Below are 144,179 nucleotides of genomic sequence, written 5' to 3' on the forward strand. Positions count from 1 at the left end.
ATAATAATTTAAAGTTAATGCAATTTTGACACATTATAATTTTAAGGATTCCTTAGACATAGGTTAACCACTACTCATAAAACCTTTTTATGATAGATTTACAGTCTGTCTTTCTGTCAACGTCCTGTATCTCATAGACTGCAATAGCTGGACAATTAAATTAAATTGATTGACAGAATGTGTTTGAGTAGGTAATTCTAACAATAAAAAAACATAAAAACTAAAATTTCAATATTGATGCAATTTGAAAATCTTTTATCTCCTATAAATTATAAGTGTTAAAAAATTATACAGTGTTGTATTTTGTATAATAGTACGAAATCGGGTTGAAATTGACCGGGTGAAGAGTTGGTGTAGGTACAGGCTAACTTTGGAGCCATTGATAGTCCATCCATCATATGAGAGGTGAGATAAGTTTGCGGACGCGCTCTCTCTAGCACTACGTGCTTAACGCACCGCATGCCTTGACAGCGCTGGGGGCGCGGGGTACGCCAGTGACGATACTCACTTCACTCACTCTGTTGATGGACCTCTGATAGAACTTGTCAGTACTTCCACCAATTGAATGTGAGTTAAAACCTTTCAAATATAGAGTTGACTAGCGGACCCGACAAACGTTGTCCTGTACACATGTGTCAAATTTGAAAAATTGGTCCAGGCGTTAGGATATCAACAACATAGGAGAATTTTATGTCGACTGTACTGAGAATCTAAACCAATCCTAAATTCACTCGACACACTAAAAAAATCATCAAAATCGATTCAGCCATTTAGGGGGCAGTTCAACTGTGAATCTAAACATCCTCGAATCAACTTGAACACACACAGAAAATTTCATTCAAATCGGTTCAGCCAGGTAGTTCACTGTCAACACACGTACAGAAGAATTATATACATAAAAATAATGTCTTACGAAAGATTTAATAACTTGAAACATTTCTTTAAGTTGGACGTATCAGTTGCATTGCGACATTATTAGGCACGTATTGTATACAGATCTACGTATTAGGTTGATATTTTATTGAAGAGGAGGACAAGCGAATCACCTCATGTTAAGTGATCACCGCCACCCATATACTCTTGCAACACCAGAGGAATAACAGGAGCCTAGATAATACAACAGTGCTTGCACATAGGGATTTGACGACCCATTTAGCCCAGTGGTTAGTAATCCTACTGATAAGGTCCCGGGTTCGAATTCTGCTAAGTGAAAACATTAATATTATGTTGCACATGGATGTTTGTGTCCCAGTCATGGATGTTTATTTGTATTTGGGTATGTTTAAGTAAGTATATTGTATTAAATCTATCGTTGTCTTGCACCCATAGTACAGGCTATGCCTAGTTTGGGGCAAGAGGATTTGTATGAATATTGTTACAACTTCATGACAAAAAAAGCGTCGCTATTGTACCCATTTCACCGACATCTTCTACAAAGAAAAAAGAAAAATGAATCTATTCATAACATTAGTTATTCATCCTAAAATATATTCATTATACAAGTTACGAAGTAATTTGAACTGCCTCTCGAAGCGTGTGTGCGTGACCATCTGAACTTACCCTAATACTACCCGATAGCCATGTCGCTTGTTGTAATCGCCGATTTAATTATACTTTGTAAGGTTTAATTAATGTTTGAACATTAGCGCGGTACTTAGCAACTAGCTCAACTAAATTTAATTTTACGACATTCAATGCCCTATATATATATATTTTTTTTTTACGAAAATAAGAGACCAGACGAGCAGGACGTTCAGTTGATGGTTATTGATAGGCAGTGCCCATTACAATGCAGTGCCGCTCATGATTCTTGACAAACCCAAAAATTCTGAGCGATACTACAATTGCGCTCGTCACCTTGAGATATAAGATGTTGAGTCTGATTCGCCCAGTAATTTCACTAGCTACGGCACCCTTCACACCGAAACACAATAATGTTTACACATAGTTATGCTTCACGGCACAAATAGGCGCTGTTGTGGTACCCATAATCTAGCCGGCATCTTGTGCAAAGGAGCCTCCCACTGATAATATATATATGCCTATAAAATTTAGGGTATTTAATCTCGAAAATTGATCATTGTTATGTTTATCACTTTCCTGAAATATTTCATATTTAAAACGCTTTTTAATATTGAATATGATTTAATAATTGGATACAACATACAAACTAATTTGCTATGTACAGCCATTGCAAAATACTCTACTTGATTTCAGAGTGGCCGTTGAGTTTCTTGTATGTTCTTCTCACGAGCGCTATCTACTTTTTCCGGACATACGTTAAATAATTTAACCTGTATATGACTGGATATAAATTGAATATTTATAATGACGATTCACAATCGCTTAGTTTAAGTATATTAGGTTCATCTGAGAATGATTTTCAAACAAAATTATGTATGAAATATTAGGCACCAATAGCACATTTAAATATGGGTTTAAATAATGCGTCTATTTTTGGCGCTTTTATAAGTTAATGCCGTCAATAATATAGTTGTAGATTGCAATAAACGACGAGATTTGTTTTTCTTAATGCATGTGTATTAAGAAAAACAAATCTCGTCGTAAATATTATATTACATATATTTTCCAACGATGATCTTTGGCACCGCTGTCATGAAGTCCCAATCGAACAACAGATAAAACGCCGCAAATGGAGCTGAATAGGCCAAAAATTAAATATTACGGGTGCTATTCGGGGAGGACACTATGAGAACGTATATTATTTAAGTTTATTGTATTTGATTTGATGATTGATCGAGCTTGTAATAAGTATAACGTAAATTTAATAATATTGATTTATATACTTGTTTAATCACATAGTTTAAAAATATATTAGAGAATACTTGTATTTGTAATTTCATTTAAGAAAGCAAAAATCCTTTTTTCTTCTTCTATATGTTTGTAAAGATTGGTATTTTCTTTTTGTTCATCCTCATTTTTCGCTCGCGAATATTTTCAATGAAAAAAAATACATATTTTTATAATAATATAATAAAATGTGAATATTTGAATTATATTGATATTTAAGTAATGATATTGAAAAACTGTTATGCTTTATTACCTCTACTTTGATTATTTTGCACGTCATAAATATAGCAATCATATTTATATATATATAAAAGAGAATGTATGTTTGTATGTTCCCTAATAACTCCTAAACTATTAGACCGATCTCAATGAATCTTTTGTAATAGATTCGTTGAAGCTCAAGGAAGGTTTACATATGTAATTTATATGGCAAAACAACGTTTGCCAGGTCAGCTAGTACTTTGTAAAAAAATAAAACAAAAATAAGGGAAGAGACGAGCAGAACGTTTAGCTGATGGTGATTACTACGCCCTGCCCATAAAAATGCAGAGTCCCTCAGGATTATTGAAAAACCCAAAAATTCTGAGCGGTACTACAATTGCGTTCGTCACCTTGAGACATAAGATGTCAAGTCTCATTTGCCTAGTTATTTACCTAGCTACGGCGCCCTTCAGACCTAAAAGCAGTAATGCTTACACATCTCCTTCACGGCGGAAATAGGCGCCGTTGTGGTACCCATAATCTAGCCGGCATCCTGTGCAAAGGAGCCTCCCACTGGTAAAATTATTTGAGTAACATCAATAATTTAACATGTTAATGCAAATAAAAACTTTGACTTTACAAATATCATCCATATTCCCGCCGATAGAAATGATGCAAATTTCCCGCTTTTTGCATGATAAGTTAGCATGATCTATTTATATGACGTGTGTCCCGCTCAAAAGTTAATGATAACTTTTACAGATACTACGAATCACTTTAAATAAATCAAATACAAGAAATCATGATAAGTATAGAAATATTGATTTAGTGAATGAATAAGTAATCAATTGCTTATTACGTTCTTTCAATGTCAAAAGGTTTAAGAAATGTTACATAAGATACCTTACTGAAATACAATATCAATATCTTCGTACTCTCACTAAAAACCAATATTCTTAAACTTTTGCCTTAATTTAAATGTTTTCGAAGTTATAATTTAAACATGATTTATAACTAGGTCATACGTTTGTGTTATATTCCTCTGTGATGTCTGTTTGTCCAAGTCACAAAAGCCTGATTAAACACTACACTACGTTATATTAAAAATCAAGAAAAGCTTTGAAATTACGTTTTAAAAAAATTCGAAATGATTCGCGTGTTTCATAACGCGCCACGTCTGTCCGCAGTGACCGACGGTACCCGACTGACGGAGGAAACCTGGAAAAGCTACCACCCCTCATAGCTCCGTACCCCTTTTAGCCCTCGACCGTCGCTGTTCTGTGACCTCCAATATAACACAAGTGCCTGGAATTACACAGCATTCAAACCCTTAATACCTTGCAAATAAAATTCAAAACTGTATAAACATTATACTGATTTTCTAACGCTAATGTAGTGTGCCGGAAAAGCTAGCACGCCGACATTCGCAAGTCGCTGTTACTTACGTACGTATCTAATAAAAATCTCAAATTTTAACTCTATTTTTAGATGCATAAAGACGACTTTTAATTAGATTCATCTGGATAGGTGAGTAAAATTGTAACTGTGTGCATCGAATACAATTGTCCGAATTCGATTATGCTATAATTGTTATGAAGCAACATAATTATGATCTCTACCAATTCCATCACAAGGGTCATTTTCACGTGACTGAAAATTTCCGTAGTACAATGTTTGTTTTCCACAGTTCATATTAGCCTGAATGGAGTTGAAGTGAATTAAGCTTTATTGTAGTGTCGTAAAGAACATTTTAAATTTTATGTTTATAATAAGAAAAATCGAAATTTAACACCACAGGACATTTATGAATGTTAGAGTAGATTTTGTTTAATGCGCTCAGTAACTTGCATTTTGTTTGACAAAGTGGGTAGCACTATATTTTACTAGCTCGGGAACTTTTACGACATCTTAATCTCACACTTAAGATTTTAAACTTTACGAGCTTCAAAGTACAAAGTTTTTACTAGGTTGAGCTGAATTTTTCATTTTTACGCTTACGCCTGATAACCTTAATTCTATACACTAATAAATGGAGAGTTTACCAGTGCGAGGCTCCTTTGCACAAGATGCCGGCTAGATTATGAGTATCACAACGGCGCCTATTTCTGCCGTTAAGCAGTATAAGCATTATTGTGCGCCGTAGCGCCCTTCAGACCGCTACAGACTAGCTACAGCTAGTGAAATTACTGGGCAAATGAGACTTAACACCTTATGTCTCAAGGTGACGAGCACAATTGGAATCCCGCTCATAATTTTATGGAGTTTTTCAATAATCCTGAGCGGCACTGCATTGTAATGGGCAGGACGTATCAATAACCATCAGCTGCATGTCCTGATCTTCTTGTCCCTTATTGTCATTTAAACAAAAAAGTTATGCTGATAAAACTACTGAACTGATCAGAATAATACTTAAACCATATGATGCAGCGTGTTTCGGAGAAGGTTTCAGTATAATATATTTATTGGTGATTTCTCAAAAGGAACCTATATTTCTTACCGACTAAAAAAAAGAGGAGGTTCTCAATTCGTCGGTATGTTTTTTTTTGTGACTTAGAAATACGTATATATTCGCAATGCAAATAATTCAGTCAATGACATTTCATTCCGTAATAATAACAGATATAAAAAAAAACTTTAAACTGATATAGAAAGTACGTTACCTAATCAGTAAAATGATATCAATAACTTTGTGTGTGTGTGTGGGTGCGAGGGATACCAGTATCACAATTTTTTGTCCCTTAATAATTAGTCATATATGGCCACAATTAATTTTGATGTTCCGTAGTATTGTTTTTACACGTTTTCACAACGCACGACGGCATTTTTAAAATATTTTATTGAGACGCAAACTGATCTGTCACAGACGATGACAATTCTCATAATGGCCGCCTATCGGCCTGTAATAGTGTGTGTGCGTGAGGCTATGTATTTACACGTTAATCTTCTTGTTTTGGTGCTACACTGGTGACACGGAGTCCTTATTTTTTTACTAGTCCGTGGCCGCAATTTGCCTTTCATTCAATGTTACTTGTTGCAACTGAGGCATACATTTTAGGATGGTAGTTTTTTACATTCAGTCAGTGATTTAAAATTCTGTATTGCATTAAAATATATGAATTGGAATTTAAAGGCTTAAGGTTAATGTAGTTGGTCTAACATGGCCTATTAAGCGAAGCGATACGATGTACAGCCTCAGGCGTGAAAGCTACGAGCGACTCAGGTACTATTCAACTAATTAAATATTTTATCAACAAGTGGATTCAGATTTCTATTATAGCGAGACTTTCCGTGACTTTGTCCGTACAGATTTCGCTTAAAACGTGATTCCTTGACAACTCGTAAAAATTTCAAGATAAAAAGTGACTCAGACTTCGTCAGTGCTAAAATTCTTCAAAATAGTTGACGTGATCTAGCTAAGAAAAGGTAACAGACATTCACGTTGAATTTTCTCGAAAACCATAATTCAATAGTTTATTCCTACCAGCGTAAGGGAACCTGGACCTAATGTCTCGGTCTGTAAGGTTGAGTATGACATAACAAACTGTACAGTAAACAACTTGTTAACTTGTTTATTCTTTCTTGTTTATTATTTAGTACACGATTCTAAATCATTTAATAATAATCCTAACGGGTATACGTACAGGCTCATTTGATTCATTTATTCATGAAGCGTCTGAGCTAAAACTGCGAGGGTATTGTAACACGTAGATAGTAAGTTATTTGCGGAACCCTATTCCTGATACGTAACAGTATTTATAAAGTATTAGCATGGATTCAATAGATACTGGGCTATAAGTTGCTGACGGTGAGTAACCTAAAACAATTTGAAAAGTTTATTTTAGTTAATGAAACAATATTTTAGTATTTAATTTATTTGTAGGGTATTCAAAGTTTCCTGAATGTTTCACTCATGTGAAAATTTAAGTTTTAACCAATCAAATGTGATAAAGAAAATCCGTGTGAGGCTGTGTCCTTGACACGGCCCTGTATTTTACGTGAAAATTACACAAATCGATATTTAGTAGTAGATATTAAAAGACAATATATTGGTAGAGATTAATAATACCAACGGTCTCTTAAAACTTTACAAAACCGTATGACTATACAATCGTAGAAACTCAATAGATCTCTGTTTTTTGCATAAAGTTGTAAATGGAGGTATTGACAGCCCGAACTTATTAAACAGAATAAGGTTAGCGGTTCCAAGACAAAATGCAGGGTCACATATTAATAAATAGGATTACTTTAAGGCCAAGAATTACAAAGAGTAACCTAGGTAGGACCGCTCCTATTAACAGAATTGTAATGGCCTATAACAAAATTGCAGATTTGTACATATTTTGGAACTCTGCATCGATTTTCAAGCGCAATATTAAAAATCATTTATTTAATTAAATAATATCATTCATATTTGTTTTCAATAATAGTTCCTGTATTTTAAATTTAGTTTACGTAAAATTTAGTTTTTTGTTTATAGTTATGTTTTTATATTTTTGTGTAGGTACTTTATAAAGTAATTTATATGGTAAGTAAACAAGAAAAATTGTCTTATTTTCATAATGTTATGAAGTACTTGTTATTTAATTAATCGCATGTCGAGTTAGCCTGTAAATGGGGTATACGATGTTAGATAATATAAGTTATTAATGTGTAAATATACCATATGGCAACATATTGTATACAACGTGGGCTTCCTACAAAATATTTTTTTTTTAGTATAACTTAGCATCTATATTTTTGCCTTTTCAATGATCAGAGAGCCACAGGAAAGAAGACTTGAACTAGCGAGACATATGTTTAATGACCTTTGTGTATTTAAATGCCAATGAGGCAGTGATCCTACTGAGCTTGATGTCCCGGGTTCGAATTCCGGTAGGTGCAAACAATTATATGATAAATTGTTATTTTCCGACTCATGTATGTTTAAGTAAGCATATTGTATTAAATATTTAGTTGTCTTGTACCCATAGTACAGGCTATACCTAGTTTGGGGCAAGATAATTTGTGTAAAAGTGTGTCAATATTATTATGTCTCTTTGGAAAACCGCACAAATGTATGGCATATTCACGTTACGAGTATTTTGCAGTAATGTATCCTAATATTGGATTTACATAATCGTGGTCGCTACGTCAGTGACATTTTCAGCCTGGTTAGGTACATTTAAATTTGAATTTGTACGCAAGTATATTTCAGTTTCGAGAAAACTGCTTTTTTGACATGTCGAGAGTACAGCACCAAAGAGTATGTTAATCCTACGTAATTAGAGGTGGGACTGCTTAAGTAAAAATAGAAATTTAGTTTAGTATGAAACGTGCAGTGATTTGACATAAGTTTGAAATAGCAGTAATTACAGTATCGCGATTTTCAACGAAGTATAATCCGGCTAGGATTGAAAGTGAACAGTTGCTTAAAACGTAGTTAGTGGATTTTTTTTTGTATGATAATAAGGGACGAGACGAGCAGAACGTTTAGCTAATGGTAATTGACATGTCCTACCTATTACAATGCAGTGCCGCTCAGGATTCTTGAAAAACACAAAAATTCTGAGCAGCACTAAAATTGCGCTCGTCACCTTGAGACATAAGTTGTTAAGTCTCATTTGCCCAGTAACTTCACTAGCTACGGCGCCCTACAGACCGAAACACGGTAATGTTTACATATTACTGCTTCACGGCAGAAATAGGCGTCGTTTTGGTACCCATAATCTAGCCGGCATCCTGTGCAAAGAAGCCTCCCACTGGTGGATCTTGGCTACCTCCGTTTTTTACAAGATTATAGCCGTCATCTGTCAATCCATCAATGACTGCACGTTTCATACAATCGAGTGAATCGCTTTTTTCTAAGAGTTTCGTTAGGCTGTAGAGCACTACCTCAACGCTTCTCTTATCAGGCCTGCAATACAGCTCGTTATCAGACAGATCCGTTTTGTTACCCTCCGTGTATGATACTCTATATAATAATAATATATATTTTGATGCTTTATAATATAATACCTCTACCTAATATAATATATTTTTTCTTTATGGAAAAGGAGGACAAACGAGCGTACAGGTCACCTGGTGTTAAGTGATCACTGCCGCCCACATTCTTTTACAACACCAGAGGAATGACAGGAGCGTTGCCGACTTTATAGAAAGGTGCGCTATTTTTAAAGATACCCAAGGAAGCTCATTCCACAACTTGGTTGTTCGTGGGACAAAGTTCCTTTAAAATCGCACTGTGGACGAAAGCCACACATACAGATGGTGGGGATTATGTCCTAATTTGTGGCGTGTCGTGCGAAGGTGGAATTCATGTAACAGCTCTTCGTAACAGTCCCCGTGATATATGCGATAGAAGACACGTTCAATGAAGCGACGTTCCTACGCAACGCCAAGTGATCCAGCCGTTCACAAAGCACTGGATCCTCGATGATTCGAGCAATTACGTTTACGTAAGTTTTACAGTTTTTAAACTGTACATAAAATATTTATTTAAATGAATCTTTGCTATGTGTTCTACAAAAAATAACCAATCTAAAATAGTATTTTATAGAATTTTTGTTTATCTGATTTTCCGTTTGTCTCTATGAATATTAACAAGAGGTAACGACATCATAATGTAGGTTAAATATTATCATACTAGATGCAGGTATAGTATTTTTGCTGCTTTATAGCGTTCAGGCGGACAACGTCGCGGCCAACAGCTAGTGATATAATATAGGATACATTTATACATATGTTCAATATCTTACCACGGAACATTATGTCAAAACACGAATAGAAACCTTTTGCCTCGGACAGCCGCTATATGGAATCATCTGCCGTCTGCTGTATTCCAGAACCTATAACAATTAGGGACCTAAAAGTCTTGGACATATTCCCATTTCAAAGGTCGGCAACTATCTCTTGATATCTGCTATTGCGGATGATCGTGCGGCTAGTTTGTTTACTTTTCAAAAGATGAGCCACTTGTATAAACCATTAGTAAAATTCCATTTCACCATCATCATTATTTCATTCGGATGATGTACACTTCTGGTCAAAGGACTCCCCCAAAGATCGCCATGACGATCGGTCCTTCGCTTCCCTCATACAACCTATTCCGGTGATCTTGACCAGATCATCGGTCCATCATGTGAGGGGCTTACCTACACTACGTCTTCCAGTGCGTGGTCGCCATTCGTGGACTTTACTGCCCCAACGGCCATATGTTCGTCAAGCTATGTTGCCCTGCCCACTGCTACTTCAGTTTCACAACCATCTGGGCTATGTCATTGGGCATTGGTTTTCCTATGGATCTTCACATCTCTGATTCGAGCTCGCAGGAAAACTTCGAGCATAGCCTACTCCATTGCCCTCTATAGATAGACAGTGAGCTTCCTCATAATTTCTATTTAACTTTTTATTATACAATGGTCCGTCGATCCCGAATACATCATTTATTTTTCTATTGACAGAACAGTGTCTGTCAGAATGTTAACACGAGGAACAAACTACTAAGTTAAGTCGAGTTAGTAATTCTTTTATTGGGCGATGTATATGATAGATGAAGCGAACACCCTCAGGCTATTTAATTATAAATGTTTATTGTACTATATTACATTGTAATCAATATTTTTATAAAAAAAAAGTCCGCTGAGTTTCTTGCGCCCGTTCTTCTTAGGTCTGAGGCAGTCTATTTGCATTGGGTGGTAGTTTTTGACGTTGAATAAGTGATTTTAAATCCAATTTTGAATAAAATTATTTAAATTTGAATTTGTCGGATCAGCTAGTTAGCCTATGAAAACCAATACACAATGTTTAGAAATAATTTCCTTTCCTCAATTTCCCTTGCAGTTCGTAAAACGAGGTTTTATTAAAAAATAATGTGAAATCAGCGTCGTGCTTGTTATAAGTATTTCAAAGGCAGATATTGTAATTTCAAACGAGTAGAGCCTTTAAAGTGGCCTTCTAGCTCGATAGCAGGCTTTATGAAAGCTTCTGTTTAATACCTATTATTTGTTCAAGAAATAACTATTCAGTTAAGATGGAAAATTATTAAGCTTTTTGCTGGTTATTACGATGTTATGTTAATGGAGAGCGCTTTTCGTTTTTCATTTAAAGATCTTTGAATTTTATAAAAAAAAATGACATAATTTCTGAAGTTATACTTTTTTTTGGCGCGTTAGGGAAATATTATCACAGTGAATTTTTACGATGTGCGCGCACACCGCAACGCTAATTCAACACCCTGACGTTATTTGGTCAAAAAGATCATTTGTATCATAATATGTCCTGTTTGACAAATACTTAGTATATGTGTTCCTGCACAAAAAGTTTGCTCTTAAAAACTCAAGATTTAATGATGTAGTTATGTTTTCATGTTCCTCTAAAACTTACAAATTCGAATATAACAAATCTTGGCACAAACAGAGTAAGTTGAAAATCACCAAATTTCTTCTAAATTCTGCCAAACTACGTCTACAATTGCATTATGTTAGTAATATTTATTATTTTGTATAACTTTAAAGTTTTTGAATTTCGTTTACTGTTTGTTTGCTAAGTGTAATTAAAGTGTATTTTTTTTGTGTAAATTTAAATATTAGGTGTACTTAGTGAAACTGTTGAGTTAGACGTCTAAGTCAAAGTCAAGTAAATTTCATCAAAATAGGCTTAAGTTAAGCTTTTGGGTCGTCATTTTATATTTAATTTAAATTACTGAATCTACCATATATTCGGAGAAAGTAGAGCTCGTGAGAAGAACATACAAGAAACTCAAAGGCCACTCTTTTCAATCAATAGAGTATTTTATAATGGCTGTAATGCTGTTGTATCCAATATATGAATTGTGTTAGTTAAAAGAGTTAAAATACCAAATATATAATAAAAAGTAATAAATAATTAACTGTATAAAATATATAAATTATGCTATATTGGATGCATTAATTTTATATCACTATGTCTATTTTATGTTTAAAGATCTGTTTTCAAAAAAATAAACACAAACAGAAGTAGAATACTTATAGGAGTTCAAAATTTGTTCGTAAATATTAAATAATTAATATCTTAGACGGTAATGAGTTTGACCTGATAACAGAGTGTTGAATTAATAATGATTTCGATGAAAAGTTTTTATGATTAGCTTGTTATTTAATGTATTAAGAATTGGATTTCTTTAAATGAGTTTTAAACCCCGGTTCGAATACGGCTGCCATGTACCAATGTGCTTTAAATGGTTCCAAATGCATGTCAATTTTACTTAACGTTTAGGTATGGATAGGAACGCCATGATCTGACTCATAATGTGGAACAGGATGGGAATTTCCAATACCACGGACCTGGTTAAAAGGCGCTCTTATATAGCGCTTTCCCACATTTCTATATGGGGTGGAAACGTGGACGATACGAGCTCGAGAAAGACAACAGAAGGTCTGGGTCATTTAGACATTCACATAATAAGCCATCCGAAATTGGAAAGTATCACCGCGCCATTTTGGCGCGCGCGCAGCCTACTGTCAGTGCGTATTATTTTACATGTCAGAGTGAATTTATCAGAAAGCTATGGAAACAAGCTATAAGGCCATGAAAAATAAGCCATCTTATAAACAATTTAAAGGTCAGAACTTGATTAGGGCGTAGTGTGCAGTACGGCAATTTCGATTTTGGTATATCTGAAAAATGGAGAGGGCCCTGGGGCACTTGCCGATTTTGGAAGGCTAGTGAAAAACCAACCCTAAGAACCGACAAAGTTCTTCTCGGTTATTAGAGATGCAATGGAAAGGTCTATACTTGACGATGACTATGAACCTGTCATGAGGTTACTACCGCACCTCTGTGCGGTAGTACCGACTCGACGCTTTATAAGATCAGCATCTCTGTTGTGATACCTCTGGTAATATAAGAGAGTATGGTCTACGGTGAACACTTACAGATCACATCAGTTAACTCATATGTATGACCGCTATTCCTTATCTTCTATAAAAAAAATTACATACCTGCCTATGTAATTGCATTAATACATAGTTATACTTCAGAAGCTAGAAAGGAGTCTTCGTATGGACGTGACAAATGGCCCAGAAGTGCGTCCTTTCTTTTGTGCAACTATTCGGGCAAATAATTTGTATGAACTTTTTTATTTAAGATACAGTGTAGGGGATAGCACGCAACCTGATTGCGGGACTTCAGCGTTTCATTAGGAATTGAATGAAACTCTATTACTACGACTTCACTTTCTGAAGTTCTGACCATCTATCTATCAGAGGGGTGCATTACGCTGCTACAGTTATAACATTTTGAATTGTGTTTAATTTTATTTTAAAAAAAGACATGGTAATCTCGGACTTGCGTATTAGGTATTCCATACTATCTTACTACATATATACAAATACTCGTGCATTGATTACTTACATAAAACATACACTTAATCTCTTTGCCCAGTAATTTTACTAGCTACGACGCCCTTCATACCGAAACACAAAAATGCTTATATATTACTGCTCCACGGCAGAAATAGGCACCGTTGTGGTTTTATAATCTAGCCGGCATCATGTGCAAAGTAGCCCACTGGAAATCTGTAAAAACCTTTATGATTTTGAGGTGCCCCTATCGGGAGTATAAATTAACGCATCGCACTGTCGACGCCAACCAGATCGCAAGTTAGAGCTTCCACTAACGACCACGTCTTTTCAGTCTGACAAATAGTCATCAAACAGATGGGGATGTATCATAATGTTAGTACTTACAAAGAGAACATTCAAAATAACGAATTCATGTCAACAGATGTTGCTGTCTTCCTAAGTGATATCCTAAAATATATTTTTCAAACACCTGATAAAGAAAACGTGGCAAAAGTGAGTTTGAACTGATTAAAATTGAAAATTGCGTAAGATTATTTTAATAAAGATTATTATAAACTTTCACAGACCTTATGCCGTGAGGCTTAAGGAAACTGCACAACAGGTTGATGCAGAAATCCTTTGACGTCATTTATATTTTCATCAATTGAGACATAAAATTATCTTTAACTTGTCTAAGATTAAAATAGGTTAACTAGATGACTAGATATAAAATAAGAAAACATTATACAAGATATATTTGTATGAGTAGGTAACATAAGAAATTTCTTATTATGCTCGTCACCCTCTTTCAGTCACTAAAGCAACAAATATCAAATATACTTTATACGAAGAAAACACAATGTCCCAGAATACTTATGTATTATCCACTCCACTTTGGAAGCAAGCTGTCGCAGTTTACAAATCGTTAGTATGTGACACGGATCTAAAATACTAGATTTGTCATCATTAAATTTGAATTACTTTTTAGGCTTTCTTTATCTTTACAAATGGTAATAAATAAGAGATATCTTATTAGATATTAGATGATTAAAATAAAGCTTTTAGTAACCTAAATAGATGTCAATAATAAAGTCAGTGCTAAGGTAGTCGGCCGGTAAAAATCTGGCAACGAGTGCTAACTAACAGCATCAACATATTTATAGTGCTTGAAATGAGAACTTCCACGAATCCAGGGAATAACGTCTTAATACATCATGCCTCTTGTTGTTACACAATTTTATTCAAATAAAACAAATCTTATAAGTATATTATTTACAATACTATGATTACATTAAATTATAACTATCGTTACGGGGAAGCGTGCCATGGTAACTGGCAGCATTTCCACTTTGGATAGCCAGGCTGATCCGTTGAGCGAAATAGCTGGCAGCGCATGGGTTGCCAATAGAGGCGAGAAGATAGTACTTTGTACATTCTCTGCGCCTCTGGGGCCCACGGGCCAAGTGTCAAGGCCACCAAACGGCATAAAGATGTATGACTCACTGAGACCGAAATATTTGCGACGTTTGTTGTCTTCAGCTGTGGAAGCAGCGGCCCCAGCACGAACTGACAGAACTTGGACATGAGCAGGAGCCAGAGTGTCGACGCAAGTTGCATCCCACACCAGCCTCTTGTTGTTTTCATGTCATCATGAGAATATCCTGCGGTTATAGAATCACAAATTCGACAAGGGCATGTACAGGTTGAGTAAAAATTAACTTAATACCCTCCTTCGGGTGCAGTCTGGTAAAAAAAGCAAGTACTGATTTGGTATTGCTTATTTATCACATTTAAAACACCAAAGACGAGACCTGCTAAAAGAGGAGGCACGTTGACTACAATGAACGAAATAGTATTGCGAAGCAGCAAACTAACTTTCATATTATTGAGATTCTTCAGTACAATGAAATGAAATTGGTTTATGTCAACATGCTGTAAATATGGATTGGATGTTGTATTTCTTATCGATTTTAGATTTCTTCATATGAGGAGGAGGAGGAAAAAACAATTGATGATCGATGACCAGATGATAAACCAGGAAATAAGAGTAGAAGAGACCACCAGAGACCACCAGAGACCACCAGAAAAAATTATTACATATAGTATTTACTATCCAAAAGAAGTATCTTTTTTACTTCATATATAATAATTGTTATGAATGAAAAACTTAAAAATTATTTAATTAGAAAGAAATCGGACATCACTTATTTCTAGCGTTTTTGTATCTTTTACTTACTATTGTATTCTTTTATTTCTTTTGTCTTGTCCTTGACAAATATAGTTATTAACATTATTTAAAATTTAATTTCCGCTATTCTAAAATGAAATCCGTTTTATTTTATCATAAATCTTGGAGCTTCATTAAAGTATACGTAAATATAGTCTTATTTCTGTATAAGCCGGATGTAAAGTTCTAGATGTGCCATTAATTTTAATCTTCGTAAATTGAATTGTCTCAGATAGTAGAGATAAACTAAAAGAGATAAGAAAAACTGTTCAAGTGCGAGTCGAACTAAGAAGCCCTACCCTATACATATACAATATATTATCTTATAAATTTATGCATGCAGTCTTAGCAATAAGCATAATAGTCTAATTAATAGTTTTGTTTACCCTTTGAGTCCCTTGAAAATAGAAATGCGCGAGTATGAGTCACGTGTTACTTTTGATAATCTGCTGAACGTTTCATTACGTTTTTAAATAGATAGATTACAATGTACCTACACTTTTCGTTAATTTGGTATCTCAATAGCGAATGTTAGTAATTTCCAAAGAGGTAGTGGAACATTTCAAGTACTAAGAGGGAAGGTGCATAATGCGGATATATTGAGGAGGCTGTATTTTGTTGTTCCGGATAGGTACGTATGGCGCCGACGTCGGCCGCCGTTGCTGATGGTACCGCCCGCGCGCAACAATTTTAAGCCAGGCAGCGGTGACGCGTGCACTTCGTACAGTTAATGAAATAGCCTCACAGACTGTTTTGTTGCACTCAGGGTGAATTCACGAGAGTAGCGTTATTTATAATATGTTATAAAATTTAAGGATGTAAGAAATGTAAAGTGAAATATTGTATGTACCTCTATCGCATTGTAATAATAGTCTGTAATGATAGTGTGTATTTTGATAAAATAAAATAAATAAATAAACAAGTGGAATGGTATACAAATAATAAATGCAAAATCTGGTAGAGCATTAAATAAAAATAGTAAATTTACTTATTTTGGAAGGTTGACGATAGGACTAGAGGGACCGAAGAGGACATCAGTTCCTCGTCACTAAAGCACGAGCCACCGTTGCACAGATTTAAACAGTTACTGCAATTACGCTAATTGACACAGACAGTTCAACTAAAAATATTGCAGTGGAGATGGAGGACAAGAATATTAGATAGTTAGGGTCATTTCAGTGAATGTACCTGAAAGCTATCGAAACAAGCTATAGGACTAAGCAGAAATTATTAATATTGTGTATTATATTATTTACACTCGACACAAATTTGAAAAAACAATTATTATTTAGAATAAATGAGTATTTTCAATTTAAACATTTGGTTTTATTTATTAGTGTTTATGGTTTTATAATCAACTTTGAATGTTCTTTCTAAAGCAAAATTAAAATATACATGCTTTCAAAGTAATAATTTGAGCTATTCATTCTGATAAACTAAGAAACCTTGATTAACCTTGAAGTGCGAGATCGAGAAGTAGTAATAAAAAAAGAGACAGGAAACGACGCTTCAAAGTCCTTATTAAATTTGAATGGACTCTATTTCAAGTCGGAATTATATTTTTCTAATGTCTTGGAAATATAGTCTAGATGTACCTATTATAAAAAGAGCAAAATTCGAAAAAAAAATTCTGCTCACTTCATTATCAAGTCGGCGACCGATGATGACTGAAGTCTCCGCACCCTAAAGTTACATTGATGTCTACGCCAAATCCTCGGTGTTTATTGGTAAACAAATTTTCCAATTTCATCTTTTGGAACAACAACAATCAAACTTTTCTGAAACAAACCATTTTTTTTTTTATGGAATAGGAGGACAAACGAGCGTACGGGTCACCTGTTGTTAAGTGATCACCGCCGCCCACAATCTCTTGCAACACCAGAGGAATCACAGGAGCGTTGCCGGCCTTTAAGTAAGGTGTACGCGCTTTTTTTTGAAGGTACCCATGTCGTATGGTCCCGGAAACACCGCACAAGGAAGCTCATTCCACAGCTTTGTAGTACGTGGAAGAAAGCTCCTTGAAAACCGCACTGTGGAGGACCGCCACACATCCAGATGGTGAGGATGATATCCTAACTTGTGGCGTGTCGTGCGAAGTGCGGTGGAATTCGGCGGCAGGAATCAGGTTAAACAGCTCTTCGAAACACTCCCCGTGATAAATGCGGTAGAAGTCACACAATGAAGCGACGTCTCTACGCAACGCCAAGTCGCCATCCAGCCGTTCACAGAGCACTGTGTCCCCGACAATTCGAACTGCTCTGCGTTGCACGCGGTCAAATGGATCGAGCTGATACTGGGGTGCGCCAGACCAGAGATGACAGCAATACTCCATGTGTGGCCGGACCTGCGCTTTGTAGAGCGCTAGTATGTGGGCCGGCTTGAAGTATTTCCGTGCTCTATTAATGACGCCCAGTTTCTTTGAAGCCAATTTGGCTTTGCCTTCCAGATGACCATGAAATTGGCAAACGCTCGAGATTTCGAGACCCAGTATTCCGATACTAGGCGAGGCTTTGAGGGAAGTGTTGGCGAAGAGCGGTGATACGACAAATGGGGTTTTTTTAGTGGTAAACGCGCAAACTTGAGTCTTCTGGGGGTTAAATTGGACAAGGTTCAATTTTCCCCATTCCACGACCTTCTCAAGAGCGGACTCGATAGAATACACAAGTTTCTCCCGGCACTGGTCGACGATTTCCCGAGAGAGACCTGCATGGCCAGTGTATACGACATCACCAGTGCTGTCGTCTGCATAGCAATAATTTTGAATAATCAACCAAAATGTTAAATGCCGCAAATGGAATTGCAAAGGAATTCCAACAATATAACAATATTACTCCTGAACTAGATATCTTGAGAAAAATTTAAGCGTTCGTTCAAATCAAACCTGGTGGCGGACTATCATTTATGAAGCAGAAGCTACAGCTTGCTTCTTATAAAAATGATAGGGATCGAGATTAAGTAGATGATCAGGTTCGAAAGAGATGGTGATGCACTATAAACGCCCATTGACCCAGGTAATAGAGGATAAAATACTCTAACCTTGACGGTCTCTGGTCATATCGCTGCAGATGACTCCACGAATGTGATTGTGCTACGCTAGAAGTTTCTTGCGAATCTCACTTTTTTGTACACAGTACACAGTCACACATTTTTGGATGAAATTTCTTACTTTGACGTAATGCTTATTGATGTCTAAAAAAAAGTTAAGGCCTATGTTGCAGCACCTACCTCTGACTATGCGAAACATGACCGCGAAAGAATTACAGTTGGATAGTTAAATATTATAATATTAGTATGGAGATATTACCAATAAATTTAATGTTCTGGCCCCCAATATTAAAGTTTTATATAAGAATTCACTTGACCTTCTTGGAGTGCCATTATTTCCTGTTTCAATTCCAACGATCTTAAACGATCACATTAAAAAATTTAATAACGTTTCGGACAGATTATTGAAAATTAATTCTCATATGGCCTTAACTATTATTCGGTCTTGTTTATTTGTTCCAAAATTTACGTACCTCTTAAGGTCTAGCCCGTTATGGAAATTTCCAAAATTGCTTGATGTAATTGATATTTCACTTAAAAATATTTTAGAAACCGTTTTGAATTGCGCGTTTACAGATCGTGCATGGTCTCAAGCCTCTTTACCGATACGGTTTGGTGGTTTGGGTACTCGCAAAGTTTCGGGCGTTGCCTTACCAGCATTTCTATCTTTAGTTCATAGTGCGCAGCCTTTGGTTACTAGAATTGTAAATCATGTACCAGGTAACTCAGAGATTGTGTATTTGAACGAAGCTAACAATGCTTGGCAAAATATTGCAAACATTCAAAATTTTCCAGACGATTTAAAGTGTCAAAAAGCATGGGACGCACTTCTTTGTAAGTCAGCCTTTGATGATCTTTTGATCTCATCTACTGACATAACAGAGCGTGCTCGTCTTTTGGCCGTGACACAAAATGAGTCGGGCTTTTGGTTACAAGCCATGCCTTCTGCGCCGATTGGAACGCTACTTGACAATATGACATTGTCAATATGCGTATCACTCCGGCTAGGTATAAAACTGAATGAACCACATCAATGTAGATGTGGCGTTCAGGTAGATGCTCTTGGACGCCACGGGTTATCCTGCCTAAAATCGGCAGGCCGTATCAGTCGTCACGCCAGCATTAATGAAGTCATCCGCAGGGCATTTGCCGCTCTTAATATACCAGCTGTTTTAGAGCCAAATGGTATTACCCGCCGCGATGGCAAGCGTCCTGATGGAATGACGCTGGTGGCTTGGGCACGGGGAAGGGCGCTGGTGTGGGACGCTACTTGCGTCGACACTCTGGCTCCTTCTCATGTCCAAGTTACGTCAGTTGGTGCTGGGGCTGCTGCTTCGACTGCCGAAGACAGCAAGCGTCACAAATATGTTGGTCTCAGTGAGTCATACATCTTTGTGCCGTTTGGTGTCGAGACACTTGGCCCGTGGGGCCCAGAGGCGCGGACAATGTTCAAAATACTATCTTCGCGCCTCAATAAGGCTACTGGAAACCCAAGCGCTGGCAGCTATTTCGGTCAACGGATCAGCCTTGCTATCCAACGCGGTAATGCTGCCAGTATTCTTGGTACGCTTCCACGTAATGATAGTTTTAATTTTATGTAGTCGTAGTATTTTAAATATAGTTATAAGATTTGTTTTGATTAAATAAGCAACTAGTATGGAGATTAAATTTGTACCCGTGAGTTCTGTGTTGATTCCGGTAATATAATATATCCTTTAAGATTTCTGGATAAAAGACATTTACCTTAATCAACAAAACTTATAATTATCTAACCTATAAAACTCTCAAATAAACTTATTACTATGTCCTTTCTTAATTTTAGTAAATTGGAGTCGGTTATTTTAGCGATGGAACCGTATATATAGTTATTTATAAACAATGTTTTGTTTGAACATTGTTTATAGATAACTATACTATAAACAAAACGTTGTTTATACACTGGCCTGCAAATGTAAGTATCACACTTTTCAAATTAATTTTTTTTCTTAACTATAGAAGGTAGAGATTTAAGATTAAAAACGTTTTGTTGCAAATTTTATAGGCTTTAATTCTCAGAAACTAAAATTATACATTAGTAACATTTTTAACTTAAAAAAGATAAAAAAATTGAAATAGACATTTTTAGTTTAGTGTAAATAAATTCAACTAAAATGTATTACATGTTATTTAATTTTTAATAACTGTTATTGTCTCCTCGCGCTCTGATTACAGCTTCGAGATTTCTGACTAGCCTCCCAAGCTCATCCCAGGCGTGTTCAATCGGGTTGAGATCAGGACTTCTGGATGGCCAAGCCATCACGCTGATACCGACCTCCTGAATATACTCTTGTACGATATGAGCCGTGTGTGGCCGGGCATTATCATGCATCAGCATCGATCCATCACCCATATTTGCTAAATACGGCCCTGCATACTCATTGAGAATCTCTTGAGGATATCTTTGCCCAGTGAGGGTGCCATTTTCTATGGCTACTAGCTCTGTGCGACCTTCTGAAGATATGCCAGCCCATACATGTACACTGCCTCCACCGTATTGGACTCTTTCTGAGATGCAGGCTTGAAGGTATCGCTCACCAGGTCGCCTGTAAACACTTCTCTTTCCATCAGAAGTGTAAAGGGAGAATCGAGACTCATCTGCAAACAAAATTCTTGACCATTCTTCTTCATCCCACTGCATGTGTTGACGGGCGTATCGCAGTCTCGCTACTCGATGCTGTCTCTCGAGTTTTGGGCCACTCGCTGGTTTTCGGGGTTTCAAATTTGCTTCAGCAAGTCTACTTCTCACTGTACTGTCACTATTGTAGTCCCTCAGGGTCTGAAGTAGCTGTTGCTGGACTTCAACTGCATTTTGGTGGAGATTTCTTAACACAAAGGAAATAATATAAAGATCTTCTCGGGCACTGGTACACCTGGGTCTGCCATTACAAGGTCTCCTCAGATGGTGTCCAGTCTCTTCGTACCTCCGCTTTACCTTCTGGACCGTTCGTAACGTCACACCCACCATTCTTGCAGTGCGACGCATACTGATGCCTAGTTCCAGAAAAGCCATGATCCCAGCACATTCTTCAACTGAAAGAGGCATGATAAATAAATGTTATGTGCTTTTTAGCGTAAATTTTTAAAACAAGACCCATCGATCTTGATAAAAATTTGAAACAGAAAGAAAAATGTGAATGGTAAAATTATAATTCGGAAACGTCCACTTTGAAAAAGGAATGGTTTTGTTTTTGAAGTTTTTTTTCAGCCAATTCTTAAAAGAAGGTTACCGACTATAAAGTTTTTATGTACAAAATTAAATTCTCTTTGGAGTCCTTTTTATTTCGAAAGTATATCTTGTGAACTTAAAAAGTTATCCCAATTTTAAAAGTTTAATACTTACTTTTGAAGGCCACTACAAGGTTACTTACCACACTCGCACAGAATACCGGCGTGATGTAGCGGCCTAGTGCCGCTATGTTTCGCATAGGTTAGTGTCGAGGACCGGAGGCAATTCTTGCATGGATAGCCACATGCCGTCCTTATTAGATCTTCTGCTGACTACACATCCCGCTGGTTACCAGGTCTTTGTCGACGCCCCTCTCGGAACGTTCGACCATTGCCTGGTCAGGAGTGTAGTGCCCATCCGACGCCAACGTCGCAGACCACCAGCGACCCGCCGCGTTTGGCACTACAAGTCAGCAGATTGGGATAGGTTGCGTTCATTTTTTGCATCCTACCCTTGGGGCAAGGTTTGTTTCCCTTCGGATGATCCTAGTGCCTGCGCCGTTGCAGTAGCCGATGTGATACTGCAGGGCATGGATATTTTTATACCAAGCTCTGTAGTACCGATCGGTGGCAGATCACAGCCCTGGTTCGATGCGTCAGTTAAAGCAGCATCTGACTGCAAAAAACAGGTATCGAACTTGGGTTACGGCGCTGGGCACAAAGGATCCGATCTGCAAAGTTCTTAAGAGGAAATATAACCGTGCCTCCAGATTTTTTAAGCTTCAAATCACCCGTGCGAAGTTAAAAGTTTAATTTAAGCACGTCGTTAAAATCGGCGAGCAGGTTTCCAGTTACCCAGTTGTCGAAAACTTCAACCAGCCGTCCATGCCGCCGTTGCACATGAGGAATGACACCCTGGCCCATACGGCAAAAGAGAAAGCCGATCTCCTGTGCGCTCTTTTCGCCTGCAAGTCGACTCTTGACGACAACGGAAAAACACCGCAGACCATCCCGCGGTGTCAGAGCTCTATGCCTGAAGTACAGTTCAGACAAAAAACTGTTAGGCGAGCTCTGTTTTCGTTGGACGTCAGGAAGTCGAGCGGGCTGGATGGCATTTCTCCAATCGTGCTTAGAACGTGTGCCCCTGAGTTGACGCCGGCGCTGACGCGTTTATTCCGGCACTCATATCAAAAGGCGTAGTCCCTGACTCATGGAAGTCAGCCCTTGTCCATCCGATCCAAAAAAAAGGAGACAGTTCGGATCCGGCAAACTACAGGCCTATTGTTATAACCTACCTGCTCTCCAAAATCATGGAGAGCATAATTAGCCGCCATCTGTTGGTATACCTAGAGGGTCACCAGTTGATCAACGACCGACAATACGGCTTTCGCCATGGCCGGTCGGCAGGTGATCTTCTGGTATACCTAACACATAGATGGGCTGCGGCTATTGAAAGCAAGGGGGAAGGCCTGGCAGTTAGCCTGGATATAGCGAAGGCCTTTGATCGTGTATGGCACAAGGCGCTCCTCTCAAAACTTCCATCATTTGGGCTTCCCGAGAGCTTATGCAAGTGGATCTCCAGCTTCCTCACTGGGCGCAGCATACAAGTCGTTGTCGACGGTTTTTGCTCGAATCCCAAGCCCGTGAACGCTGGAGGGCCCCAAGGCTGTGTGCTATCTCCCACGCTGTTTCTTCTGCATATCAATGATATGTTGGACACCTCCAACATACATTGCTATGCAGACGACAGCACTGGTGATGTCGTATACACGGGCCATGCAGGTCTCTCTCGGGAAAACGTCGACCAGTGCCGGGAGAAACTTGTGTCTTCTATCGAGTCCTTGTCCAATTTAAACCCCAGAAGACTCAAGTTTGCGCGTTTACCACTAAAAAAACCCCATTTGTCGTATCACCGCTCTTCGATAACACTTCCCTTAAAGCCTCGCCTAGTATCGGAATACTGGGTCTCGAAATCTCGAGCGATTGCCAATTCCGTGGCTATCTGGAGGGCAAAGCCAAATTGGCTTCGAAGAAGCTGGGCGTCATCAATAGAGCACGGCAATACTTCAAGCCGGCCCATATTCTAGCGCTCTACAAAGCGCAGGTCCGGCCACACATGAAGTATCGCTGTCATCTCTGGTCTGGCGAACCCCAGTATCAGCTCGATCCATTTGACCGCGTGCAACGCAGAGCAGCTCGAATTGTCGGAGACCCAGTGCTCTGTGAACGGCTGGATCACTTGGCGTTGCGTAGAGACGTCGCTTCATTGTGTGTCTTCTGCCGCCTTTATCACGGGGAGTGTTCCGAAGAGCTGTTCAACCTGATTCCTGCCGCCGAATTCAACCTTCGCACGACACGCCACAAAGGATATCATCCCCACCATCTGGATGTGTGGCGGTCCTCCACAGTGCGGTTTTCAAGGAGCTTTCTTCCACGTACTACAAAGCTGTGGAATGAGCTTCCTTGAGCGGTGTTTCCGGGACGATACGACAAGGGTACCTTCAAAAAAAGCGCGTACACCTTCCTTAAAGGCCGGCAACGCTCTTGTGATTCCTCTGGTGTTGCAAGAGAATGTGGGCGGCGGTGATCACTTAACACCAGGTACGCTCGTTTGTCCTCCTATTCCATAAAAAAAAATATAAAGTGACAACTCTTTTCGGTGCTTAGACTTGCGCATATAATCTATAAGCTTCAAAAGTATATACTCTTGAGTAGGTATCTCACTCACTAAATAAATTAATGCCATATTTCTAAAAAAACTGTATTTGACTAGAATTATTTATTGCACAGGATTATAATTATAAAAAAAAATCATACTACAAATACAACCTACAAATTATTTTCAAAATTAGTTATACCAACTGCAACACTACCCTCAGTATCTAGCAAATGACACTCTTCAAATTCACTTCTTTTCTCATCATTCTTTTCATAATTATTCTTACAAAGAAAATCATTATCGCATTCAAACTCGTTCCTTCCATCTTCCATCATAGCTTCATCGAAGGATTCTCGGAATCTCTTTTCATTTTCATTGTGGTATTGAAACCTTTCAATTTCAAAATCCGGGGATATAGTTTGTCCTTCATTGACAGTTTCTTTTCCAAGAAGATCCACTGATTCTATCGTTTGATTTATATTTATTTCATTATAATTAGTTCTATTAACACTTTCATTTTTAACTTCGTACTTGACGTCTAAGTTTTCCCGGGTGTCTATAATTGGTTTAATATTCATAAGATTAAAGTTTGGCATCATTCTTAAATCCCATTGATTTGTTTGGACATCTGTTTCTAAATTTAATTGCACATCTTCACTGGCTTTTTTGAAGTTACCAAGGTTGTATTGGATGGGTATTGAAAATGAGGGTAGGTCTAGATGTGAGTTCTGCCGTGTTGGTAATGCTGCTATGTGAATGGCCGGTGCAGTTTGCTTTTTACCCCCATAACTGTTTGAATTCGAAGCTTCCGCCATATTGAGTAGTTGAGGTGAGCTTACTGTAACAAAATACAATATGATTTTTCCGCTTGAAATTATTTTGAAGGGGCAAATTTCAAATTTTCATAATAATTGAAGTGATATTAATGATTGAAGATCTATAGATCCTTAAAACACCTTACTCGGAAGCTCTCCACATGCGTTGGTCATTCGACCTGTAGGAGAACGCCCACGTCTCGTATGACAAGACGATATTAGCACCGCAGTAACATATACACATATCACAATAGATAGAACAATATTCGCACAAAATTGAGCACAAATATTTTTAATTTACTAATTTTGAGAAGATAACAAAGAGGTTAACATACCTGGTATTGTAATGTAGTCTCTCATCTCTAGTGCTAAGGAGGAAGGGGAGCGCTGTTCTGGAGATCTCGGTCGCGGGTATGGTTCACATCCTGACTTCTGTTGCTTTCTCCATTTTGCACGGCGATTTTGGAACCACACCTTTAAATATAAAATATATTATAAATACACTAAATTATGGACAAACAGATTAGAACCAACGGATAACACATTAGTTACTACATATCTGTAGTAATTAAATATACATTTTCAATTTTAGACTATTAAAACTAAAAAACTGATTGTGTCTTATGTCTACTAGGTCCCATAAGATACGAAATAGCGTCAAGGGTAGAAACATATATACTTGGACAATTAATTTTATGCTTTATAATCCTCATATTTTTAAGACCCGAAGCAACTGAAACCTGAATTCCAAATTCTTCTCGTTCTTCTTACATAATAATGTTATAACGGCCTCTGTTGTTGACCTGTTATAGGCCTTCGATCGTGTATGGCACAATGTGCTTATCGCGTAACTTTCATCATATATGCTTCCGGAGAGTTTTTGCAAGTGGATTGCATACTTCCTTTTGGGGCGCAGCATAAAGGACTTTTTTTAAAGTCACTTCTCATATCCGAGCCTATGAACGCTGGTATTTCCCAAGGCTGTTTGCTATCTCCTACGTAATGTTTTTTAAATGCATATCAAACATGCAATTTAATGCCGGTAATAGTACTAAAGATACCGCTTTGACGTTACTACGGCTTCGTACATTTCTCTTGAAATATCATAGGTGAACACCGAAGGAAACTATATCTTCTATTGAATACTCCCTTGATAAAGCCTCGGGATGGGATAAAATAAGTCTTGATGAATTCACTTTCTGAATACTCAAGAAGTTTTACACCTTAACCAATATAATCATCATCATTATCATCATCACCACCAGCCGGAAGACATCCACATCCAAAGGCCTCACTCAAAGATCTCCACGATGATCGGTCCTGCACTGCCGTCATCCAACGTATCCATCCATCCTCATCCTGCGTCTTCTAGTACGTGGTCGTGATTTGCATTCTAGGACTTTTCTTTCCTACCGGCCATCTGTCACTTCAGTTTCGCAAAACATTTCGGCTATGTCGGTGACTTTGGTTCTCCTACGGATCTCATCATTTCTGATTTGATCTCTCAGGGAAACTCCGAGAGTAATGTTATATGCGAACAATTTACCCGTGCCCAATGTAGAAATTCCGGTACTCTGTGAACGGCTCGATCGCTTGGTATTGCGTTGAGGCATCGAATTGATGTTAATTTTAAATTTAAAAAAATATATGTATATTTTTTAGTTCAGTTTTCTACAAAAAGTGTGTTTTTTAGTTTTTTTAACTACTATTTATTTTTTCTTTCTATGTTTTTATTTTAATTTTTGATAAACATGTTACCTGTACTCGAGCTTCCGTAAGGTCAATTCGCATAGCGAGTTCTTCTCTGAAGAAGACGTCAGGGTAGTGAGTTTTGTGAAAGGCAGCTTCTAATTGCTCCAGCTGAATATTTGAAAATGTTGTTCTGGAAGTATTAATTGTGAAAATTTGTATTTTGTTTATTTAATCTTCAGTTAAAATTAAAAATATAAATCCATTTGCAAAGAAATGGGCACTCAAAACATTTCTGAAATTTTAAAACGAGATGATTGATGACTGATCTGTCGTGCTCGGTTGTGTAACGCTCGAGTTGTAAGTAAGCTGCTCGAGTTGACTAAGGGAGCGCGATCAGACAGAACAAAATATACAAAAATTATTCAACATAATTATAATTAGATATTCTAAATGATATTACTTCATGAATATATAACTAAAACAGTAATATATAATTATGACAGTTGACGACAAGCAAGAGAAAGCGAACGAATGAGAAGAAAATTGAACGAAACATAGTGTGTGGTAAATTCCATAAAACTTCATTCATTTATCACTATCATATAATATAATAAAAAAAAAATAAGTACAAAAACAGTTGTATTTCATGTTATTGACCTCGCCATAATGAAGTTGTCACTTCTGTCATGTAGTCCTAAGTGTGGTCAATCTTTCATGCAAATGCTCATACGTGATTGTGGCAAAAACGCATCTTTCTTAAAAAATATTGTACTAATAGGTTTCTTATGCATTGTATTTAGGTTTATATTCAAGCAGAAAAATCGAATCTTAGTGAAAATCACTTTAAAAAAAATAACAATTTGTTTAGATTTGAAAGAGCGACATCCCAAGTCAATTTCCTAATATGCAATATTGAGGTTTTCAACTGTGAAGTAGATCCTGTAAATGAAGCCACAATTTGAGAGTTGAAGAAGACAAATTATCAAGTTTTATAAATATGAAGTCACTCAAACGGTTGGCTCAGTGGAAGAGTGCTCGCACAGAACGCAAGATTCGCTTCGGGTTCGAGTCCCGCATCGTTCATAAATTTTGTTTTCAAATTTAAGTTGTGTAGAAAATACAAATTTAAAGAAATAAATTCAGTACCTCATAATATCTGCTTTTTCAAAATGAACTTCTTAAATATGAATTTTGGTCATTCATAATGTACTCCTAAATTGTAAAAGTAAAGAAAACATTTCATTGATAGAATACTCGCGCATGTAATAGGGATTCAATATTGCAATAATACATAAGGATTTCTTTCACAATTTTGTAGGGATTCCTCAAAAACACATATTTCCTGGAAGAAGTTTTATGGAATTTACTACACACTTTCGTTCAATTATCGCTTTCTCTTGCTTGTCGTCAACAGGCGGTATGCTTTGGATGAAACAACATACTTTTTGATCACGTTTTTTTTACTTATTGCAACAATTATTACAAAAAAATCAGCTGTTCGTTAAATTTACGCTTACCTATATCGTCTCTGTTTTCGTTTAGGCATATCACTTCTCGAACCTGAAATAAATAATAGAAGATATAAGTACTTTTCATAGAAGAAGAAGAATACCATTTATTATTTAAATTCGAAAATGAAAATCACTGTAAAAAGTATTACTAGCTATATAGATGTAAAGTCAATTGGTTCAATTTAATCAAAACATAATGATTAAATAAATCAGGAGTTGGTAATTCATCATTTATCACTCTCAATTATATCTTTATAATTCAGTAGTCTGATGGTCTATACGCCAACTAAAGCACTAACCAGAGCTAGGTGAATATTCCTCGTCTTCTTCATACTGTTGCTTGTCCGGTTCTTCCGCAGGTTCAGGGTTTGTGTAGCTGTCACCTACTTCCGTTTCCTGACGCTCGCAGAGAACAGATCCTGGTCCCAGACTGAAAGATACAAATAGACCTGAGTGAGTGGCGCTGAGTGGCACTACAGACAGACATTTTCATTCATAAGTATAGACGAACCAGCCTTTTGTTAGTCTGAATTGGCTTTAATGAAATATTCCATTGAAAGTACAAAAAGCCAACTAAAGTAATGCCAACAGACGCTCGAGCATGATTTTTTCGACTATTTTACTTGAGGCCGGCTGTTTAGATCATCGACCAATGCGTCCCCCAAAAGATCTCTACGACGATTGGTCCTGCGCTGCCCTCGTCCATACGAGCGATCTTGATCAGATCATGGGTATATCTTGTGGCGGGCCTACCAACACTGCGTCTTTCAGTACGTGGTCGCAATTTGAGGACTTTACTGCCCCAACGGCCACCTGTCCGTCGAACTATGTGCCCTGCCAAATGCCACTTCAGTTTTGGCAACCATCTGACGTTGGCTCTCTTCATTGTCCTTTAAGTGACCATGAGCTTCCTCGTAAAGCCCATAATTTGGGACCACGTCAGCGCTTCGTATGTCATCACTGGCAACACACACTGGTTAAAATATTTTGGGCTGTTTAGATAATTATGGACCTATTAGCAGCATGATTCACTTGAAGTATTAGTGTATAATATAATTTTAAATAATTATATTTTTAACATATTACCCGTTAAATAAATTCGGTATGTTGTAACAGAAGCTAGTAGTTGGTGATACGTCATCATTCAAAATGGCCGCCGAGTCGAACGCTGGCGCGCTTGTTCCACCTTCACGACCGTCCAGCGATTCTTCCATCTTTTATTTTGTGAATAAAATATGTGTGTTATTATATTTTCCTGAATTCTAAAAGCAGTTTAATAAATTACTATGATAAAATCAGTGCTAATACATGATATGGAGCACCTAATGTAGTAAGTCAAATCAAATCAAAATCACTTTATTCATGTAGGTCAAGGAAATGACCCCTATGAATGACAAAATTTTTCTCTTCTTTTTTTATTTACCGCCACTCCGGAAAAGGTTGAGCTTTAATGAGAAAAAGTGGCAAGAAACTCATTACACAGGTAACGCACATTACTAAGCTAAGCCCACGTAGTAAAATGGAAAAAATTTGTAGTTCTCGAGAACGTGAAATTGCATATGGTGTACCCCAAGGTAGCGTGCTAGGCCCCTTATTGTTTTTGTTATATATAAACGACTTGCCCTCAAATATACCATATCCTACGATCTTATTTGCAGATGACAACACTATAGTAATTAGAGGTGACAGCCTGCAACAACTCCAACTAAATATAAATAATGCTCTAGCAAGGACTACACTGGCTTAACTGTAATAATTTGCAAGCAAACCTGCAGAAAACTAAAGTTATAATCTTTCGTTTGCGAGAGACAAAAATCACACCTCAAAAAATTAACGTCACATACAATGACTGTGTTGTAGAAAGTGTTGAATAAATAACAAAATTTTTAGGACTTAACATTGACAGTAAATTAAATTGGAAGGCACATGCAATAGAACTTAGTAAAAAGATAAGTAAATTCTCGTACGCACTTTATGAGATTTCAAAAGTCGCTAATAGACAAACTGTCCTGACAGCATATCATGGATTCGTTGTATGTAATTTTCTAGGGAAACTCATGCGAAAAAGAGATATTTTTTAAAGCCATAAAGAGCTGCATTAGTGTGTGCTGTTTATGTGTAGTCTTAAAATAATAATAAAATATATCAAAATCACTTTCTTCATCTAGGTCAAGGAATGACACTAAGGAATTTCAAAAGTTTTTTTTTATTTTTACATTTACCATCACTTCGGAAAAGGTGGAGCCTTAATGGAAGGAATATAGAGATTCATCGATTTATAAATTTTTATTTTTTAATTAAAATAAGGGGCGAGACGAGCAGGACGTTCAGCTGATGGAAATTGATACGTCCTGCCATTTACAATTGAGTGCCGCTCAGGATTCCTGAAAAACCCAAAAATTCTGAGAGGCACTACAATTGCGCTCGTTACCTTGAGACAAGATGTTGTCTTATTTGCCCAGCAATTTCAATAGCTACGGCGTTATTCAGACCGAAACACAGTAATGTTTACACATTACTGCTTCACTGTTGCTGCGCCGTTGTGGTACCCAATAGTTAGCCGGCACAGTAGTGCAAAAGGATACTTCCACTGGTAAAACTCAAAGTGTTCCGTACCATAAGATATAACACTTAAATACTGTTGTTGAAGAAATAAATTTTAATTTCATCTGCATTGTGGCCAGGTGGGAATTCACATCTTGTTTTTTAAAACTCGCTTTAGGTATTTGGAAGATAGCATTTTGACGTAATTTTTTTTACAATGTATTTGACAAGATTACTTAATGGAAATGTTAGACCAATTTGATGATTATACAGTAGAAAGAATTGAGTACAATATTTATTAATCATTTGATTATATTTTATTTTATTATTTTTAATAACTAATATGAAAATTTAAGATATTACTTGTACTTCTTAATAAAGTAATTAATAAATGGTCGCCCATTATATTAGCTATTAAACGAACGGCTAACGTTCCTGGTCGAATTATGTTTCTAATTTATAGTTTGTGACTGTTTCTTTAAGGGCCGTGGTTGTTAAAATAATATTGTAATTTTTTCGTGTGATAAAAAAATAAGTCACAAGCAATCAAATTAAATTTCTTTTTTTACCGTTGTATAAATTTATCGTACAAAAACCGTTCACCTTTTTTTATTTTGTTTAAATTTAATAAACTTATTATTGGTAACTAGGACGAAGACTCCCTAATTGTGTTGACAATCAAACAACAATTTTGATTTCCTCTTTGTTATCCATCCTTCGTAACATAATCCTGTAAACAAGGTGACTGACCGGTAAGTTACGACAAGCAGTCGGCAACTTAAATTGAATTAAATGCGTATAATTTAGTTAAGTTTATTAAATTATCACTAAATGAGTATAATTTGTTTAGCTTTACAATACAGTTATGTTTGTGCAACCGTTTGAGCGCCATGCTCAGTTTTCGCGGGAAATTATTTTGACAGCTGTCATATTATAACCAAAAGTTGTGACAAAGAATAAGAATTGTGTGGTCCTTTCATCTTACAAATTATATTTTTTTTTATAATGTGCTTAGAATATTAAGACTGGCTGTGAATAAATATTGTTCATTTATTATAGTGTATATATGTATTCAAAATAAAATCTAAAATATAATGTGTATATATAATAATAATAATTTTATAATTTAGTGTTAGGAATTTGAGCTTATTGTTTTGAAATACAAACACATTGTTATAGATTAACGATAATTAAGTAGATATAAGATCAAATTTAATAACATGATTGGAAAAAGTAAATTAAAATTAATAATAACTAAAGAATTTACATTAAATTATGTTAAAATAATATACCTAGAAGTGTTTTTTATTTATTCCTCAACCATTTTTCATTATCAAAACATATTTAAATTAATGAGAATTACAATTAATTATTTATAATAATTATTCAGAAATAGTTTTAGAGAAAAAAGTATTATGAGAAAAATAATGTATAAATCACAAATACTCACCCTCAAAATTGGCTGTGTTCCATGACACTTAAAAACGTTTTTATTTAAAAAAATATGTGGTCGGATGTATCTATTGTCACGTGGTCGTTTATACTGAAGTGAACGCCGATAGCCCGCTGGCGATGGCCGAACAGAGAAAACTGTGGAGTCGATTCTTTGAAAATTTTAAGAAATTAAATAAATCTGAAATTTAGTTTTTATTACTACATATTAAAAGAAGCAATGATGTTTTATAAGTTGTCGAAATATTAAAAAAAAAAAAACAAATAACGTTCTGTTATGCGAACTGTTTTATGCCTCGCCTATACCCCGCACTGCGCTACTCTCTCCCCGCCACTGGTAGAATTCCTACATTGATACACTTTCATTAACAAAACTGCATGTAGTATTTTTGTGTTGTTCGTGGGTATTATTTCCATAAATTTAGGCTGGATTTAAAAAAATATTGTTTTATTTTCAAGTACAAAAAAAGACTACACAATAACGATGTCTTAAGTATTCTATTTAATTAACGATAAACGGTGTATAAACTCAAATAATTGATTAATGTGAAATGTTGCAATCACAGATATATTTAATAAATCCGTGCCTTACCAAAATGTGATTCCTTTGATAGTTTGGCATAAAAATAAAAACAAATAAAATCTGCTTTGAAAACCGTATTTGTTTAAACTAAACAAAATAAAGTATTTGGATCACTTTTGTTCTCAAAATTATAAACAAAGATCAAATAATGTGTAAAATATTTTAGGAAAACTGATGGATTCGACTCCATTCTATTTAAAGCATCGCCTAGAAAACCAATGACGTTTGCTATTACGCTAACACTACAATATAAAAAATCGTTATATAGACGATCCACGTGTGTCTGTACGTTCGGTGTTAAGCCGAGCTCAAGGGGGTGGTGGGAGGTGATACCTTACAAGTGAACATATCGCTTGCAGCCGCAATAAATAGCGTTTTTGTTTTCTTTGATCGACTACTTTGATTTTGATGAAATAATTTGAAATGTCAAAGCAAACTTCATACTGAAACTAATAAAAGTTCTTTTTGTCTTATTCTCGAAGTAGATTAATAAAGAGATCAATTTTATTGTTCTTCATTTGACATTTCAATTTATATTTTGCGAGTGTATAATAAATCAACCACAGTTGAATACATAAATAAAATTTAATATGTCTGTAATGTTAAAATAATTACTTGTTACTAAACACCGGAAACCAGAACAGGGTCATATACCTACCAAAAAATCTGCCTAGACGTATGTTCCGAATAATCACGTAAATGGCTACACTGCTATTGACAATAATTTTACTGTCAGGTAGATAATATTAGAACACCCTCGTGTTCCGCTCTGTTTGTTGGCCGTGGAATGAAGTTCTTTGAAAGCTGCACTTTAGAAGATGAGACGTTCTGATTACTATCTGCTGTCCTGAGCATGATAGTTTAGTTGGTGTTGCGTGGTGCGATGATGTAATATCGTAACAGGGATTAGGTGTAGCTCTTAGGAGACGCTCGTGGGAGATAGCAAACAGGCTTGGAGAATTCGCACGTTCACCGGCATAGGGTCTCAAAACATCTGTCCACAACGATCTGTATACTGCACTAGTTTTTTTTATGACGGACGAGACGAGCAGGACGTTCAGCTGATGGTAATTGATACGCCCTGCCCATTACAATGCAGTGCCGCTCAGGATTCTTGAAAACCCAAGAACTTTGATAGGTACTTCAATTAAGCTCCTCACCTTGAGACTTTAGCTGCTAAGTCCCATTTGCCCAGGAATTTCACTAGCTACGGGGCCCTTCAGACCGAAACACAATAATGCTTACACATTATTGCTGCACGGCAGAAAAAGTCGCCATTGTGGTACCTAAAAGGAGCCTCCCACTGCTTCCAGTGGTTCACTTGCAACACCTCTTGGGAAGCCCATAGTGTGGAAGTTTTAAAAAAAGCGCCTAGTGCCATACTCGATTAAAAGCTCTTATATAGCCATAGCTTTATATATCCATACTAACTGTCAAGTCCCTTGCTTTAGACGGTCCACCTAAGTGTTAGGTACACGAGAAGAATGCAACAACTAACAAGCATATTTGTCGGCTGTCAATTCGCTGCGATCTTCTTAGTTTGGCAAGAGATGATGATTTATGATTCTCTCCTTGATTTATGAGAGAAAGAAGGTTTTAGCAATAGGCCTGTCGTTAGACGGATCCGATCTATTAGCTTTTTTGAAATCGCATGGATATGGGCTCACTCCAACTCATGTTTTGACCGCGGTAAAAGAAATGCCATTCAAACCTCTCGGAATTGACGTCCAAGGACTTGTGGGTCACCGTACTATCAGCATTGTCATTCCAATGTCTCAACGAGTGCGAAATACTGCTCAGAAGATTTGCCTTCCCTTTGCCGTATTGGCCAGCGTGTCATTAAAATATATTCGCAGTTTCATAAGAGCGAATCATTAACTTATTGTCCCTACTACTTGGTTAAGTCGAGTTAGTATGTAAGCCTTTTGTTGGGCGATATATGTATATGCTTTTAGAACATGATACCAGAAAATAACAAATAAATGTTTCACGAAATGCAAAGGAATTGTAAAAAACGGTGATGTGGTCCAGGTTAGTATAACTACAAACTAGGGATAAATACTTATGCATGTATCACATAAACGACCATCTCAATAACTAGTATCATCACAAACTGGAAATAGAGCGACCGTTCTTTGGCTATTTATTTTATATTTTGTTATACGAAATTGGGACGAGATTTTATTAAAAAAAATTATTGCGCCCGTTCTTCTCAGGTCTGAGGCATAAATTTTCGAAAGGGGTGGCAGGTAGTTTTTGATGTTCAATAAGTAATTTTAAATCTGTGATGAATTTGAATTCAAATATTTTTAAAATACCAGTGATTAAATTCAGGCGTCAATAAGTCATGATTTCAAGTAACATTTCGACAAATATGAATCTGGGTTCCGCATATAATCCAAATTTTCCATGTGTGTTTATCGAAAGCGATATTGACAATAAGTCGATTTTGATCCTGGTGAGAGGGATATCAAAAAAAAGGTCGGTCGCAAAATGTGGTTTTTTGCTAAGTTCCTCTTATAGACCCGGTAAGACAGACGAATTGTTTAATAAATCATACCACCTCCTTATTTTCCAACTTGTAAAATAAGGAGGTGGGTGTAAATTAGGAGTTGAAATAAAAATATCTCGCGATGGTTGGTCGTTTTCCACACAACACATCTTGGCACATATTCCAAAATCAGGCCGGAAATGTACTAAAAAAGGCTGTATGTCAAGAAAATGGTTAAATCCAGTTTAGATCTTATCTTACTTGAAATGGAAGGAATTTCGATTCATAGTTTGTTGGTAAGGTTCCGTGATAAACAGACAGAACTAAGTTCATTATGTTAATAAGATTCTATTTCTATCGAAAAATATAGGTGAACTTGTCCTTATCACTGGAGTAATAAACGCAATGCAATGTGTGCGGCCTTATCGCGGTACGCTACGCCTTAGATCTTAGGCTATGAATCAGGTCACGGTTTCACTATTTTCAGAAGATCAATGATGGCTTAAAAATAAGTTGCCCGTGTCACCGTATTTAACTTTTATGCAGACGCTATCGCCTTTCACCGCTGTCAAGAGGAAGAAAGACATCGAAATAAACACAATTTTTGATATTGAACCTTAGTGTAAGTGAATTAATTATATATGTTTACAAATTGACGAATCATATTTTTTTTCTGAAAGTAAAGGACGAGACGAGCAGGACTTAATGGTAATTGATACGCCCTGCCCATTACAAGGCAGTGCCGCTCGGGATTCTTGTAAAACCCAATAATTCTGAACGGCACTACAATTGTGCTCGTCACACGTAGCTACGGCGCCCTTCAGACCGAAACACAGTAATGCTTACACATTACCGCTTCACGGCAGAAATAGGCGCCGTTGTGGTACCCATAATTAGTTTTGGGCTATTTAAATTAAATACAAGGAATACCTCATTAATGTCCAAAAATCAATTTAAAATATTTAAAAAAATAAGATTGTGTTGTGTGGCAATGGCAAGTTTAATTTAACTTTAATTGTATTGTTCCTGAAAAAATTAATTAATTGCTTTAGTTTAAATTTTAGATCCTAGTTTCACTATTTTTCTCTCAGGGTTTCCACGGAAGACCAGCGTTGTGGATTCTTTCGAAACCATAACTATGCTGAGGGCCCATTGGCGTCATTAGATCATAATTAGAATAGTCAATAAACATTTTTTCTTTCTTTCTTTCATAATCTAGCCGGCTTCCCTTGCAAAGGAGCCTCCAATCGGTATTATGATATCTAGGTGATATTATGACAGAAGTCAACCAAGTAATAAATCTCAAATTCATCACTATCTGGACATACTCTTGATGTTTGTAATAGTATGCGACCTGTAATGACGGCCTGTCCTTTAAAAAGGGTGTATTTTATCTGGGATAGTATAGGAAAATCCTTATCCAAAAGGTATATAAAAAATCTGCCTGAAGAACTTTTCGGTATTTTTTGTGTAAGCAATGTTGGCGATTTTGGTTCAACTCAGGTCCGTGTGAGGCTAATTTCGTAGTAGAAATCTGAGCAGCAGAACTTAGTGAAATTAAATTTCAAACCCGCGATCTCTCGGGTTCCCTCCGAGCGCTCTTTCAAACTGAGCCAACCGTTCGAGTACGCATGGATCGTAAATTCTGGTATATCTTGTTCAACTCTCAGGCTGTTGATCTTTTCATAAATTTTGATTATAAATTTAATTTGTATAATCAAACACAGAAGTGAATCACTCACTTTAAAATAACAAATTGTTTAGACTGAGATGATATATTCAGGGGCGTAGGTACCGCCGTATCAATTATACAGGTCCCCCGACGTGCGTAAGCAAAATTAATTAACTTTCTTCAAATTTTTTTTATTTCAGAAATGACAATAGTTAAAAAATTAAAGTCATCATCAGCTATAAATGATTAAATAAATCAGTTCGCCGAAAAAAAGGCAAGGATAGTGTATTTGAATTGTTTGGAATAGATGAATAAATATTTCTTTTAATTTTATTCTAACATTTTTTTCATTCAGCCAAGGCACAGTACGCCACTAGTTATATCCCCATCGGGGTCAGACCAATATGTAGCTGCGGCACAGTTCAGTACTTTACAGCGTTGGGCACGCAGAGCAGGGAAGGCTCTCTTTAACACCACAATACTCACAGGAGCGTCGCCTGTTTTAGGTGGTTGTACGTGCTGTGCTTTTTTGAAGGTACCCATTTCTGTTTTCAGTTTATTTGGAAGAACCTCTCTTGTAAGCCGCGCTGTGGAGGAACGCCATACATCCAGAAGATGGTAATAACCAAGTTTGTAGCGTGTTATAAGAGGTCAGGGAACAGGGGCTAGGGATTTTTTTCTAATTTAAATTCACTCTTTTACGAAGTGATGATAAATGTAAAAAGAAAAGAAAACTTTTGACATTCAAAAGTTTCATTTCCTTGACCTATATAAATAAAGCATGAAGCGAAAACACGTTTCATTGCAGATAAAATTAAAAACAGTAATAATAAAGTAAAAGCGACTTGGAGTGTAATTAACAATGAAACTGGTAGATCGAATTGCCGTAACACCTCTATCTGTTTAAATATTAATAATCGCGTTATAAATTCGGAAATAGAAATTGCAAATGAATTTGATAAATACTTCTCCGAAATCCCGATTGTCACGACCAAATACCTTAACGCTTCGCCAAAAGCAGCATATGATATGCTTAAATTACACGTACCAGTATCTTCTACTGACTTGAAATTTAAGTATGTTACAGGTAGCGATATAATAAAAATCTTCAAATTAATTAACCTAAAAAATACAAAAGACCTATGGGCCATTCGACTAATATTGTTAAATACATACTTGACATTATAGCACCTGAATTAGCAATAATATTTAATGAATGCATAGATGAGGGTGTGTTCCCTGACCTCATGAAATACAGCAAAGTTATACCTTTGTTTAAATCGGGCAGTTCTTTTGACCCTGCTAATTTCAGACCTATTTCAGTGCTGCCTGTTTTTAGTAAAATTTTTGAAAAACTTTTGCTTCAACAGCTACAAATGCATTTTTGTAAATTAATGAACAAAAATAAGTTTGGTTTCACTAGGGGTTTATCAACAATTAATGCGGGTACTAGACTCATTGAGCACATCTTTGACGCCTGGGAAGAGTCACAGGATGCATTGGGCATTTTTTGTGATTTGTCAAAAGCATTTGAATGCGTCCACCATGAAACTTTACTCCTAAAACTAAAGCATTATGGAGTGAAAAATAGAGCCCTAAATCTGTTAAAATCATATTTAAGTGAAAGAGTTCAGATAGTCGATGTAAATGGCAAACGGTCTTCGGGTAAACCTGTGCGAATAGGTGTTCCACAGGGTTCTATTCTCGGTCCTTTCTTGTTTCTTATATATATTAACGATCTACCGTTTGTGGTAGATGATAGCCATGAGATTGTATTGTTTGCTGATGATACTTCACTTATTTTTAAAGTGAAGCGACGTGCGGATATTAATGACAAATAAAGATAGTGCGTTGGTTTGAGACGAATAATCTGCACTTAAACAGTAAAAAAACAAAGTGTTTACGGTTCATTACACCAAACACAGCGGAGGTACAAACCAACGTACTTATAAATGACCAGAGATTGGAACTTGTGGACACTACGGTCTTCCTGGGTATCACGTTAGATAAAAAGCTTCAGTGGGGTCCACATATTACCCATCTAGCAGATAGACTCAGCTCTGCGGCATATGCAGTTAGAAAGATTAGAGAGTACACGAATGTTGCGACCGCTAGATTAGTGTACTTTAGTTATTTTCACAGCATCATGACGTACGGTATATTACTATGGGGTCATGCTGCTGACATTGATATAGTGTTTGCTCTGCAAAAGAGAGCTGTTCGTGCTATATATCAGCTTGGTTATAGACAGTCTCTCAAAGAAAAATTTAAAGAAATAAATATTATGACTGTTTATTGTCAGTACATTTATGAAAATTTAATATATGTTCACAAAAATCGTCACCTTTTTGCTCTTAATAGTGATTTTCATTATTATAACACTAGAAATAAGGGATTGCTTGTAACTAATTCTAGTAGGCTTCATAAGATAGAAGGGTAAATGTATACACTTCTACAATAAAGTCCCAGCCACTGTTCAGGCATTGTCTATAAATAAATTTAAATGTTTTATAAAAAAATGGCTCTGTCGTAAATCCTATTACTCCACTGCTGAATATCTAAATGATCGGACAGCCTGGGACTAGATTGTGATTATTTTATAGCAACTGTACAATATTGTATATTTTTATTGAAAAGAGCGCAAAAAAAAAAGAATGCTGGGAGAGTTTCTTGCGCCGCTTCTTCTATCTCAGAGCGCCATTTGTTTCCGAAGCGGTAGTAGTATCTAGTAGTATAAGAAATGACATCAAAAAGAATTCTAAAGGAATCAATTTTGAGAAAATAAATGCCTTTTTAATGCCTTTTTTTTTTTTTAAAGTAATTTTGATTTGTTTTGGATTTTAAACCCCTTAATCAACTTAGGTCTTAAATATTGAATGAATTATAGGCACATTACGACCCATTTTATATGAAAATATAACATAAGCGGGATCTAAAATAAAACAGCAAATCTCTCATGAATGTTAATTCATATTTAATAAATAAATACATTTCCGTTTTTTTTAAATAAAACTAATGTAAGTGACTTAGTTTTAGCAACTCTCAACAATTTTAATCATATTATACAATATATTGTACGGAGACGCACAACACGTTAATTGCTTATCACTAATATTACAACAACTAAAAATAATATATTAAGAACCTCTTCAGTAATATACATACAAATAATAAATTAGTAAGATTTATGGTACAGAAAATCAAATGGCGCCGATGCGCTTGAACTTGTAATTACATCGTCTGTGGTACGAACTGACAGCTGCCAAATTGACAGAACACATAACGTTGGAATAAAGCGAACACAAAAATAGGTATATCTTTGGCTTCAAGCGAAATTTACAAAGCGTTCCGAACATCACGCGCTCTCCGTTCGTCACAAATATGATATTGTGTGGCCTGATAAATGTAAACAACTGTTATTCTATAGTGTGAATACCTATCAATTATTAAGCTGGTATATCTTAAAAAGATCTTGTTTTTAGCTCACTATTATATACTCCAACACAACCGAAGACACTTTGTAATCGATAATAATTTGCAAACAGGTCAGTGACCGATATGTATCTGATTCGCCACCTCACACCAATAACAGTCAAATTTGAGAAATATTGAATAATTCAAGCACATAATACAATATCCATATTTGTGACGTACATAACATCAAAACCAGACAAAAATATGCCTCGCTTGAAATACACAACTCCTTAATTAAGAACAATATTAAAAGTTACAAATTATCAACTCCAACGACAAAACACTTAATCAATTCCCTTTCCATTGTAATGCATTACAATTTTTATTTAAAAATAGCGTTTATTTTATAGTATAATTCGATCAGAAACTTTTGAAGTAAAAACGTAAAACAATTTTTATTTCCCACTACAAAAATTTATGATGAACATATTAGCGCCTGTTAAACCTTTAAAGTTTCAGTAATTTCACTACATTAACAGGAGCTTATATTTTCTATAAAATAATACGATTTTAAAAATGCAATGTCGATCACAAACTAATTAAATCAAAAAGATATTATATTTGATACAGAGAAAAATTCGAGATTTGTCTATATTATTTAAAATAAAAGGTAAGTCATTAAGAAACGTATTAAACTTAGTAAATGTAAGTGTAAGCAAGTAACTAAAATAGCGCCTTTGATCATTCATAGGTCTAAATAGACTGTGACAGCTGTCAAAACATCACGCAATACACGCACATTACCACAAAGTGACAAATCGCGAGTGTAAGACGTAGCTTGTCCACGCAAACTACAGTAATAAACCTGGTCTGTTTTCATCGGTTGTCTAGCAGCAAGAAGCTCTATCCAGACGTATAAATTATCTAAGCTTAGCACAGGTAACAAACCAATTGTAATTTAAAAAAAAGACATCATTTCTTGACATAACATAAATGATCGACATTGAGAAGAGAGATCCTACACTAAATGGAGATTCATGACAATTGGACAGTTACCCGAGAGTATATATACGTATACGCAGTATTTGTACGTTCGGCGAAAGTTCAGTCAGGTTTCATATAAAAGAACATGTTCCAAATGCTATAGATATACTTCTACAAAAACCTTAACATTTACTTACAATGACGTTCTATACATATAGACAAATCAAGTCCTGTAAAATCAAAGCCAAAACGCCACAAATTACACCATAAAAAGCTGCGACGGCAATATCTTCATATTTACTCCAGTTGTTAAAATATTCATGGTAAATAAGCAACATTGTAAAACATTTATTCAGTTCAGATTTGTATCGGACAGTGACAGCTGTTGACACACGAGTAAGGAGAGAATTGTGCTTACATTGTATTTAAGCACACTTTTCTAGTTCCGCTATCAGATTGCGAAAGATATATATTTAAATGTGTATAGAACATCATTGTTAATTTAAATCAATTTTATAAATTAAAAAATAACCCGCATTTCCAGCCAAAAGTACGGGCCCTTAAAATAGAGCAGTAGGTATAAATGCTAGAGTTATATCGATAACATTCAAAACAATACGAGACGCATTAAGAGAGAGTAAAAACTTTCAAAAAGTTCCACAATTCAACAAGTCAATTCATTTTTCTATCTACCCTCGTATAAAATAGTAGAAACAACGAGCCTAAGCAACCAGTACAAATGAAAACTACATTAAACGATGTTAAGCTAAACACAGTTTAGGTATTGAGTTAGGAACTAATAATAAATTGTTTAAATGACCAAACAAACTTCTTAGAATTTTATTGATGATTATATACGTGCACATATATTGAAGAATATAATTTTTCAAATCGTTTATTGAAATGTTTTTTTGGACAATGTGCATTTAGCGTCAAAAACTAATGTCCATGCAGTTGCTATCAGCTATTACATTGTAAATTTTTATTAAATGGCCCGAGAAATGGGAGAAATCTAGTAAAGCATAAAGACTCTTATCCACTAGGGAACATTTAGAGCGCAACACGTGCCGCTCAACATTGCGACGTTGCCAGCTGGCGGCCGTAATGGCGCCCGGCTTGTTGTTTGTTTCCGTGCAACTAGCAACATGCAGTTGGGCATAAATTATTATAAACACTGCAGCTAAAATCAACACTAATTCCTCAGGCGACATGTTGTCGACAACTGATCAAGCAATCAAGACAGATAACATTGTTAAAAGTTCCGCGCTGTTCTGCACTTTCAACATGTTGCGCGCCAAATGTTGCCTAGTGGATATGAGGCTTAAATAATAATATGATTAGACATGATAATTGGACATCATTGTAGTACAATTCCAACAGAACAACTCGAAACCGACGAAAATATCCCCCTTTTCCCCACTAGTTACCTGTCTACAGCTATCTCCGTTATTGCGACATTTACAATTATATAGATATAATAATCACGAGAGCGAGGGGGCAGTTCCTGCGGAGTGTAAGTATTGGTTAGTAATTAAATAAAGCTAGCATGTACCAGAGACAGATACAATATGCTAGAGCATAGACAACTTATTTTAGCCATAAAACTTGGTGGTTTCTGAAGGCATTAAAAAATCTGTGAATATATAATATTAATTTCGTGGAGCAAGGTTTAAAAAATTTTAATAACCGATACTCCTTTTTATTAATGTGTACTCTTTATTTAGTTTCTCTGATAGCAGACATCCTCTATATCGGCCAGAGAAAGTTGGCAACCCTACTTGCGCTGTCAATGCTTTGAAGCGTCACAGTAACTTTGTAGTTTTTACTATTATTACGGAATATAGCTTGATTTATGTTTGAACCAATCGTCAACAATACTTCATTTATGGTAAGTAAATCATCAACTGACCGTTATTCAAAATCTAGATATAAAATATATTATCTTCTTCATTAAATACACTACAACTTGTTCAACATAATATTGCATCTGTGTAAGTACTGTCAAAGAGCAAGCTTTACTTAACTAGTGTACAGATGTCAATGTATTCACAACACGAATTTGTATTTGACAGATTATAGTTTTACGTACATATTACAAACAAATTATAAAAATATTTTTTTTTTATAATTATATTAATATTATTCTTTTTTAAATATTGATTTAGTTTAGTATTGCTTTTGTTTGCATTATCATACGCTATATTATGTGCAATGTTATAGATGCCAGTTCCCAGCTTCTACATACACTACTACAGACACGTGTGCACTCAGCGGACAGCAAGCATCGACTGATGAGTGACTCATCAGCGACACTGTTGTCGTTTGGTCTGTACCAATAAAGAGCGTGTTCACGACTCATGTAGTAAGTGCGTTCTAATAGACTAAACACATGGTCGGATTTGGTCCGACCGAACCATCGGACGAGGGCATGTACAGAACCATATTCGATGCTATGTCGCATTTTCCATCGCACAAAATTATTGTTTTAAACGTCTGGACCGTACTGAATACGACGCCTGACCGATCGGTGCGAGGCGCTCACCAGACCGTCCGATGGTCCGGCTGTACCAAATTCGACCATGAGTTTAGTCTATAAGATTTATCGAATAGGACTTCATATTGCAATAGTTAATAAATTAGTTAAGAGGGTTACTATATTTTTTAAATATCATTGGTACGTAAGTCTCTTATACTGATCGTTAACATTTAAATATTCTCCATTTCAAGGTAACTTACAAAGGTAAAAAACTTAAGTACTGAGAACGGTATGACAATAATTATAAATTAATATATATTTGTGGACAGGAGAAATGCAATGGACGACTATATTAAACTTTAATATTGAATTCCTACTCACGTAATAAGAAATTTAAAACTTTACTAACACTAATATTATATAATTTCAACAACGTTTGAATAAATTCGTAATATAAGTATGTATGTATGTTTGTGAGTCGGTCGAGTGCCAAAGTTATCAATAATTTATTGTGTATTATTGCATCTATTATCAACGTATATACAAATTACACTAATAATTAATTGATATATAAATATTTATGTGGCAACATTAGAATCATTTTGTGTAAAAGGCTCCGAAGCATTCTTAACTGCATTCAAATAAAAATCTATAAATTGACTAGCTGTCCCAGCAAACGTTGTATTGCCGTATAATTTAATAAAAAAAAATTGCAAAAAAAAAAAAAAACTACCCGATATGCACACAAAATTTTTGGCAACATTTTGAACCGCATTTAAAAACAAATAACTCAAAACACTGCAGAATTATATTAAACAAACTATTTAGGACTATGGTTAGGTGGAATTTAATAAAATTAGATATATCTATTTCGGGCTAACTTTAAAAAAAAAATACTTTATTCGTTAGTTTTGTACAATTCAATGTTAAATTAAATTATAAAATTTCGTAAGCAAAATTTAAATGATAAAATTTATAGAACCTAACAATTGACACAAACCCTCGCGCAACCAACGCTGGAAAAAATTAAAAAAAAAAAGTATAATAATTGCAGTAAGTTAGTTATATAACCATACGTCAATTTCATTTAAATCATTTCAGCGTTCAAATGATCTTTAATCAATAACATCAATCAACAACACCTCAAGTCTCAATCATAATGTTATTATTTTCATTGTGTTTATTATTTTACACAAAATGACTCAAAACGGCTCACATCAAAATATATATAAATGATATATTTGGTAACATACAATCTTATTTAATCCAAAAAACACTATCCTACTTCTCTCGAGTAATTCAGAATTATATTTTAAGCTTATTTTCTCGACCTGGTAGCGACTTTTCAATTCGCAACATTTTCCAAGCAATTTGCCATTCAGCCGTTATGTGGGTAGATCACATTTATATATGTTATCTCGCTCTCTCTAATGTTATTTCAATATTTTTGTCCTTGTTTTGAATACTAATAAAATATTACTTTTTGCCCGGTTTATCAGCAGTGCAATAATGTTTCATAATATATTGTATGAATTAATACAATTAATTACTATTATTAGCACATTTAGTCACCAGAATATAGTTTCATTTTGTGTTTTCGCATCACCAACAACAGATACCCTGACACAAACATTATATTATGCCTAATACCTTCACTTTATCAGCTCTTCACAATAATCCATGCGTTTTAATAACTTTTTTCCAGATAACATTAATAAATGAACTGCGGAACAAGATGCTGATAAGACTCATATACAAAATACTATTAATATTTTTTTAGTACAACGCTCCTGTCATTTCTCTGGTGTTGCAAGTGATCACTTAACATCAGGTACGCTCATTGGTCCTTCTCTTCCATAATTTTTTCCTTTTTAGAACTTTTGACAAACAACAGGTAAAGAATACATTAATTGATTCTTAATCATTCACAACCAAAGTTTTAGCCAAAAATAATATTATTCTCGATACAATAAACAAGACTTCTAAAAATATATAAATGATGCATTCTATTAATCTATATTAATTTATGCTTCTCTTTCAAATATGGCAGAAAATAACATTTCTGTAACGGCTGATTCCAAACATGATATTCTTCGAAAGTTTAATTTACTTTCACATTTATTTACCTTTTTTAAAGTTGAAAATAACGTTAAAATTTGTTTCTCAATACGTATTAAACAATCTTATTTTCATTGTATTTAAGACACAGATTATTGCGAGCGAGCTTTCGTAAAATTACGTACTTGCCTTAAATCTAATAGAATTCAAGATGGCACTTAAGGTTTATAGATCGTAATATTCCAACGACTTAACTGTAATTCACTTGTGAATCAATATTAATAACTCACTTATGCTTCGATCATTGATTTTGAATCTATCGAATTCCATTTAAATTAATAAGAATTCAATAATATTCGACGCCACATAATATGTAGTTTTACATAAACTTAGATCTTATTTTATCAGAGAAGAGATGTTAAAAGTCGATTTTTAAATAAGTATTTTCCGTCTCTTAGATCATTTATACGTCTAGATAGACTGTGACAGCTGTGTCGAAAAAAATTGAGGTTAGCAATTAATCTCTATTGTGAATAATACACGCACACTTACACATGACATACAATTTGCGAGTGTAAGATGTAGCTTGTCTTGTAAGTAATAAATGTGGCCAGTTCTCATCGGTTGTCTATAATAAGCAAGTGGCTCTATCTAGATGTATAAATCATCTAAGATCTTTATTTATATGTATGTTAATGTGTTAATTTTAAATTCATATTTCTATCTAATCTCGCTGTTTACGTAACGCACGCCATCTTGTGGTGCAAATGTTAAAACTCTGCAACAGTTGCCTCCGCGAAAGATCTCGAAGCAGTCGAGATATGAATCGATTATTGTTTATAATCGAGTGAATCGTAGCCAATCAATTATTGTTCGTATCGTTTAAACTTCTGTGCTCTTTCCCACTTGGCTCTTGGTGTCGGGGATACCGGACGCGCTCAATTTACGCTGACGTCCCGGGAATATACCTCCAAATAACCGACCTGTAAACAAAATTATTAAATACATTATTAATTGGCGACCATGCATTAAAATTTGGTCCGTGCTATCTGAGACTGTGTAAAAGTAATAAAATATCGATAGACTGATCGAGAATGTTGAAAATATAATTTTCTTCACCTAAACAAATGAATACAAAATTTCACATCAGAATTTAAAATATTTTTTATTAATAAGTAAGTTTGACAGTTGTTTTTCGTTTTTCCACTAGTTTTTTTCAGTTCTCTTAATTAAATAATATCAAAACAGAAGAGATTTTTGTGCAGAAATTAAATTTGTAATTAATAATATTATTCATTACTTAGAAAAAGGTCAGGAATCGAAATAAAAACTATAAAATTTTCAAGTTAGTTCAAAGTACACACTGCAAAATCCGATTAAAATCGGTTCATCGTCATATGTATATATGTCAGAGAAAGCTGTATTTTGTGTTGATTGTTGTTTTCGTGCACAATATTATGACATTTTTTATTACTTTTAAATTCTTAATTTAATTTTATTTCAATTGATACTTTCTATAGCTTTAAAACCTTACTAATCTAATAATTTACCAGTGGGAGGCTCTTGCAACGGATGCCGGCTAAATTATGGGTACCACAACGGCGCCTTTTTCTGCATTCAAGCAGTAATGTTTAAACATTAGTGTGATTCGGTCTGAAGGGCGCCGTAGCTAGTGAAATTATTGGGCAAATGAGGCTAACATCTTATGTCTCAAGGTGACGAGCGCAATGCCGCGTAGTGCCGCTTAGATCTTTTGCGAAACATTTCATGTTGGTTGGATAATTAATGTAAGATCCGTCCAAATGAAAAATGTTTGAAAAATTTGGGTTTGCCCTCCAGATGGCCACGGAATTGGCAATCGCTCGAGATTTCGAGCTTTTCTTTCCCAGTATTTCGATACTAGGCGAGGCTTTAATGGAAGTACAAAAGAAGAAGCAATTGTACAAACCTCAGTGGTTTTTATTGCTTTGAAACCGCAATGTAAAATTTGTTTTTTTTTTTATTAATAAATATACTAGTCAAAACAAAATAAGGGCCACTTGATTTTTTTGGCCTCGCTAGCGATAATTTATTTTTTATGCATTCTCAAGTAGCTGATAATTTATTGTGTAATTACCTTATTTGTTTACACACATTTTTTGAGTATTCCACCCGCATAATTGTTTAAAGTGGGTAGTTTTAGATAATTTAATGTAACCACTTGATTCTACCTGATTTTAAGATGGATTTCAACTCAGTCAAATTGACGATTCTCTCAGGAACACTGTTAGTTAGTGGCTGAATTAACATTTAAAAAAAAGTTATGCCGAGAATTCGAAGTCATATGGACTTGCCAACCGTAACTAGGGCCGTAACATTGCTTCAAGAAGGCCATTCGCAGCGTTCTGTGACGTTGCAGCTGGGTTTTTCCCGGCGAGCGATCCAGAATGCTTGGAATCGTTTTCAAGAGACTGGGAGACTAACCAGGAGACGGGGATCTGGCAGAGTTCGAGCAACTACAGCACAGGAGGACCGCTACGTGCGCTTGACTGCGCGTAGAGAACGCTGTATAACAGCCCGTTCCTTACAAAACCGTTTGCGGCAGGCGACCGGTACACGTGTTAGTGATCAAACTATTAGAAATCGTTTGCACGAGGACCAGCAGTTCTCCAGGAGACGCGTAGTGCGGATACCATTAACAAGTGCTCATCATGCAAACCGCTTATCATTCGCAAGGCAGCATCTGGCGTGGGATATGAATGATTGGAGGACAGTATTGTTTACGGATGAGTGCAAAGTTAAATTTTTTAGTGATGACCGTCGCATTAGGGTCTGGAGGCGTGAAGGTGAGCAATTTTCGGATGCTTGCATCCATGAAAGTAACAGATTTGGGGGCCCCAATGTATGGGGAGGAATCTCTATGTCCGGCAGAACCGAGCTGGTAATTCTAAACGAAGGCACAATAACAGCTCAACGTTACATTGAGGAGGAAATAAGACCCTATGTGGTCTCATATGCACACAGAATCGGCGCAAGATTCCACCTGATGCACGATAATGCTCGCGCTCATACAGCTAGGGCCACCAGAGAAGCCCTAGAGGAGGCTGGTATACAGGTTGGACTGGCCTGCAAACAGTCCGGATCTAAATCCCATTGAACACATGTGGGACTTACTGAAACGCAGTGTTCGAAGCACAAACCAACCCGTGCACAATGAAAGACAGCTTATAAACGTTCTGAAATCAAGCTGGGAACAAATTCCTCAAGAAACAGTGGTACACCCGGTGGAGAGTGTACCTTCTAGGCTTCAAGAGTGCATTAGTAATCGAGGATGGCATACTAGATATTGAGGAAAGTCATAAATCAACCGACATTTTAGGTTTTTATTTTTTCAGATTTTTTTTTCCTGACTAATTATTTTTGCAAAAATGTAAATTTTTAAAAAAAGGGGAGAAATTTTTTTTTTTAATGGAATACATCATTATTTTATTCTGTCTACAGTAAAAATCAATCAATTTATCCAATTGAATCATTGATCAACCTTTAAACCTCAAGGATTCATGGGAATACTGTAAAAACGTGGTGGCCCTTATTTTGTTTTGACTAGTATATATATAAAAAAAAAAGTGTTTTCGAAGAGCGCTGATACGACAAATAAGGTTTTTTTAGTGGTAAACGCGCAAACTTGAGTCTTCTGGGGGTTAAATTGGACAAGGTTCAATTTACCCCATTCCGCGACCTTCTTGGAAGTTCTAATAAGAAGACGGAAGTAATAATCTAAGGTTATAATAAGTAAATTCACTATTTAGAGTAAGACTAGCGGCCTCACCCGGCGAGCGCTGGTCTGGCGGCTGCCGCGGCGAGGTGGCCAGCGCACTCCTGCTGCCGTGCTGGAAGGACACCGACATGCCGCTGTCCAAGGACCCCACCGACCCTCGGCGCTGCAGCCGCTCAGCCGCCAGGGCCACTGGGAACGACACCGCAACACACACCATGTCAATGAAGTCGGAATTATATATTCCAGGAAATAAGTCAAAGGGGGTTTATATAATAAATTTTAATACCACCTACAAAAAATTAACAAACAAGCTAACATCTAAATAATTACCTTAAAATTAAATAGAAATTATTAAACTTTAAATAAAGCAAACTCTAATCTTCTAAGAATAGATTATAACGACAGCGCCTTTTATAGAAATCTTCACCCTGCCCACCTGTCACTGTCAACTATATATACACACATCAAAAAAGTCTAAGCAACATGCATGACATAACAAATTTACCATTTATATTAATTAATTTCTAAGTCTTTATTCACTCAAAGTGCATAGGTATGTAAACTTTTTTGTTATTGATGACATACTGGCTGGTTGTAAAAAAAATCGATTTTGTTTTGTTTTTTTCATAAAATTAAATGAAAGGCAATTTGTTTGAATTTAAGTGCATTTTTATTGCAACGTTTAGTCTTGATTTTATAATTTAACCAACCATTTAAAAAAAGTTAGCGACAAAATTGAATTGTTAGATATTCTTTACGTCATGGAGCGACGGCATTCGACGGCAAATGAAATGCAAAGAGCTGTAGGGATGTTGCAAGCGGGAAGTAATCAATCTCAGGTATCTCCGCATTTTGGCATTCATAGAAGTGTTATTTGTTGTCTTTGGCAGGGCTATAATAATACAAGGGAACCCGCTGAACAGCATTCAGGCCGTAAAAGCAGTACAACCACTGGGCTAGACCGGTACATACAACGATGTTAACCGCTCGAGAGATAAGTTTGAGGCTACAAAATTCAAGTGGTGTAGATGTAAGTCCCCAAACTGTGCGAAATAGACTGCATGAGTACGGCCTACGAGCTCGACCCCCAATTAAGTGCCCACCGATACGTCACGGGAATCGTGCTCGTCGAAATGAATGGTGTAGAGAACGCAGAACATGGAACAATGGGATAAAATTATGTTTTCAGATGAGTTGCGATTCGGGTTTAGGCCTGATACAAGAAGGGTGCGAGTGTACCGTCGTCCCGGAAATACTGAAAGGCTCAGGTGCATTCAGAAAGTTCATCCATTAAGCGGCTCAACAGTTATGGTATGGGCGGGTATTATCAAGAACAGGCGAACTGAGCTCGTTTTTGTAAATGGAAACATGAACGCTGAAAATTACGTTGAGGATATTCTCAAACCTTATGTCCATCCATTTGCAGAAACCTTTGGCTCCGATTTTACGTTAATGCATGAAAATGCGTGTTAACATGCAGTTCGGCGAACCAGTCGGCTTGGCAACGGAGAACGTCCGGGTATTGCCCTGGCCTGCACAATCGCCAGACCTCAACCCCATCGAACACGCATGGGACATGCTCCAGAGACGTGTTTTGAAGGACTTGGACGGAGTGACAACAACCCAACAGCTGAAGTTTTTGCTACAATTCTATTGGGAGCGAATACCGCAAGATGACATAAACAGTCTCATTAATTCAATGAATAATTGTTGCCGACATGTTCTGAACAGCAGAGGAGGCCATACTTTGTGTTAAACCTATTCTTTCACAATAAATTCATTTTCTTTAGAAATTTCATTTTATTAAAAAATGTTTTGTCGCTTATGTACCTTAGTTTGTTATGTTATTAAAAGACCTTAAAAATATTATTTTAAAAATAAAATACAACGTTATAATATGAAAAACCATCATAAAATTTAAATTAGTACATGTTGCTTAGACTTTTTTGATGTGTGTATATTGGAATCATGCATTTCTAACATGGAACAAGGTTAAGGAAGCAATCACATGGCTATAGTACAACGTTAAATAAATTTAAGTGTCAAAATAAAATGTCAATACATCAGAACTACAGGTATATTAACCGACATAGTACATCATTTTATTAAAAAAAAAACCTCTCCACCCTGAAGTTGACGGAATCGTCGACGAGGAGGCGACAGGGTCTGTCGTCTCCTCGCCTATATATTTAAAAAACAATAGTTAATTGTCATTCGCTCGGTGTTTACGCTTAATAACTGTAGATATACCCCTAGCCAAATTTCGATTTTACTCTGAAGTTTGCGCATATAGAAATATTCGCAGCAACGTCGGAGTGAAACAGAAGTTTTACACGAGGTATATTAAATGGTCTCGTATGAAGTCTTAACGATCGCAAGTAGTTATTTTTTTCTGTAACATGCTGGGCCCAAATTTGGTCTCATTTCTATTTATAACTGAAATTCTTCCATGTGGCAAACTAATATTGATGAAATTTTTTGTATTTATTTATTTACAAGTAGGTACAATAACAGATAGCAAGATAAAACTATCATCTAATAACAATTACAGCATATTTTTATGATCCTGAGATCCAATTAAAATTGTACACATCATTCACGAAATACAGTAAAAAAGAATAAGTGGACACAACAGAAATTACATTATGACGAAATTTAAGTTAAACATTAAATTATTTTACGTAAACTAGCAAGTTCTATAAAGAGTATTTTTAAACAAGTTTATATTTGTAAAGAATATATCAAAATCAGCACACACTTCATTAAATTCTCTGCAAATTCTCATAATCGGGTTGTTATGAGATACATTATTATTTGAAGAATTGATCGAAAATAGACATAAAAGATATGGATGGTTTAGATGATAGATGATAGGGTGATATTTACACAATACACACGATGAAATTAAATTCACTATTGAAGAATCGGGACATCCAGAGGGTGGGGTTCATATTTGTTGTGACGTTGTGTGAAATTCGGCGGCAGAAATCTGGTGAAACATCTCTTCGCGGAACACTGACCGTTATGGCCTGCCACACACTCACCGTATGGCGTGGGAAGTAGCGACTGCGACTAGTAGTGGGAATTGTGTCAAAGGAACAAGTGCAAAGCGTCGCGATTAATTGCACGAGTAGAGCAGTGTGTGAGCAGAGACGGCGACATGATGGTAGCGTGAGGAGCCCATTATAAATGCGGTAGAACCACACAATAAAGCGACGGTTTAATAGCCGAACAATCGTGGCGCTCATAGTGGGTGGGATCCGCGAACTCTATGTGTTATTAATAAACACGTAGTAAAGTTATGCCCGGATTAAAACGTTTTATCTTTATCTTATACCCTTGTTACTACAGAATTATAGGGAGAAGTAACCTTAAACTTTGAGTAAGTTTACATTGCGTTTATTACTAACACATTAGGAGTATGAAGTGTCGTGGAAGATCATTATGTTTGTTACCTGGATCGTTGATGTCGACGAGCGAGTTGCTGAGCACGTTCCGCTTGATGATGGTGGTGGGGGGTGGGTTGTGGGCAGGGCGAGGAGCCGCAGGAGCCGGGCAACTGGGCGGCGGCGGAACTGGCACCCTGTAACATACAAATAATCAGAAATTTCGCAGTACAAATGCAACTTAAAGACTCGAAAGTATGCACGTCACACTACTAAGTGTGTAAAGTGAATCAAAGACCAAAATGATTTATGTAATTAGGTAACAAGTGTCAATGTGTCAAGAGTTTCTCGCCGCCTCCGCAGTTCTGCCGTGACCACGATTCATGCAATTGGATCGAAATATCAGTTTCAAATTAATAAAATATATATCGTGATTACCCGTCATAATAATTACTATGTTAAAGATCCGTGATGATAATAGTTCAAAAACATACAAAAATAGACTAATATTCAAACATTTGATGATTAATGACTCAAAATTACCAAAGAAAATAGGATGCAAATTTAACAAGGTCAAATAGAGATAGCAACAAAGCGGATCCGTGTAGTTTATTAGGCGGCTACAACGAGAAAAGTAAAGTTACTACTATTTCAAGACTTGAAAATTTCCATACGAATCAAATACTGAAAACAAAATAATACAATAACTTAGCAAATATAATAAATAGGACGCTTAACGATCTGTTTGATATTCTTTTGATGCTGTATTGACTTATAATGAGAGCATTCTTCAAGAGAACTAATAAGTGGATAGTGTTTAAATAAAACACTGTTAAATAATTAAAACGCGTGTAATTGAAACTGTGTTTTTACATTACTGTGTACCTAACACCTGATCCAATAATCTTTAAATTAAAACCCAAAACTACACATACCAAAAAAGAAGAGGGCACTTTGCCAAGATCTGTCTACAGCAAATACCACCTTCGAGGCAACAATTGACGATAAACTTCATAATGACAACTATATCAAATACTATCTCGACTCATTTTATCTGCAGTCCCCCTGAAAACGAGATCTGGAATGGTCGTGAAAAGTCGGGTTAACTAAAAGAATAATAAAAATGTAACTTTTATGCAAAAATCTAATGTAAAAACACAGTTGCAATTACAAGTGTTTTATTTAAATGTGCAACACTCGCGTTAATCAAAGAAAATACTACTGTGGATAGTGTTTATAAATATTGAGAGTTTTATTGTTATATGTGAAACTTATACTTAATGATTTTAATCAATCGACGGCACCAAACAAAAGTCAATGCCCTTGACAGTGTAATATTAATATTTCAACAAAGTAATTGGAGCGCGATACCAAGAGTAAGTCGAACATCTTCACTACTAGCGCTGATTCAAGCAGGGTTAACGCGTGATGCCGACATCGCATATACCAAATCGCATGTGTAAAAAGTGTGTCAATATTATTAGTATTATTAATTACCGACTAATTTTCGAACGATTTTTAATTGTTAGTAGATTCGCTTACATCAAACGTATAAATATTTTAATTGCTTTTTATTAATAAGATTTTACTTATACACCTACCAACACAATACTTACTTATTTTAAAACAATTTATAATTAATTAATACTTGACATATAGAAACAATTTTATTATTTAATAACTCATAAGTGCTAACCCTGCTGGCACCCACGCACCTATAACAAGCATCCTCTGCCACTTGTGTCGCCTATTTATCGCTAAGATGTTCTACTTATACATTATTACCTACATTTATACGCATATTTTTTGTATTTTCCTTTTCACTGCACCGCAGGTGTAAAAAATATTGATCTTACTTAGCCTACTGAGCCTGGAGGTGCCGAGTTCGAATCACCGGTAGGTGCAAACATTTATATGATGAATATGGATGTTTGTTTACGAATCATGGATGTTTACATGTATTTTTTAGTAATTGTATTAAATATATCGTTGTCTAGTGCCCAAAGCACAGGCTATGCCTAGTTTAGGGCAAGATAATTTGTGTGAAAGTGTTTTTTTTTATGGCAGTAAAGAATCGAGTAATTGATACGCCCTACCCATTACAATGGAGTAGCCGCTCAGGATTCTTTAAAAACCCAAAAACTCTGAGCGGAACTATTGCGTTCGTCACCTTGAGACATAAGATGATAAGTCTCATTTGTCCAGTAATTTTACTAGCTACGGTGCCCTTCAGACCGAAACACAATAATGCTTATAAATTATTATTAATTATTATTACTTATAAATATAGCGTGTATAAATACAAATATAATAACGCACCCATGAACATGCTCAATACACTGCTGATGATCAATCTCTACGTCAGCGACGCCGCTATCTCTGTTCTCCATTGCTGCAAATTATAAAAAAATTAAGTATTATATTGTAGGTTAAATATTAGCACAGTAAGGATCGATTTCTCCAATGACTCCATTGGAGAGTTTATACGAGAATTACTATTCCAGGTATAAAATTATTCGCTGTATTTACAGCGAATAATTTTATACCTGGAATACCAATAATAATACAAATACGAATAATCAGCGAATAATTATTCTGAGAGTAAATACTCTCAGAATAATTCACAGTACGTTTCACCACTTTGTAAAGACAAAAAGTTACTCCTAGTATAACATATTTGATAAGTGTAAATACAGACAAATCAAATAGGCTTAACAATCTGATAACACACACTTCTTGGATTAAATACACAAATAAAATTTGACAACAAAATTTATGGAGCAAAACCGTGAAAGTTGTAAAAGACATTTACAAAATTTATCAACGATGTGTCACTCGAACGGTTGGCTCAGTTGGAAGAGCACTCGCAAGGAACGCGAGAGGTCGCGGGTTCGAGTCCTGCATCGTTCATAAATTTTGTTTAATTTGTGTATTAAATAGGCTTGTCAAATGCTATCTTACCAAATAAATTATCTGAAAAGTCGCGCTGTGTGGTGTTATGTTATGCTCAGTTTGCTTTGTGTTTTATTTCATTTTTAATACTATTTTTTATGAATTGCAATTCAATGTGCACAACTATGAATCAAAGGTCGCTCAGTTATAATGCACTCTGTGCGCTCAGCTGACATAAAAACTAGACACCATTTTTTTTATCTGAAGAATAAGCTATTTATTCCTCAAAAACTTGTAATTTGTAAATAGCTTTCTGTTTTATAATAGATTAATAATTTTTGCCATTACAGGCAGTGCCGGTCAGGATTCTTGAAAAACCCGAAAATTCTGAGCGGCACTACAATTGCGCTCATAACCTTCAGACATAAGACATTAAGACTCATTTGCCCAGTAATTTCACTAGCTACGGCGCCCTTCAGACCGAAACACAATAATGCTTACACATTACTGCTTCACGGCAGAAAAAGGAGCCGTTGTGGTACCCATAATCTAGCCAGCATCCTGTGCAAAGGACCCTCCCACTGGTGAAGTTTTCTACAGTTGTAAAATAAAATAAAATGAATAATCCTACCATTCCTGGAGTTGGCCGTGTTGCGTCCCTTCCCCCTGCTGAGCTCGGACTCTATCCTCATGGCCTCCATCTCGTCCATCTCGGCGACACTCTCCCGCAAGTCCTCGGCGAACTTGCAGCGGTCGTGCTCGTTGCGAGCGTTGAACGTGGCGAGCCTGCGCCCGTCCACGCGCCGCGACAGGCGGATACCGAACGGGTAATCTGGTAAAAATATATTAAATCAAATTATGTATTTATAATATAAAATTCGGTAAGTTGCTTTATAACGAATGTGTAAGTGAATGAGGCAAAGTTGAGGACTCACCATACTCGCGAGCTTGGCTTGTTAATGAAGGCTAAAAAAATTGCACTTAGCACAAACTTTAGGTAACACGAAAACTTTGTAGATACAGAATCTTTAAAATGTATGTAGATTGATGCTCATGTTTAACTAATTTTAGAGATTTTTCATGATATTTTTCTTATTTTTCATTCTTACTTTTAAGAGGTAACTTGAGGCTTTTCTCAGATTTAAGAATTCTAAAATAACATACACAATAAGGACAAATGCAGCTCAGGGTTTAATTCTCGACAATTTCCTTCTCCAAAGATGAGCCAATTAACCAAATTTTGGACACTGAATGGAAAGGCATGCTGTGTCGAATTTTTTCGCTTACTGTTGTCGGATTTGGATACAAGGCCACTGTTTGCGCCCTTTATGACTGTTGTTTGAGGCACTTTTTGAAGTACTCTAGCACTTATAAAATTTAAATATCAGAAAAAGCAAAATAAAAAGACACAGGTAATGATAAAAATATAAACTTAATAAATAATGAAATTTGAGAAAGATAAAAATTCGTTTCGAAGAGAATAAAAGTCATACTCACGTGGCACAGAGAACAAGTTGACGAGCATCCCGCAGAGAGGAAACGATTGTCTAAACGTATAAGTGACTGAGGACTTCTTCTTGCTGAATATCTTCGTAATCACCAGTAGATCATTGAAGAGGAAAACCTGAGAATGTAATATGTTGTTACTGACATTTATTGCTTATGAATTGAGGACAAACTAGCGTAAGAGTCACATGGTAAGTGATCACCTTGCAACACCGAAGGACATAGCAGCTTTGACAACATCTTAAATGTTGGTTAAGATCCAATAATATCTCTAGTCTCCAGATTTAGATTCTCATAACAGAGATAAACAAAACATTATGAACTGTGTAGTCTTGGCATTCCACTTCACATAATATATTTAATGAGATTTCTTTTTGGCATTTCTCTGTATGCGTATTAGTACCTCGCGAGATTGTATGGGAAAAGTTTCCCGTTTATTAAATGTTTAAATACTACTCCTCAGATATTACATAATACTACAACAGATAGATTGATTGAAATATCACATTTTTTTGTAGTCTGGAATAGCACTTTGAAATCTTAATGATAGTGCTGATAGATTTATATACATAAGGAAGAGGAACGGTCCAAAAATAATCCCTTGTGGTACTCCCATACAGAAAGGAGTCCTAGGAGATCATTCCTTCATTACCATTCATTCGTCATCTATTTTTGTTAGTTGTGTAGTACGTACCTCTCTCTGGTGGACCCCAGGTCGCTCCTTCTTGTGAATGTCCGGTATCTCGTAGAGACGGCAGTAGCAGACCAACCGCCGGTGTGGTAGCGCCAGGTGAGGCTTCTTGCCGACGATCGTCGCTTGCACTTTCATAACCTGCCATAGAAAATTGCGTTATATTATTTACTTCTTAACATCTAAACAAGACAGGCGCGTTTGTTGCTCATGGTTTGCCATATTTTTTTCCATTTATAGATCAAAACAAAAATACAATGTCAAGTAATATAATTACAATTGCTAATCGTTATTTGCAATTGTAATACACTTATTATGTACAATTAACAATTACTTAATGGAATTAAGTTTACTAAAGTTATTAGTCTAAAGTATATAATATTATGGTTGATGTCGGAATGTACTTATTTCCTGCCTCGTAGAATTTAATATAGTGACGAAGTCTGTATGTCCACAGTATAAACTAAATATAGCAAACTAAGCTAGTATAGCGCTTATAACTTTTGTAATACGGTCGCTTCTAGGCCGGAACGGGCTCGCCTTTACCCTATTATTATAGACTCATTACTTGTGATGTCAACTCCAAGTAATCTTCAAAGTTCCACAATCAAAAATATCCCAAATGCCAACTCGCAGGGGTTATACCGGCTTATCGGCCGGTTATGCTGCTTAGTAATAGTCCTTATTACCTGTGTAACATGGTCACTTCCAGGTCGAAACTCGCTCGCTTTAACCCTGTCGTAGATGCCGGCCAGCATTTCTCGGTCAATGTCACCACAGTCGTCGATACCGCGCAAGTTACGCACGAAATCGTCGAGCGACATCCGCGCTTCCGGCTTTAGGTTTGGAGTGTGCAGATCTGTATTCAGCATTATTATCGCGAACGCTAGCACGAAGATCTAAAACAAAATACAATTTGAAATTTTAGATGAAAATCGCAAAATCGTTCAAAATCGACAGAGCTCAATAGGCGTGGCTTAACAGAAATTAGAAAAAATTAAGAACACGTTAAAAATGGAATAACATATAACTTTTCTGCCCACATATTACGTACATAATAAATTACGAAAGCACTAAGGGGGCAATTTTCTTTAAATTATGGAATCTACCATATGTTCCGAAAAAGTAGACTTTTGTGAGGAACGTACAAGAAACTCAACGGCCACTCTTTTCCATCAATAGAGTATTTTAAAATGGCTGTAATATACAAAAGATATTTGTTTGTAAGGTGTTGCATCCAATACATGAATCGTGAATAAGCTGTATAAATATAAATTATCGTATATTGGATGCATCAACCTGAATTTTAAAGGTAGACCCTCATTGTTACCGTGTCCTGCGTCCGCAACCTCTGCACAAAGTCGGTGTTGCACACGCAGTATCGTCTGGAGAACGCCTCCACCAGTCGTTCTATCTTCTGCGCCTCGCCCGGCAGGCGGAAGTGCGCCTGGTACCTGCGGAGTGCCACGTCCACTGCCATCCCAGATAAGTCGAGCTCGTTCACGAAGCATCTGGAAGTTGTATGCTCGGTCAAAATATAATAAATCCTTGCGAGGTACAAAAACATCAAACATGTGTTGCATAAATCGTTTAATCATTAAATATGAGAAGAATTATGGGAAATTTTTCGCCTTAATTAGGGATATTTATTTATTCCAGAAAAGGAAATGGATTTTCAGCGGCATAAAACCAATTTATTGTTACAAAAAAAACAGGACCACTCGATTAAATTGAAAATGCTCTGTTTACTCTCATATAATTGGCAGTTACTAAACATACTTTGAGGGGAATATCGCTTCATTCCATGAAGTGTGTCAAAGAAAGTAAATTGAAAATCGAACTTTGGGCGAATACAGGTAGCGAGGATGTTAATAAACTTGTCTGGAGTATATATAATGTGGTGTTAAAATTCAGCGGGAGCAATCAGGTTCAACAAATTCTCTGAAATCAATCAAGCCATTTGCTGGATTCTGAATGTGGTGCTGCCTCCATGTGGTCAACCTGCCCCATAACAAAGTTTTCAATATCTTCCGACGCCATTACATAGCCAAATGTATAAACGACAGATAATTTACTCTAAATTAAATTTTTAGGTTAAAGAAGTTCACAAATAGATAAGCCTTAAAAGACTTACTCCAAAACAGCCATGTTGAACTGATTCTGCAGGTTCCCCAGGTATTCGCCGATCATCTGCTTACTCAAGCCTTTCCTCGTGATCAGAAACCTGGCCACGCCACGCGGGGAGTTCTCCAGGAAGCCTCGCGATATCAGGTAGGCGATACCGCGCTCCGGTTTCTTATTGAACAAGTTCAGCCCGACGCGGTACTGACGTTTGCGGACAGTTTCTGATACCTAAAAAAAAATTTGTAAATAAATCATACGAGTATTCATTAACCGACTTCAAAAAGGAGGAGGAGAGGAGGTACCAATTACGCCAAGATTTATGATCCGATTTACAAGATTCTTCTTAAATTTGATGCGGAATAATTACCATTTTTGGTTCCATACATTTTTAAATAATTTGCCCCAGTAGTTTTTATTTAATGAACTTTTTTGTTAACATGGATGATGTATTTGTAGTTTGTGGTAGGTACGGTTTTTGTAGGTTTCATTCAGGTTGACTATATATTATTATTATTAACCCGTATCCCGATAAGTGGGTCTGAGGCTGTCATTCATAGCAATCAAACGTTCTTCACGATATTTCAACGTCTCACAAGAGCGTGAAATAGAGTTGCGAAGAGCATTTTTTCGGAGTCCATTCCTTAGTTGAGTTCCCATTTATTAATTAAATATTATGTATATTATAATTGATTTATTATTATATAATGTAATTAATTTCCCTTTTATTATAGTTTAAAGGGCACGACACCTTTCTTAGGCCTACACATAGCTACTTTAAAAAATGACTATTTAATATGTGACAAAAAAAAGTAAAAAAATACATAACTACGTTGAACAAGCCGACTTCAAAAACTAAAAAGTATGCTACAGTATTCTGTATAGGTTTTACTCACTTTTATTGGTTGCTGATGTGTGTGAAGTTCGTGCGGCCTACAGCACGCGGTGGGCGGAGTCTCGTAGTAGGGTGCGTCCTGTCTCTTCCACACGTTATATCTGTCTCCCTCGTACAAGGTGCCGGACGCAGTGCGAGTATGTTGGAACTGTTGCTCTTGTATGTGTATATGTGCCTCCTGCGAGATATGAAATGCATACTGTTATCTGTTATATGGCGGATATTTTTCTATAAACTATGGACCAGATCATTGTTCGATGCCTCTACTTATACTATCCAGGGGAAATGGTTTCATTACACCACGTAGTTTCAATATTATTTGTGAATATCCAGAATGTTTTATTATCAAATAAAGTTTGATTGACTAAATGACTAAATTTAATATAACCTAAATAGTCACTATAATCCTACAGCAAATGATACTTAACATATTATGTCTCAAGGTGACGAGCGCAATTGTAGTGCCGCTCAGAATTTTCGGGCTTTTCAAGAATCCTGAGCGGCACTGCATTGTTAAATGCAGGGCATATCAATTAACAGCTGAAAGTCCTGCTCTTATCCTCTTATTGTCATAAAAAAAAGTTTCTTGCGTCGTAGCTTAGCGCTGTAATTGTTTTTATTTCTGAAGTGAAAATGTCTATAGGCTGTATTTTGTGGTTATTGAATAAGACTGAGCTCACGCTCGGCTATGTAACGCTCATATATTATAAAATTAAAATTGAAATACCTATATTTTGAGGTCCATCTATTCTAGCATTTTTCCGAAATGGCAAGACTGACTCCACTTGTAGATAGCACTTACTATTATTTGAGAAAGATATATAAAGATAGGCTTCCGTATATAAAATAAATGCGAGATCGAATCAGAAATAAAGAGATTCTTAGGAGAACCACAGTCACCGACATAGTGCAAATGATTCCAAACTCAAAAATGGCACTGGGCAGAGCACATAGTTTGATGGACAGATGACCAGTGGCTCAGTAAAGTCCTCGAATTGCGATCACGTACCGGAAGACGTGGTGTTGGTTGGCCTCCCACAAGATGGACCGACAATCTGGTCAAGATTGCCAGAATACGTTGGATGAGGGCAGCGCAGGAGTTTTGTGGTCATCATATTGCAGTTACCTGTGGCCTATGCTGGTAAGGCTGATGATAATGCCTGTGCTCCTGCGATGACGATGAAGATGATGACTGCACGGAAGACATCGAGCCACCTCTCACGACGCCTCCCACTCCAGAAGCGACACATTCCGCCCTTCGGAGGGACACAGGACTCTCGGCACTGTGAAATACAATATTAATACTTGTTACAAACCGTGATACATAGAAGAAATTAAATTAAATTAGTTAACAATTTAGTTTATAAGTTTTTGGTTATTTCACTTTATTAGTTTATAAGCTAAAATAAGTTTTACTTTATATGACGTCACCAAATGACCCAACGGAAGGGAAAACCAACGATGGTTTTCAAAGCAGCAAACATACTGAGCTAAGACCATTTTCTAACGTATAGTATTTATATTCCTGTTTCGTAGTTTATTGTTTGTCTCTTTCATAAAATATTTTAAGTCTTTTATATTGAGGTGTACCTACCATACGTTTCAAATAAAAAAAAATGATTACTTCTTTTGAAATAGACACAAATATTTTTAAACATGTGAAGAAATCAGCAGATGTACCCTCACAGTTATAGTAACAGTACTTTAACTTTATACAAGAGCGCCCGAATCTATGCACGCACATATTATGTGCGCTTCGGGCGCTTCGATTCGGGACGGATTCGGGCCGCTAATCAATCTTGGGGAGACAAAACTGTTGAGTGCTACGCCGTACGCCGCCCAGATTGGTCGCTGTCTGAGTAAAATTAGCTGAGATATTAGACTCAATTTTGTACGTAGGTATCAAAACTAGCGCTCCGCCCAGAGGTAGGTATAAATTTCAAGGAGACCGCTGAGTTACGCTACTGCTCTATTACTTGTATTGGTATGTTATACAGCGGTACCGTATATGCCCCTGTGATATTATTGACTGTTTCTTCTGCATATTCATATGCAGAAGAAGGTATTCCATTACACGATTGCAGTTAAGTCCTTTATAGGGTTATGAATAGTGAAAGGCAGACCCTCAAGAGAAGATTGTAAGTATATCTGGAGATCGTCTGCAAAACTATGTTACAAGGAAGTGATATTTTTTGTTACATTGTTATTAAAAACTGCAAAAAGAAGAGGACAGAGTACACTACCTTGTGGAACTCCAGTGGAAATGTTAAACCAGGGCGAAGTATTATCATCAAAATTTGTCCTTTGCCGACGCCCACATAAATAGCATCGAAACCACCTATTCACTGTTGGATATACGTTAATAAAACTCAACAGGTACAGCTCATAATTGAAAGTCAACAGTGCAGAAGGCTTTACTGACATCGAGTAGTGTAAGTATTGCGAGCTGTTGCTTATCAATCATTCTATGCTATATAGTCGTAAACCGTTTTAAGAATCAGTATCTAGATGACTCACTTGAGGGTTATACTGCTGGTCCTCTTTGGCACCTCCGGCGGCAGTCTCCTGGCATTCGCGGCCTGAATTGCCGCTATCTGTTGTTGTTGTCGAGCCGTTGGCGACGACAATGGCTTACCGCCTGACGACAATAAGTTGCCGTAAATAGGACCTGCGAAATGTATCAACGCCTGAATTAACCAAGACTGTTATTTCACTCTATTCTTAATACGAAGTCCGATTTGACAGATATGATTCAAATTCAAAATAGGATATGATATCACTTATGGAATTTTAAAAAACAGCCTCAGACCTGAGAAAAATGGGCGCAAAAAACTCAGCTGGCTTCTTTTCTTCATAAAAAATATGGTTACAATGTAATATCGTACAATAAAAGTTATCCCGGCACGAGACTGAGAATTTGACAAGTCAACATCTCCTGTGCATGCCTCGTGTAGAGGCGAAACACTTGTCGAATTGATTAAAGACGCGTCTTAGCGCATTTACATTGAAAAAGGCCCACAACACAATACTTATGGATTTCCGCCTAAAAATAACACGTAATTTATTTATTTTTTTTAAATTAAGTAAATGTTTACCAGAGTTATTCAACAGCTGGTGGTTGTGTAGAGATTCATTGTGGGAAGAAGACGTCGATATATTTGTCACGGAGCCACTTACAGAGCAGCTGCACACCTGGAGAAGAGAATCAGTTCATGAGTTTTAATGGAAGTGAAGTACAACAAGCATACGGATGATCTCTGATGGTATGATCACCTCAGCACATAATCTTTTGTAACACCAGAGGAATCACAAGTTCTTTATGAAGCGTCGAATAAACGTACATATATAAATTCTGAGACCGAAAACACATTTTTACCTATTAATTTGAAAGATCACTAGGGGTAGTTAAAAAACATATGAACACAATACAAATAATTTTCTAACCTAACCTGGCTAAGCATTCTTTATGGAAAACGTGCTATGTTATTCCCACGTTGAAACAAATTAAAGCGTGACGTATCACTATTCAACACCGATAACATTTAACTACACCTGCCACTTTAAGACTTAGATGGAGTGTCTGATGTAGGTACATAAAGGCATATTATTACGTAAAGGCTTTGCAAAGTATGTGAGTAGAGCTTTATATTCGGTTATGTACTACCATTAACTACTATTTCACGGTTTTTAGTTTAATAATAACATACAACTTTAATCATCATTATTCAATACAATAAAACTTTATTTTTTCAATCTACCGTCCACGATTCAGTTTTAGTGAAACTGGCTCTGAAGTGATTCTATTGGTTCTTAACAAGTAATATCCTCGCATGTCTTTGGGGGAAATGCTGCCTTCAGGCGACACTAAATGCCAGCGACCTTGAGCGATATAAGTTTATGGCTGCCGGCCCGCCATCTATGTAACAAAGCCAATATTTTCAAAATTCTTGCGTGGAAAACAGTTTATATGCTTACAATCCTCGTTATTCACTACTAATACTGAATAAATGAACCTACACAAAAAAGTACAAGCTATAAGAATAACTTTTCTGAAAGAAGTACCAAAAAAATGCGTCACGCCTTGCCAAAAAACTTGTTTAACTTCAAAGAAAAGTGGTAGTTCAAAAAGGCTCTGCAGTGTTAACCATAACCAACAGCAAGCATTAACAACCTACAAATAAGAGTTAAGGATATGTGTAACAGGATTAAATAGTGTTCATAGCTCGAAATGTTATATTTTCACTACAAAACTTGTCTAAAAACACCATGTTTGCGTGTTTTCTGCTTACTCTTCGCCTTAAGTCTGAACAACAGTAGATTAGTTCAACGCTGTCTTGCCACAGAAGGGGGGTGCTACTCGCTAGGGGTGGCGACAGTACAGAACTTACACTGCGCATACAAAAATTAATTTTACTGCATTAAATTCGCTAATTTAAGGGATATATTTTGCTGTATTACTCACATTGTATTGCCTTTTACAACATCGCCAAATGCGAATCTTTATCACTTTTCTTAGAAATATATTTCTACGTTTTGAGGGCTTTTTCAGCATTTTTTGTCCAAATTAGACTTTCACAACACGTTATGACAAAACGACGTCATAGTCGATACTGATAACGGCCAAATTATTTACAGTTTTCCTACAAAGATGAGCTTACTGAAACACAATATCAGCTTCTATCGCAACAAGTTAAGAATCAAAATCATATGATCAAATATTAGTAGCTTTGGACATCTTACATTCCGATTAATTTATTACTACAAGATTAGCTCTTATCATAAGCACATAAAGGCAATAGTCGCGTGCATAGTTTGCGATTGTGACGACATACGTAATGAAGACGAATATTTGTATATAAAATTTTCGCACAGCGACATCCGCGTTTTTTACCTCAGTTCGCAAATATAGTGGGAATTTTGTTATTAATTACGCTTTATTAACACAATATCAACAGTGATATAAGTACCTTTAAAGTCGTAAGTTAGCTGTAAATGTTGCTGATATTATGAAAAAAAATATTTGGATAGTACACCTACATATAATTTGATGGCAAAAGTTTTTATTTTAGATTGATCCATCTCCCATTATTTAAATTAAGATTGTAAGAAACGATACAATAACCTCCTTCATATTTCTCGACACAAAAATATAGTATTGTACATCTAATATTTTCAAAATAAAACAAATAATTTATTCAAAATAAGTTATTCTTCAGTCGGCTGTATACCAATACATTATGCTTATATAATTTATACGTCTAGGCCAGGTTTATTACTTAAGTGTGCATGACAGCTAATTCTTACGCTCGTGATGCGTCAGTCATTTTGTTTTGGTGTGCGTGCTATGCTGAAAATAGCGGCTAGCAGTTCGCCGCTAATTTTCGTAAATTTCGGCGTGTTCACAGCTGTGTCAGTCTATCTAGACGTATAAACCAACACAAAATGACTGACGTATTAAGTGTAAGTCATAGCTTGTCACGCACACTAAAGTAATGGCCTGTTTTCATCGGTTGTCCAGCTTCCAGAGGCTCTTCTTACGTGATAGTCAGTTGTGATGAAGTATAACGACACTTACTCCACTATCAGCGTCTCCCCTGTGGTGCGGTATCTCGCTGGCTATCATGTGGATCTGGTGCGCAGACTGCTGCACCCTGGCCACCATGGCGTCCACGTCATTCTGGACCTCGCATGACATGTGGTTTCTGTAAACATACAATTTACAACTTACAACGTACAACAGTTGGTAATCTATACTCTATACTATAATCATTTAACGGTTTAAGTGATCTGAGATATTGAAACCATCTTTGTGCTGCAGATGAGGGCTATTCGCACTATTTATAACCTACGTCCTAAAGAATCATTAAGAGACAAATTTAAAGAAATAAACATTTTGGCTATTGCTTTTAAATATATTCTTGATAATGTTGTATATCTTCATAAGCACATTGAGGAATTTGCTAGAAACTGTGACAAATATAAAATTAACACGAGGAACAAACTTAAACTTGTTATGCCTACTACTCGGTTAAGTATAGTTTGTAAGTCTTTTATTGGGCGATGTATATTCTTCTACAATATGATATCAGAAAATGTACAAAACAAATTTGTTACGAAATTTAAAAGAATTGTTAAAAACTTTTGTGTAGGAAAGGTTAGTATAGCATAAACTATTTTCTTAATGATATCACAGACTGGGAATGAGACGGACACCCTCAGGCTTTTTAATTATAAATGTTTATTGTACGATATTAAATTGTAATCCATATTTTTATAAATAAAAAAGCCCGCTGAGTTTCTTGCGCCCGTTCTTCTCGGATCTGAGGCAGCCTATTTAGAATTGACGTTCAATAAGTGATTTTGAAGCCTATTTTGAATAAAAATATTTGAATTTACAGATCTCGAAAAATACAGTAAAATCACTATACATGTAAGTAGTCTATGTAAAATATATGACTATTAAAAACAATACAAATCTGCAAGCCTAGTTTTAGTGTTTTTACTTCTTGATGCTGTTAAATATAATTCTTTGTTATCTCCGCGATATCACCTTTATTTATAGGAACATGCTCGGAAAATCCAATATTGCAAATATCTCGTTGATTTTATAACCAATCATAACCTTTATTACTGCATGAAAGCAATTACCGCTGCTATAAAAACATAATATTGTCGAGGCAAATCGGAAAGTATTGTATTAACCGTTATTTACGAACGCTACCGATTGTATCATATTATGTAGTCTTGATATTAATAAAGATATTTATCTATATATATACTAGCTGACCCAGCAAACGCTGTATTGCAATATAAAGTGATTAAAAAGTGGGGTATAAAAAGTAGATGCAACCGATGCTCAGACCTACCAAATTTATCGTACTACAATAATTATTGTATTCGATTGCCATCTTGCAACCCTATAGCGGATTTGTGGATGGAATAAAAATCGCGATACAAAAATAGTTGTAAATCGTGTAGAAGTAAAAAATAAAAACAAAAATTTTTGTAAAAAAATTAAAAAAAAAAGTTAAGGGGTGGTTAACTTTTAGGGGGATGAAAAATAGATGTTGTTCGATTCTCAGACCTACCCAATATGCACATAAAAATTCATGAGACTCGGTCGAGCTGTTTCGGAGGAGTTCAATTAAGTACACCGTGACACGAGAATTTTATATATTAGATATACATATATAGTGAAAATGATCTTTGTTTGAGGCTCAATCACATCGTATCGACACGAAACTACCACGATTCGATTAGAAATTTATCCTAGATGGTTTATGGCTACTTATATTTCGAATTCCTTCATAAATTTATTTCCTTTTAAAATTCTCCCAGCGATGTGATAATATAAGAATCAAAGATGGTTTAACGTTAAAAAGTAAGTGTAAGCACACTTTTCTCCTTAGTGTTTTCGTCATAAGACCTGATTTTGATATTTGCGAAAGACCAAATTACCTTAGTTACCATCTATCCATACCTGTAGACCGCAAACAAGTTATGATGTTGAAATATTATAATTAGATTGTATGTTTCAGTCTACGGGAGCTTACAGCGGTTCGATATACGATAAGAACGAGTTAAGATAAGAATTCTTACATAAATCTTTATATCTTTGGTATTACGACTAAAGCTGATTAGTTCCAAAATAGTACTCGTATATACATATTATATACGTTATCTTAAATATTACTGGTATTCTCCTGATCAACATCGAAAGAATCTCTATTAAATGTTGTTAGACTAAATGTACTTAATAAATATTTTTTAAACTTTTCATGGCTATGAAAACAATACTTTGGCAATCATTATTTTTTTATCAATAAAAGCATTAGAAGGCCACCATCTAATCAAAATACGAAACAAAAATGAAAACCTCAAATTCTATTTTTAAAACTTTTAATCTGCTTGGTATTAATCTAATGTTTGTGTAGACAAATATTTGAAGATCTGACCGTCCTCATATTATTCATACTAAACAGGCGATGAAAGCACTGAAGGAAATAAATCGAAGAAATCGTATTCCATAAATTAAACACTAAACATTTTATCTCGGAAAATAAATATGGTTCAGAACTATGTCGTTTTTTTTTTAAAGATGACTTACAGCTTACAAATTGTCATAATTTAATCTATTAAAAAAAATAACAGGTTCGTAAAATATAAATAACTTCTTAAGTATTACGTAAAGAAAAAGACGTACGAAAAGAAAGGGTCACAAAAAAAAATGTTAACTGACGAGAAAATTTTAACGACTCGAAAATTAACGTCCAATTTTGATTGAGATTGGAAAACGGATAAGGTAATGGTAAATTATAACAGCTTCTAATGATCTTTTGAAAAACCACAGGAATATTAACACCATTACTGATGAAGATAATAAGAAGAATATGAATAGCAGCATACCCCATATCCACATCGTGCCGTTCCCGCAGAGACATAGACCTCATCGGTCGAGTCAACCCCAACATTTTCTCAGCAGCGCCCGGACTCTTCTGGAGCATAGTGTTTGCGTAGATATCGTTACCTAGAAAGTCAACAAAATTATAATTATTACCCTACTTATAATATCCCTCATGTTCTACGAAAGATTTTCATTAAGATTTACTTTGAAAATGTTATTATATGCGGGCTACAGGGCAAATCTAGTATTTTTTTATGGAAGCGGAGGAAAAAAGAGCGTATGGGTCCGCCACCCACATTCTTTTTTTTTTATTGAAATAGGAGCACAACGAAGCGTACGGGTCACCTGGTGTTAAGTGATCACCGCCGCCCACAGTCTCTTGCAACACCAGAGGATTCACAGGAGCGTTGCCGGCCTCAAGGAAGCAAAGCGGTCATCTGGAAGCAAAGCTAATTTTGCTTCGAAGAAGCTGGATTTCATAAATAGAGCACGGCAATACTACATTCTAGCACTCTACAAAGCGCAGGTCCGGTCACATATGGAGTTTTGCTGTCATCTCTGGTCTGTCACCACAGTATCAGCTCGATCCATTAGACCGCGTGCAACGCAGAGCAGCTTGAACTGTCGGGGGTTGCATAGAGACACCGCTTCATTGTGTGTCTTGTACCGCATTTATCACAGGGAGCGTTCCGAAGATCTGTTTCCTTTGGCTTTGCGTTGAATTGGAATTGCAATAAATAAATAAAAGTCTTTTCCACTCACCATTTACCAGCAAATGATCTGATCCGTCTTGCAGTCTTCTCGCGTTAGAATCAGCGGCTTTGGCCATCGCCGTGATCGCACTGAATTTCTTCAACAACTGTCGTCTTCTGAACGCGCGCTGGATCGTCACTGCAGCCCGTCTGGCTCTTAAACCGCCGTACCTCCGCTCTAGTATCTCCACTTGTTTGTCGAGCAAGTCTTGGGACATCTCATATCGACTGCAAAGTTGAGAACTTAAATTATTTACGTCCAAATAAATTTGCTTTGAAGGTATGTTAGGAACAGCGTTAATATGGAATGTAGTGAAGTAAAGAACACCAATTTATATAAACAAAACATGATAACGAGAGAATTCTACCCGGACTATTCTAATGTCAGCCAGCGCTGCCTAGGATAAGTATCAATTTTTTTATATTTTTTTGGAAATAGCTAAACCTGCAATCGCGTCCCTTATCCCAAGACTTTATAAATTAAGTCTACATTCTAAAGAACTTCATATTAGGTGCTTATGAATTGAAAAAAAATATGTGTTGACACAAATCGATAAGAATAAACTATTCTTTATTCCCTTAGGAATCGATATTAATTATGAATATTAATTTCACCGCTCACGCTGGCAAGGAGACTTTAATATTAATATATAATTAAAAAAAATACCAAAATATTCCAGACCATTTAATGTATTTCCAAAAATTTTCATTATATTAAGAAGATGATGATAAAATTGATATTCCCGAAAGAAGCGGTAGGGATTCGTTTCATCACTATGGAAGTGTTAAGGATAGTTAACTGCCAGGGTATTCAGGTATCATACGGAATACACAGGGACAATCTAAGTGCAATAGAGAAGTTAATCTCACATTACTAAACAGAAGTTGAAAATGTCATGTCAGTACCTAATGATTTACGCAATTGCTATGGTAATGATAGTTCAGATAAAGCGAGTCCAATTAAAGCAAACGATGTAGAAGTAAATGTAGATAATCATTACTTTGTTAATGTTATACTTTAAATTAGTTAAGAGAATAAGATTAACAACATTTTAGAGTACATGCCAATTAATGTGTACTAAATGACAATTGTTATAATTTTATTCAAGGAGAGGTTAATAATTCCGAAGTAAGTATAGACATGCCTTTTCATGATACATAAGAGGAAATAGGTTAACAATATTACAATACAAGGCATTTTCTATCGAATAAGTAAAAATGAGTGATATATACATAGATACTACTATTGAGTTAATTGCAAAGGGCAAGTTAGGGCCACAAGGCAATGCATTCGTAAGGGTTGCGGACATACCCTCGAGTTAATTTACCCCTTTTTTGGGGCATACTTGGATCTTTTTGCGTAATACCGGTACTGCCAATGATTCCAACGTCTGTGCCACGCCTACGGAAGGAATTAATATATCAACCCATAGAAAACTAGAAGTTGCAGTAACACCATTATATTCTTGCATAAATATTATAAATAAACCTTACAACCAGTACCATACTGTGAACCAACCATACCCAAAATTTGTTCACATGCATTAAAATAGCTTCGTGCCTGAAGTATAATACTAACCTTTGAACACTTATTAAATAGTTTGCTGTTTCTTAATTAAAAGATAATAATTATACCACACTTTTTATTTTATACATAAAAATGTACGACTTTTGTAAGTGATGGAGTTCAAGTCAAAAAGGGACAATATGAAATACTAGCTAAAACCAGCCACACTTTGTTGTGGCTTTATCAAAAAAGATTCATATGAAATGGTAAAAGGTCACTGAAATGCAAAATTTAAATACATTAACATGTTTTTAAAACACCAGTATCGACACCGCTATTTGAAAGTAATACATTTGGAATGTCATTGCCAAGGTGTCTTTTTCCAGACACTTCAATAAATAAAGAAGAATATATCAAAGCTGTGTCACACCTGTTTGTATGAACGGCAAGGCCGAACCCCTCCGGTGGTGCAGCGATGTATAACGGCGGAGCAGGCTCTGCAGTGCCGGCGCACAACCCTGCACCTGTTGACGCATTCGACGTTGATGAACATGACGAGTTCGAGTGGTTTAATGCTGAAATAAGAAATTAAATGTGTTACAATTCTTTTAGTTAAAACTAATTTAAAGTATACGTATGATGGAAGACGACCTTAGCTGCTTGCTGAATGAAGAAACACGTGGAATTCATAAGGTATTAACATGGAACGCATCCAAAAAAAATCCGTACCATAACAATTCTGTATTCGATTTTACTAAACCAACATAAAATGATTTTAATCTTTTTACATTTTACACTCCCTACTCTCATTTCTCTTTGCATCTCTTTAAAATTAGTAATAATTATGTTTATTTAGTAATGAAGTCTTTTTAAATTCGTAAATTATTATTTTCATTTTATATTATAATACTACTACACTACTACTATACTATTAAAAAGAAAAAAGGGCCTAGAAAAACTCCTTGTTGTGTCCTGTATGAAAAGAAAGATTATCTACAACATAGTAACCAACATAAACACTACAATTACCTAAGTTAATACAATGTATTGCAGTGTAATTTCGGTAATAAATGTATCGCGAAACTAATATATGCGAGTCACGTTATTATAGTGTTACTTAATTACATGTCTGCTATAGATCTGTAGGATCTCGGAATTCTGCTTGTTCATCACAATGAAATTGCAAAGATTATAACAATTTATGAGAAAATATAGAACTGTAATACAAGATTACAATCTATATTGAATAAACCCGGGATTTATAGCACTACAAAATACAAGAAATAGAAAACCAATTATTACAGGTTTTTATTTATATTAAGAGGTTTTGTTGTTAGTCAAATCTTTTTACTGAATTTTCAAGCTGTTAACATCGACCGATTGAGCTTTGTACATGTTGGTTTCATTCTGATGACATAATTTTAGGTTCAGTAAGTTTTTGTAATACCTCCATTGGAAATGAGCAAAGGCGACGTTAGTCAGTGATCACTTAATTATAGGTTACCCGCAAGCTACAAAGTAAGTGTTGAAGTAACTCACCAGGCAGCGGGCGATGCACAGCAGTGACGTATCGATTCCCCTCCATGTAGCCGCGATCCGGCTCCGAGTGGTGGCCATGATGGCCACTGTGGATGCTGTGTTGGTGGGAGTAGAAGGCGTCGGGTGGATGTATCGGCACGCCGCCGCTGTTCTCCTCTTCGTCGACCTTCTGAGAGAAACTGGAACAAGAAGAAACATTGATGTTACTTAATAATCATCAAACAGATCACAAAAGTTTTTAAAGTATCTTAACAAAATAGATAATTACAATGCATAAACATTAAAATCCAATAATTGTGTTTGGGAACAATGAAGTTGCGATAGATAAACAGATTAAATTCCGCAAGTGGATCTGGATAGCCCACCCACTACTCGCAGCTAGTGGATACTGAAGTCTCATTAACGTCGTTTTAAGAAGAATAGTATATATAGTATAAGCTCGTCCAGTTTCTTGAATTTTACACAAATAATAATTATTGTTCACAATTAAGTTAACTTCCTTGAAAAGACAGCTTTCAATAATCACAAAACCTACACGTTTTGGTCGATTGAACATTTGATATTGTTTAGTAATAAACTGTACATAGAAAGCAAATGATTTACATTGAGTTCTTCTTTTGATTAGATTAAGATATTTTATTTAGGATTTTTTCTTGGGGCCAGCAGTTTTACCCGCGTATGTTACCAATAACTGTGTTCAAATCAAAATAAATTAATTGTACCAATACTGATCTTTTTGGATATAACATTATTACCATAACGGTGGTTGGAAGATGTTTTTCCGCAATATTTATGCAAAAATAACTCCTCATAATCTGCTAAAGGCAAAGTAATGTTGGTAAGTAGTTCAAATATTTAGTACACCTGCAGTAAGATTACGAAGACATATAGCGAGAACGGTGGGCCCTCACTGTAAGAGGAAACATGCTTGTGCTCCTCTTCTCTTCTGATCTCTTCAAAGCTACTACTGCATGTACATCTACTAGCTGTGCGTAACGGTAAAGCACAGTGGGTACAGTATAATGACACACCCGCAAAGCCGTCTCCTTTCGTCAGATACTCTCTCGTGAGTATCTGACGAAAACAGAAACTCCACGCTTTTAGCATAGTAGTTGTTGCAGTAAATTTCTTTTATATTTTGCACACGACATCCTTTTAAAGTGTTGGTTGTTGTCAACTTGAAATAAAGAATTTATTTATATTCTACTAGCTGATGACCGGTGCGCTTCACTTCAACTAAATAAATCAATATAAACAAAACTTCACACCAAATTTAAACACTTTTTTTACGAAATTTGTAGGAGTTGAATCATTACAATATTTATTACGTTTTCATGAAATGAAACAATGTCAAAGGGAAACTGTCTGGGGACACGAATTTTTTTATATATTTACTCAGAAGGGAGGTTTCTTATAAAAGTGTTAGACGGTATGCAATGATGAAGTTAGAAAATAAATGGGCCATTTTATCAAGGCAAAGTTGATACAAGACATTAGTGACCCAAAATTCAAAGAGATTATACAAATCGGGGATTACCAACATCGTAATAATCCTAAAATCCATTTATATGTTTACTCATATTTAAAATATATGCACTGCAATTAGCAAAATACAATTTTTTATCATCAAAGGCCCATCGCATTGTTGTTGATATAATTGCGACCTCATTATATAAAAGCTCTAGGATTAAAGCTAAGCGCACCTTGTGCTCTCATGAATGTAGGTCTCGGGTCAAGCTTTCAAATAAACTACTCTAAATAATCATGGTAATATATATATATATGTCAAAGTTATATAATGAATGGCACTCTTATTTAATAAAATTAAATGACTAAGGAAAATTACAAACGTCTTGAGGATGCCTCGTGTAGAGGCAAAACACGTGTCGAATTGTTTGAAAACAAATATTGGCGGAATCAACACTAAAGAAAACTTAAATCATTTGTATAATTATGGATTTCCGCAAAGTAACGCCTACTTCAATAAATTTTCTAAAATTACAAAAGTAAAATTCAAAATCAGCAATAACGCCCCAGCATGGTGTGATGAAGAAAACAAGTGCTATTAAAATAAACTATTCGAACATTAGGTACTAGTACAATTAGTTGCAGCCCATTGATCATGTCCTATCGATCGATTTTTCACTTAAATTCAAAAATTTAAGCTGAAATGTTCAATAAAAACTTAATTTTCTTCAATTAAAATGTACTCAAATTCAACTCATACAAGCAACGATATAGAAAATTATGCAAAGTGCCCAGCGGGTAGTATTCAGAGTAGCCGCTGGCAATTCTGTGAGAGCAAATATCGCAACAGATAGTAGAGTGGAAAATACTATTATTGAAATAGTTACTACAAGCATATATATGCAGGCGATAACAAAATTATAAGTTGCATCGCTTTCAAGAACAGAGAATATTATATTAGTAAATTTGCATAGGAGGCATATAGAGAAAGATTTTCAAGCGTTTATATTTGAGAACTAACCATACTTTGCAAAATTGGAAACGAGTGGACATAGAATGGTCAGTTTTTGTTTGCTATCCGTTGCTAATATCTATCCATATATTTGCACATTTAAAAATTCAGAATAAAAAAATAATTAAAAAAATATTGGTTGAAGACAACTTTTACAATAATTATTAAATTAATGTCATAATATTATGTAATGGTAACTGCATAAAAATTTAATTAAAATGAACCAACCAATATCTACATGTTTTTTAAATAACGTATTCAATTCTGGCCTTGGACGACAGCCAAGTAACTGGCACCAAACGAAAACTTTACGCAATACCCGAAGTCACAAACACAGTCATAATTCACAATTTTATTGCACTTGTTTTCACTGGGCTAAGGATTGAAAAGCCTTAAACCAGCATGAGTTTTTACAATGAATTGTATAAATAAACCTAACCAACAAATCCTGTTTATTTCATACGAAATACAGATAGATCTGGGCCTTCTTTTAAAATATAGCTGTCTAGTTGAAGCACTATTGATAACGCCAAACTTCAAGAATTACAAGTTCAGTAACGAAACAGTTCGAGTTAGAGATAACCACTCAGAAGATGTTTTCAATGGGCTTTGAACATTGCCCATTTACCTATACGTATTTGCTTTCCCCAACTAACTCCCTACACATTATCACAGCACAAATGCAGAGCAATCTCAATCTTGTGTCTTTGAGCTTAGCAATATTATAAACATTGCTTTCAAACACTTCATTCGTAATCTCGGTACATACATTTCGGAAGTACAGATTGCCATCATTGGAAAGTGCAGGAACGCTTAACTTAAATATTGTTTGAAGCACTTGAAGCGTCAAGTTTCCATACAGCTCATTCAAAATCGACTGTGAAATAGTAAATACCACGTCTAGAAGGTTCAGCATAATACAGTATGCACAAAGTTTTAATGGGAAAATTAAACTTTGGGCTTATTGCATTCCCGTTTCGTTTCAATTCAGGCATTTTGTACATAAGAGCTTATCTACATCGTATTTTAACTGTATCTTTTAAGTATCTTTTAGTGTCTGAAACAGGTAAAGCAATGTAGAGCATATTAAAAGCTATCAATAATAGAGATACAAAGTAACGTCGTCTATTTTAAGGACATGAGATAACGACCATGCTGGACAGAACATTGCTGTTTTGAGAAATTGGAATAATACTTTAGGAAAAATAGTTTCTAATAATTGAATGAATTTTTGAATCAAAAGTAAGCCAAAGCAGCCATCTCTGAAAATTTGGCAAGATCCTTAAATACTTTGATTACCACTTGCGTGGTTTCTGGACGACACGACATGGATACCTTCAAAAATCCGCATACACTTTTCTGACACTCCTATGATTCCTCTGGCGTTTATGTGGGCACATTAACGCCAGTGATCACTTAACATGAGCTATCCTCATATCCAAGAAGTATTTAAAATAAGTAGGAAGCATCCCCACTGTACATTATTAACAACACTAATGAGATCGACACGATGGTTGAAACGTGGAAGTTAGTCCCGACACACATGAGGCAGAAACGTTTACAATTTGCATCATAAACTGCGTAATTGTACATTCAAAACAACTTTCCACACAATTGCGACTTTCATTCTATCATTTTGGCAGGTTATTGCGAAACTCATTTGCAATGTAAGCAACCATATAAAAAGTGCCTATTGTTTAGGATAATTTTTAGGATACAATGTGATGTAGGATATATTTGTTTCTTTCAACGTTGAAACAATCGTAAAGTAGTACTTAAACAATAAAATTTTATATAGCAGTAAGCATTCGGAGATAAGAATTAATAGTAACAGTCTGTAAACATGTAATATTAATTGGAACGGTGCCAGAATAATGCCTTAGAGAACACCCCATAACTGATTCAGTACATATGTACGTCCCAGTTTATAAATTGAATTTCTGTCTTTAAACTTTGAAACAGTTACATTCTAGGTCGGTTCAAAAATTAAGCTTAAGCTGGTTTCAGGTCAGGGATTTACGAAGATAATATTTCGAATGTTGCAGCGAGATTCCAGCATTCGAGAAAGTATCCGCGCAAATCCCTTCATTAGTTAATTCTACCTGAAAATTTTAACGAGAATCTCAAAGTGAAACTCTTATACAAATTTTTCATCTAAATTATAATTTATGCGGGTAGTCGCAAAATGTTTTATGAACAGTGAGAGGCGGTCTCTTATCTCAGGCACAGTTTATTTCTCAAATGATGCGAGACGTACGCTCCATTGTTAGCGAAAGCCAGCAGATCTCTATTCAGTCGCGACAAACTATATTAATATAGCTGAATGCACTTCGTTGCAGGATGACCCAGTTTCTAGAAAAAAATAGTTAATAAACTGCCCACGTTTTTCGAGAGATTGCCTTGTTTGACGAAATAGGTTGCGGTTTTCGTTTTCAAATTTTTTAATTAAAACAGAACGACCTCTATTTTCGTCGTCGCATATAAAATTGAGTTACGTCGTTATTTAAATTTAAACGAATGTTATCAAAGTATGAAATTCTTAATTCTGCGTTCATCACGCTTTGAGCACTTTAGCGTTATTAATCTGACACAAGGCTTTAACATACTTTAATGATGGTAGAAATTTCAAGAAATATTTGAATAAGGATATGAGATGAAGTCATATATTTAGGAAGCTGTAGGATTCTTATTGAGATGCAAACAATTACAAGTACGCAAACTGTAGCATAATCAGAAAGAAGAAAGAACAAAGATAACCTGGGCGATATGTTTGTTGAATATCAATCAATGTGATAATTAAAAATAATCGATCGAATCATTTTTATTGCATAGTATAGCATGTATGTTAGCAGTTTAATTCTGATCGTATTTTATTTAGATGATATCATCCACTTACCCGTAGCCCGGTCTTTGGCAGAACCAGGATCTGGTCAACTTTGCAGCTTCAAGCAATACTCCGCCGAGTTCTCCGATCCTCATGCCAGAACACGAGCAACATCCATCACCTTCCCCTTCACCCACTAATACTACTTTGGACTCTGACTTCGCCACTTTGATGTCTTCACTTTGCCTCACATTAACTTTATCACCGACCACTATTACATTTGCAATTTTATAGTTCACTTTCGTTTAGTCACTTATCTTGACAGTTTCATTAAACGCTTTAATCAAAACTGTCGTTTTCACAACTTTATTGTCACTCGACTTTCACATTACGCATTTCTCTCAATAATCACATGTCTTTTATTATTGCTTTATACTTAGACTATCAATAAATAACATATTTAGAACTGTAAAGAATAAAAGATACTTATCTCATTTGTTATAATATTTTCATGAACTCATATATATCTAATCATGTCATACATAACTATTTTATAATACGAGTCATTTAAACAAGTGCCTATTATCAATATGCAGCAATTAAATATAATGTAAAACGACTTAGAATAACAACTGATACGATAAACGATAAATTTGCGGAAATATACTCTTGAATCTAGAAACACCTTGTTGTTTGCATTTTGTATACAAAGCCAAGAGAAAGACTGAAGACAAGAACATTATTAGACTTAGATTAGGACACAATTGCAATAATATCAATTCTAGAAAAATATCTGGAAAATAAAAAAACAAAACAAAAACTTTAATCATGATAATTTTCTTTGTGTCTAACAAACTCAGAACATTAGTCGGATTCAAAAGACAGGACAGGACACAGAGGGCATGTAAAATCTTTGATTCTCGAAAATCTAGTTGAGACAATCCAATCTATTAATTTTACAGACCATATTACCACTAAAATAGCACTGCTAGTCGCGATCCTCACTCCAGAGAAGATGGAAAAGAAGAATTATATATAAATTGAGTCTAATTGAGAATCACTGTGAACTATAAATATCGATCGTTTAGCAAACATGCGACACCAGTTTAACCTCCAAAGTTGATGACACACGCGATGATATCACCGATGGTTTATCCAAAACAATAGAAAGAGCAAAATTGAAATATTTATCTAGCGATTTACATATACTAACGTGTTATACTATTAATATGATTATTTTAGGACTTATAAATCTTTTGATGTAAACGACATCATACCAAATTTGGTATTGTTTTGACCTAGACCACACACCTACGAGAATATTACGCAATTTTATTCACAAGGTAGAAATAACAAAAAATATTATAGGCAAGAATGAGTATATATCTATACTTTATTCCGACATAATTTACATTTATAAAATTGGCTTTAAATAGTTATCATTTAAACAATATAATCTTTTTTTATGATAATGAGACGAGCAAATTGTAAGTGATACGCCATCCCCATTAAGATGCAGTGCCGTGAAGGATTCGTGAAAAACGCTTCAACATGATCGGGCACTGCGATTGCGCCCTTCACTTTGAGACAAAAATTTTTCATTAGGCCAGTAATTTCCACTAACCACGGCGTCTTTTCAACCGAAACACAAACATGGCAGCAAACTTTACAGCAGAAAAAGGCGCCGTTGTAGTACATGTCAAGCCAGTATTTTAAATTGTATTATAATAAGAGTTCTGAAGGATAACCATAACGAGAATATACGTCATAAATGAAAATATATTGCAAGTTGGATATTTCTTGTAGTTGGATAAGATGGGACTCTCGGTGACATTTTGTAATCAGATCAGTGCAGCTGGTAAGTGACCGTTCGTGATTGGCCTTTCATTCGACCTTGTATTACCAAACACTCTGGTCTTCGTTCCGTATTACGTGTCCAAACATTTTAATTATTCTAATTGCGCTGACGAAGATAGATTTTGTTCGATTCGAAGCTCTTTTCAAATGGATTGATTGGTGCGATGAACTATTCAACTTACATCTCACTTTCTACTGTTTTTCGTTTAGTACTTTAAACAAACATCCGATAGAATCATTTCCTTGAAACATTCTTAACTCAGCTAATTATTGAAAGGCTACTTTAAAATTCAGGTATCGCATAAGTTTGAAATTCGTCCGAATGTGTACCTACATATTGAATTGCGGATTCGTATCACGTTACCTAGAGATATAATCTTCCACCGTCGTCATTCACACGACACCGTCGTCCACTCAATTCTGTATCAACAATATCGGATATCCAAGCGTTCATGAAAGCACTAGCTTATAACGGTGAAAGCACTTGTACTGTATAGCTAAACTAAACTAATACACTGCAGTTGTTACTTACGGGTTATCCATGATGTGGGCTTTCGATGAGCAACGGATTGTCATTATTGCTAGTGAAATTTTTACGGTTTGACTGGCGAATGCAGGTTTTTTTTATGACAATAAGGGATAAGTGCTGGACGTTCAGCTGATGGTATTTGATACGCCAAGCCAATTACAATGCAGTGCAGCTCAGGATACTTGAAAAATCCAAAAATTCTGAGAGGCATTACAATTGCACTCGTCACCTTGAGACGTCAGATGTTAAGTCTCATTTGTCCAGTAATTTCGACGCCCTTCAGACGGAAACACAATAATGTTAATGTTTACACATTACTGCTTCACGGCAGAAATAGGCGCCGTTGTGGTATAATCTAGCAGGCATCCCGTGTAAAGGAGCCTCCCTGGACTGGTAAAACTGGTTGACACTAATTTTCACCATCTTCTGTATAAATATGTGTAACTAATAACAACGATATCATATTATTTTTTCATCCGACGACTTAAGGTGAAGGTGTTACGATAACCTTGGCAACATAAATCACTGCAACTGCTTTATCGTGAGTTCAATTCATAAGTTATCAGCGAGATTACATAAAGTTCCTAATAATAATTTTCAACTTTAAGAAATAATCTGCAGATAGGCAAACAAGATTTAGCCACGTATTCCTAAAGCGTATCAAGCTACAAAAACGTCGTATTTATAAATTTATTTCTCTAGATAACATAATTAGACAGTAATTGAAACTTAATCTATTATCATTTACATTTCAATGCTGACGTAAATTTGTCTGCGTAATATGTATGTTGCCATTATGTCGATCGATCAAAAATGAGCACGGAACGCGAGAGGTCGCGGGTTCGCGTCCCGCATCGTTCGTAAAATTTTGTTTTCAGTTTTATTTGTGTAATTCTTCCCAGAAGTGAGGGTTATCACTTTAAAAAATATAACAAATTGTTTAAAATAACCCAAAAATGATTATACATAGATTATCCCGTAAAGTACCACCAGCACACATTGCGACACACCTATTAAAAAACCACAAACAGTTACAAAACACTCCATCAGAAAAACGCTTCAGTGCACCACTTGCGGTCAACGCAGTCATGTAAGCGAGCGGCGACATCGCAGCCTTACACCGCGTGAATTCAATTAAATCTTAACTTAATTACGACCGGCACAAAATCTAATTTTTATTATCAACTTATAACAGCTGCAATTATTTCGTTAGTACTCTGACAATGTCGGACTTATTCTCTGTAAATCGTCTTCTTTTGTATTTTTTCTTGTTTAATCTTATCCATATTTTATCTTTTTATATTTAATAATTTACATACATTAAATCATGCCTGTTACCAAGAGGGATAGGCGAAACATACATCCACTCGTACTAACTGTTAGATCAAGCTTTTAAGTTTTACATGAGCAAGCTCTCTAACGGCGGATTTCAATATTCGATCAATAATTTAAGATTATTTTCAATCTATATTATAAATCCTCAAAATTTCCCAATCCATATATTATAAGAAGCTTAGATCATTTATACGTCTAGGTAGACTCCGACTGCAGCTGTGAACACATCGAAAAAATTGAGTGTAGAACTAACATATCTATCTATTTTGAGTAAATCTCGCACACTAACACAGTGTCATGAAAATCGTTAGTTTAAGACGCAACTTGTCACGCACACTAAACAAATATACCTGGCCTGTTTAAATTATCTAAGATAAGAAGCATTACTATGTCACATTTATACATAGGTGCTTATATATATATATACAAACCACACCATTTGAACATAGGTATATAGGTACCTAACAATTGATTTAAAAAAAAACCATCAACATAACAATCCATAGATCACGAAGAGCATAAAATCGATTGACATATCAATCTTGGATTGCCGCTTTATGATTCCGATAGAAAACGGCCGTAAAAGTAAAATTTTATTATTTTTTCGTTTGTTAAAACAACCAAACATGTTTCACTAAATTAAACCGACTGAAGAGTTTTAAAGTGGGTCGCTTGTTAGTATAAAGTGCAGACATACTTGCAAAAGAATTTCCAAAATAGATGGCATTCATAAAATAACTCACAAAGACATTCTTTGTTATTTAAAAAGTATGTGAGAACAAAGAGAAATGTTAGACAAACTAGACGGTTGTGGTGAAGTATAAAGAATCACTCTTATATAGACTCTTAGAATATCATTTATACTTATATATAGAGCCTCTTGTTGCTAGACAACCGAGGAAAACAGGCCAGGTTTATTTGTGTTAGTGTGCGTTCATTGCCCAAAATAGAGGTTAAAATCTCAATTTTCTTCGGCGTTTTCGTATAAATGATCTAAGGAATCACCATTATCGTAATATAAGACTAGATTTGCACTGAGTTTTCTCGCATTTTCTCTCGTGTTTTAACGATGGTAATTCTGTTTGAATACAATTGAAGTTCTCGTTCTTCATTATGGTATTTAGTGCAGATCAGGTGAACTTCTGAACACTCCCTAAGATATGTGATATCGTATAGTACAATAATATATTTACACAAAAGCTTATCTTATTTAATACTGTAGTGTCTTTTTGTAATGTCAAAATAACAGCTTATTATATACACATGAATATTTACATTTGATATTCGTTATAAATTATCGAACTAATATTTTAAACGGTTCAACAGACTCCACCCTCGCACGACACGCCACAAGTTAGGATTTCATCCCCACCATCTGGATGTGTGGCGGTCCTCCACAGTGCGGTTTTCAAGGAGCTTTCTCCCTCGTACTACAAAGCTATGGAATGAGCTTCCTTGTGCGGTGTTTCCGGGACAATACGACATGGGTACCTTCAAAAAAAGCGCGTACACCTTCCTTAAAGGCCGGCAACGCTCTTGTGATTCCTCTGGTGTTGCAAGAGAATGTGGGCGGCGGTGATCACTTAACACCAGGTGACCCGTACGCTCGTTTCTCCTCCTATTCCATAAAAAAAAAAGATTTTATGGGGGGTTCACTAGCAGATAGATCGTGTTATAGGAATACACATAGATTTAGGATATACCTACTACCGTATAAAAAGCACCAAACCGACTGATAGCCAAATAATGCGTGACCAATTTTAATTTGTCAATGTGAACATTAGATAGTTCTAGAGCTAATTCCAAGTGTGACTGACTGTTTACGACTTGTCAATCAAAATCGGTTACAGTAACAACAGATTATCTTTCCTTTTCTATCTTATTGTATCTCCGATATTAGATATGTTCTTATCTTCTGTACGCTTTGTTTGTCTATTGTAAGTCTATGTGAATCCCGGAGGCTAAGTTTTATAATATTTAAAAAAAAAGAGTCAGTACCTACTCTTTTACGCACGCAAGAAGTTATTCATCTTTGGCGTAATAACACAAAAATCCTTGAAAAATATATTCCTCGTGCTATTTTACGTTTATAGAAAAAACAATATTGTAGTAAAGAAGGTAAGGTAATTACAACCAATGAAAATTTATATTATACCGCATAATTTAGTTAAATAACGTCTATTTAAATATCATTACATAATTTTTATACAATAAGAGATAAATTGTTTTGTTGTGGTTTTAGTGGACATATGAGTTAGCTTAGTGAGCCTTGGTAGCTGAAGTATGATACAAATGGTCTAGTTGAGCAACTAACGTAAGGGTGTCAAATGATGTATGCGCGCAACGTAAAAATTCACTCTCACAATTTTTCCCTAACGCGCCAACGTCTAAACTTCTTAAGGCTACACGTGAAATAAAAAAATCCATGAAACCGTGTACGAAGCCTGCTTTAATTCAGGAGACCGCCCGACGATACAAATCAAAACAAGAAACTCGATGTCGCTGCGTCTGTGTCAACCATAAACACAAGTTTAACTTGCATTGTTTCAGATACAATGCCATTGACAGCCAACAGTGCTTTGATTTGATTTGTTCTAGCATTGTGTGAAGTTGAGTGTGTGTATACTTGTTAGTTAACTTTAATGTGTTGTTAACCAAAGCCTTTGTGTCATTTTATGCATTACAAGAATATTTGAATTACTTTTAGAGCTATGCTTCACCGGGACACTACGGTGACGCAGCCAGTCGCCGCTTCCAACAAAATGTATACAATTCCATAGAGAGTTACTCACCTGGTGTCCGATTGATTAAGCAACCAATTTGGTGGTGTCCCGGTGTAATATAGCCCTAAAAGTAACGAGACAAGCAAAACGTTTACCTGACATTTTTAATCCCACTAAACACAGTTATTACGATTACCTTATAGGGTGAGATAAAGAAAGTGTCAATTAGAGCGAATCTTGTACGCATTAGTCGCACGCAAATCGACGCATGCGCAGAGAAAACGTGCGCACCCGTTAACTGCCCGCTACGGCGCGATACTTAGATCGCATTTGCATTCGTGATCGATGTACAAAAGTAAAACCTTATCGGCTCACGTATTGTTGCTATAAATACCGTAAATATAATGCAATTGACATTTTTGCAGGCTACATTTTAATTATATTTACTTACTGATCAGCAAAGTGGCGCTACTATCAAATTGTTGTTGACATTTATAGATGACATTGAGAACAAGCTTTAAGAACGCTTTCAGTGGTTTTTTTCCTGAATACATTCACCTCCAAGGGTGCTATAAGGTAATTTAATTATACTGTCTTCGCCTATTTGTAAATTTAGATACTATTTATGTATAAAAAAAGAATAACGAAACGTAATTAATTTAATACGTTTAATATAGTAAAATTAACTTTCCAATAACAATTATTTAATCAATTTTTAAGGTTATCAGCGTATTATCAGGTGTTTAATTACGTCAAATAAAAGGAACTTACGTCAAAGAGACAGGGCACTGATTGGATGACGCACAGATTTCGGTTTTCAATAGCAATCACTAACCGGTTATTATAATGTGTGGACCTGACGTCGATGATGTCACATCGTCGCTTTGTCAAGGTGTTCCATACAAATATCACTAGGATATTATAATTAATAAATGAACAACGATGTATTTTTTCAGCGTATTTTTGATTAATGTAAAGGTGTTGTGTTTTGATGCTGATTATTAATATAATAATGATGAGAAATCAATGTAACAATCTGGTTTCAGTACAAAGAGTATATCTTTTTCTGACGGAACTATTACAGTGACACAGAACAACAGAAACTACAGAACTATTAACAACAAAAGTCAAACCGTAACAATGATAACTTCAAAAACAAAGCAGAGATAGCACAAACATATGAGGACATGTACCTAACGGTAATCAAAACTGCAAACCGTACCGATGCAACAAGATGAGCGCGCGCGTGTAGTATAGTGAAATATTGATATGAGGAAATCACTGAGCGGGCTTCAAAATTTATTATTTAATAACCTGAGGCCGGTCGTTCCATTCCCAATCAGTGGTATCATTAAAAAGGTCATCGTAACCTTTACCAACACACAAGTATTTTGAGAATTCTTTTGAATTATGTAGTGCATTTGCTTTGAACAGTTTCTGGGATCTTGTTGTAAAAGCATATACAAAGCCCCACAAAAGACTTACTATAAGTCGACTAGATAACTCATACTATACTCATTTAGTTCTCTCTGAAAAACGACCTATTGCGATACAATAGCACGATTGCTCTGTGGCAAGTTCATTAAACTAAGGAAAATCGATTTTTATGCCTATAATCTAACAGCTACGTTTTTAGTTCACTTAAAAGAATAGAATAACTTAAAGAAGTTAAACATTATATTGTTCACTAATCGGGTTTATAGGCATCTTGTTTATGTACGGTGTCCATAATTAAATACCGGTGAAGTACCAGTTTGAAAATATGTATGTACTTATTTCGAGCAATACGTTCTTGTAGAGGCAACCATCATAACCAGGGCTGTCAACTCTGTTATAAAATATATTTAATAATATAAAATATAATTTTATTTTAGTGTCGAGATAATATAATTATATAAAGCAAAGCAGCCTGCCGCGTGTGTTTGTCTGATGACCACAAAAACTACCGAACAGAATATATTCATTCGCAAATTTCATATCTTGAAAATATATAAATAATTCCAGCTTTTGAAGTTCAGTTTGATGCTATCACGTTTTAATTCAAGCCAGGAAAACCGACGCCATTTTAGATGTATATCTTCTGTTTATACATTTTCTATAATTCTACAGCTTCAAACTTATAAATTTCGATAAATGCTTTAAAAGCCATCGACAAAAATAATTAAGTAATAAGATATTCATTATTATTCGAGACCAACTCTTTAGTTGCAGGGTTGTTAAAAATGATAATAATACAGATAAAACGATTGACAACCCTATTAGTAAATAATTGAACGCCCACCGATCACGCAACTTTTTCACCAGAACCTAGTTTATTTGAATCGCTTAACGATCTGTTTTTGTTACACAGATGGCATACTATTGCAAATCGGTATTACCAACGTTGCCATTTATAACGGATAATTTGCGCGCGATCTATTTTTACAACTTAACCGACAACCGCTTTATTGTAATTACCTGGGCACTAATAATAATATATTGTACGGCTATCAAGTCGCAAAGTTTTTTAAAGTGAAACTTCTTTATCGACGTGTGGGACAAATTTTACAGCAAATCGTCACGATTTTCGGTTACGCGCCATGTTGTTTTAAGTGGCACAGTACCGACTAACAACTGACAACTCTGTCATTTAAAGTTAATTAAATACATTGTCGATTCTAATTGAAGTGAAACTACAATATCGACGTGTGGCAGAATAAAAAAGTTTTTTTTTTTCAGTTAGGTAATTGTACCTATTGTATTGTCAGTACATAAAATAACAAAATAATGTCTACTAGATTACATTAATTAATACTTGCTAATTTCAATGTATTTATACAGTTACCGCAGATACAAATTTATTGTAAGTTCACTTCTTACGTGTGTGTACACTATTTATTTTTTACATATTGAAGCGCTTATGAATTACTCCAATATCTACTTAGCATTTAAGACATAATCGTTGTAACTTTGAAGGTCTGAAAATGGTATCCTGTCGGGAATGTAGCTGGCAGCACCACAAGGTTACTTTGCAACGAATGAAGTTTCTTGTGAATCGTACAAAATTCTTAGTTATTATTTCACTACTTCTTCAGCTGTCTCTGTCACATACTTTGAACAGATAATAAAAACGGTACATTTCATTAATTAACTCTATTTATTCAACAATCCTATAACCGTACACCATGACTGCGAGGTGTCGGCAAAAACAGCAGCCCCGCTACCACTAAGTAAGTAGGCTGTCATTTAAACACGTAATTAAGAGTAATGGGATCTTTCACACTCATCGTCATAATATATTTCATTGTTTCCTCAGCACGTGCACTAACCGAGCGATAGTAAACGCAACAATCGTGTGAATCCGCCACTGAATGACGCTTGCGCAACAATACCAGTATTTTTGGCGATTTCTGCTATTGTTTATGTAACTTTCGGCCACCTGGGCTTATTATGTAGATCGATTTTTTCGGAATAACGAAATCTCCTAAATGTTACCTACATAGTGGGAGGCACCTTTGTACAGGATGCCGCCTAAATTATGGGTATCACAACGGCGCCTATTTCTGCCGTGAAGCAGTAATGTAAGCATTACTGTGTTTCGGTCTGAAGGACGCTGTAGCTAGTGAAATTACTAGGCAAATAAGACTTAACATCTTATGCCTCAAGGTAACCAGCGCAGTTGTAGTGCTGCTCAGAATTTTTGGGTTTTTCAAGAATCCTGAGCGGCAATACATTCTAATGGGCACGGCGTATTAATTACCATCAGCTGAACGTCCTGCTCGTCTCGTCCCTTATTGTCATAAAATACATAGATATATAAGGTATTGTTAGCGTACGTAAAGTGTACACACTTCTACAGCAAACCTCAAAGGTAATAATATAAATTGGGAGTACGAATAGTATATTCTATTGCGATATAGAGTTGTAGCCGGTGTTATAAGTTTGTATACTAGAGATGTTATTAGGTATATAAGGCCAAAATATGTACCCGTGCCTATCGATCGTGGTGCAAATTATTTAAATAAAATTATTCTTAAAGCTATTGAATACTGCGGTGAAATATCCCGTTATAAAGACAGGCTGAGCTCATCAAAAGAGTTCCCTATAAGCGCCGCACTTCATCAGGCGAAGGAAGGAAACCGTGTTAGACGTGTTAGCTCGTCACGATCCTCAGCAGTGAGGGAATGGCTAAGAAGAAATGCTTAACTTTGTGAATAAAGATGGAAAGAGTAGTTGTACTTTGTATTACTAACGACGACGCCCGGATAAATTTTTAGCTTCTGTGCACAAGATAGAACTTGAGCACACTGCTTTTCTTTTTGTAATCGACGCGAGTATTACATTTATATCTCAATTAAATAGTTTTTAAGGGATAGAAACGCGTATAATTTATATTAAGTGAAGATATCATATATTTTTTTAATAAGGGCCAACCGTCTAAGGAATAAAAGTTAGAAGACTTAATCCTATCAAGTAGTTATAACGTGATCCGCCCCACGAATGAAAACCTCTATCATTTTATTTATATTGATGATAATGTTGTTGAAATCCAGACCCAGCAAACGTTGTATTGCCATCATAGTTAACAATTGTAGTAAATCAGTTAAGTAACAAAGTTAAATAACTATAGGTAGCTAAAATTAAGTTTGTTTTTTACCTCCTGAGTAAGTTAGAAAGATACAAAGATTCTAATTAGTTATTCATTTTAAACTATTCTTTCAATTTGATTACTGAATGACGGGGGACACATTAAACAAAAAACAAAATTGTTGTTTTTAATTAATTCAAAATATTTTCATATTTATTCACCTTTTAAACCTTCTCTGGACTTCCACAAATAATTCAAGACCAAAATTAGTCAAATCGGTTCAGCCGTTATCGAGTTTTAGCGAGACTAACGAACAGCAATTAATTTTTATATAAATATAGATAAGTACTTCAAGCCCTTACTTCATACTAATCATTATACGGAACTGTTATTACATTACACAAGACCTAGCGAACTACATTACAAGCTTTCCTTTGAAAGCAGTTTAGAGTGTTACTCAATAAATCATAGAATGCCGTCTATGTTGTATATAAACCTACAAACTAATGTAGTCCGGTTACCTAACTCGGAATATTAACAACCAAAACAGGAAGTATCGAAATTTTTCAACAGAAATAGAATTGACCTTGAAAAAGATAATTCAAGGTGGAATATTGCCGGTCGACCATAAACGAGATCGCATTTCTATATGTCAACGTTTGCGGTCAGCATTATAATAAACACCTACTAACCCTGATCTGCGTACGCGCACGAGAAATGAGCACTTGCGGACAGATTGATGAGTGAGTCGATGATTCGTTTGTGGGAATCTAACAGCTGTTTGAATGATGGACGAGGCGTTGACTGCACTTTAATGGTATAGTCCCCATTGACTAGAATCCTCAGAAGAAAATATAATTATTTGAACCTGAGGTCGCCCATAAGACTTAGTTCAACCATAATTCATATTTTTTTAAGATTTAACGTTAATGAGATTTTTATCAGAAATCAGAGAAAAACGTCAGCTTTCATCGTTTGTTACTGATTTTTCTCATTTGCAATATTTCATTCTTTTGATGTCTCTTGTGATCCTGACCATTGCTTGACATTGTTAAAAAGGGCAATTGAATAGTTTAATGTAAATTATTAATTTGTCAAACATGTAACAGTGGTATTCGTTTCTGCTTTCTGCACTTCTTCTCTATTTAAACTTTCACAATTCCAAAGCTATATTTATTTTACCCGACTTTCCAAAGACTTTCAGACCAAAGTTTTCGTGAAATAAATCATTCAATTGCAAAAAACAATACATAAATAATAAATATGTAAATTTTGAATGTAAGAATTTCGTAATACTAACATGCGTTGTAACACTTACAATAATAAATTATATTTTGATTCAACCTGTAATACTAATAATCAAAGAAATTACTATAAAAACTGTATGATATAGTATCTAGAATTACCAAGACGTACGATTCTCAAATAGACTACAATATATGTGGGACGAAAAAGATAACTTGAACAGATAAAATCCCAGTTCGAAGTGTAGCGACATTTCGTATCAAATTGTAACAAGATCTTGCATGTGACAGATCTAGAGCATAAGTTGATAGGGCAAAAATATTTGAAGTTAACTCTTGATTGTCGTCGTTCCGGAAGGAATAACAAATTTTAACTTTTCTATAACCTTCTATGGTATTTGAGCTGTAAAACTGTTCGATGGAAGTAACGTTTCAGTTCAAACTCATTCAGAAAATTATTGCATCGTTGAAAATTATCAGTAGCCCGGTATTAAATTTGAAATTGAAAGTCACTTTGTCGTCTTACAAGGGCTCAGCGAAGGGAAAGTTATACAAGCAGCTACTCGCATGTAGAAGCAACCGACCGGGAAATTACACGTACATGAGCTATTATGAAGCTGGTGCTTGTTATTTGAGAGAAAACCAACTAGTAGCTATATTACAAGGAAAAAATGCCAGTAGATCAAATTCAATTGGCTAGAATGTAAAGACTTGCACGAGCACCAGAAAAATCTTAGTAACTAAAAGAGGCCGAAAAATTTATGGTTCTTATATTATGTTAGCCTTCTTTTATTAATAATTTTAGTTTTACTATATGTGCATATAGCTATAATAGATATTTACATTGTGAAATTTTGATTGCGACGAGTGGACAGCGGAGGCTAACCAATAGCGGCCAATTTGCAACCCTTTGATACAAAACCCAAAAAAATCTAACGGAAAATTTTAAGTAAAAGATCTTATTAACTTAGCTATAAGTTAATCTGAGTATGTCTCAGGTAATGTGATGTTAGTAAAAATATTGAATTTTATAATATTAAAAAAACATGCAATCAAAAAAACAAGTTTGTATTTTAAATTATAGCATCTTGAAAGACACAGAAGGACAATTGAGTCTTGTCCTATCCACTTAGGATTTTATTTTCTTGTCTTTTTCAGACTATCCGTTAGTTACTCTTGATAGACAGCTGTCGTAAACTGTACAACTCTTAATTAAGCATGGAAATATACTACAAGATGGACGTCTACTGTCTTATGTGTTATGTATATATTTATTTTAAAATAAGACTTAGAGATATGAGATTTTTGAAACATGATCTCTAAATCATTTAGGCCTGGATTGTTATCTGCCATTTTGGCTCTTATTTCACGTTGTTAAAAGGAACGCGAAGAATAATAGAATTATATAATGAATTAATTTGTTTCAGCTTCTTCTTCTTCTGCACTTTTTCCTAAGTAAACTTTTACTGTCAAATGCCACACTGCACATAATCCAGTTAGAACGATTGCATTTCATCGATCTATAAGAATGTTTAAAATAAAAACAATTCAACTTCATGAATATAATAAATAACATCATGAATAATATAAATATAAAAATATAAAATATTTCCAAAATTATGTGCCATATTTAACCAAAATTATTTTAAATTAACAACAATATTCAAACATTTACGCCATCAGATCCGTGTTGTAGTATATTCAAGGTTACAAAATTTTGCATAAATTTTTTGTATAATTTATAAATTACATAAAAAAATCGTACTATGGGCACTGAATATTTGATATAACATTACAATTGGATGGAATCATTCCCATGGTTGCGGAAACCAAAAATTTATTTACTATCTTACTTTTCTGACTTTCATTAGATGAGAAGCTAGCACATTAGGCCGAAGCGACAACAAAAGAAAACAATGGAAAGAAAGAGAGAGTGTATGTAGGGAATAGGAAGATGAAAGAAAAGAAAATGTCAATAGAAAATGAAAACCGAAATACAAATCTCAACGATAATGAGGTAAAGAAAACATAAATTAACGTAATGTAATGCAAATATGTATTCAAATTCAAATATTTTTATTCAAAATAGGATGTGAAATCACTTATTGAAAGTCAAAAAAACTTTATTAGGTATTAAGTATATCTTTACTAAATCTGATTATACTGGTTTTCTCTTAATGTAATATCTTCGGATACATCATATAAAACTGGAAATTCGGAAAAGCCTATCCGAATGTATAACCTTTTCTTTATGAAATTGAAAATTTCCTACTAATTTAAAAATAATTCATTCAGAATTATTATTAAATTTCCTTTGATCAATTATGTTTTGATAATTAGATGAATATAGATATTTCTGATAAAATCAGCAACTGCCGTGTCTGATAGTAAATCTTGGAATCTTGTATCATATATATTATATCATTACACTAACATTTTATGTTCACACTCGAGAGATCTCGACGAGAGTTGACGATTGAAGCATTAACGAGCATCGTGACTTCTTTAGGTCAAAGGGTATTCGGATTGGAAACTATGTAATGAACTGAAATTAATTTAAAATGGAGGTGCCTCCGTCTCCACCGGGCCTAATTATTTACAGTTTTCCCTCAATGTAATGTTTTTGTGATTCTTTCCCTGTCGTGTGATAGGTAAAATTAATGCAGCTATTAACTTGCCCTCCAGTATTTAAGCAAATTTAAGGACGGTATTTACCTCATTAAATTATGACAATTCGAGAGCATCTGGTATGAACCCAATTGAATAGAACAATAAAAATATATTAAATGATGAAAAACTTATGACGTTGACCAAAGTGACTCTTTGGAGTCCTCGAACTTCGAATTCGATTAGGAAACTTTGCATCTACACAGTGCTAAGCTGCTTAGAATATACGGTCAAATTAGACCACTTCTGTCGTAGAATAGGAAGCCAAAGGTACATGTCATCTGACGGTATGAAGTTATCCTGTTCGCCCATACTCTCTACAACGGAGGAATCACAGGAGAGCGCGCTTTTTAATATCCATGTCGATTCAATCTGTAAACGACATGACTTGGATTTTTTTTTAAACCAACTGCCATTTACCGAGCTACACCGCCTTAGTATAAAATTGTAAAGTTATCTACAGACAGGCAGCAGAATGAAACATAAAGATAACGAACCGGTTTGTGAAACGGCTATTAAAGGCCTTATCACTTGTACATACTATCAATAAATACCACATATAACATGGTAATTAAAATGCGAAATAGAATTTTGCAAGTCTAAATCTAGTTACAGAAGTACTCTGTTTTAAGGAACTTAAGTTATTGGGGTACGCCGGACAATATTTGAGAGGAATTGGATTTTCAAATGTAGCCGGAATCACCTCTAATTATGAACGCGCACCTCAACGCATCGCAAGAGCCGTACGTGCCACAGTTATTGAGTTTTACAAATGTTTATATGAAATTGTATGCAGCAATAACACATTACAACCATTGAGTAAAATACTGCAGGTAAACGAATTCTAATAGAGTGAATACAATCTTGAAATTGACGCGTTCGATGCAGGCAGCGAAAGCGATGTGGGAGGTGCGAATGCCTTCACCCGTATTCAGCCCAAAATCGGAGTCCATAAGAGATTACGATTGTGACAGAACTGTGCGTGCAGCGCCACACCTCATCCGCACCATCTGGGTGTATGGCGTTCTTCTACACTGCGGTTTTCAAAGATGTTTCTTGCGCGTATAGCCAAACTGTGGAATGAGCTTCCTTGCGCGTTTAGACGTTCTTGTACTATATGAAAAGTGGATATAATTTTTGGACCAAAACAATAAATAATCTTAGGCTTTTAATTTTTTTTACCTCTTTAGTATTTATAAATAAATGCCATTAGTTTAAGAATATCGTGACCATATTTGTGAGATTCATTTAAAATCATACATACACACATAAATATATATGACATATACATATATGGTGTCAGACCTAACGGGTGAAAGTGAGGGCGGTATATTTCGGCACTTTATAGTGACGTCGTGTAACAAATCGGCCATTGTTCGACTGTCTCATATCTTTCGTAGCTAAAGCTTGGTTTACATGACTCGGTGTCTGGGATGTACCCAGTAATAACTGTAACTGGGATCGGCAGTGGATTATAGAAAATGGCGATCATTACTGTAAAATTATTTAGTTCAATAAAAAAGCCGAGTAAAAATACCAGTCGTATTATCTAACATGCGTAGCGTGGTAGGAGAAGCTACTTCCACCGAAAATTGACGGATGGATTAGTCAGCTGGGGAGCGATTATGAATTTCCAGCGCTCGAATTCAAAGACGTTTGGATGAGAAAAAAAATTTAAGCTTTAACTAAGAAACGACGAAACAATCATCTACGAAATATTGAAAGTTGTCTACGTCGAGCGCTGCACTGGGTGAACGGCGCACAGCCATATTACGGACCTAATTTGGGGTTACATGGATTGTATAAACAACAATATGTGCATGCATTCAAACCAGAAAAAAAAATGCAAAGTTTCAAACAAGAAACACGTAACGCCATGCATGCCATGCAACAAGCTCTCCTTGAAATTATTATTTTTTTAAATATTGAGTGAAGATTTAAGACCGCCTTCTATATTCAATCGCAACTCTAATCGGCGACCCAAGATTGATATTTCAATCCATTTCTTGCTTTGAGCATTGCAATGAAAGATATTATATCATCTGTTTTTTTATGCAATTCATTTGGATGAATTGGTAAATGAACGTTTTCTATACTAAAAGGACATGTAAATTAAGATTGCCTCACAGACATGCATATTCAGAATCAATAAAGTTCATAGGCAGATTTGCTAGAATCTGTGATAATCAAATCATAAACTTGTTGTGCCTACTACTCTGTTAAGTCGACTTAGTAAGTCTTTTGTGGGGCGATGTATATATGATTGTATGATCCCAGAAAAAGAACAAAACAATGTGTAACTAAATTCAAATGAATTGTAGAAACGTTTATGTGGTTACTGCATATACTTAACGTAAATGAATTTCTTAATTTGAATTGGGAATTGAGCGACCCTCAGGCTTTTTAATTGTATTAAGACGATATTTTATTTTAAAAAAAAGAAGATGCCCCCTTAGTTTCTTGTGCCTGTTCTTCTCGGGTGTGAGGTATAAATTTTCGAATATGTTGTAGTTTTTGATTTTATAAAGTAATTTTAAATCCTGTTTTGAATTGAAATATTTGAATTTGTGTCCGTTGACATAAAATCTGGATTGAAATAATATTAGATTGTCGATCGAACTCTGAAGTCGGCCGTTGGAAGGTAAGTATTCCAAAGTATACATATGGAAAGTGAAGCGAATTGCTAGACGGCGGCGAGTGGTTTATGTGGTCGAGCACACATTACACGGAACATTACCTTTCCTTTGGCCCATTCAAACAATTATTAATCAACTAGTTTCTAACCGCGACTTCGGCGGGTTTATATCTTATCGTGCTGCGTTGGCGATTTAAAAATGTTGGTATAATAATAGCATGATAAAGAATAAGTACTAAATTATTAGTTATTAAACATCCAACTGATTATTTAAACGTTATGAGTTATCTTTTAAGAGTAAATTATGCTTGTTGTTGTTAACCGTAACCGTCCAATCTTCACCGGTTAAAGATATTGTTAATATAAAATAGCTAAATACCGACCTGTCAAATATTTCGAATAAATATTCGATATTCACATGAAATTTCACTTTTTAACTTTAACTATGCCAAGGATTGCGATGGTGTAACAGATTCCGCAGTCTATGTTAAAGTCGGCATTACTGTTAAATTTGACTTAAACCTCAACTATAACAGATTATATGATGCAACCAAGCCTCAGATTATTAAATTTTATTTCAGCAAAATAACGCATAATTCAATACCTACAACTGAGTCAAAATAAACGTTTACCCATTTCTTCACTATTTATTGGTCGCGTAGAATATATCGTTTATAGAAATTTAATTAGATATAACTAATATAAATATTCGATATACGTTTTTATCTTTTGCGATTCAGGACCTATTTATGTCGCTTGCTGGCGGCGGACTCTCTAGCGGTTGGTCCTATTATCGAATTGGCGTCCTTGCAACACTTTCTCCTGAGTTAAGTGTCCCTATTTTTTTGTCTGTGGGTGTAATGTACCTCGTCTATAACTATCGTGTATTTGTCAGTAATGTAGTAGTTACTTAGTAATGTAATAATTTCAATTAATGAGCCTTAAATTGTAAAGCGTAACGAAAAAACAAGAAACGCATTTGCATTTATGCTATTATCTATACTAACAAAAGGAGAGCTGTTTTTTTCATCGGTTACACTGCGAAAACTATTAAACCGATCGGAACAATACTTATACCATAAGATGTAGCGTGTTTCGAAGAAGAACGTTTAAGTATATAATTTATGGTGATTACTTATCCGGAACCATAATTTTTTGACGTAGAAATACCAATAATTCAGTCAGTGACATGAGCGGGCGCGGGTACTTAATTTATGTGGCAAAACATCGTTTGTAGGGTCAGCAATTGTATTACTTATTATACAGTTGGGACTAGTTATGATATTACTGAATCTGTCCGATAGATGCACGAACGTAGAATAAAATAGTATTAAAAAAGGAACAAAATTGTAACTGGTACTTTATATAGAGACAGAAATAACCGTCCTGGCATCTACCGCATAATGAAACAGTCACGTACTATGAAAATTGTGTTCAAATTGTCAGCGAATGCATGAAATGGAACTTTTATAAAAGTGAAAGGAAATTATTTCAAAATAAACGCAGTCTTTAATAAATTAATGTTTATATTATGTAAGAATTCCGTGTCACGGTATTTGTCCACTATGAACTCCTAAACTATTGAACCGATTTTAATAAATTTTGCAGACCGTGTGCAGTTTGATCCAACTTGAGAGCTTGGTTAGTTTTTATTTCGAGTCGAGACCTTAATTATTTTAATTTCATTTCTGTACGAATTATTATATGAGATACAATTTTGACGCACCGTTTGATATTTCTGCTGTGGCATTATTTCGTGTTCTTGTTTGGTTTTATACTGTAGTTTACTTAAACTTTTCAAGACGTTAGTTTCAATAACTAACGGCCGTTTTCAATAACCTATCTATTCTTAGTTTAACTTACGGATACATTGCTGTCACCGTTTAATGACAAGAACTTATCTATCCATAGTTATGTCCAAAATAGTTATAGTCCAATGCTATCTGTCAATAAGTTATTGAAATGTAAGTAAGCGTAAACGGATAGATTTGTCTACCTCTAGTATGTTAAACTAAGGATAGATACGTTATTTAAATCGGCCGTAAATGATCTCAAATTGGCAAAATGCTTGGGGTTTACGTGGTTTGGCTTATGTATCGGGGACTGGGGTTTTTCTTATTTTTATATATATAAATCAATATATATATAGTTAATTAATAAAATTTAAATTAGCTTTGTTTTTCAAACTATTTGTACTAATAAATTCGATTTGATTCGAGGGAAAGAAGAAAAATATATATAGAGAAGTGCGAGAAGAATATTAATAACAAGATGCAAATCAGGGGCATTCATTGCTTTGAAGTTCTATTTTCTACCAATAACAGTTATTAAATATTCTATTTCAAGGAATATTAATAAAAGCATAAAACGGTCACGTTTCAATATGAAAATGGTGTTAAAATTGTCAGCGAATGCATTAAAATATGAAAATTAATGAGACTTTGCATCTCTTAATAGTAGCGTACTGAATAAACCGTGAGCCTCTTTATAGTTGTTCAACGTTCAATTTAAATATTAAATTAAATACTGAATCATTTTATTTTACTACTAATATTATTAAAAGTTTCCGCCTTTATAAGATCTAATTATAAACGATAATATATATAAGTCTGCTTAACATTAAAAAGATTAAAATAAAAATTTGTAATGACAAGGTATAATTATATAAATTTAATTAAATAAAAACACAATTAAATAACAAATACAAAAATGTGTATAAAATAGGTACCTACTTTATATGTGGTTTCGTAATGCGTAACTCCACACATCAAATCGTCATAGTTACAGATATTTGATGCAGCGTGGGATGGATCATTTGAACACTTGAAAATCTACTTTTGGATTACAAATCCTTTACATAATGTTATACATAACAAGTATATATTACTACATTTTCAACTGTAAATAGAACACAATCAAAAGAAAAATAACTTTATAAATTATTCAAATATTACTTGATTATTAATTTATATGCAACGATCAACGTTGTTATGAATAGTAACCTAAAAAAATTCACGCTATAGCGTTGGTTATCACCAATAAGTTTCGTGGTACGAGGGACACAGCTGCAGTCAAGCGCAAGGTCGTTATCAATCCTCCGCGAACAGTTTTGAATAGCTATAATAGTAGTAAGTGTAATTTACAACTGAGTAATTTATTCTCAAAACAAAAACATAGGCCGAGTTTTATGCAATAAAGCATTGTTAACACGCATTTCATCAATCAAGTTAAGTCGTTTGTGCAAAAAGCGTCACCTATTACACGTAATAACCATCATCGCGATCTTGATAATGAAAGAGAAATCTATTCTTCTCGACGAGAACATACAGCCTCTTATAACATAAGATCTTAACCAGTAAATATAAAACTGTTCTGAATTATTACTTCGACTTCTATAGCACTGTTTGTTTGAATGTTTCAGCAAGTAAATTCCGACAGTACAACGAACCGAAGCTCGCGACATATTATTATTGGCGTACTGGGCTCATTCGTCCATGATGAAAACATGATGACAATAATCTCGAAATGAGGCATTTTTTTTCAAACTTGGAAATTAGAAAGACCGTTTTAAGAATTTGGAAATTATTTCATATCTTAATTTTAAGCCAGATTTATATATGAACTTTCTTTTTTAGCAATTGATAGAAAAAACGCGTAAACCGAAACAGGAGCGTCGTCTGATGGTAAGTGATTACCTCATGGTCTAAGTTTATTTTTAGTTTATTCGATAAGTAAATTCTGCATCTTCTTATACCTAAATATATATTATTAATATATATTACTAAAGTTTAATTTAGCTGTCTGTCTGACATTACTTCACAGCTAACTACCTCGAAGCTAAGTTGAGGAAAGAAAACATTAGAATAATTGATCCCCAATTTTTAGATTATCTATCTAGGTACTGTGATATAACCTAAATTTACGCGGCTAAAAGCGACCATTGAAGTATTTTCAATAAAAAATAAACAACATATTTGAATTGGCTTGTAAAATCAATTTTTAGTTCATAATATTTTTATTATCAAACAAATCACAAACACGGTGTCAGTTTAATATTATTTTTAATTTTATTTCACACAAGTATAAACTTGTAAGGCTCTTACGCAACAGCTCCAGGCTCGTTGCGTGGAGCTCGCCGTTAACTACTTTCCTCGTGACGTCACAGCCAGGTCAAAGTGGCCAGCGGCTAAAGGTCGCATCTGCAAATTCCCTCGAGCATGACTTTCATACGCCGTTCAAACAAACTATATTTATCTTTGTTCAATAGATACAATACAATTCTGTATAAAACGTTTTTTAATAATTCTTTTTTTATGGAAAGGAAGGACAAACGAGCACCTGGGGTCACCTGGTTTACGTGATCACCGCCGCCCACATTCTCTTGCAACACTACAGGAATCACAGAAGTATTGCCGGCCTTTAAGGAAGGTGGACGCGCTTTTTTTGAAGGAACCCTTGTCGTATCGTCCCGGAAGCTCATTCCACAGGTGGGGATGATATCCTAATTTGTGGCATGTCGTGTGAAGGTGGAATTTGGCGGCAGGAATCGGGTCAAACAGCTCTTTCGAACACTCCCCGTGATAGATGCGGTAGAAGTTACACAATAAACAGACAAGACGAGCAGGACGTTCCTCTGATGGTAATTGATACGACCTACCCATTACAATACAGTGCCGCTCTGAATTCTTGAAAAACCCAAAAATTCTGGGCGGCAGTACAATAATTGCGCTCGTCACCTTGAGACAAAGGATGTTAAGTCTCAATTGTCCAGTAATATCACTAGCTACGGTGCCCTTCAGACTGAAACACAGTAATGCTAACACGTTACTGCTTTACGGCTAAATAGGTGCCGTTGTGGTACCCATAATCCAGTCGGGATCCTGAGCAAAGAAGCCAACCATTGGTATTGGATTCGACCCCTCACTAAATGCAATCATGTTAAAATAGGTCAACAGTAGCCAATGTTGGTGCGTAACATACCACTTTACTGTTAAAAAGAGCAAGGCGTTACAATTTTTCTCTTCCTTTATTATCAAATGTAGCATGAACGAAGACGGTGCGAGCTAATAGTACAATAATATTTTTATGTAAATCCGGCAGCTCAACTTTGAATCAAATTATAATAACAGAAGTATTCTGGCGTGGGACGTAAAAAAAATAAAGTCCATAAATACAGAATACCTCGAGCGTGCAGGCTTTATGGCTTTACCTTTTCCACTCACCCGACCCCCGGATCCTATCTGCATTAAATTTTAATAAAAATAACGAATTTATTTATTGCCCAAAACTGATTTTTTAAAGGTTCCTCCAGTCTGTTCCGTTCCGTTCCGTCGTTTAACATATAAAACAATATATCGCTATTTATTTGCTTTTAAAATAGTAACTCATTTAAAAGAAACACTTTCACTTTTTAATTTGCATGTCAAATTTTGACTTATTAAACAACCACAAGTAACTGGTGATTTAGTATTACTCGGAACAGCGGATGAGAAACAATATAGCGACGGACGTAAAATACGAAAATTGTGGTCAAAACATTTAAATATATATAACGATGGAGAATAATGTTTAGATAAAAATACACAAGGTACATTCAAACAAACAATAAATAAATACTAAATAGCGATAAAAAACATTATTCTAACCCAACAAAAACACAAAGATCAGAAAAAACCAAGCACTCATAATCATAACACTCGAAGCTTGTAATAAATGCTTTATAATAATCATGTGCTTATAATATTACTAAGATTTTAAAATAATATTATGATCACATATAATGCTCATTTGTTAATTCACGATTAGATTCAAAAAGGTGCAGGTAATAACGATGAGACGTATCAGAAAAGCGTTTCAAGGGAATTACAGAACGAATATAATTATCAAACTATTCCTGTTGCCTGCCTGTGTCGAGGATGGATGAGCGCATTTTTGGTTTATAAAATCTTTGCTAGCACTGCATTTGAATGGGCAATGTATCATTTACACATCACGTCATCTTGCTCGCTCTTTACTTCTTATCATAGAAAACGCTGCTTCATTTACGGCGATTCCACAGGTACAGATAGAGATAAATTACTACCATCTACTGTCAGTAATTAGCTGTCAATAATCTGAAGCTGTCTCAATATACCCGATAAGTCATTATATACCCGATAAGTCATTATTATCTCCTTATATTGGGACGCGTGAATTTGAATTTCCATACAAACTTCTATCGCTGGTAAGCTATACGTCGTCTCATTGACAGACATCGTGTTCGGATAAGGTGAGTTATCGTCGATAAGTTTATTGAGACAAAAAAGTCAACGATTGTAGCGATTTTTATATCAAGTAAGAGAAGACTGAATATTGGGAACGGCCGTAAGACGGCATTCTGTCCTTACGACACTCTTAAGCCTGCGTTAACCCTCATCCCATCACACTGCATCCAAAAGTAGCCTACGTCAGTTTATTACATATGTCCCTTGCTCTGTGTAAAACAAATTTCATTGAGATCCATTGAACCATCCAAACATACCATTTGTAACATTAATAATATTAGTAAGGATAGTTCTTCTGCTACGATACATACAATATAATATTTCCCGAGGTAATACAGCGAAAATTACTGAATATCGATATTTAAATGCGTAAATTGTAATGTTTACAAAATAAAGTTTACGTGTCTTATCTCGAAACATTATCAATACTAAAAGACAAACGGAAAGAAAACAATGCGACACAAGCCATAATGAACCCGAGGATAACATATTACATAAGTTAATATCAAGTAAACAATATAACGTAAGTCGAGGCTGGAGAATGGCTGGCTTCTTGTAAGTAATAATAATCAATTGCCAACATAAATCATTTCGAAGTCGTTCGCTAGTAGTTCGACTTATGAGGCGCTACTATTGATACTCACCTCATGTTCGCGTCTGTAGTATTTACAAAAATAGATACAGTCACGACTGTCTCCCAGACGACTGAGCGGAAATTGCGGACTTCACGGCTTCTTTCAACAGTATCAAACCTTTCTAACATACTCTCTCTCCTGTTCTTCGTGCTCTTGTCTCGACCCATTTATAATACAATATCTCTGATCGATGAATGTACGACTATCGGCCGTTTTCAATAACCTATCTACCCTTAGTTTAACTTACGGATACATTGCTGTCACCGTTCAATAACAAGATCTTATCTATCCATAGTTATGTCCAATGCTATCTATCAATATGTTATTGAAATGTAAGTAAGCGTAAAAGGATAGATTTGCCTACGTCTAATAAGCTAAAATAAGATATTGAAATTAAGATAAGAAACTAAAGATATTGAAAACGGCCGTATGTCGATGTTATCCAATATTTCCATCAACATTTATCTTATAAATTTGTGCAAAATATCAGAGATTTATTAAAGTTAACGTAACAAAAAAGAAGCAACATGGAAACGGTGTTACAAGAAAACATTAATGCTACAATATACTCCAAAGACCAGGCTACCACCATACTTTAATTTAATTTACAACATTCATAGAAAATAATGATGTATGGTGTATCTCATGCCTATTTATAAGAAATTTATCGACCATCAGATAATCGAATATGCGAGAGAATCGTGGAAAAGCATAGAAACAATAAAGTAAGTGAAATATTAAATTAGTAAAGTTAAAGTTTAGATTAAGCCAATGCACTGTGGAAATCCAAGACAAATCTTCAATTGCAAATTATTTTGGCCGCGTTACGCACTTTTAGGTAGGAGAAAATCTTATGGGCTCGCGTCACCGACATGCTCATGACGAGAGCACGCGATAAATTAATAATAAAAAAAATATATATATAGTTAGAAGCTTTTTTGAATGGGCAAAATCTCGTAAGTTCTTCTCGTAATTATTTTATAAGTGAAAAGTTCAATGTGCATATACTGTGCATTGTTGAAATGGTGTTTTTATTTGATTAATATGTGAATGAAAATAAATTGATATTTATAACTAAATTATTTTTAAACATCATGTAATTTCAAATATTAATACTAAGAGATCTAAGTTTTCATTTTTATCGTCATTCTCTACAACTGCCAATTTTTTTACAGATCTCGATTGAAAACCAATCGACTTTGATTCGCGATCCGGTCGAGTTCTTATTGTAAACCACTAGTATTGTTCCAACATAATAATTTATCAAGAGGCACTGGACCTCATATATCACCCTAGTATTGTAGAACTTTCGCCGTCATAATGTTATTCGTATACATTTGATCAGTACGGTGAACGAACAGGATCCTTACTTGTGGTCAGCTATTAAGTCATTATTACGTTATTAATTACAGTTTCCATTAGCAGGCTTCGTCTTTTGTATTAGTTTTGATTGGCTGACTTGACACCGAAGTGGTACATAGGATTTTTTAAATATCTTAATTGCACAGATAAAATCTGCATTCAATTATAAAGCTGTTATTTGGTTCGGATAACTTAATTAGAATTATATATAACTAGCTGACCCGACAGACGTTGTTCTGTATATTATAATAAATAAAATTATGTTATTACATGAATTTGTCAATAATATATCATAACATCAAAAATTACTTCGTAAAATATGCACCCTGCTGTCGTAATGAAATTGTTTCACAGCAGAACTGTCAAACCGTGCGTCATCAAAGGAAAAACAAATTTGTTGTTTTTATTTAATTTTGCAGCATTTTCCTATTTATTCACCTTTTAAACCTTCTCTGGACTTCCACAAATAATTCAAGACTTAAATTTGCCAAATCGGTCCAGCCGTTCTCGAGTTTTAGCGAGACTAACGAACAGCAATTCATTTTTATATATATAGATATATGACACAAAAGTAGGGTATGAAACCGCGGGACACCTAAGGTTTATTTTTATGAAAATAAGGGACGAGACGGGCAGGACGCTCAACTGATGGTAATTAGTACGCCCTGCCCATTACAATGCAAAAATCTGAGCGGCACTACAACAGCGCTCGTCACCTTGAGACAAAAGATGTTAAGTCTCATTTGCCCAGTAATTTCACTAACTACGGCGCAATTCAGACCGTAACACTTTCCTATCCTTAATCCTTTTTACATCAAAATACCTAAAATCAATATGTCAATGTGGTACACACACATTGTTCGATGGTACTGTAAGTATGTAGCGTATCTGTATTATAATAACAATGGTTTTAACATTAACGTTACGTTATTTTCTACCTCAATCATACATCACGTTATTATTATTTAATTACTAGCTGACCCAGCAAACGTTGTATTAGTAAAGTAATTAAAATTAAATTTTTAAGTAATTAAAAAAAATCAATAATTAAAATTTTTTGTGGTATAACAAATAGATGTAACCGGTTCTCATCTCTACCAAATATATCGTACTACAATTATTGTAGTCGATTGTTATCTTGCAACCCTATAGCGGTATTTTGGATGGAACAGAATAATATAAAAATCGTGATACAAAAATAGTTGTAGATCGTCAAAGGGGGAAAACTTGAAGTTGTATGTATTTTCAATGGTGAATCATAATAAAATAAAAATAAAAATTGAGTAAAAAAAATATAAAAAATTAATTTAGGGGTGGGTCGGGTCACATTCAGGGGTAAGAAAAATAGATATGCACACAAAATTTCATACAAATCAGCCGTTTCGGAAGAGTTTGGTGACAAACACCGGGACACGAGAATTTTATATACCTATTAGATTACCGCGGTCGTTAGGACCGAGGATGCTTTGTATTGTGTCCTCTTTCATACAATATTATGTATCTATTTTTTTTTTATTCTTGATCCTCTGATCTGGGCCATTTCCAATCCATCCCCTGTTATTTTTCGGTCTACTAAAAATTACATATCTAAGACTAACTCGACTAAAATTTGGTAGAAGTCAAATACGAAAACTGATTGAAATTGTAACAGTATTTTGTTATACTACAATAATCTCAGGCAGAGTTGTACAACTCTGCCTGAGATTATATGCAAAACACTCGAGACCAGCAAGAAAGCTCAATTTATATAAAATCGAGAATTTACAATAATGACGCGATCGTTTACGCGCGTTTAACATAAAGTGTATATAATGCACTCTAGAGATTACATTTTACAAACATTTACAATTTTGTGTACAAGAAAATGTTGCAATTGTAGGACTGCAATTTATGTTACTTACGTAAAATAAATAAGTTAATATCACTTAAAATACCAATAATATTACGTATATGTGGAACGTATATGTTGAACCACAAAGGTCTTTAATCTAGGCTGTTAGTCTGATACTAGGTAACATTGAATCATTGGTTCCTAAAAAGTACAAGAATTTGGATAGTACACAGTTTTAAAACATATATACCTACACAGATTTGAAATGAAAAGAGTCGCTAATTTGGATTTTTATATACGCCAGCAACTTTTTTATGCTCATTTCTTTAAACAATTTCATATTTCAAAGAACAATAAATCGCAATAAACAAATTATGCAGAATAATTTAAGCGATAATTCAAACATTACAATAATTTAAAATAAACTTTTAAAATTAATTTCCAACAGTCGGTGCATTGCGTCAGAAAGACAAAATATACACATTTATTTAAATTATAATTGGTGATGTATGACTGCGGATTTACCCATTGTTCAATTTGCGCAAAATTAACACAGAACGCAAAAACACTTGTACAAGTAACGTCAAGCAAAAACACGAAAGTAATAAGTGCCAAGACGCAAAAACTGTTCAAACTCATCTTAATTCGAAGTTAATCTCTAGAACGAAACCAATTATTCTTTTGCGCGCAATTGTTCACTTTCCGCATTCGGCGACATTGAATTGTTTCATTAAATTTTTTCAATTCTTGACAATTTTATTACAATATCGGACATTTGGATGTACGTTATCATACGGGTTAACTGTATTGATCAAGCATGAATAAATAAAAGAGACAAATTATATTAGGCACGATTAATAACGAGAAAAAGAGACAGAGCCACAATACGGTGTAACGACAAAAAAACAATGGTAGATATAGGGGGGAGTATTTTACCCAGTAAAATAAATTAAATTAGAGAAGGTATGCAACATCATTAGTCTACAATAAATACAGTATTAAGAGACTACTAAGGCTATCAAAAAGGACAATAGACGAACAAACATAGCACATTTTGATTATGAATTACTAAACCTCAGCAGAACATCATATTAATGGCAATCAATAAATTTATCGCACTCAAAAACAATGGAATGACAATGGACCACTAAAACTGCTAGAAACTAAAACAACTATAAAAATTTATATAAAAGAATACAGATCAATGAGTTCAACAAACTAAATCAAATTTAACACCAAAATTCAGGCCATCCGAGCGCACTACATGACATGAAAGACACAATAAAGCACCAGAATATTCGGGACACACAGTCCTTACGCGGAAAAAGTTTCATAACCATGAATGTGATGAATGAAATATAATAGGACACAAAGAAAACTTACAATGAATATAAACCTTGCTAAAAATTTAAATATACAAGTACCTAAATGGGAATAGGTTTGAAGCATGTTTTCATGGGAGGGAATCAATAAACTCGGTTACCCGAGCCAAGTTTACAATCGCCATTGTTTCGATGCGCTGTCCTAAATATGTTTATAAAAGGTATTGGAAACGATATTGCGGAAATCTATGTTTATATAGTCAAGTTGAAAATGTTACTTCGTGAATGAGTTGTATGAGAAGCCAATATTTTTATAATAAAGGTCCAATATTTGGATACTCGTAGACCCTCGTGCGAACAAAGTAATCGTACTAGATAAGTACCTATGAGAAAATTTTTCTTTGTTGGAATTACTCAATGCTCACAGCGAATATTGTCACTTGTATAGTTGCTGCCACTACAAACATGCACTTAAATTTTATGAATAACTAGCTGACCTGACATAAAAAAAAGAACATTCCTACCAAATTTCAAATCTCTACCACTCATGGTCCCGGAGATATCGTGATGAGTCAATACATAGATGAAAATCTCTTTAATATAGAAATAGAATATAGACAGCAAACTATGGTTGGAGCATTCTCAATTCTCATTCGAAGTTATGTATCTAGAAGTGTAAAGTTGTGCCTACATTTGACATGTATGTGTCAGTTCGCTACTGGAATATTTTGATCAATTTATCCAATCTCTTGTTATCTGTTTGATAGCTGTAAGTGCGCACTATATGAATAACAATTATCAGGAGGGTCCTCATAAAACTATAAATAGATTCTGCTGTAGCGGTTGTAATACAACATTAGAATTAACTCATATGCATATTAATATATAATTCATATATAAGTCCTCTTTAAAAGCTTTTAGCATTATTTTTGACGTCAGTCAAATCACTACCACGGTATTGACAAGAACAGACTATTTAAATCATTGCATTGTAATCGGTCTTTGATAAGTGTACAAGATACAAAGACAAATACGTACCAACATTCCGTTACATACGAACAAACATACCAATCTCAAGGGACAATATTGAGAAACATCCTGAAAAAATTTATTTCAAAGTATAAATGTAACCAAAGCTTCGAATTTTTCCTTAAATATAAATAATTACCTAACCTTTCCAACCGCTCGAAGCCGAACGCTATATAAAACACAAGAGGTTACAAAACTTCCTTCGCCATGGAAGTGAAACGAAAAAGTCACCTCGAGTTTTTACTAAACTTCCTATTTTGCCAAATTTTCCGTGTGGGTTGACTAGCCTTCAGAATCTAGATTAAGACCCTTATATACTATTACCGTACCATTGATAATAATTACTACTGAGTGATATATTACATTAATCACTTCTTACAGAACGAATATGAATTTATATTTAATACTAACAAAAATAATTTTAGTGCATTTCATAATCTTTAGTTTACTAAACATTTTCTGATTCTTTCAATAGTTGATTTAACCTATCCCGAATCAGGAATTGATTCTATAATAATTATTTTGACAATTTTGGTATAGTGTTGCCGGTACTAATTTATAATTAATTGTGAAAGAAATGAACTGCAGAGTTTGTTAGCCTTCCAGAGATCATTTTAATGCATGAATATAACGAAGTGAGGGAATCAGCAAAGGCTTCACTTTATCCTGAAATTTAGAAGAATTCGCGGGAAGAAATCTAATATTACAGTGTATCTTGAAAATTTATTTATTTACTTTATTTTTACAAGTAATCTTGCCTCACACTAGGATTATACGTATCCTATTTTTGTTCCCTCAAATATGCTTAACCGAGTTACAATTTATAATTCAGTCCGCATTCTGTATTCAACACGTCGCGCACCGCACGGCATTCTAGTGCAGTGTGAACGCGCTTTTAATCTCGATGACACGACCGTCCTTGTTTACAAATCTCCGACCTGTGAACGAACCATTGTCTTAAAATCGCAATCCTTACACAGAATCTGATGCTGCAAGTAGAAGAATCGGCTTCGTAATTAAATGATAAGATCCGGAGATATGGCGCAAGTATGATTTTGGCAGAGCAATTACATTGACGTCACAAGAAAGAATAGTTCTTTGAATGTCAGACGTAGACGCGAAAGGGGTCTTTATCAGTAGGGATGGGATTATCCTCATAATGAAAAATGTCGTTTATCTAAAGAACGATTTTCAACGACCTTTCTTTTGCTCTCGACCAAACTGGAATAAACTTCTAGTTTCAGCACATAATCTAGCGTTCTATCGGCCGCAGGACTGGGTTCATACAGAGTATCGCTCTCATCTGTGGTCTATTGCGTCCGAGTATCAATTCGAGTCATTTGACCGCTTGCTCCGGAAGATGTAGTGTAGGTAGGCTCCCAACAAGATTGACCGACGATCTAATCAAGATCCCCGGAATAGGTTGAATCAGTTGAAGTGATGATGATGATGACCGCGTGCAACGCAGAGCTGATCAAATATCTGGGATTTTTATAACTTGGCGTTGCATCGAGACGATGCTTTATTACGCATCTTCTACTGGAGCCCCGCCTTCGAACTCTAACCTCGGACCACGACACTGACTAAAATAGAATCCTCACAATGCGGATGTGCAGCATTTATCCATAATGCGGTTTTCAAGAAACTATACGAGCACCTACGTAAGAGGACGGCAACCCTCCTGTGTTTTTTCTGATTTTGCAAGAGAGTGTGGGAGGCGACGGTCTTCTCTTGCATAAAAATGACTAAAGGCCAACAACACCCCTATGACTCCCTTTTACAATAGTATGGTCTCTTGGCTGAATTGTTTGCATCATATGAGCATCAAACATAGTTTTTGTGATATATACTTGAAGGTGTCTGCATATCAAACTTATTATTCTTATGAGCATTCCGGAAATTGGCAAACAGAGGCTACAGTGACATTGCCCCATCAGAATTCATTATTATCAGTTCCTAACATCATCAACATGCTGCGAAATATAATAAAAATACCATAACTCACCGAAAAGTTTTTTCACCGATTAGTTCAATGCTAAATGAAATTTAAATCGCTTTGAGGTTTCTGTTATGAATTAGCAGTTCAACCGAGCTTACGGATCAGGTGATCCGTATCCAGGTGTAGGTGTGTGTATCGAGGTATACCAGATAGGAAGTGATCACCGACGCCCATATTTTCATGCGAATTGAGAGACGGCCATATAGAAGGTTGTACGCGCAAGGTCGATGTCAAGTCGTTATGTAAGTAATGTATTTATCTGTATGATACATTCTTGAAGTGAAAACTTCCGTAGCCGCGGTGAGCACTTTATTTTGTGGGTATTGAATGAGACTGAGCTGTCACGCTCGGCTATAAAGGCTTTATGATATTTATTTTATAGATTTATTTTATATATATAATTTATTTATTTCCGCAAAATAACACCTATTTTTTTTACAATTCTTTTATTATTGTTAAGAATAGACGGAACGAACGCTATGATTTGAGCATAACGCATCACAACGACTCGATTAAAATATAGCTGCGCCCGTCAGAGACTAATCTCTCATGCCTGTTCGCATCACACCGCCTATTTACAAAATACCACAACCCTGTCGAATCTCGCGCTTTTTCCATTCCAACGATACAATATGAAGATTCACATCAGATATAGCACTTTCACTGTTTCATCACATATTGATAACAATATTTGCGAAGACGAGCCGTGAGAACACAACGCGGCCAGACGAGATAAAACTTACACACAAACACACAGACAAGGCATACTTCCAACATTGTCGTATCTCCTATAACACTGGATTATGTTAAGTTACGATAACATTCGCAGATATATTATCATTTGCCAGATAGTTACTCTTGGAATCAATTTCCGGAAAAAAATTGTCACTAAAAATATCTTTCACAAATAAGTTTTCTATCGGCAAAAAATTGCATCGAAAATCGAAGTGAAATCGTTTGGAAGTTACAATGCCACAGTAATATAGGCTCACTTTAAACTTGTTGCACCCCCTTTTGAGTTGGGGTTTATAATACTAGCAGCGTATTGTTATTTATGCGACTGTCCGTTGATAACAACTGATAAAAAAAGCTGCGACCGATGTGCGTGGGTTTCTTAAATTCGTTGATGTTTAACCTAAATTCGCACTTACTGGCCACCGAATTTCACTTAGATTATAAGCACGTAGAATGTAATGAATAAAGAAGAAAATATTTTTTATGCGGAGTGTTCGTGCTATAGCTACGTAAACTGACATACTGATAATAATATCGCAACAAAGTACAAACTGTATTAATGTATTGTTCTCTTTGTATGCTAAAAATTTTGGTATACAAATTTAATTTGTATAATTAATTCCAGAAGTGAGGGATATCACTATAAAAATAACAAACTGTGTTCATTGATTATTTTTAAAGATACTATTAGTGCTAACTGCATATTCTCCAAACAATACCTAAACCTAAAACGTACTTTATAGAATGTTTGTCTGATTTTCTGTTCGTCTATATTTATATCCGAGCAAAATACAAAACCTACTAAATAGATCTAAAAAAAATGTTGGTCGGGACAACATATTATAGGCTACCTATTATAGCGCTAGTATTTTTTCTTCTTTAAAGCGTGCATGTCTATTTGTAAACATTTTGCATGTTCTTGGTTTATTCTTAGGTATAAGTTTACCAAGTTTATATGTAAGGTCGATAAACTTTATTTTTATATAATTAGGAGGACAAACTAGCATGCAAGTTACCTAATGGTAAGATATCACCGCTGCTAATGCTTTCTAGGAACATCAAAAGAATCATTTGGATTTGAAGGAATACGGGTATATGTCTTAATTAACTTTGAACAGGTAATAATTACAAAAGTCGCCTATAGCTATGTCTTTCAAACTCGACTCGAACTTAAAAATATATAAAGATGTGGGTAGATCTAAAACTTTTAAGTGACGTCCCACACAATATTGACGAAGATAAAATTTTAATAGCCTCTCGCAACAGCGCTGTTCACTGATGCAAGACAACCCTACACTGGAGAAATTGCCGACGGTAATACTGGACATTAGTTTAGTTTCTCTTACGAATATTCATTATTAAAGTCATACTGTAAGCGTATTAAATTACATGCCACATTGATTAGGTACGATTCGAAAGCACCTAATACAAATTGCACAAGAAAATGTGATAATTTTTAGCAAATTTGGTGATAATGTCCATATCTGATCAAACTACAACAGTAATAGTTGAATCTAGTGTTAACTATCGAAATCCTGTTGTGTTTCAAATCATAAAAGCAATACAATAAAGTGCAAAAAACGAAGCTGCCGATAAGAATTCTAATATTGAAAACTGGCCTAGTAAATATACTTTGCTAAAACAAACAGACAAACTTCAATCTTAAAATATAATAGTTGATAATTCAACGATTACGATATTGGATATGGAATATTAATAAATATTTCATATCCAAGGAAACCGAAACCCACACGACTATTAAGAAATGACTAACAATAAATATTTAAAGCCCACTAAAACCTACGACCAAATATGTATATCTAAATCGAATATTGAAACGAGAACCAGACAATAAATTCAAATGATTCTTAGCAACAGTCAACACTAATTACGAATACAATTATTATTCAAAGCGATAAAAAAATAGTCAACTACCGTGACGGTCTGCGTTGGAAAAACCTTCTAGATCACTAAAACCGTTGATATAATCACACTTTTAACCTTGACTCATCAAGTTATCACAACAGATTAAAAGCTCAATAATCAATCTGGCACTAAACACTTCACTGAACAAACACTAGAGTCAGTCGATGTTATAGTTTTTCCGATAAGGCTTCCGCGTTGACGCGTCCGGCTCCAGCGAATAGCCGTGAGCGACTGGTATCGCCTGCGCAGCCAGCGAAATGTCGCTTAATGGAAAGCCATGTTCTTGCGCATGATATTGTTATCGTGAATACTTGAATACTATCACGGCTGCAGCTAAATGGAATGAAGCGATGTTTGCGCTGAATCTGCATTTTTCAGTGATGCTTTCTACGGACACCTCCCACAAAAACAAATTTCGCTTCATTGTTGGAGAAAATGTGGTTAGCAAAAATATAGCGATGCAAATTGCGGTGACATAATATCGGAATAAAAAGCGAAACTTTTGTGTCTTTTAGGACTTTAAATGCCACATAATCGTAGAATAACTTTCACAAATCTGTTAGTGGCATTGTCATACTAAGATTTAATTAATTTGCGTATTGTAATGCAAGGTCTTTGCAATCGAATGGCAGCTAATAGCTAGCATAGCTATATTAGATATTTAATACGTTTTGCTTCATTTGTATAGTATAAAGAAAAAAAAATTACTTGAGCCAAGAATTGAGATACAATTTTGTACTTGTTTTCCATCATGTACCTACCAGGATACACTACCACGAATATTTCGGATACCATCTGTCTTTCCTGCTTATTTATTAATCTGCGAAGCCTTCCAAGTGGCCATACGGCATCTGGTATGGTAACGATGAGTTATTGTTTTGCGTCATCGAGCCAAGCAAACATCACAGCACCTGTTACAATAGCTCAAGGTGATAACTTTAACGAAGGTCAATGCCGCTGATGATCATTTTGTAGTATTGAACAGGTAAATATTAGTAATTCACTATAATTATAATAAATAAAGATAATTGATATTAACAAATGAGGAAAAAAATTACATTCATTCATTTAACTCCTTCATTCAATGGAAATATCACGCTGGTTTAAATATATTTAGTTGAAAAAAACTCAAAGTAGGCTCTTGTAGAGTTTGAAGGATCGAAAATGTGTCAAATAATCTAAGAAAAACCTAAAATTCTGTAATGTTTAAAACAATGCAAACAATCAAAGTGAATCCATCTCGCAGACTTACAATATACTAAATCGAATATAGTCAAGCGAAACGTGCGAGATAGAAGAACATCTCTAACGGAGATTACAGCATGACAGAAAAAGTAATCGAATCAATTGTTACTGTAACCGATTTTGATAAACAAGTTCGTAAACAATCAGCCACGCTTAGCATTACCTCCTTAGTATTTTGAATATGCAACCACTTTCTAACGCACACACTGACTAATTAAAATTGGTCAAGCATTACCAGGCAGTCAGGTAGTCTATAAGCTAGTATATTCGAAGTTTATGATTCATTTATAATTAGTTCTTTATCCTAAAAATGTCATGTCAGTGAGAGATATGACCTTCTACAACTCCTTATTATGGGCAAAATAGATGTTATGCAAATCGCTGGGCGTAAAAATAAATTATGGCTCTAAATAGAAATAAAATATCCGAAAATGGAGTGGAAGGACTGTTTTGCTTGGCACAAAACAGGACGAAGTTGACGTTAAAAAGTTAAGCTTCCAGAACTGCAGAGACAGGATACAAAAAATATAATATTTATAAAGTTGGTTATTGCACAAGAATAAAAATTCCATATCCGAATTTTAATATATGTCCCTGGCAATATATTTTGGAAGGTTAATTGACTTATCAACAATTGTCAACGTAATACATTCGATTAGAACACCATGAACGAATTGAATTAATTAAGCAGCCAACAATTACGTAATGACCACATTAACAGCGAAGTGAACGTTTGGGCGAATTGATCAATATTATCACACGTTACGAAGCCGGTATAGATCAAGTGAAGGTGCGCGGGCGCAAGGCCGCCGGCGAACCGGTCCTCGACTGACCAAACACAGCCTCTCTACACTGACAACACGTTGGCCAATACGATAAACATGGAGTTGCACTCAAATCCGCGGGGAAACACGGGACCTTCGAGCAACCTTCGTGTTTCAAATGCGATTTCGCAAATGATTGACGGAATTCCGAGAAGCTTTTTAATAAGATTCTAATTCTAATTCGCACTAATGGTGGGTACAAAACAATTAATAAAGGCCACCATAAGTATTGTAATATTATTTGAAATACATTCTTAACATCTACATCGATTAATCAAAAGAAACGGTAAATATGGATAATATTTATAGTACAGTAAGCTGTTTATAAAACACAAACAAACCCAGAGATGAAGTGCCAAACAATATTGTAGAAAAACATCAGGATTATGTGGAAAATACAACGGATGAATACTTTTGTAGAGACATCGATTAGTAACAGTTTGGTTAAAATCTAAAAGCTCTACAACGCATCTCTGGTAATCGAGTAGTAGGCATGACAAGTGTATGTTTGTTCCTGGTGTTAACATTGTGATAAACACAGTTTCAAGAAAATTCGCTAATGTGTCTTTACACATGCATTAATGGCATTATCAAGAATATATTGAGAGGCAACAGTTAAAATTTTAATTCCACAATTTTTTTCCTCTGATGATTTTTAGATTAGTAAGTAGCGCGAATATATCGTATTAGTGTCGGCTGCATAAACTTATCATTCGCCAAATATCATGATTCTAGGATAACGGCAAGTATGCTTAAGGTTTTAGTTTATCAGCTGTTTCAAATATTAGTTTAAAATGGCCGAGTTCTATCACTGTAAGTATTTTATGTTATAGTAATACGCCTTCACGGATTCCCGAGAAAAACAGACTTAACAGACAGAGGTGATTCTACGGATATCGGATTTACAAAGTATTTTGGGCATGAGACCCCATTTTCAAAATGATCTGAGTCCTCAGACCCTCATAACTAAATTACCTTGTCACTAGCTTTGTTTCCGATGTTCTTTATTTGCCGGATTTTTTCATCTAGTACGAACTTGTGTGCGCTTATGGATTTCTTGAGATTTTTTTAAAGTGTAACAATATTACTTCATACTTAATTTCAGTAACTCTCATAACAAGTCGGTATAGGTTAGACAATTTATACAGTATCTTGAAACTTCTTATTTGAACCTTCGATTCTAAGACCTCGTCAATCCCTGTCAAACTGATATCGACCACTTTGGGAATAAAGATATTATTTTACACGTAGCACCCATTCACGAGTGCACGCATGAACCAGCCATCGCGGAGATCTACATTTGATTTGAGGGCAACCCGGCAACGACACCGCTATGTAGTATTTGGGAGGTGTCCAACGTCCAAGTAAGTGTGTAGGTTTGTATGTCGGGCACTGCATGTGGGTCATTGTTACTTCAGGCTGCGCCGGCGCCGCGCGATGTGCTACAGTTACCCGTTACTGACCAGCGAGCAGTGGCCACGCGCCAACGGTCCGGCGGAATGACTTATGTGCATCACATTACGATGTTGCGGTATTTTATTATTACAAAACCGAAAATCTTTAATTTTATCTGATATTTTCTTATCTGAGCAAGACACCCATTGGAATCCTGTTACAAATTACAGTTAACATAAAATACAATCATCAAATCTATATAGTTGAAATATCGATTGTAAGATGATTACGAATCAAGATTTTTTGTCACTCGTTGATTGATCCTTATGTGTCACATTGATACTACCAATCTAGAACTAACAATCACACTATCCTATAGATGCAATGATGTTCTATGCACATTTAAGGATGGCAAAAGTGTGCTTAAAGACAATGTCCGCACACTTTTCTCCTTAGTCGTGTGTCAACTGTCACTGTCCGAATCAAATCTGAACCGAATAAATATTTTACATTGCTGCTTATTGACCAAGAATATCTCAAAAAAAAAAACTGGAGTAATTACGGCAATGTACATATAGCAGTTGAAGCTTATCATGGTGAGATTTGTGGCATGTTCCATATTTAGGCTTTGATTTAATACGACGTGATTTGTCTATATGTATAGATAGTCATTGAATAGATGGGTGTAAAATCACCAAAACGGATGTTCGGTCATTGAAATGTCGAAAACAGGGAACAGATTGAAGTATTGATCTCGAATACAGAAACCAGCCGTAAGTCAACCTTATCATAAATAATAAAGCCATTTAAAAGCTAAAAAAATTGAGGATAGAATGCGACAATTGATATTTTTTGTTATAATACTAATACCAGGATACGAAACGATAACTAGGAGACCTAAATAATATTGCATGTAAGCACCGTGTGTCGGGACAGGATAGCAACCAATGATTTTATAACCCTGTAGACTCCTAAAACTGTATTCGCAATGCAAGCGTTGCCGGTGTTTAAAGACATCCAAACATTAATTACAACTTGATCTCCCTCCCAGGTTGCTGATAAATAAGATTTACACATCCAGACAATAAACTAATTTTAAGAAGGATGATTTTCACCCACATCAAAACACACCGGTCTTTTAAACCATAAGTTATTTTTTTATGAAAAAGGAGGCCTGATGTTAAGTGATCACCGCCGCCCACATTCTCTTGCAACACCAGAGGAATCACAGCAGCGTTGTCGGCCTTTTAGAATGGTGTGCACCCATTTTTGAAGGTACCCACGTCGTATTATTCTGGAAACACCGCACAAGGATGCTCACTCCACAGCTTGGTTGTACGTGGTTTCTGGAAAACCGCATTGTAGACGCCAGACATTCCGATGGTGGCAAAGATATCCGAAATTGTGGCGTTCAAAAGTGGAATTCGACAGGAATCAGGTCAAACCGCTCTTATGAAGACCTTAAAAATACCATCTATTCCCAATACGGATTTAGCCGGGAATCATTCAACGGGCGCCTTCTACTATGTAAGGAAAGTTGTTCTCTTCAGTATTTAAGTGACCCTTTCGAAAGTAATAATGTAAATCAAGTCATTAATGCCTTAATATGCAATAAAGTTTGCAGCGTAACTTTGTCATATTCAAATTAACCAGCTCAGAAACAGTTACATACTGAACGGTCTCGTAACTGCATGTAACCAAGGGTTGTCACGTGCGCATTTTTAATCTAAATTATTCACAAAACTATGACAGTTTTGTGAATAATGGCTATTAAGTAAACTCATTTGCGTCTAATAATATCTATTGTAAATAGTGACTTTGTATTAATACGACATGGATACCTTCAAAGAAAGCGCATCTTTTTTTTATGGAAAAGGGGGATAAACGAGCGTACGTTGCCGGTGGTTTAGGAAGACTTAAAGGCCGGCAACGCTCCTGTGATTCCTCTAGTGTTGCAGAAGAATGTGGGCGGCGGTGATCACTTAACAACAAGTAACCCAAAACGCTCGTTTAGCCTCCTTTTACATAAGAAAATAAATAATAAAAGTTAATATACTTACGTGCAACATGACTCAAGATTATTACATTTTGCCGTTACTACATTCTTATGCAACACGAAATTCAGTTAGAATCGGCCTTAATGCACATAAATCACCAGATGATTTAATTATTTTGGATTAAACCATCTCTCTTATCTCCAGACGATTCAAAAATAAAAGTGATTAAACAGTGAGTTAAAGAAAATATTATTGAAAATAGTCGAATCATCGTACATCGACGGAACATCGTGCTTTTTATTATATTTCTTATATAAGAGACATAATAGCTTTATGGCTAAATGTATACACTTTTATAATAAAGTGTCAGCTATTTGTCAGGCAATATCTGTAAATAAATTTAAATGTTTTATTAAATAAGGCTCAGTCATAAATTCCAACAGCTGAATATCTAAGTTATCGGACAGCCTGGGATAAGATTATAATTATTTCATATAAATAGCAATAACAGTACAATATTGTATATTTTATTAAAAAGAGCGCAAAAAAAAGAATTCTGGGAGAGTTTCTTGCGCCGCTTCTTCTCTCTCTGAGTGTCATTTGTTTCCGAAGCGGTATTAGTGTTTCGTATATTAGAAATAACATCAAGTGGTCGAACCAGCGTCTCACACGCGTATAATTTTTTGTCATAACATACGTGTTATTGCTTAATTATATATATTAATATTAAATATATATATATTCTTAGGTAGTGACAACCCTAAAGACAATGTAAGCTGGCAAACCAGTGACCATTACTGGAATCACATATCAAAGTTTCAATATCTCCGCTCCCCCTCCGCATCATACAGCGTGAACCCGACAGGTCCAAACTTCTCATATTTGAGTCATAAAGTCATAAAGGGCATTAATTTACTCAAAATTTATTCCTTTACAATTTATTTTTAAATAGTTTTCCACACTTGAATATTACACCAAATCAAAATTAGACACGAATTATCAAGCTGTCCGGACTTGTATGTACGTTAGTATATTTTAAGTTAATGCCAAAAACAGATAAAAGTATAATTATTAATAAAATGTATATAAAATAATTTTATCACAAGCTATTTTTTGCAAGTCGACGTCTACTATACGCCTTATTTGCCAGTACGTACCTACAGGTTTTCTCACGGCGTTTTCCTTCTTCGAATGACCTTCGAATAAACGGAATTAATTTATGAATTCGGAAAACCGAAAACACATTTGTACGTACTTACGATACGTAACTTTAAATTTTAATATAAAGTACCTACTGGTAATACAAATGAAATTTATAAACAAAATTCATGAATATCTCGTTCCGTGCGAGCGCTCTTCCACTGAGCCCACCGTTCGAGTGACGTATCGTTCAACTCTCAGGTTGTGGCTTCATCTACAGGATGTACTTTACAGTTGATAACCTGCTCAATCCCAGTATTTTCATATAAGGAAGTTGACTTGAAATGTCGCTCTTTCAAATCTAAACAATTAGTTATTTTAGTGATAAGTCTCACTTCCTTCGCAAAATCTTAGAGAAGCTAACGACCCGGCTTTAATTAGGTTAAACAGAGTCCAAGACCTCTAAAAGCTAAAGTTTTACTGACAAGTTTAGAAATGGATTAGTCCCAGCCGCCAGCGAACCGGTTATGATAAAATAGTAATTAAAAGATTATAGAATCTCAATAAATATTAATAGACAGTCTCGGCTACGTTCACACACGGGCCCTTGACATTTAGGTCACCTGGACAGAGATGGTTGCGCTACTTATGGCTAACTCAAGGCAAGCTAACAATATACTAAAATATACTAAGGATACTTTGTTGGACTTTTTAACCCGACGCCTTGTAAACCTAATACTATCTACCTTATTATTTCCAGCAAATTTACCAACTATAAATTATTTAATTTACCTTTTAATCTTAGATCATTTATATGTCTAGACTGTAGATACACTGTGACAGCCGTGAAAATGTCGAAAATAAATTGAGGTTAACAGTTTACCTTTATTTTGAGCAATGCACGCACACTAACACAAAGTGAAATACAAATCGCGAGTGTAAGAACACTTAGAAGTAATAAACCTGGCCTGTTTTTATCGTTTGTCTAGCAACAAGAGGCTCTATCTAGATTCTAGACGTATAAATTACCCAAGCTTTTAATTGAAATGTCACAAAGAAATGATTTACTATTACTTTCCTATCCGAAGGTTAACCAACGTAAACTTTATTACTAAGACTCCACTGTCTTTTCCTCCGTTTGTCTGTCAGCTGGTTCTCTCATAATCCGTCTGAAATGACACAGTTAGTACATAGACTTAGAATATATAGATAGGATAGACCGATAATGCATGACCAATTTTGATTTGTAAATGTTAACGCAAACATTACGCTGGTTCAATAATATTCAAAATACTAAATCGGGTACAGTAACAATAAATTCGCTTATTTATTATATTTATATCTTCTTGTGAGATACAAGAATTAGAGATAATCATTTATTTCGCACGGTTTTTTGTTTCTCTATACGATCGTACAATGCATATAATATATAACTATTTATATAGTAATATAATATATATCAAATTCGGATTTTATTCTGTAAGTAGTCCACAAAAATAGCACTTATACAATATATCTTAAATTAAGATAATAACAAAAGTAGTTATTGTTTAACATAATATTTTTTTTTAATAATTTAAAATATATTTAATAAATCATCATTTATATTTTCATATTTGTCAAAATTTTTAGTCAAAAAACGGATATAATATACTTAATGCGAGTATAGTAGGAACATTTAGGCATCTAAATAGTTAAGTAATTGCATTGAAACGCCTCACATCTGACTACCTTTACTAATAATGTTATAACAATTGCGTCTACTAAACAATCCCACTAAAACAGCTGATTTCACAATCATGTACTACGCCCATAAACCACTAACATTAGTAAGTATATATTCACTCAACCGTTCACATTCGCCAGAGCAAACTGTCAAAAGTTATCGCACAGAATCCACTGACACGGAATGGGCATTTTATCGAGGGGGCGAGAGTAACTATTTTCCTCATATAATTCCGCTTTTATACATTCCCCGTTAAGATGCGTTTACATTATACTAGCGAATAGCAAAGATCGTCTCATCTAGATCTAGTCAAAAAATTGTGTAAATCATTATTAGTTTGTAGCGAAAAATTATATTGTTAATTTAGATATGTATGCTTTGCTTTTACTATAATTTAAAATTATTTGATGCATAGTTCGTTTTATCTTTACGAATTACAAAAACAAGTTTATTTCGTGCCCCTTATCACGCAAGATTAACTTTGCTTAAAAGTAGGGGAGAGTCAATGATATTATGAGCAATTTGTACAACAACTTTTGATCTATTATACCGCATCGTTTTTCGAGAGTAATACTTTTTAATTTTTCCATAATGCAGTCTTTAGAATCTACTATGTGTAGCGAATTAAAACCTTACTATCAAGGATCACAATCTATATATATATAAAAATGAATTGCTGTTCGTTAGTCTCGCTAAAACTCGAGAACGGCTGGACCGATTTGGCTAATTTTGGTCTTGAATTATTTGTGGAAGTCCAGAGAAGGTTTAAAAGGTGTAATAAATATGAAAATGCTTGGAATTATATGAAAACAACTATTTGATTTTTCTTTGATGTGTCCCCCCCCGCCCCCGTCGTTCAGAAATCAAATTAAAATAAGAGTTTATAATGAATAACTAATTAGAATTTTTATATCATTCTAACTTTCTCAGGAGGTAAAAAATAAACTTAATTTTAGTTTACTATAGTTGGTAGATTACTTACAGTTGTTGACTATCTATCAAATTATTTTTATGTGAATTAATAAAATATGGCGATGTCTTCTTTTAATATAAAGTAAATAAAGTTTTAAGAAATAAAGATATTTATAAGTACTACGTGCTTATTCATGTGTGTACGCGGACGAAGTTGCGGGTATCAGCTAGTAAGAGATAAAAATTTGTTTTCCATTAGGTACTAGATGAAAAAATGCATGAGTGTTTTCAACGTAAGCTTTGAACTGGAATAAATGTTTTCATTACATTAAGATATCGAAATCTGATCTCAAAAATAAAAGCTTTATCTTCAATTCCAGGCATTCCATTCCGCGTGTATACGAGGATGAACAAAGATTGTTCGTTCGGAGCACACAGTATTAATGTGGCTTTATAATAAAATAATACAGTTTCGTATTTGGTATTCGGCGAACAATCCGCGTATTTGTTGTTTTACATAAGGAGGTCGTATTTGTTATTGGTAATCGTTCTGTTTTATATATTTGACACATGACCTGTATATTTTTGAAGGTACGTTATAGTTTCTTGTTCCAGCGTTTGGTGAGTCAATAGCACCCGAAGATGTCATGTGTAGAGGCCACATGTCAAAGTGATTTTGTGTAATTTTTCTACAGTCAAAATAAACAAGTGGGTCGAAATTCGCTCGAACATACATTTTGTAAGGAACTGTCATTTTATTAGACACATTCATAAAATCATACAATCCTTTTCGTGCAAATAATATAAACCTAACTGTTTTTATGATTTTAAAAGATTTATTAGCAAAGTGGGTCCATGAATCAATTTTGTCGATGGTAGGACGATTGCAGAAGCTAAGAATTTGGAATTGAATAAACAGAGCAATACCAAGCGATAGCCAAAATTAATTGTAAGCGGGTTTCCTATATCATATTTTATACTTAATCTCGATAAATTGTGACAGTTTGGAAACGACGAAAAAAATTGAGGTTGTTAGTAACCTCTATTTTTAGCACTGCACGCACACTAACACAAAGTGACAGACAAACCGCGAGTGTAAGATGTAGCTTGTCACGCATACTAAAGTAAAAAACCTGGCCTGTGTTCATCGGTTGTCTAACAGCAAGGGGTTAAGCAAGTTTTATATAGACGTAAAAATTCTCTAAGGCGCGTTCGTATATTATCACTATATTGTAACATATAAAGAAAATAATTCCGTCATAGACGGTAACACTATATTAAAAAGGGGCGTAATACACATATGTAACGATATTAAACATCGTGTGGGCGTTTCCCAGACACAATAACACGCAGATTGCGGCCCCGTCGATACGAAAGCGATCCATTTTACATTTTCTTTATTATAATCATGTTAGCACAAAGATCCTTCAATATGCTGAGTCGGGGATTAGATAGATTATGTAATAATAGTATAGCCACGAACTTAAAAATGATAGCGGAGTAACTACGCGTAGCGGGCCACGGATATCGTTATATAGATTTAGTAAGCCTATTATTCGAGCTATTAAGTCTTTTATTGGGCGATTTACATTCTTTCACACCATGATCCCATACAATGTACAAAACAAATGTGCAACGTAATTCAAAGGAATTGTAAATAAATGTTTGTGTGGGCCTTTAATGAATTTCTTAATAATACCACAGATTGCGAATGGATTGGCCGCTCTCAGGCTATTTAATTGTATTGGGACCAAATTTTATTTATCAAAGAGCGCCCATTATTCTTAGGTTTGAGGCATAAATTTTCTCATCTAATCTCATGGCAACGAATAAAAAAATACACGATATCATCTCGTCCATATTTTTATCTATATTCAAGGCTATGCAGCGCCGTTGCATACCCACGCCCCCATCTACATTCACATAACCAAAGCGATAGAATGTGTGAGACAAGCCGAGTCAAACAGAAGGGAAACTTATCGCTAGATTGGGTACTTTTTCGGTCCGCCTTCGGGGAATTTTATAGTTTTAAGTTATTTATATAGTGTTTAACTTTTGAATATATAATACTTTGAATATATTATATTAATATATAATAGTTGGTCATCAACCGCGCCGCTTGTCGCTCCGTATCTTATTATCGCGCAACTTGTAGCCCGACCATAAAGGCTCACTGATTTAATACGGGAATGATGGCGACTATTTAACTGTTACTTTGTATGCAAATGATATAAATTTAGTTCATTCGTAGTATCATACACTGATTTGATAGTATACCTCCGGAGTTTGGAAGCTTAAATTTTGTACTTAGAAAACTTTCAAAATCTTTGTGCCAGCGATACGGTACCTACGCTATACAATGTCTGTGGTTTTGTATACGCTAAGATTCAAATCACATTTTAAGTATGAATGTTGGGTTAATTATGATTTTTCTCATTAAAAAAAAATGGAATTTCGGCCTCTTCCCGAATATTAACATTATTCACTTCGCTTAATTAGAAGTTAGCGTGGTCACGGGCAAGTATCTTTACGGAATAACAGAAGATAATGTAATAAAGTGGTCAAAGCATGCATCTCATGCAACTAAATAATTTCAAGAGTAGTTTAGTCTTTACTTGTCAGATAAAATCGATTATTAACGAAAATAATGAGGCCCTTATTCCAAAAGGCGTCTCAGTACCTAATATAGGATCAAATGTGTCGTTGTCTCTTTCATGCACAGTTATGAAGACAGTGACAACAAGTATTCGCCCAGATTGAATAAAATCTATAGTCACATTTATAATAATTAACCCGAGTCCCTAATCCGGTCGCACGATCATTTTAATCGCAGGTAACTACAACTGGTGGGCGGTGAATATTAAAATGAGATTGAAAACAGGCGCCTATTAACCTAAATACGGGAGTAACTTGAGCGTATAAAACGCGTATATGTGCTGGTCAAATTGTTATGGAATTGAAAGATTAAAATAGCGTTTTTTATTAAATAAAGGGACGAGACGAGCAGGACGTTCAGCTATTGGTAATTGATACGCCCTACCCATTACAATGCAGTGCCTCTCGGGATTTTTGAAAAAACTCAAAAATTCTGAGCAGCACTATAATTTGAGATGCTCACCTTGAGACATAACATGTTAAGTCTCATTTGCCCAGTGATTTCACTAGCTACGGCGCCCTTCAGACCGAAACACACTAATGTTTACACATTACTGCTTCACGGCAGAAATAGGCGCCATTGTTCCCGGCAGAACAAGTAGCTGCCAGACACTGCTTATATATACATATAACACCTTAGTAAGTTTGTAACTCTTAAGTTTGCAAAAGGGATATCGCAAACTTACAGTCGTGCAAGGGATTTCAGTTGCAAAGTTTCACTGTAATTAATTTCATTTAAAACTTTACACTACCCTCTCGGGAATGAGTCTTAGCTCTACGTAATTTCTTGATTCTTGTAAAAGCTACTAATTAATGAAATAACAGTGAAAATGTGTTAAATTTAAAGGTAGTATTTTCTGGAAGTGTAGGACAAACGAGCGGGTCACCTGGTGTTAAGTGATCACCGTTGCCCACATTATCTTGCAACACCAGAGGAATCACTGGAGCGTTGCCGGCATTTTAGAAAGGTGTACCCGTATCTTATCGTCCTTGAAAACCGCACCGCAGAGAAACTTTGTTTAAATAACACAAAATAAATCCACGCTCCTGACACACTATCCTGAGTATCCTGTGAACAGCATCAAACCTCTCATACGTGCTCTATTGTTCCTGGTATCCTAGTTTAGTAAGTTTTCCATCCACATTAGTCATATCAATTTATTTATGCAGTCATAGAAACCTGAACGAGAAGGTACTAAAACAACAAATTACGACACCTAAACTGGGAATCCATAAAACTACTTTGTACAATCATTTACTCCAAATGTTATATTTATATATGTTGCGGTCGGTGTGGTGTGAATTTAAGTCGTATCACCTCTCCAAAATAGAGAAACTATTATTTGAGTCGCAACGTAATTCAAAAGGACATGTCGCATCGCGTATTGCGTGGAACGTCCAATTTTATAAACTAGAGTCGTACCATATTGTCATCCAAGAACGATTTAAGGCATCGTGTAAGTATAATGCGACCCCAATCCTTACCTAAACATAACACAACCGCTACTTTTAATCAGAACCACATACCGTTTCTACTAATAAAAAAACCTTAATCTATACTAATTTTATAAAGCTGCAGTGTTTGTTTGTTTGTTTGAACGCGCTAATCTCTGGTACTACTGGTCCGATTTGAATGATTCTTTCAGTGTTGGGTAGTCCATTTATCGAGGAAGGCTATAGGCTATGTTTATTTTTTTCAAAATTAGGGATCCGTAATAAATTTGCTATTTTGTAACACAAGGTGTAAAATCGAAAACCTATTTTTGCGTGCGCTACAAAAACTATTGACAATAGAACAAAATGATGTACAATATATATATAGGCAATATTTTATTACTTATAAAACTATCGCGTGAATTATACTTTATATGGCAAAACAACGTTTGCCGTGTCAGCTAGTAATATATAAGTACAATCCCTACTAATATTAAAAATGTGAATGTTAGTTTGTTTGTTACGATTTCATGCCTAAACCACCGAAACGATTTTGATACAGAAATAGACTAGACTATGAAAAAAGATATAGGCTTACCAATTATTGCAAAAAAAAAAATGGAGACGTTGAAATAGGGGATGGGAGTTTATATGGAAATTTATAATTATCGAAGATAAACCCATGAAACTTTGTATGATAATTTATAAACATTTGTTCGAGCATTTTTTAAACTTTGACCTACATGGGGATGAAATAGAAAATTAAAGTTCACAGGGAAATATTATTAAAGAGATTGTCCACAATTACAAGGGATATGCGCTGTATCATAGAAGAGCGCGTCCAGCAGCGGAAAGAGCAGTTTGTATGTGTATTATTTGAAAAGTATCCAAAAAGATAAAAAATAAATACCCAAAGTAACTATTCAACCCGGACGAAGTCGCGGATAAAAACAAGTGGTACATTAAGCACAAAAACGGCGTTGTAACTTTTTATTCCTCAGTAACCACAATAGGTCAGACCCCATAATATATTATTGGAAAGGTCTTGATGAGAAAAGCTTAAAATCGTCGAGTTTGGGTTTATAGGTGATCAGAATCAAAAGGTTTTTGATTTTGATCACCTATAATATTTCTCATATTATTATTATTAACATTGAAAATGAGGTTTGTTCGTACAGGCATGCATACACGGGTGTAGACATGTGAGAGGCGAGCGGGTTGACTAATAAAAGGATAATTACACAAAACATAACAAGTGCCATCAAAAACTTGTAAAAAAAACCAAGTCTCCCAACTCAGTTCTTCTACCGTAAAGAGTTTTAAGACGCGGACTGACTAGGATTGTAAACGCTTCAACCAACCCTACAATATTTGTGTTGATCATGTCGCTAAGCTGCAAATAGGCATTTATTTTACTGATTTTCTTTTGTTTATTCAAAATTTACATATTATATTGAAAAATTGTTCGGTGTAAGTTTTAGAAAAGTACTAATTCTATTAAATTCTTAAAAAATATAATGTTGTTATAACTGCAACATTTGGAGATTATTGACTCCAAAGTTTATTTTTGGGATGCAACTTCCAAATTTTTTATTGGATATTTCAAATTATATATAAATATTCTATTCGGTTCAAAACTTTCTTTAAGTCGTTCTTTGTGCACTGTATTTTTTGCATCGGAATATTTTCGTTGCATTATGTTGTTGTCGACTCTCTAAGAAACCAATTTTTATGGATATTGAGGTATGACCGCGCCTTAAAATGGATCTTATTCTGCCAGCTTATTTATTTAATCCTTACGTAACACTCCTTCTGTCTTATAATTTTTAATAAAAAGATTAATTTGGTCCTCACATGACACAATGAATATTCTTTTTTAAATATAAATTCACCAGTGGGAGGCTCTTTGCACAGGAAGCATTATTGTGTTTCGGTCTGAAGGGCGCCGTATCTAGTGAAATTACTGAGCAAATGAGACATGACATCTTATGTCTCAAGGTGGCGAGCGCAGTTGTAGTGCCGCTCAGAATTTTTAGGTATTTCAAGAATCCTGAGCGGCACTGCATTGCAATGGGCATATAGGGCGTATCAATCACCATCAGCTGAACGTCCTGCTCGTCTCATTCCTTATTTTCATAAAGAAAGAAAAAATGTATCTCTCATATTATAATACATATTATACATATTATAATACATATTATATTAAATTAGATTGTTTAGTGCGATGCTAACACGTTTTCCCACGTCGGGTGAATTTCTGACGCATACTCTTGATGGACCAAAAAGACACAGTAAGGAGATAGCTATTAGTCCAGTAATCTCACGAGCAACAATCAATCAATCGATCAAACGATTATTCTTAAATCCATGTTGATAAATTAGGAGCAGGTTTCGGTATATTCGTTGGCCCGCAAATAACAAGTACACGTTAGCATGCAATAAGGTAACGAGGAAGTTGTGTGGCAACCTGTGCCACTTAGCGACATTTGTTTACAGAAACTTTCGTCATCGCCTTCGTTTACAATATAAACAAATTCACCTCATGGCGGTGTTTCCTCGTTAGTTTATATAAATATATGTAGAGACGAAACAGTTCTACATGTTTTTAAGCATTATGCGTGCACGCTGAGTGTTACTTTTAAAACTTTAACTTGCTAAACAGTTGTTTTTGTGATAAAGGGACGAGACACTGATGGTATGTGAGACGCTCTACCCATTACAATGCAGTGACGCTCAGGATTATTGTGATTAAGCCCAATGACATTCTATACATATAGACAAATCACGTCGTATAAAAACAAAGCTGAAACATGGAACATGCCACAAATTACACCACAGTAAGCTCCGACTGCTATATCTATACATTGCCGCATTTGTTTCAAATCTTCTTGGCCATTAAGCAGCAATGTAAAACATTAATTCAATTCAGGTTCGATCCGAACAGTGACAGTTGACACACGACTAAGGAGCAATGCGTGCTTAGGTACATTGTCTTTAAGCACACTTTGATTACGCGATCACTTAACACCAGATGACTCGTACGCTTGTTTGTCCTCCTCTTCCATAAAAAAACTTGTAACAAGTTCCATGTTGTTTTTAATTCACAATAGGGTTTATAAGTGAACTCGAGATTATACGCCTCAGAACTGAGAAGAATGGAAAAGAAAATCAGCGCGCCTCGTTTTATATCATAAAGCATTTCAATATTACAATTAATTCATTTATGACATAGCTTGTGGGCGGCCGCTCCAATTTATAGAGTGTTTAATATTCTTTTATTTTCGCAACACATCTATTTGGTACACAAGTAAAAGGACACAGTAATGAAAAGTCAGCACTTACTTAAAAAAGCAATCTTTTTATTAAGCTTAAACTTCATATAGCGCTCCCTCGGGAACTCCCAAAAATTGAGGGACAGAATGTGCGCAGTACAATGTACTCCTTACAACGTGATTGCAAAATTTTATGATGAACGGTTGAGTAGTTTAAAGCGTGATAGAAAAATTATAAAACTCACATTTGCACTTAAATTATTAATTAGGTTGATTATAAGTGTTTTTATTACAAAAATAAATATAAAAAAGTGAGATAAGCGGAACATAGTTCCAAACTTAGATAATGTATAAGTATAGATAGTGCCTCTTAATGCTAGACTACCGATGAAAACAGGCCAGGTTTAATGCTTTAGTGTGCGTGATGAGTTACGGCTTACACTAGCGATTTTATAACAGCGCGAGCGATGACAGATAGATGACACCTGACAAAAAATGCGTTCCGTTCCCTGAATTGTTCCTGAACACTTCAGTTTATGTTGTGCTTTATGACGTTTTATTTAAACACAAGCTAAACACTGTTTTGTAATAGAAAAAGAAAAACTCCATTTTAGACGTTGTTATAGTTAGGTCGCTGTCTAACAAAACAGGTGACATGTTTAAATTTATGTTTTGGAATATCACCGAGAATTTTATTTATTTTTATGAAAAATAACAATAAACGTCAGTTCAGTCACGTGGTGGTAAGTGATCACCACAGAATCTCGCATCTACCACACATTTTGGTGAAAATAATCATTTGCATATTTAAAAAAAAATTAATCGCATAATATTGTGAGGACTAACAAATATGAGAAAAATTTAGTTAATTCAAACAGCATGCTTAGGTATAGATACCCTCTCCTTTAGCACCATGAAGAAGGACAAACCTCACACTCTCTTTGGTTGTTCTTAATGATATCACAGATTGAGATAGGAGCGACAGCCCTCAGGCTATTAAATAATAATTTTTATTGTACGATATAACATTGTAACGATATTTTTTATGAAAAAAAAAGCAGCCCGCTTATGTAGGCCATACACGCTACGGTCTACCGGAGAGGTAGTCGTAGTAGACCTGCACAGGTCTATTCCCACACACATTCCGGTCTACCTGCGCAGGCATAACCTGCACAGATTACCTCTCCGGTAGACCGTAGCGTGTACGGCCTACATTAGTTTCTACCGCCCGTTCTTCTCAGGTCAGAAGCATACTTTTTCAAATGTGTACTAGTTTTTGACATGCAATAAGTGATATCATATCCTATTTTTTTCCAACTGAAATGTACATAGTATAAGAAATTAAAAAGCCCCACGAATGTCCAATCCGAATTAATGCAAAAAGACAATTGTTCTTTAAATGAAATGGATTGGTCTGAATGAAAGGAAACTCAGCGATTTTATGGAAACACAATGTAACAGCCAATGTGAAGGCATTACTCATGTCATACCTTCCTGGAAACACCATGTAAGAAAGTTCATTCCACATCTTTGTAGTACGTAGAAGAAAGTTCCTTGAAAGTCGCACGATGAAGGAACGCCAAACATCCAGATGGTGAGGATGATGTCCAATTATGTGGCGTGGTGTACGAAGGTATAATTCGGCTTTGAATTTAGCTTATTGAATTAGAATATTGCTCGTTTATAAGTTAAAGCTTCAAACAAAGCCTTCGGAATCCGAATTGAGTTCCACGAACGTCTAGCGTGGGCGGCTATTTAATGTTACACTTGACACTAACTTGGAGAGCTAAGTTATTGTTTTGTGGGTTAGACCTCTTAGCGATATTAACTTGGATGCGTGAAGAGTTCGGATTCATTTTAGTCTAGAGAATTGCTTAAAAGGAAAAAATCACAATAATTTGTGCAACTTTTCATCATTTAAACTCAACCGATTTTGATGAAATATGGATAGATTCCGTATAGCACTAACATACTATAAAGAACTAGACTCCGAATCGCCTAGTATAAGGTCTTCAAAAAATCTTCGAGCGGCATAATATAAACGTATACATTAACTTAAATAATACGTACAACATTGAAACATTGATTCAAATTAACACCTTATTTCGTGGCAGTAATGTTCAAAGTCTATTACGTTCATTAAAATCTCCGACACGAACGACGAGGCAATAACGTTTTGTTTCAGCATTTGAAATGTAATTATATAGCAAAATAATTAAAAACGTCAAGTTAGTAACACAATATCTGTAATATAAAGAGGCACTTAACTGAAATACGACACTCCATTATTTTTAAGTTTGTATATTTTATTTAAACAGTTTTTCACTGACCATTTTGTCATTGCGTGGCGTTGTATTCAAAGCGCGGTCGAAACTCAACTGAACAGAGTTTTGCCCTAGACAATTTTTGAGCGTGATTGTGAGTTTAGTTGTTTATTGTACGTCATTGCTGATAGTCAACATTTCATCCTGAAAGCACTACATGAGAATTGTAGCTTTTCTCATTCAGAGCGAGTTTCTGATCACGAAGCGATTGTGTCAGCTAACATCTTTGCAGTTACAACTTCTTAAGCTCACTTAGCCCTTTATTATCTATGGAGGCATTGAATGCGACTAAGCTATTGAGCTCGTTCGATCGTTCCGGGTAACGTCTGCTCGGGTCGACTAAGGGGAAACTCAGAGATTTCAATACAGCTATATCTGGGAGTATATCTGCCAAATGTTTCATACTATTTCTTTAAGTGATCTCAAAAAACTAACTTTTTCCCGAGGTAAGGTATTTGTCTTTATGCTAGAATAACATTAATTACCTTGTTTTTAATAATTGATTTGAATTTCGTAACACATTTATTTTGTATATTTTCTGGGATAATGTTGTAAAAGCACAAAAGCATATAATATGTACATCGCCCAACAAAAGACTTACTAACTCGATTTAAGAATAAATAACAGAGCGAAAATGTTATTATAAAAATATGGTCAGATACATAACGCTTCACAAAACTACCTAAGACGCAACTTTTGGCGGATATAATGTCAATCACATCGCCCTATTAATTAGGTATTATTATCAGTACAAATGCATCGTTTATTTCGGAAGAAGTCCATTAAAAGATATATATTCATTTATCTTATGACAGCGATGTGGACTTTTCTTATGACAAGTCGTGACATTATGAGTAGTGTGTGGCAGCCCTAAGCGGGTCTGTTTACAAGCACTTTGCTCGTCGAAACCAAAAGTGGATCCGTGACCCCGCGTCAGGGTCGCGTGACGTCATTTATTTGAAGAAACGTCGCTCGAATCAAACGGTGCTGGCTTATATTCGTTGCTGTAGTTTTTACTATATCTAGTCGACAGGAATATAATATTATAGCCTCATATGTACAAGTAAACGAGGTACAATAAACTGTGGAATGAGTTTTGACCCGGACGAACACTGGACATACAGTTAGTACTATAATGTACCAAAATTTTTAAATAAGAACATACCTGGCAGCCCTATCAACAAAACGCCATATTCCAGAGAATATATTAAAAAATCAATAATCAGGAGATCCTCCCAAGCATTTCTAACACGATATTAACCTAATTTTACGAGGAATTTCCAATGTTCAATTCATCAACGAATCTAATAAAACACGCCCTTCTGCTCAGGTTGTCCAAAACAATATCCTGTCACTCATATTTCTAAATACTAGGCTTATCAATTCAATAAAAAAAAGTTTCACAATTCCATTTGTTAAATTGTGTAGTCCTTTAAAATTCAAATAAATAGACATATGATCTTCCAAAAAATCTTATCATTGGTATTAAATTCAGTACCTATCTATTTGTGATATCAAAATAACAGCTTTTACGTTACGCGGAACTTACATAAGGTTTTTTTATTAGAAGAGGAGGGCAATTGAGTGTACGGTTAACCTGCTCTGAAGTATATTAAGTATACCACCCACACTCTCTTGCAGAACCAGAGGAATCACAGGAGCGTTGTCGGCGTTTTAGGATCACCCCGCAAAGAAATTTACCTTTTTTTATTTTTGTCTTCTGTTTGCCAGTCGGACCTAATCTCCAGAACTGTTAATCTGAGATTAATGACACCCACAGGCATTTCATCAAGCTCACTTTAGGATAAGAAGCTTAGATTAATTATTATTTTAAAAATATATATATATTAAATATTTATTTAAATAAAACTTCAATAAACAAAATCCGATTCCACGGTCAGAGAAACGCGAAAATGAGAAAATAAAAGAGCTATTAAAATTGTTATAAATAAATTTATTCATACTTGGCAACCCTGATTACGTAAACATTAGATGCTATACTGGCAGCTACTTTATAAGCTATCATTATATATTCATTTGTTTTAATAAAGTGTTTGCCTATTATTAATAGAACGACAAAATCTCATTATGATACGATACAATACCATTAGAATACATCAATAAGTAGCTAATAACTATAACCTACCTACAATGCGGCTTAAGATTTCAGAAAACCCAAAAGCATCACCACGATTATGAACGTCACTTTGAGGTAAAAAATGTTATGTATCGCATAGCGCTACGCCTCGGGCCGTATTGTGGTAGGAATCAGATCATATTGCCACATTTTAGGGTGGATGGTGGCGATTAACATGAGGTAGATCAAATGCTCGTTTTCAAATGAATATAATCATTGTCCAATAAATCAACATAGACATGCTAACGTTAAGGGTGTGTTTTGACCCAGCGGCAGGAATCAGGAAAAATAATATTAATTTAACTAAAATTAGTAAAACAGAAGCCCCACCCGTTCTTCTCAGGTCGGTTCAAAAAGGTCTAAGCCCGACGAATGTCTGATCTTAATTAATGCAAAAAGACAATCGTTTTGTAAAAGAAAATAAAGTGAATTGGTTATTATTGGATATTATTAATAGAAGGACATAAGGATATCTAAGAATATGATCATACTATCATTATGATAAGATACAATACCATTTTAATACATCAATATGTTTAGTTAAATTAATATTATGAATGTAAATAAAATAGTCTTAATTTAACACAGAGAGAGAGAGAGAGAGATAATGAGACTTACATAATATAATTATAGGTTAAGACGGCTGTGTGTATTAATTGGGTTCAATAAAATGATTCATTTATGTACAGCTTCAGTGTCATTTATTCGCAGAGCCCTTTGGAACACTCCTCGAGATAGATTATGTGGTGAAATCGTATGATGAAGTGACATCTCTAGGCAACGCCCAATTCTGCTCTAAAGCCGTTTAAAACTTTAATAGATAAAGCAATATTTGTTAAGAGATGCAGTACTTTAAATGCCAAAGGTAAAGTCGAAATGAACGAGCTCAGATATTGTAAACAGTCACGGTTGCTAAAGTTTGCAAGAGTTATAAACGTAAGTAAACTGAGTCTGATTAATCCGTTTCCATTTCCTGAAAACTGTAATAAAGATGCGCAATCTAAAGGAGTTGCATTTAATCAAACTTAACATCGAAGCAACAGAAGAGGAAACTTCGATGTCTTTAAGACATTTTCCTGTTTTAAACGGAGTACTCCGGCGTAATGCAATCACGCTGAGATTCTTTGAAAATATTTCAAACACTCGAGTCCATCTCGGGAACTGTATAAAGTTAGAATTGGAATCGTGACTTTTGATGCGATAAAAGTAGAAGAGAGATATCAGTGTACTAAAATGTCCCTTTTAGGGTTCAGCACATGCGAGTGAAGGTAGGGAACAATTATAGCATCACTCATGCGTCTGTCCTTCACTGTAAATTTACTCCAATCGGGTAGTGCCTATACTGATGAAATTTGCTGCAAATGTGAATGTATGTGACCCAAACATGAACGTGTATCGAGAACATAACAAATTATAATAATTAAAAAGCCTTTTATTTCCGAAACGAGTATAAATTAAACTAAGATATTAAAATTAAAAGTAAACGTATAACTCCTTTTATAGAATGTCCCTCAGCACGATGTTAAGTTTGGCACAGGTCTCCCCCAACAGTCGCCATTGAACTCTAGCATTCGTAACCCTTGTCCAATATGGCCCTAAATCCAGGTGTATATCGTCCTTCCATCTCATCTTTGATATTGCCTGCCTTACAGTTCCATCTCTGGGATAACAAATCGTAACCCTAGGAGGGTTACTCCATTTTCCAATGTAAACATAAGTATTTTTAAATTTATCGGGTACTTTATTGGTGCAATCAGAAAAGTCTAGTGAACATTACCACTATACATAAAGATATTACAATTGGAAAGCCTTTTTGCAGGGCTCTCAAACACTTTCCATGGAAATTTCTCCACGCAATTCGCACCTGTAAGACTTTTAATTTACTTGAATATGTAATTTCAATCAAATAATAGTTTCAACCTTCAATCATCCGGATATGTTAAGCCTAAGCTAAGCTAAGCTATTTATAGCCAGATCATAGCTGAAAGTGAATTAAAAAAAACTGCACAAATTAATACAGTAAATGTGGACGGAACTATTGGGAAGAATCGACCTAGGCATAGGTAGGGCGTATACCGTAAAGATTACGGTATTTTTTACTCAAAATAGGGTATGAAATCACTTATTAAAAGTCAAAAATTAATACTTATTCGAGAATAAATGCCTCAAAACAGTGAAGATCGGGCGCAAGAATTTCGGCGGGCTTCTTCTTTATTTTCAATACAATTTCAATATAATCAAATTTATAGCTTAAAAAGCCTCCATTCCCAATCTGTGATCTCATTTAGAAAGTCATTTATGTTATAGTAACCTTTACCACATAACCGTCAAGAAATGTCATAAGTGCCAAGAACCATGGGGTAAACAACACTGCGAAAGGGTCAAGGCCCAAAGATCATGGATATACAACAGCGACACGAAATTCAGAACCGACCATAATGAATATCGCTGACTATCGCATTAGGAGAGCTAGCATAATTGAGATCTTATGTAGAATGCACGTAGATAAGATTTGATAACGCTTTTTTAATTTTTAATATACCTATTTCATAAAAAAAACCTATTGTACATTCTAGCATTCCCGCTGTCATTTTAAGATTATAATTAATGACAATTTGAAGTGAACCAACTCAATACCGACATAATTTCGTGTGTAATGTCTAGAATCTAGATTTTATCGTACGCATGTTGCTATTAGATAGGGCGACTATAAATCTAGTGTCATAAAGGCTATTTAAATATCAAGTGCTTGTTATAAATAGCTTTGCCGGTCTTGGTCGGCCTTAAAGTCAACCGGATCTTGGGCGGTGTGCGAGGCTAATAATATACTGGACAATATATTGTTTATTTTTAAGGTTCCCGTACTTCAAACGAAAAAGACGGAACCCTTATAGGATTACTTTGTTGTTTAACCGACCGATGGTCCATCCATCTGTCTGTCAGTCAAGACCCTTTAATTTGAGAACTCGTGGAGGTATCGAGTTGAAATTAAAAGGATTTCCTGTAGTCTATAGTCTTTTGAAGCTGTGAAAAAATCAATCTTATAAGTTTAGTAAGTAAAAAAAGATACTTCCGTTTATGCAGAAAAAAAGATGTTTATCACGAACTCTCAAGGGAATCAAAATTTTTATAGGATATTTTTCGTTGAGCTAGAACTATGTAATTTGGCAGGTAATATCCTCCTAAGCCACAAGTATGGGGAAAAGAAAACAGAGAGTCTCTATGCAAGGAACGATTGTCCTCACTTTGGATTGAGTGGTTAACTCTGTTAGGGTGTTATTTGGGGTATCGAATGAAAAGGCTTCATTGGCATAAGCTTATAGTACAATATTTAATTATATTATATGCCTAATAATATGTACGGAACCCTCGCAAGTCCGACTCGCACTTGTCCAGTTTAATTTTAAGGAAAGAAACTTACAGCTATTAATATCACAGATAGATAGCATAGGAAATAATAAACACTTGACAAAATAGTTTCCTGCGATGATTATTTCATAGCGGGTTGATTATCATCATTACTTTAAAAGTTCGCTGAGAGGTTAAGTCGTAACAAAACAACAGATCTACTTGCATCTAAAGCTTGAGGCCGAATCACGAAAAAATGGTTCGATCAGATGGCGGAGCACCTGGATTCGAAAGTTAGTATAGCCTTTAACCCAGCCTACTGAACGGCATTCGTGACGACAATTTTTCGATAGCAACGTTAAATAAGACATAGTCCATCATCATCATGCTGAGCATCAAAGTCAAATAACTAAAAAAACTATCAATAAATAATGAAATGAAAAAATAAATAAATCGCATTAAGGTCTGCTGGTCCCAGTGTATTTGTGAGATGCAAAGAAAGTGTCTCAACATACATACAAAACCTATCTTTCCACCTTTTATAATATTTATCCACATAGATGAAATTTGTGGGCCATGAACTAAGAGAACAAAAGAAATCCTATATACCGATGCAATACCACAGAATAACTAGTTCTTGAAACTGTAAAAACTGTGTGAAAACGTTGAATTCCTCCTATTGAAGAGGAACTTTTTCACATAATGGGTATCCTGCTTCTTATTCCTATTGTAGCTAAACTTAACCTTGTACTTTGTGTACTTTAACTTCCAGCCGTAAAGCAGAATATTGTTTTAGATCTAAGAGAGACAGATTGGCTCAATGACAACCAAATTTGATACTAGGGTTATTAAATGAATATACCTATGGATAGACCGGAACCTACCTAGTCATTGCAATTTTTTTTGCGGAGCACTGATGTTAAGTGATCCCCGCCGCCCACATTCGCTTGCAACACCAGAGGAATCACAACAGCGTTGCCGTTGATCTTGGAAACATCGCATAAGGGAGGTCATTGCACAGCTTGGTTGTACGTGGAAGAAAGTTCCTTGAATGGTTTCCCAGATGGTGGGGATGATATCCTAATTTGTGGCGTTGCGAAGTTGGAAATCGGCCACAGGAATCAGGTCAAACAGCTCTTCCGAACGCTCCCCATGATAAATGCGGTAGAATACACACAATGAAGCGACGTCTCTACGCAACGCTAGTGATATAGCCATTCACATAGCACTGGATCCTCGACAATTGGAGCAGTTCTGCGGTCAAATGATTCGAGCTGATACTGGGGTGCGCGTGACCAGAGATGACAGAAATACCTATACTATACCTATACGTAAGAAGTCAATTATATATATATAATTGACTTCTTCGAATGCAAAACAAAACTTCAATAGGACATAAAAAGTACACAGAAAACCACAAGACTTCCGAGGAAAATGCCGAAGCCAGCGGCACTAAACCTTAAGCTGAGAACGACAATAGGCATCATTAGGACGATAGCCAAGAATCTGAGATGCGACACGAAAAACTTAACCACTAGTGAATTGCGTTGTATATCATGTTTTTCTCAATCCGCCTTTAGCATTAACCAACTACCGAGAAAGTCATCTAAATAATTTTAAATTTAACGTTATCCGTGGCGTAATGGGAAAACTTTAATAAATTTTTTGCTTTCCGATCAGGGTCTTTTAGGCAGTTAATATTATAACTTTAAAACTTTTCTTCTACAAGGCGATCATACATACATAATATGATCACCTCTGCCTCCCAGACCTGATATACCTATTATTGGCATGTTGTGCAATTTACGAAAACATAAACAAATATTTAATCACTGTTTCTTCCTGATATGGAGATATTTTATTTTAAATAAGTCAATAAATAAAACCGTTAGCATCTTCTTAAAAGGCCTGTTCTAAATCATCACTGTGTGTATCATCCAAATGTTTTGAGTTTTCTTTAGTAAGTATTAATTCCTGAGACTGAGTCTCGTGCCAGAGTTTGGCGAGTCAACATATCGTGTAGAGGCGAAACACGTGTCGAATTGTTAAAAGACAAATATTGGCGGAATTAACACTAAAGAAAACTCAAAACAGATGGATAATTATGGATTTCCGCAAAGTAACGCCTACTTCAATAAATTTACTGTGTGTATCACTAAAAATACAAACATAATAAAAAAAAAAAGATAAAAATTATTAAAACAATTACATTCACTAGCACACCTAAGTAAAAGTATTATAATAGCAAGTTAAAAGCACTCACACAACCTACATAACTTATCAAGGCTGTGTATTATACGAAGCAAGTAAAGTTTTCACTCAGTCATGTACGTTCCCGTCTCTATAAGGAGTTTTTATTCACCGGAGAGGAGTTTCTTCATGAGCTATGCGTACAGTCTCATTGAACAATAGAGTAATAGGCATGGGTTTTGGTGAGAACAAGTCAGGAGCAGAAGCGGACAACCAAAATACTTCTACCTTCCATACGCATCAACCCTTTTACACAAATCTTATTCTTTCCACTCTTACTTGGACGTATAGGATGCAAAAAATGACCTTTCCCAACACTTCCCTTCACGTTCACTCTACAAAATTTGCAGCCAATAAACATTCTCTCAATAACTGTTACTGCAGTATCAATAAGTATATCGCACGTTTATCTAAAAAAAAAAAAACCAACTTAAAAAAAAATATCTAAATAATAAAATATGCACTAAAAAGTAATAAATAATTTTGGATTCTTTTACAACTTAATAATAAACTTATTTTTTAGAGTTCTCCTAAGAAAAATGAAATGAAAAATATTAGACTACTGAATGACGAAAGACTACTGAACTACATGAATCATCATGGCATCGGTTCAACCGAGAACCTCCTATTTTTTTAAAGTCGGTTAAAATACGTCATATTTTAGCCATACTGTAAAATTAAAAAGTATAAATACCATCATTTCACTTGGTTTTTAATAAATGAAGTTGAAAAAATTCGCCATATCTTTTGAAATAAATTAAATATTTATTCGAATAAAATCTATAAGCCTATGACATAGACCACAATAACGACATAGTACGAGAGGATCCAACGAGCTGTCAAGCTTTTGAAAGGCCGTATAAGAAGAAGGCGCCCTTTGTTTGTGCGGTGGAGAATATACGTACTGCTATACCAACACAAACGAAGAAACACTTCAAGTTTCGGCTTGTATCTGAGGAGTAGAGGTAGGCTTCCTTTTAAACTTACGAATGAATGTGGAAATTATCAAGTTGAAGCTTATATTTGTACTTAATTCTTGTACTTAAATAAGAAAATAAAAGCACTTGATGGAATAAAACTGGAAGAAATTATTGCACATAGTTTCGATTTCTTACGGGATGTCAGTTTCTATAATAGTGTAGTTCTAAATAAAACCGTTTATCTTAAAAGATTTTTCTATAGCACCGTCACGTAATTTTCAGATCTGTAGTTGCAACAATTATTGTGTTAAGCTTAGATTTGTACAATCTGTATATTTTTGATAGTGGTGTATTAACTACAAACTTAAGAAAGTATTGATTGATTTCTAATATCAAAATCAATTGCCGTGGAAGAATCAAGAGATTGTGTTATATAAGTACAGTCTTACCTGTCATCCTGTAGGTGTTTTAGCTCGCTGAGTTCTAATTCGCGTCGCAAATTCGACACTTCGCAAAGCAGCATGTCACGCTCCGTCGCCACCTTCTCTAACTCCGCCCGCAACCGCACCACCTCGTTCGTCAAATCCATGGTAGCCATTCTATCGATAGCCGCCTTCGACACAGCACATCACTAATCACTAACACGCGGCGCGCTTGTGCCAATCACGCGCGCGCATTTTGAATTAAGAATGCATTGTAAAAAACATTTTAGGGATGTATAACAGATGTTTATTCGGTTCACTTATCACTTGTTTTAAAACTTGCGCAGGCTACATTGCAGGCATTCAGCATCTGAAACAATAAATCACTGAATGTAAACTTATTTCAGAGGGAATCGCTCGTTCGTTGGGAGTATTCGGAATATTTTGTTCATAAAGTTACTTTGAGTATGATAGCTATGTTAATAAAGAGAGGAAACAAAATAAATGTTATACTGCCTTCTTTATAGCATTTTTGTTTGTATTTTATGGCTCGAAGAAATCTGTGGAAGTTGCAATAAAAATAATTATATTATAAATTTGGTTGCAATATTGTTGTGCATAAGTCTTGTTACCGTTACTGATTTTAAAGTTTTTCGAGGAATTGGTGGATCCCGATATTCTGTACTTTTTGCTTCCAACATTGTTAATACAATACGTGATAATACAGAGAGATTGAGTCACTTATTGATTCAGTGACTGAAGCCGAAGGACATTTAGTGCAACTAAAACAAGCGATACAACTATTAGTGTATTATTGGTGTTTAACAAGTTATTAGTTCCTAGTAAGAAGTATTTTACTGACACCTGGAACGTGAAATTAATTGTTTGTGGAAATATACTGGCAGTTTCCGAACTTTGTAGTACTCACACGTAACAATATTGTAACTGCAATGACAGCTGTCGCTTAAAATCAAGAGGCCGTTCCGAGAGAGAGCTGGTCGTTTCTATAGTCTCAAGAAACCGCAATACGACATAAATTACACCAAACTGCTCCCGTTCACCCGGTACATACCTAAATAAAGGCTGCGGTGATCACTTACCATCAGGTGACCCGTATGCTCATATGTCCTCCACTTCCATAAAAATACTCAACAATAACGATCTTGTGACATAAAAATCCATAATCACGTTAAAATAATTAAGCAGCGTTAATTTCCTCACCTCGGACGTAAATTGTGTCATAAATTGATTAAAACGTTGCCCGTTAGGAGCCCAATGGGGCTCTTTATTGCTATATTTTCATTTTATAACCGCGAGCTTATCTTTTATGACGCTTTATTGCATAAGTTACTTGACTTGGAGTCTATAAGGTCCGGCTCATAATAATATTTCCAAAATGTATAGGGGGCAGGTATGTTCAACCTTTTCATTTTTAAATACCTATATAATGGTGAGAAAAGAACCGCATCCAGGATTGGGGCTGTGATGCGGTACGCTACGCCTTCCGTTAATGATTTTTTGGGACTGGGCCGTCACACGCTAAACACACACTCCGCTAAGCTAGAAAAGATTGTAATGTATTGAAAGACTGCATAATATACAGGTTGTCCCAAAGTTATGGGACATGAAGGGAAAGTACCTTAAATATCGAAGATAGGCTATTTTACTGAAAGAAGACTTTATGTTATTTTTAAAAGTTAGTAATTCTGCATTCAAAGATTTTCTAAAAATTACTTGCCTCGTCTGGGAATCGAACCGACTTAAATGTAAAAAAAACACACCTACTCTTATGATGCCAATCGAAAGAATGGCCAAAAACTAATAACTTTTCTTAAGAAACATAGTATTTTAAAAGAAAGTAGTCAATAAATTGGGTATTTTTTTTGTAAATTAATTAATTAAATGCTCAAAATGTGCAAATCGCCAATCTTTTAAGGAGTCCGCTGCCTGTTGATTTTTTTATCATTTTATGGTGAATACTCGATATGATATGGCACAATTCTGTTTGTAACTCGCCCACGTTCTCGTATAGTTTTTTGTATAGCTTATCTTTCACGTATCCCCAAAAGAAGAAATCTAATGGTGTAAGGTCCGGTAACATTTGCTAAACGTCATGAAGCTACATCAGTTTTTTTTTTATGGAATAGGAGGACAAACGAGCGTACGGGTCACCTGGTGTTAAGTGATCACCGCCGCCCACATTCTCTTGCAACACCAGAGGAATCACAAGAGTTCACACATCAGTTCGAAAAGTTACAAATGTTTTCAGACTTATGCCTATACTTATATTATAAGACGGTATTTTTTGTTAAATTTCATAGTTCTAGGTCAACCGAGAGTATCCTATAACTTTTGATTCTCTTGAGTGTCTAAATACACGTTTGTTGATATTTCTACAGCTTCAAGACACTGTAAATTATAGTATATCATTTCAATTTCAACTCGGTGTCTCCACGCGTTCCTGAGATAAAGAGTCTTGACGGACAACAAAGTGATTCCATAAGGGTTCCATTATTGTTCTTTTGAGATACGGAACCCTAACAATCTTGTTTATGAACATAGCAGGATTCGAACTCGCGCTTTAGGAGATAAAAGAATATTTTGAAGAGATAATTGAAATATGTTAAAA

At 35.2% G+C, this 144,179-nt stretch overlaps 2 protein-coding genes across 2 annotated transcripts; both read right to left on the bottom strand.

Annotated features, from left to right (window-relative positions):
• Positions 1-24,615: 24,615 nt before the first annotated feature.
• LOC126979762 (uncharacterized) lies at positions 24,616-32,550 on the bottom strand. Its single transcript, XM_050829284.1, has 7 exons — positions 32,458-32,550; positions 29,550-29,677; positions 28,763-28,893; positions 28,470-28,512; positions 27,019-27,142; positions 25,596-25,734; positions 24,616-25,283 (listed from the first exon to the last, which is right to left on the bottom strand). The coding sequence occupies exons 2-7, from the start codon at positions 29,675-29,677 to the stop codon at positions 24,616-24,618; spliced, it is 1,233 nt and encodes a 410-aa protein (XP_050685241.1). The 5' UTR covers positions 32,458-32,550.
• A 7,607-nt stretch (positions 32,551-40,157) lies between these two features.
• Positions 40,158-113,769, bottom strand: LOC126979698 (IQ motif and SEC7 domain-containing protein 1). Its single transcript, XM_050829155.1, has 22 exons — positions 113,559-113,769; positions 78,963-79,356; positions 73,588-73,766; positions 72,479-72,623; positions 71,854-71,943; positions 70,552-70,769; positions 69,792-69,912; positions 66,961-67,087; positions 64,481-64,577; positions 63,903-64,053; positions 62,512-62,668; positions 61,387-61,563; positions 60,504-60,721; positions 59,700-59,880; positions 59,059-59,268; positions 58,373-58,510; positions 57,670-57,796; positions 56,804-57,004; positions 55,600-55,672; positions 53,350-53,477; positions 49,946-50,083; positions 40,158-47,120 (listed from the first exon to the last, which is right to left on the bottom strand). The coding sequence occupies exons 2-22, from the start codon at positions 79,043-79,045 to the stop codon at positions 47,020-47,022; spliced, it is 3,060 nt and encodes a 1,019-aa protein (XP_050685112.1). The 5' UTR covers positions 79,046-79,356; positions 113,559-113,769; the 3' UTR covers positions 40,158-47,019.
• Positions 113,770-144,179: the final 30,410 nt, after the last annotated feature.

Source organism: Leptidea sinapis, chromosome 4, assembly GCF_905404315.1.
Source record: "Leptidea sinapis chromosome 4, ilLepSina1.1, whole genome shotgun sequence".
Classification (NCBI taxonomy): Eukaryota; Metazoa; Arthropoda; class Insecta; order Lepidoptera; family Pieridae; genus Leptidea; species Leptidea sinapis.

What these genes read in the sequence shown, in the direction of transcription:
- LOC126979762 (XM_050829284.1), bottom strand. Translation starts at nt 29,677, where the DNA reads ATGGAAGAATCGCTGGACGGTCGTGAAGGTGGAACAAGCGCGCCAGCG. An exon ending in CGAAAACAGAGACGATATAG is followed by an intron (nt 27,143 to 28,469) that starts GTAAGCGTAAAT and finishes TAATACTTCCAG; the next exon opens with AACAACATTTTCAAATATTC. An exon ending in TTACGGAAGCTCGAGTACAG is followed by an intron (nt 25,735 to 27,018) that starts GTAACATGTTTA and finishes TTATATTTAAAG; the next exon opens with GTGTGGTTCCAAAATCGCCG.
- LOC126979698 (XM_050829155.1), bottom strand. Translation starts at nt 79,045, where the DNA reads ATGAGGATCGGAGAACTCGGCGGAGTATTGCTTGAAGCTGCAAAGTTG. An exon ending in TGCCAAAGACCGGGCTACGG is followed by an intron (nt 73,767 to 78,962) that starts GTAAGTGGATGA and finishes TTCTTGTTCCAG; the next exon opens with TTTCTCTCAGAAGGTCGACG. An exon ending in CTGGGGTCCACCAGAGAGAG is followed by an intron (nt 57,797 to 58,372) that starts GTACGTACTACA and finishes TTACATTCTCAG; the next exon opens with GTTTTCCTCTTCAATGATCT.